The sequence below is a fragment of the Anoplopoma fimbria genome, chromosome 23, assembly GCF_027596085.1.
Source record: "Anoplopoma fimbria isolate UVic2021 breed Golden Eagle Sablefish chromosome 23, Afim_UVic_2022, whole genome shotgun sequence".
Classification (NCBI taxonomy): domain Eukaryota; kingdom Metazoa; phylum Chordata; class Actinopteri; order Perciformes; family Anoplopomatidae; genus Anoplopoma; species Anoplopoma fimbria.
Genome location: NC_072471.1, coordinates 17025912 through 17147807, shown reverse-complemented (window position 1 = coordinate 17147807; position 121896 = coordinate 17025912). Strand labels below are relative to the sequence as shown.

General features: G+C 40.9%; 6 protein-coding genes across 7 annotated transcripts; 3 read left to right on the top strand and 3 right to left on the bottom strand.

Annotated features, from left to right (window-relative positions):
- Positions 1-867: 867 nt before the first annotated feature.
- ccdc107 (coiled-coil domain containing 107) lies at positions 868-7636 on the bottom strand. Of its 2 annotated transcripts, none has more exons than XM_054624647.1 (6): positions 7385-7636; positions 4935-5146; positions 4781-4850; positions 4548-4638; positions 2865-2968; positions 868-1828 (listed from the first exon to the last, which is right to left on the bottom strand). In XM_054624647.1, the coding sequence occupies exons 1-6, from the start codon at positions 7524-7526 to the stop codon at positions 1431-1433; spliced, it is 1017 nt and encodes a 338-aa protein (XP_054480622.1). In that variant the 5' UTR covers positions 7527-7636; the 3' UTR covers positions 868-1430. The 2 variants fall into 2 exon arrangements, with proteins under 2 accessions (XP_054480622.1, XP_054480623.1); XM_054624648.1 differs by having other exon boundaries at positions 4935-5143.
- A 3412-nt stretch (positions 7637-11048) lies between these two features.
- On the top strand, positions 11049-20277 carry cmah (cytidine monophospho-N-acetylneuraminic acid hydroxylase). Its single transcript, XM_054625092.1, has 14 exons — positions 11049-11254; positions 11346-11437; positions 11687-11796; positions 12508-12698; positions 13586-13666; positions 13775-13841; positions 14024-14105; positions 14199-14336; positions 14789-14924; positions 15225-15368; positions 16113-16287; positions 17412-17528; positions 19269-19384; positions 20145-20277. The coding sequence occupies exons 1-14, from the start codon at positions 11049-11051 to the stop codon at positions 20275-20277; spliced, it is 1788 nt and encodes a 595-aa protein (XP_054481067.1).
- A 2515-nt stretch (positions 20278-22792) lies between these two features.
- Positions 22793-26316, top strand: glipr1a (GLI pathogenesis-related 1a). Its single transcript, XM_054624547.1, has 6 exons — positions 22793-23050; positions 24195-24443; positions 24554-24672; positions 25206-25291; positions 25518-25544; positions 25738-26316. The coding sequence occupies exons 1-6, from the start codon at positions 22880-22882 to the stop codon at positions 25905-25907; spliced, it is 822 nt and encodes a 273-aa protein (XP_054480522.1). The 5' UTR covers positions 22793-22879; the 3' UTR covers positions 25908-26316.
- A 92-nt stretch (positions 26317-26408) lies between these two features.
- krr1 (KRR1 small subunit processome component homolog) lies at positions 26409-33885 on the bottom strand. Its single transcript, XM_054624546.1, has 10 exons — positions 33711-33885; positions 32243-32418; positions 31463-31597; positions 31154-31279; positions 30152-30235; positions 29190-29246; positions 28125-28295; positions 27722-27799; positions 27397-27493; positions 26409-27288 (listed from the first exon to the last, which is right to left on the bottom strand). Exons 1-10 carry the CDS (start codon positions 33781-33783, stop codon positions 27134-27136), a joined length of 1152 nt encoding a protein of 383 aa, XP_054480521.1. The 5' UTR covers positions 33784-33885; the 3' UTR covers positions 26409-27133.
- Positions 33886-36532: 2647 nt separating this feature from the next.
- LOC129112596 (uncharacterized) lies at positions 36533-52014 on the bottom strand. The gene is made up of 19 exons (XM_054624760.1): positions 51953-52014; positions 51817-51875; positions 51683-51743; positions 50594-50748; positions 50444-50508; positions 50268-50361; positions 48721-48987; positions 47371-47658; positions 46422-46676; positions 42118-42432; positions 41851-41972; positions 40967-41183; positions 40711-40866; positions 39603-39793; positions 38956-39107; positions 38589-38846; positions 38001-38154; positions 37030-37165; positions 36533-36686 (listed from the first exon to the last, which is right to left on the bottom strand). Exons 1-19 carry the CDS (start codon positions 51958-51960, stop codon positions 36562-36564), a joined length of 3078 nt encoding a protein of 1025 aa, XP_054480735.1. The 5' UTR covers positions 51961-52014; the 3' UTR covers positions 36533-36561.
- Positions 52015-53650: 1636 nt separating this feature from the next.
- Positions 53651-66759, top strand: LOC129112853 (cAMP-regulated D2 protein). Its single transcript, XM_054625091.1, has 8 exons — positions 53651-54133; positions 55570-55771; positions 56302-56435; positions 57672-57799; positions 58009-58127; positions 59108-59248; positions 60016-60188; positions 66307-66759. Exons 1-8 carry the CDS (start codon positions 53651-53653, stop codon positions 66757-66759), a joined length of 1833 nt encoding a protein of 610 aa, XP_054481066.1.
- Positions 66760-121896: the final 55137 nt, after the last annotated feature.

Below are 121896 nucleotides of genomic sequence, written 5' to 3'. Positions count from 1 at the left end.
CATGGGAAATGTTTTGGTAAGAGAAAAAAAAACCATTGGCGGCATCGACCACCAACTCTTTTCATGTAGATTACACACTTTCGGCATTCAAGCAGGTGCAAACCAATGACAGAGCTGGTAAAAAAAAAAAACATGTAGTCTTTCCAAAATCAGGCAAGTTTAAAAAGGTGATAGTGTTAGAAACGATGACTGGCGACAGGAAAGCAAAGGCAATATGGGCTCTATTTTCATGTCAGCACAAAGACTATAACATGTAGCACTATCCGATGTTGGGATTTGTACCGATCCTGACTATTATGTGGTTTGTCTGAGGAACTGAGGTCTGAGGAAAAAACAATATGTACGCACAAAACTGCTATTTATAAGTGTGATGAGAATATGTTGCACAGTCATGCATAAGTCAGACCATGTGCACGTTTTCGTGTTAGGGTAATATGAGAAGTTTTACGCCTCACGCATCCATCACTGCTGATATCAAGTTATGTGTGGGCTGCACCGCATTATTATGAGGATGAGGGACATATTAAAAGGAACAATCTGAATAATTGCAGTGGGAACCATGACAAATACAGCTCACTGAATGGTGAAGAGGATTAGTGATGCGTTAGCTGTTGAGATGGGGTAAATATTGACTTAACAATATTCTGGCACCATTTTCTTTATTAGGTTTTCCACTGCACATAGTACAGTGGGAGGGATTCTCAGCTGATCACCGTAGCGACATATCGCACAACATCATTTTCAACACATCAATTGCTGAATCCTTTCAATGGTAACCACACAGAGGTGTGCACTTTCTTTGTTGTACCTCGTAGTGTAGTAGAGTTTGGTGGGCTTCAAATTTAAAAAATGTGGATGAAGTTACTCTTCTTTCTTTTTTTTAATAATTGCGGTCACCAGTAATGGTAGCTGAGCAATTTAAAAATGGCGGGTTTGTGCAGGATGTCCCCTGACGATTCTCTCTCACCAACAAGTGGTCTGCAGTGTTCTCATTACTTTTAGTATTGCCTCGGCTCGCTTGGAACCTCGACCAACGTAGCACCAAGAAAAAACAGTACCAGGTACTATCCACATCTTTTGAAAACTAAAAAAGAGCTAGTGGAGTTGAGTGGAGCTGTTGCCGTACCAGGCGGTGGAAATGTGGCACCTCAGTGCTTCAACAAACCCATCACTAATGGCACTCAGTGGGAGATTTTGGCATGATGTGTAACACGTGTAACACACACATGTTTGTGCTGGTCCTTGGGATTGCGACATGAAAATAGAGCTCTATGTGTTAGCTGTTGGCGAGCTTTCCTATTGAGGTTATAATGCAATATATGTTTTTGTTGATTATGCAGACAGATTTTTGGGGATGAAAGCCTTCCAGGTAATAAATATTAATAGTAATCTGCCACATCTCTGTACAGTGCAGAAGTCCCGCAGTGAGTTCAGTCAGGCCTGTTGCGTCGCCTGAGGCCGGACGCTGGCTGCTTTGCTCCAACCTCCTCAATGTTTGTGTCATACAAGCCCTCTAGTGAGGGCATGAGCTCAGAGTCCTCCAATCCTTCCTCCTCCTCCTCCTCCTCCTCTTCTTCTTCTTCTTTATCGTCCTCCTCCTCTTCCTCTACATTCCGCTCTGCCACTGCCTCTTCTGGTGTGAGCTCCTTCATCTCTTCACCTTCTGCTGCGGCTTCATCTTCAGCTTCCATGCGCTTCTGATAGACTTTTTCAGCCTCTGCTGTACCCCGAGAGGTCTGCTCGTCCGCCAGAGAAGCTTCCGCTGCCGAGGCGTCGCCTGCCCCGAGCGACTCGATGAGGTCGTCCAGGTTACGCTCGCAGGATGCCTCTGAAAGACGAGCGTTGTAAAGTGAAGATACAGTAGAAACAAACAAATTAAAAGGGAAAGTTACTGACAATGGAGAAGGTACTACTTGGAGTTTAGATAAAACAGACAGAAGTACCAGAACAGGAGCAAAGCAATGTACTGCTGTGAACTTATTTTAGACACCTTAACAAATCTGTACAAGTTTAAGTTTATGTTATATTTAGGATATATTCACTTTCTGTCAGACATCTGAAGGGGAACGGAAACCGCCATCTATGCTTTGTTCAAAGCCAACAGACTCCATTTGAATAAAAAAGTAATTCTACATCACAGAGAGTTGCTGGTCTACTGCTGCATACATCGGAGTTGGTTTTTTTGTCATTATGTGACTTTGGTGAATCAGAACTAACCCTTTAAACACCAAAGTGACACGATATGAAAGGTAAAATAACTGTTTTTGAGGTAAAAAAAATCGAAATATAGCAAACCCCTAAATTGATATAGATTTTTTTAAATGTCTAAAATAGTCCACAGCGGTACATTGCTTTGCTCCCGTGCTGGTTCTCCAAACATCTGCTGTAGTAATACACTGAATATGGAGAAGTACCTCATACAACCACACTTCTAAACATCCTCCCATCTAAGATGTGGTGGCAGTAATTTAAAACAGTGTTACCATCCCATAGTTTGTCCACAGGAATAGACAGAAATCTTAGGTTGTGTTCTGATCCTTGTGTACATTAGATTGCAAACACATTCATGAGAGTAAAATTGATGCAAAAAACATTTTTTAAGCCATGTGTCTCAATGTGGCTGCTCGATTTGAATTTCAAATTGTGGTTTGTCGCAACCAAACATGCCAACACATCCCGTGAGCGCAGCATGAAAGCATGGCTGGATTTTCAAAATCTTATTATCGAGCCTGGGGAAATGCCGTTTCCGGTCTAGCATGCTGCGTGTACGCATGCTAACATTAGAGGTTTGTGATTACTGAGCAAACCAACAGTGTGAATAGTAATTTCTGAGAAAAACAGTCAGAGAGTGTCGGTCAGCCCACCGTTCAGGGGTGGACAGTCCATTCCTCTCTTCTTCATCAGGTGCCGGATGGTCTGCAGTTGAGACATGATCTCGTTCTTTTGGTCCTGGGCCACCGACTTCACACTGAAGAGAAAAAAAGAGAGAAAACACTTTGATCTCAGAGGAGCTGCTCTGAGCGTATGGTCACACACTGTCTTTTAGGTAGAGGAGAAAAGAGACTGTAATAACTATCCGTTAGTGTCAGTGGCCTGGTTACTTTAACAGGTTCATTGGGTGGTTCGTGTAGTGATGCTTTTTACGGGGTGGCAGTAGAGAAGGTCGATCGATTTTCAATCCCTGTCCCAGTGTGCTTGGGCAACACACTGATCCCAAATTGACCCTTTGTTAAGTCCTGGCTCTCGAACACAGACTGGCACAATCATAGAGCAGCATCAGTCAGCTCTGACCAGGGTCCGACAACTCTCCTTCCTGCTCCATAGACCCCAATGCAACAGTTTCAGATGTTCTTCATTTTCAGGCTGGTTTAGTGGATTTGGTACTCGTCCTGGTTTAATGTTGTGACTCAGTGATACTGGTTACCTGGAGAGGTTGGAGGCTTCTATGCTGGCTAGCTAATTAAGGTATACTGAGTCTAAACAAATGCTGCATTTGTTTTGAATGATTTTAACAGTGAATAAAGACCTACCTGGCTTTACAGGAACAGTGTAATGTGGTGGTTCACTTTTACACTGTGATCTGTAGCTTCAGCTTCTATCTTTATCCATTTCCCCTTTGTTTTATGCTGAATCAGATAGACATTCTGGATATACGCAGAAAAGCCACAATCGCCAGACGTCCCTCACGTTTTTTCTGATTGTTGGGACCTTTGCTGGACATCCGGAGCTTTCTGACTTAACAAGAAGTACTACCCTGAGCCTTCCTCGTAGCACTTATTGCACTCGTATTAGTTGCTGCACTTACTGTATTCGTATCAGTTCGCTGCACTTATTGAATTTGTATTTGTTTACTGCACTTATCCTATTCGTAGTAGTTTGTAGCACTTACTATATTCGGATTAGTCTGTTGCAATTATTGTTTTCGTAGTAATTTGCCTCTGCACTATACTTTTGCTCTGGTTTATGCTTTAAGATGCTTGTTTAAGAAAGGAGATGCACTTATGACTTCTGGTGACTAGTAGTTCTCTTGAATACCTATGTTGAATACACTTCCTGTAAGTCGCTTTGGATAAAAGCGTCTGCTAAATGACTGTAATGTAATGTAATGTAAATGTAACAAACTTAGTTACCATGAGCTGAACAGACAGACAGCGGGAGGTGAATTAGTGTGGTACTTGTGATTAAGGGGGATGTCGTTTTCATTTCTTTAATGTCCTATACACTATCAAGTAGCGTCCAGTTCGTGGTTTGTGTTAAGCTAACGTTAGTACCCGTCCGATGGTTGCCTAGCAATATCAACCCAAAAAGTTGAAAACTGCTAAAAACACTTTCCACTTGTGAAGCGCGCTCTGTATGATCAAGGCCTCAAGACAGACCGCGAACACTGAAAACAGGAGAACAAAGTATTTCTGAATCAAGCCAGTGACCTTCTTTATACTACATGCCTGCTAAAAGAAAAGGGAAAGTAAAGCGGGGATCGTGTTTCAGAACCGCAGCTAAGTGATGGAGACCAAAGTGTATGAAAACTGACACCAATCATCACTTACCAGTTAGTGAGAGGGTCCAGCTGCGTGAGGATGGAGTTGAGCATCCTCTCAGTCTGCGCTAGCCTTTGTTCCAGCTCGTTCAATTGGTTCTCTGCATGCAAATATAAACAAACACACACACACACAAGAGTAGAAACCCCATATTTGAATTACTCACGTTAAATAAATATACCTTTGACCAAAAGAGGAAACACACATGCAAACAGAAGTCCCACCACACACGCGATACACACCTGCCTCCACGGACTTTTTGGCTCCCTTTGCAAATTTGTCCTTTTGTGCCTGGTCGTCTGCAGACTTGATCTGAGAGTCAAAAAGAACCATGCGATATGCATTTTGCCCTTTCAAAGTTGTAACTTATCTCAATTTATGCGTCTTTTACTTTACCTTCAAAAACTTGTAGGCGGCAAAGACTCCGACTCCGATGGCATAGAGGGGCATCAGCGTGAACACATAGCCCTTGTTGCTGTTGGACTTGTACTTGTCAGTCTTCATCTCTTGCTCCATCAGCTTCTTCATCTGCTGCATGTTTTCGTCGGTCTGAGAAGAACCGGGGCCGTTCGAGTTGACGGGCTGACCCCTCACTGCTCCTGGACCTGCTGTGACATATACAACAAGTAAGAAAAATATATATATATTTATAAAGCGCTTTTCACAGAAAGAAGTCACAAAGTGCTTAACAGCAGCGGAATTTCCGACAAGCAAGAAAACAAATCAATAAAAATAAGACATAAAACATGAAAGCGTGTTAAGAAGGTACAAAAGACAGTCAATGAACGATAAAAACATTAGTTTAAAGCAGACCTGTAGCATGAATTTTATAAAAAAGGCCTTTCTAAATAGGTATGTCTTAATCTGGCATTTGAAAGAAATAACCGATTCAGCTAACCGTAACTGTGCTGGCAGAGCGTTCAATCATTTTAGAGCCACTGCCTCAAAGGCCACAGGTCCTAAGGTGAGTGCGTGGGACACAAAGCAAATTAAAGTCGTTTGACCGGAGAGTGCAGGCTGATAAATGGGGGTTCTGCTACATATGATGGAGTCTGACCGTGTGGTGATCTGTAAGTGATGGTGAGAATTTTAAAGTGTATCCTATATTCAACAGGGAGCCAGTGGAGAGATTTGAGAATGGGGGTGATGTGAGACCGTCTATTTGTCCTAGTCAGTAGTCTAGCTGCAGCATTCTGGATTGCCTGTAAACGGTGAAGTGCATATGTACTGAGTGAGCAGCACCAACAATTAAACCAGGCTTACTTCAGGAAGTCAGGCGTGTTTTCAGGAAATTCTCTTCCCTAAAAGGAGGTTTAAATAAATCTGAGTTACCATGACTTTATGTAACACCAATCAGGAACATCCCTTTTAGGAAATGGCAGTATTAGAAGTTTGATAAAATACTCTTCTTCTTAACTGAAGAAACAATTAGTGTGAAAGTGACCAATGTTTTAAAGTCATCTGGAATTCATTTTTTCATAATAGTCTCGACACAATTAGTAATAGAAAATGAAGAATTGAAAGGTTCCCTGTGAAGTCTTAAACATGTAGTAGATCTATGGAGCTGTTTTTCTATGAGTGAGTCCCATAGCCTGTATATAAGAAGCGGACATAGACACTGTGACGTCACCCATTGGTTTATGCACCGTGGTATTGAGGCATCGAGTGCGGCATTTAGGCCGTCAGTATCTTGTAACCAGAAGACACACAAGAGGGTGAAGCTAAGTACCACAAACGCTGAATAAGACATTTTTAGGCGACCAAAATGTTACAGTGAAAAAAGCATCTTTTAACACAAATATTTATACCATAGGACCCATAATGATTAGATCTCTACTTCTTTCATTCAGTTAAATGATCCCAGTGACCTCCAAGCAGAGAGGTATATAGATTATTACACTACTTCAATCAATATTTTATGTTAACAATTGATGGATTGTGTAAGGTGAAAAGGTGATGAACCAACAAAGAATGATCACCTGCCACTGCATTTCTCCGTCAGCACCTCAGAGCATTTCTGCATTTTCCATCAGCTTTTCACAGCTTGTAAATGGTTCCGCCAGATTAATATGTGATACCATATATGTCTTAATCTAGGAAAAATATTGTGATTTTACTTTTACATTTACTCAACAAATTTGTAAATCAAAAATGGGACAGCTGAGCTAATTTGGAGGGGAACTAATAATTCCCCTTGTGCAACATGACATGCATAACTTTTTTATGTTACTTTTATGGTCAAGGTGGTTTACGAAAAGAAAAATTATTTAAATGTAACTTCTACTCCTTGAAAGTGTGATCCAGAACATCTAATGCCCAACACAGCTAACTGCAATGGTTTCCTTGGGACCCAAACAACCCAGTACACTTGAGTTTGTCCCCTTTGACATCCATCGTGTCCCTGAAAATTTGACATCATGCAACAGATGACCCACAGCTGACAGCCCACACCTGGCAGCAAGGAAGAAACCCATGCCAGATAGGATATTCCTTTACTCTGAATTTGTCTCTCTCTCTCTGATAATCCAAGTGTGGGATACAACGTATAGAGGTAAATAAAAATAATGAATAAATATAGATGCACTCTATAACTTCTTGTTAGATTAAATCAGTGCTTATTTACAGATTTGAAGACACTGACTTTACTGTCTAACTGTTTTTCGTTGCATTGTTCCTTTAATAGATGGACTTTAATGGCGCAGAACATCAGTGCAGGATCACAACAACCCATAAACTGTGCATGTAGTCTCCTAACGTGATCTGAACTTGTCAGTCATCGCGATAGCTGGTGCAAATTAGAGAGAATTGTGCGCTCAAGTCAAAAGGGACACATGTAGGGACCCTACCTTTTTTGGTGTAACGGGGGTCAAATCTGGTTTCCTTCGCCCCGGTCCCGCCGCCGACGCCGAACATCCTGGGCAGCACGACGAACGTGAGGAGCACGGCCGTGAACGCCAGGGCGACTTGTTGTGATGTTGACAAAACCATCCTCCAAGAAAGAGGGAGCTAAAGAGACGGGAGAGCAGCCAGGCTAACACACAGTGCAACTATGTGATATCTGAGAGCTAAATGTGGGCTGAACAGCTGTGCTCCGAGTCCCTGCAATAACAGAACCTGGACTTCCGGGAAGGGCGTTTTCAGAATAAAAGTGAAAAACTAGACAATTGCCTGTTTTTTTTTTTTAAAGCAGTTTATTAACCAAGCTAATGATCATTTCAAACTCTATTATACAATAATACAAAATGCACTCGTATTAGTTGCTGCACTTACTGTATTCGTATCAGTTCGCTGCACTTATTGAATTTGTATTTGTTTACTGCACTTATCCTATTCGTAGTAGTTTGTAGCACTTATTATATTCGTATTAGTCTGTTGCAATTATTGTTTTCGTAGTAATTTGCCTCTGCACTATACTTTTGCTCTGGTTTATGCTTTAAGATGCTTGTTTAAGAAAGGAGATGCACTTATGACTTCTGGTGACTAGTAGTTCTCTTGAATACCTATGTTGAATACACTTCCTGTAAGTCGCTTTGGATAAAAGCGTCTGCTAAATGACTGTAATGTAATGTAATGTAATAATACAATAAATAATTATGAAGGCAGTGTGTTTTAATTGAATTATGACATTTGTAGGGAGCAATGGATGTGCAAGGACTGTGAGAGCTTGTTTTAAATCTTGTACTCTGTATTGCTTTCATTACATTACATTACATTACAGTCATTTAGCAGACGCTTTTATCCAAAGCGACTTACAGTCAGTAGTATATTACATATCATTCATATCATTCACCCATTCACACACTGATGACAGGCTACCATGCAAGGTGCCACCATCAGACTCTAACTAACATTCATGCAACATCCAGTCCACACCGATGGCAAGCCTTCAGGAGCAACTTGGGGTTAAGTGTCTTGCCCAAGGACACATCGACTGCTGAAGCCGGGTATCGAACCACCGACCTTCTGATTGGAGAACTACCTTGCTCTCCACTACACCACAGCCGCCCCTTTCCAGATGGCATGAGAGCACAAACAATGCAGTTGTAGACTGGGAGCATGGACTTCTGGGATGTCCCTCACTGCCAGGTTGTCAGGCAACCAGTGGTGTGTAAGCAGCGTGAGAAAACATGTTCTGGGAGTAATGGGCCAGATGTTCACACGCTAGAATGAGATGCCTTAATGCCCTGCTAGGTGTGGCGGGTATGTGTGTTGAAGTATTCCTGTAGGCTCTGCGTCCCTGGTTTGTGGAGCTATACATTGTGGAATTATACACAATACAAGTCAGCATTGGAAGAGCTGGGATGTCTGCTCTTTACTCTAAATGTCACTTTAGTTCAGTACTGCTGAATTATAGGGACTGCACTTTTTTCTTACGTGACTGTGCTGAGAAAAAAAGCCTGTACTGGCTAATTTGACACAACTGTACCTTCACACAGTATCTAATTTGCCTATAGCCCACTTATATGTTGCTCTTACTTTGTAACCGATAACCTTAGAGTCCAAAAATAAACATCTAATGGCATTATCAATTGATCATATACTCAACTAGTTTTTTAATGAGTGCGATGATTAGATACATAACATATTATTCACCAATTTTAGAGAATGAAGACTTTTGGGCTTTTATTTTGAATGAGACGTACCGAAATTTCCGGTACTACTCCTTTGACGTCTTCTCTGGTTGTAGCATATCTAGGAAATACCGCGACTGCCCCCTGCTGGCTTCAGAGATACAAGACCAAATGGACACACACACACATGGACTATAAAAAGGGACCAAAAACAGACACAAAAATGAGTACAAAGACGCAAAAAGCAACTAAAAAGAGATGCAAAATGACCATAAAGAGACATACAACAACAGAGAGATGTGTAGCGACTACAAAGATACCCAAGACAACAACAAAAGAAGCTAAACAATCCTAAAGTCTGTGTGTCTTGCTCCTATGTAGGCTTTGGCATGTCTGTGCACCTGCTGATGAACCGATTTCATCCCTTCACCTTTCAAAAAAACAATACCATAGTGTAAGTGGATGTGTGACTTCTTGTTACATATTACAAATAAATAATATCAATAAATGATTTATCTAAAAAAAGAACTGCATTACACATTAGAAGTCCTCTTGAGATAAAGACGCATCTTCTTGGTGGTGATTTCTAACTGTTATTCTGTCTCTTTTTCTAACTCAGGTCGCTTTAACATAAATACATATGCATTTATTGTTCCAGGTTTGTGCTTTAGTTGGCAGCGAAATTGATCAGCCTGCTTAAGTGAAAGTCCTGCACCCAGAATTTCAGTAATTACCCTGAAAGTACCAGGGTTAAGTATTAGTATGTTCATTAGTATGAAAAGTAAACGCTGTCATAATGCACAGTGGCTATTGGCAAGATTATATTATTGTATAGTCTTTTGTTTAAAGCGGAAAAAAAAATCGTCTTTCATGCACTGATTCATTTTGGCTTCTTTCAGATAAACGCAAAGAAAACATCCAAAACACACGTTAAGGTGTATTTAACTAGTTCTCCCAGAGTCAGCAACTGTTACCATGAGACAACGCCTCATTAGCATATGTAAACGTCACAGGGTGTGGTCGCAGGTGGAGGTGGCAGGTGGAGGTGATGTTCGGTTCGCCTCGCCTCGAAAGTGGACAAGAGCCGAGATCAAGTCGGAATCAAATATTGTTTAAAGAAAAGGATCAGCTTTATGACAGGATTATTGAACAATTCATCCAAAAAGACAGGAAGGTGGACTTTGTCTTCAAGTGAACGTCATTGGTGAGTGAAACTTTGACATGTGTATTGCTGGTTTTGCTTCAGTGGTGCATGTCGTTGAACCGGTTGCATTTTTCTTTCCACACAAGTCCCGTCGTGTCATCATTTTGAATGTGAATAAAGTTTGGAACATGAGCAGAAATCTTGCTGAAACACAAAGTGCCGTTGAGTTCACCATTGATTAATCTACCCATACCACATTCCTATACTCCAGAGGTATGTTTCAGTCCACTCCCTTAACTTAGGTGTGACCGGTTCCTGCAAACAAACTACGGAAAACACTCCCTTAGCCACAAATCCTACTGTAATGATTCCAAATTCAGCTGGCTATAGTTGCCTGACATCACACGTTTGGGTATGTGGCTCAGGAGTGTATCTTATTCTCCCACCGAGATGGTGCGGGGTTTGTCATATGGCTAAGTTGCTTCCAAACGTTAGAATTATTGTATTATTATTGTCATGTGTCATGTGGTCTGCTGGGAGCAGAGCTGGTTGTGCAGCCAGACAGCAGCAGGAAGGAAGGACCTGCGGTACCTCTCCTTCACACACCGGGGGTGAAGCAGCCGGTGGCTGAAGGAGCTGTACAGCTGCCAGGGTGTCCCGCATAAACACCTCGGTACAAAAGGTCGTCTTGTTGAAATCTGTCACACACTGTTCAAAGGGCTCCCGAACTCCCTTGTGTTTTTTGAAAATTCATTTTGAAAATTTTGCAAAACGTGTGTCTAATGTTTAGGGGAAATGACTTCTCAAAGAGCAAAGGTGGCGCTGGCTCTGGATGCTGAAACAGTCTGCTCACTCAAAGAGGGAGTCAACTTCAAGAAAAACCCAGAGGACGGTAAATGTTACATCATATTCAAGAGCGACAATGGCCTTAAGGCATGCAAGAACCAATGCAAACACCAAGGGGGCCTGTTCATCAAAGACATCGAAGACCTGGACGGCAGGTGAGATGGTTCTGGCAGAATTAGCACACAGCGGGGAATATGATGTATCAGTGGAACTTTTCCGTACTGAGCGGCTGATCTGTTCACACAGGACTGTTATATGCACTAAGCACAACTGGAAGTTAAACGTGTCATCAATGAAATATGTGAATCCCCCAGACAGCTTCCTGCAGGACGAGCTCGGTAAGTTTGAGTGAGGTAGGAGACAACCCAAGTACCCTTACTCTTAGTATGCAGATAACACGTAGATCATGCTCTCCCTGCTCTTTTCCTGAAAATCTGTGAATGCTTGATTTATTCAGTAACATTTGAGTATGCACAGCTCCAGAAAAATTGGAGGTTTGAGCCAAAATAAAATAAACTTGACAGGAGAAAGCAGAAACTGACTGCTGCATATCCAGAGCATGAGTATATATGATATGTCACTTACAGAGGTAGAGCTTTTGGATGATGGGGGGCTTCAGTTGGTCGAGGAGAGCCCCGTTGACCCCTGGCTGGCTGAGCCTCGAGAGCCTGTGGAGCTCCAGGAAGGTGAAGTGAAAGTATGTATCATGCTGCTCACACAATCTAGAACGCACTCTGCAATGCACACTGAGCACAAGTGCTCTTTATCAGACTCAACTTTACACTACAACAACGCCATCATGGATATAAACATAATATGTATATATAAATATTTATATACATACATGTATACATATAAACAAGTGTATAGTATCTAGGAACAGGTCAAACCTGTTTTCACAGATCAAGTCATAAATACTTGGTCACAAACAGATACTAAGTGTCTTACAATAATTCTCTGTAGGTCGGAATAACACTGTATAAGTCTTCAGAGTATTCAATAACCCCACTCAAGTGTCAGACAGAGGGTGAATACAGGTATATTCAGACTGACAATATGAACATTAATGCATGTAAACATGTTTTTAGTAGAAACCCAAAATACCAATATGATCCTGAAAATGAACATTGATTTGTAACCTTATTTACTTAAATAAAAGGTATATATATCTGTATTGCATAGTTACAACACAATATTGATATGACAAATAAAATGTAATAAATATTTTACATATTGTAAAAAGACAAACACTCCTGCCTGATAAATATTTCCTATGAATTATCCTCAGAAGTCACATCTGAGGTCATCATTTTATGTATCCTCACTTGGGCCGTAGCCACCTCTATTCAGTGTATTACGGTTGTCAGACTCGTCCATTTTGACACAGAATTGTGAACTTCCCACCCAGGTGACGTACTTGACCCACGCCTGCATGGAGCTGAAGCTGGGACAGAGGCGGTTCATGTGCGATCCGTGGCTGAAGGGTCCTGCATTTGCCAGAGGCTGGTGGCTTCTACATGAGCCTCCAGCAGACTCCCTGGACAGACTGTGTTCAGCAGATCTCATCTACATCAGCCATATGCACTCTGACCACCTCAGGTAAACTTTGTCTGTCATTTCCCCTTCAAAGCCGACACATTGTCTGTGTCGTCTGCAACCTCATAGATTACTGACATTTACCAAGAGAACTGTGTGAGGGAGTAAGTATAATAACCTCCTCCTGTTCCGTTTGTGTTGAAAATACAGTCTTTTGTAATTCGGCATATTTCCTTGGGGAATGTTTTAAGGTGACCTTTTTCCCAGTCTTCTGATATTGTCACTTATTCACTGTTTTGCCCAAATAAAGTGTAAAGCATCTCTGTTGATCTTTGTGTGTCGGCTTTCAAGGCTACTGGTTGAATGCCGTCTGGTCTGGGAGCTTTCCGTTCTTCTGTGTTTGATTTCCACTGTGCTTGGCGTGTTTGTGCTCATAGAGGGGTTGTGCTGCTGGCTGTAGGTCTGTAGGTTCTGCTGGTTCTGGAGCTCCCAGAAGTGTTCAGCCCACCTCTTCAGCTGGGCATCCTTGACATTGAGCACATTTCCATTCATGTCTGTGATTGGTCTGTCTACTGTTCTGTCTGTTCTGTCAGTTCTGTCCTGGAGTAGTCTGATGTTATATCTGGAGCTTCTCCTCATTGTTTCTGCAATAAAGATTGAGCTTGCCTTTCAAGAGGTTGTGGTCTGTGGATGCAAATTACTCTTTGTTTTGGTCAGGTGAAAACCATGTGGCTTTGTGCACGAAATACACATATGCACCGTCCTATACGCATGCATTAATGTATGGAGGGATGTCAGAGGGAGGGGGCTGCCTTGTGGAATGGCGCCTCGATCAGTTAACGCTTGTTTTCCTTGATAGAGGTTAGGGAATTGAATTGAACTTTAAAGGGCGTCAACATTCAGACTTTTTTTAAAACAATGTTTATTGACCTGTCCTGCATATTTTTTAGCTACCCCACACTGAAAGTCTTGTCAGAGCGGAGGCCAGATATCCCCATTTATGTTGGTGACACATCGAGACCTGTCTTTTGGTTAGTAAAGTGATGGAGCTCGGTTTAATCCATTATTATTGTAAAACATATTCTTTAAATTTTGTAATAAATAAAAATATGTCACATGTCTCTCTCTTGATGCAACAGGTATTTGGAGCAAAGCCAAGTCAAGCTAACCAACATCAACATTGTTCCTTTTGGTATCTGGAAAAATGTTAGTCATTGCTGCTCACAACTGGTCAAAGGGCAACGGGGATAACTCTTTCATAGAATGTTTTTTGTTGTAAGGACATAGAAATGAAATTACTCTGCTACAGTCAACATTGTAATTATTCTATTCTTGTGACTAATAACAGTATAGTGATTTCCATTACCCTGACCCTTGGTCTCCATCAGATTGACAAAGACCTGAGGTTCATGATCCTGATGGATGGAGTGCATCCTGAAATTGACACCTGCATCATTGTTGACTATAAAGGTGCATGCTTTTCAGTGCTTTTCATATATTAATTACAAGTTGTGGACTAAAACATACATGTGATGGAATTGTTAAAATGTGTGTTGATTGCAGGTCACATGATCCTGAACACTGTGGACTGCACCAGGCCAAATGGGGGCAGGTTACCACAGAGTGTGGACTTAATGATGAGCGACTTCGCTGGGGGTGCATCTGGATTCCCCATGACCTTCAGTGGCGGGAAATACAGTGGTGAGGCTCACTTCACTGCTCAACGCAACAAAATTTGAGTTTAAACCTCAGTTTACACACACATCTTTGTGACAGGTTTAAAATTCCATTGCTTAAAGTCAGGGTGCAATATAGACATTGAACACTTTATATATAAGAAATGTTATGTTGCTTTTGATTTCTAAAATGTGATCACGCCAATTCTGAATGCACCATAGACTACACATTGGTTACTATATTGGTTACTACATGTTTTCATGTTTATACCTTCAGAGGTTCATATTAACCATGTAAGTTAAAAAATGGAAGGTGTCTTTTAAGTTAAGCTGTAGATAACTATCTCTGAACTGAACTAAACTGAAATATAAAGAAAACAAATATTACTAATTATCAGTGCAGTATACCCAAGGTCAGTATGTACCACACTGCTGACATTCAGTTGATAACACCATCATCTTTATGTCTGTGCCCAGATTCCTGGAAGGCAGGGTTTATCAAGAACGAAAGGAAGAAGCTGCTGAACTACAAAGCTCTGCTGGTGAAGTCCCTGCAGCCGGCAATCTACTGCCCGTTCGCTGGCTTTTTTGTGGAGGCTCATCCATCAGACAGGTAGGGTTTGTACAGAGGGGTTGGCCAAGATCTGTACAATAACAGTGGATGATAAATGCACTACAGCCAAGGATACATCTGTTTGAATGGCCTTCATATTTCAATGGGGTCAGAGTTGATGCAGCAGGTATATTTAGCGCCATATAAGACTTGGTCAAGAATTTATATGCAGCTTATCTCTGTAAATAAACTATAATATGAATAAATAGTAATTCTAACTGCTGAGCAGGAACTAAGTGGTATTCTTGGTTCCTTGTACAGTTTTCTGTTTGTCTATGTCTCAACTGTTTGTGTGTACAGATACATAAGGGAAACAAATGTGAAGAACAGTCCCGAGGACCTCAATGCGCTCATCAATAAGTTTGCACCGGACATCAAGACATGGACCCCCAAGCCAGGTGCTGTGCTGGACCTTGGCCTGGCTCTGAGAGACCCCACTAACAGGTTAACAACCCCTCAAGCAACAAATGTACTGTAGTAAATGTAAATGTACTCAGCCAGGACATTTCTACAAGAAAATCACTGAACATATATGCTGACATATATGTTAAGTGATTTTCTTGTAGAAACGTCCTGACTGAGTGCAGTGTTCAAACAGTTGGTTTAGTTTTGGCCATCATTTCTACTTGGTATAATAACGTTCTATGTCTGAGATGTTGGAACATGTTGGCACTAACAAACTAGAATAAAGGCCTGGTTTCAGGCTTCTGGGGACTGAGTCCAGTATGTTGTCTGCAGCGGGCCATTACAGGCCCTCGGCTCATTGACTGCCGTTCACTTTTTGCAGCTGGATTTTGGATATACTAACATTATAACCAAACTCTTCTTTACTTCCCTGAAGTCAAGTCAAGTCAGAATTAGACACTTTTGTCTGAAATCAATGCATTGTTAAAACATTAATTAGAATTTTTAGTGGGAATATTTCCACTGCTATCACTATGAACTGCAAGAGTGGCATGGGAGAACGGAAAGCTTGACAGACTTAGCAACAGTAACTAAGGCGTTCTGGGCTTAGCAAAGGGTCAGTTAACTTGGTGACTACAATGTTATTATTACCAATAGGAATGACGGCCAAACTACCAAAAAAACAGCCATATTGAAATGATCCTATAAAAGGCACAAATGAAAACGAATACGTTTCATCTTATTTTCATGTGAATATTTCCTTTAATACACGACCAAACATAGTGAGGCCATCACCAATCCTCCAGCCAGCGCAAAAATCTACAAGGACAGTTGGGATTTCGACTTGTATGTGGATAAACTGAACAGCGCCATCAGCTGTGAGATATTTAAACATCAAAGCTGGACCCAGTTCTACTACACTTGGGCAGGCTTCCAAAACTACAACCTTGTTGTGCGGGTAAATAAACATGACAAGAAAAAATCTTCTCTGAACTTTTGAAGCATCTATCGGGTACACTTTTTGGCTCTTCTTTAGCAAAAACTTTCCTGAGCACTGTAGCATAATAATGTGGTTTAATTAACTTGATTCTGGTGCTTTGTTCTAATTAAGAGTTGTGGTGTGAAAGAGTCCTGGCCTGCTGTAACTGCAACATCCCTAGGTCAATTCCAGCCGGTGACTTTTGCTCGCCATCCCTCCTTTCTCAACTTATTTCCTGTCACATTCTACTTCCTTCATTTTTTTCTCCTAACCTTCTCTTGACCTTAAACTTCACCAATACCAAATCTAACACCAAACTAAATTGGAAATCTGGCAGCCCTGGCCTCTGGGTTTGATACAAGTTTTATTGTGTTCAAAATGAGGTTGGAGAAAAACTGAGTCACTCTTAATGGTTTAAAAAACAACTTCTATACAAAGTCCTTGTCTTAACATATGCTAATATAATGTTTACACTGCTCTCCATTTTAGTTCAGCATGTTAGCATGCTCACAATTGCAAATTAAGACTAAGGCTGATGTCACTCATGGGAATGTCAGAAGTTCAGCTGGTATTCGGAGATAAAATATGGGACATATTTAAATTTTGAACTCTTGGTGGTGCTAGAAGAAAAGTTGGGGATTACAAAAAGTTATAAAGATTAATCCTCTTAGGACCATATATGAGTTTACACAATCTGTAGAAATCTAAAATCTAATAGCTGTTAAACTATTTCAGTCTGGACCAAAGTGGTGGACCGGCTGACCAACAGACCAACATTGCTATCCCCAGAGCCATGCTAGCGGGGACATGAAACCAAATGGGGAGGTCAAATGAAGCTACGTTGAGATTTAAAAAGATGGCGCCCGGCCTCGGATTCCTCATCACCTCTTGTCTTCCAGCTCTGAGTGGTTTTTCTGATGCTTTCTTTCAAAAGCCCCAGTCCGTGGGTAGTGAACTTATTACGAACTAAAAAACTGGTCCTACTGGCTGACTCTCTCTTACTTTCTTTCTGTTGCTTTTTCATAATTGATGTCTGTTTGACGAAATGCAAATGTCGTATAATAAAACAAAATGCAAATGTCGTATAAACGTGTATATTCAAGATGATTGAGACAGATGACAACTTTGCGCCCCTTGCTGACGGCTGCGACTACTTGGTGGACTTTTTGGATCTGTCGTTCCCCCCAAAGAGACCTGACAGAGAGCACTCCTACATAGAGGTGAGAATCAATAGAGCGCCATGCAAACAACACGCAACAGCATAATAGGGCTACAAATATTGTATTAGACTATACTTGGGGAAGGAGGAAGATCTTATAATCAATCTATAATTTGTTATGTTACGTTGGGGTCTGTGTCTACAAAGCGCCTTTTTCTGAGCAACAGTGAAAGTGTATGCGGCTGCCCAGAGAAAAGGGGCTGGACCCAGCGTCTTTTTTGTGAGCTTATTTTGTCCGTGTCTGTCTATCCTGAACTTTATATTTTGGGCAGATACTCGTAATAAAGTCCAAAAGCCCATTTGTGGGAGCAGATCGGTGCTTTTATTATCATGCGTCTTGCTCTAACATTACGTCTGTCAGACTGAACTTGGACAAGCTGGGCCATACAAAGTAAGTAGCAGACATCCTCCATTTGTTGCAAAAAGATAGTAGCCTAAATAGATAATACAAAGCAAAGGGCGATGCTAGTTTATCATACAAGGTTGGTTAGAGTGGTGATATATATTGTCAAGATATTGTTGTCAAAGAAACTCTGAGCGCTTTTTTAAAGAAATGCTGGGTTGAAACCTGCCCAGCGGCCTGTGGGCGCTTTTCTACCAGAAAAAAGCGCTATTTGGACACAGGCCCTTAGATTTTACATTTCAATTAAAAAAAAACAATGCGTTTTTTCATAACCTAAAGGTAGGGAAGGGTACCAAAACTTTGTATTAAACAGAGTCCCAGTGCTACATAATTTAAAGACTGGAGTATTGATAAGCTCTGCTTTACAGGTGCTTTTTTATTAGTACTTTAAAAAAAATGTTTTGGTGTCATTTTCTATCACGCCATCTGTCGGGGCTGAGCCGTTCAACTACACACACACATAGACACAAATACAGAAAGTGAAGTAGTAGAGCCTGAAGTGAACCAGGTGAAGTGAAGATTACTAGAGTTGATGACAACTTCGCTCGTCACTGTTAGTGCAAAAAAATCATTTGCGAGAAAAAGTCAATATATATTCTATGTTTGCACAAGCTCACCACCCACAACGACAGGAGGACAGAGGACAAAAGGAATGAGGTTTTTATTTGAAAACAGGTGAAAACGGGTTAATGTGGACATGGCCTGATACTATCTGATGTCTTTGTTCCTCATTAATGATCATTTATAAACTTCACTCAGGATTGTTATTTATTCTATTGACATTTTGTTTACAGTGAGATATTTATGACTTTATGTAGTGACTTTGTTGTGAATATTACTGTTGCTAATCGAGAAACAATATTCAGTTATATCTAAATTATAAATAAATTCTAATCCTGTAATGGATTCATTTGTTTTTAAAAACTCTATATGTGTTAACTATATATGATTTTGAAAGGTATTATTTAGTCATGACATAGAACCAAGTATTGATAAGAGCTCCTAGTAGTTAGTAAATCCTAATGATACCTATTCCTATCTGAAAGGCCACAACTGAACTCACCACTAGATTCCATTTAATCTTACACACCGCTTCTTTAAAGAATTACAAACATGACATTGTTGTTCCCTACAGCAGAATGACAGTGGGTACAGCTAGAGCTTTCTCCAGAGCTGACACGGCGCTGTGGAGAGAGGTCTTCTCCATGTTTAAATAAAAAATGATGAGGAACAATTTTAGAAATATGCCTATTCCCTATCTTTCCAAGAGTTAGATGAGAAGCTTCTTGATTTGTCAGCACAGTAACCCTAATAGTTACTTGTTTTTTTTTCTTAAAGATTAAAAACAGGATTGGGGTGATGAGATACGTGGTGCTGCACGGTCTTCTCTGGGATGATCTGTACATCGGCTTCCAGAATCGCATAAGCCGAGACCCGGATGTCTACCACCACAAGTACATGCATTATATTTCTTATCAAAAACAAGGTTCAGTACAAAAAAAAAGGAAACAATGCCAGTCATTTGCTTGTGCAGAGTTGGGTTGTAAGACAATGTATACATTTCAATTGCCTTCATCTCTTTCTCTTCAACCGACAATGCAAAGGTGATTGCACTTCAACTGGCACTTCCACTGCTTTCATCTTCTTATTGTTTGAGAAATCATCTACTTTCTCCTTAGCTGACACTTTAAGCTCCATTTATAACACAATTTCAGTTCTCTCATTGCTGAACTTTGATGGAATCTTTAACTCCTTTCAGCATTTAACTTCAACTTTACTCAGCTCTATCACTCAAATAATTACTCCAAACTAAATTACGAACTTTGAACTTAAATCTTGTTTCTTTTAAACTTCCATTTTAACTCCATTTTCAACTTCTTTCACTAACTGTATATTGGATGCCATTTCAACTTCTTACAGTATTTCAACTGCCTGGACAATAAGTTATCGACCGGGAGCACACTCGTGTTTTTTTGCATCATTTCCTTTGAAATATTTTGATATACATCATGAGCATGACATCTTCTGAGCCTTGTTAAACTAATGATACAGGTTTTTATTTGACGAGATTTGGCTAAATCAGTGTTAACTAATATGGAACACATATATGAGATGGAAGCACAACGAGCACTATGTTTACTGTCTCATTGATTCATCGCGATGCCCGATTAATGTAAAATGTTATCAACTTGAATCGGTCTCGTCGTTCTCCAGGTTCTGGAACCACTTCCAGACGGAGCTACCAGTTCACAGGCCAGACTGGGACCAGTTCCTGCAGCAGGAGACTTCCATCCAGGATCCTGACGCACCACTTTGGAGCCAAGGAGCTAACTGTGTATTGTCTTGAAAGGCAGATGTGGTGTTGATTGTTACCTGCATTTTTTAATTGTGTCTAGCTTTATCTAGTGTCAGATAATCAATTGTCAATCAATTTAAGAAATTGCCTTATTTACCACTTAATTTTTCTTTTGATTGCTTTTATTCTATAATGTCTATATACAATGCTATACCACTGGCATGGTACAAGGGGGGTGGGTGGGAGAGATTTCCAAACCCACTATAAGATACAAGCTGTCTCACAAGACCTGCAACAACAAAGAGGATGTACCAAGGGCATAGATGGAAATGTGAGTTAGTCACTTTATCACCTTGGTCTGACACTGAAGGGCCCAGGGGATTTGAGGACCAGCGTGTGACTAATGAAGAAGACGATGAGCCCCAACAATGTCCCCTGTGTTTTAAAGGCTATCAGATGACATGGGGATGCTTTAAAGTGTCACAGGGAAGAGCATATGTTCACATAGTTCCAAACTCTTACACATAATATCGTAATCACCTCACATCTTGTTACCTCACAAAAAAAGATAGTTGTTTATTTTATATTTTGCTCAGGACTGGATCCATTAGATATATACATAAGAAGCGACCTTAAGTTGCCTTTAATGTTTCGAAACACACATTTTGATCACTTTGTGTGCCTTGTGTTTAAGTATCAACAAAATCAGTGTTTAGTCAAACTAAATTCACAGCCATTATTAATTATCACTCTCTGGTAGAAAAGGATTTTGTTTTTTAAATGTGACTTGCAAATACACACAGGGAAATGTGGTATGTTTTTCTTAACATTATATTTGTCTTATATTCCTGCATGCAGTCTTTTAATGTATGTTTTGTTTTATCTAAAGTGGGATATGTTTTTTTAATAATGCATAATCAAACATCAATCACTGTATTCAGTTGTTTCAGTAATAAATTGCCTTATTAACCACCTCCTTTTTTCTTTTCATTGCTTATATTCTATAATGTCTATATACAATGTTTTACCAACTGAGGTAATAAAATATATAACTCCCACTGAGTCTCTTAGTCGCAGTTGTGGGTTGGGAATGCTGAAAATGAATCCTGCTTTGTATGCTGTGTACAAAATGAATAGATTGTGCAATGATCCAAATAGGCAAGAACTGAATAAAAAGAAAAAAATGTTAAAATGACTTAACTACAACTAATCGGAGGTATATGCAAAAATAAACAACAGCTTCTTTGCTGGTTTTCTCTCACTATTCATTTAACTTGTGTGGAAGGCTTCGACCGGATACAGTGTTGGAGGCGGCGCTCATTAAATTTCAATGGATGTTGCTCAGTGGAGCATGAAGCAAACAAAGTTTGACTCAGATGAAACTACATGGATGTCCCGATCATGGGACCCATAGAACAAACACGCTGGCGTTTCCTTTGACCCCGCCTTCCAGCCCTCGGTCCAGCCACGATTTTTGGCTCATTCCCATGAAAGAAGAAAAGAGAACAACTCTCTGCATTCTCCAACTTTGAGAACATAAGGATTTAAATAAGGGTTATTATGGTTTTGTGCTGGGAAGCCGATTCACCTAAAAAAAAAAAAAAAAAAAGTTGCTGTCTGGATGCTTGTGTTGTTCACTATAGCACAACCAACTCTGCTCCCAGCAGACCACATGACAATAATAACATGACAATAAAAACCTGTGCAATACATTACACATTACACTGTGCAATAATAGTTAAAAAAGTTAAAAATAGTTAAAATAGTTGTTGTTTTTTTCTCTGTCTGTAAATATAATATTTCAGTTATTGTTGTTTTTTCTATTTTTTTTTATTTTTTATTGCTTATTTATAATACTTGTCTTATTTTATTTATTTTTTTCATTTTTTTTAGCTTGTCTTCTTCTACTATGTCTCTTGTGTGCACTTTACTCTATGCTGTTGTAAGTCTGCAAATTTCCCCGCTGCGGGACTAATAAAGGATTATCTTATCTTATCTTATCTTATCTTATCTTATAGTGAACGTTTTGAATTTGTCCGCACCATGTGATAAAGCCATGTTGTGCGGCTGGACTGAAGAAACCTGCGTTACTTCCACAGTGTAAGAACTACTTGCTATTCAATACTAAACACCAATTCCAATCCTGTTTCAAGCATGTACAGTATGCTCACATAGAAAAACATCGAAATGGATGCTTACTACAAAAAAATTGCTTGATTCTGAGTGTGCTGTTGTGCACGTTTGTCCCACAATGCAATGCAACAAGCAAACAAAGAAGCAACAACTGCAAAATAATCAAAAAGATAGAACTGCACCTTTGTTTGCCATAAAAGACTGCAAACAAATCACAAGCAATAAAGTAAAACTGGCTTACAACCTATAAGTATACTGCTGGCATGAATAACATATTAAACCCTGTTTCTCACCTATTATTCTACCCTAATACATCGTACTCCACCCACTTTAGCAACTTCATTGTGCACATGGTGTGAAGTGCCAGAGATGCACATATTCTTACTGCTTGCCAAAAGCAGAACATGCATCTCCTTCCTCTTGTAGAGTGCAATTTCCTGTTTCAGTTTGACAGCTGTAAAGTGTATTTCACAAACTACAGCTTCCGTGCCTTCGCTTGTGGGCTTTTATTCTTTGAAGAATGAGGAGCGCGGTGCGGATGTTACTTTGGGCCTGGATTATCCTGGACTCAGCGGATTTTTCAATCTCACTGCCAGAAATCACAGATGGGGAGTTCATTGATGAATGTGTGAAGGAACACAACATGGCGCGGTCGTCCGTCAATCCACCTGCAAGTGACATGCTGTACATGGTAGGCACGATGGCCTTTATGATTTCTCACTATCTTTGTCACTATCATAGACAAATGACAGGGGAGCCGGAGTAAAGCCACCTTACCAACACCGCAACGGGCGGACAAAATATTGTGAGCATCTAATGGTTAAAGGATTTAAAATTCTTAAGTAATATAAATGTAATGGTCGAGTAAAAAATAAAGAAATGCCTTTAAGTAAGATCTCTTTTGTCAGCCCTGTTGGTTTTAGAATAGTACAGTAGCAGCTTGAGATCTCTGGACCATCTAGGAAATAAATGCTGATTAGATTGTCTGAGGTAGAGGTAGTTATATAGTCTATACTGTAAAATATTTGATTGAGTTTCCTTCTAAGGAAATGCTCTGAGTGAATTTGAGTTCCCTCTATTACAGTTACACAGTGTAAATGTCATTGTTAATGTTTATTGTGAGAGGTGAGATTGGAATAAGTGGATCTTGTCTGTGCAGCATTTCTCAAGGTTGCATGGAGTAATAAAAAAAAGTTTGCCATCTTGGTTTGGACTACAGAGGCCCTGTGTTGTTTCACCGTGATGTATAAAGAGAACCGGATACAGTGTTGGAGGCGGCGCTCATTTAATTCCAATGGATGTTGCTCAGTGGAGCATGAAGCAAACAAAGTTTGACTCAGATGAAACTACATGGATCTCCCGATCATGGGACCCATAGAACAAATAATAATAATGGTTGAGTAAAAAATAAAGAAATGCCTTTAAGTAAGATCTCTTTTGTCAGCCCTGTTGGTTTTAGAATAGTACAGTAGCGGCTTGAGATCTCTGGACTATCTAGGAAATAAATGCTGATGTACGTATACTTTGAAGGTAAAGGAAATTACACATATTTGGGGCAAGGTTCAACTTTAGTGAACATTGACATGAATTTGCCTCATTGACTAATTGCAAACATCTTGAAAACGCAGCGGGAATGAAGAGCCAGAGACTCTAAAATAGAGGACACCATCTTAGCCTATTAGCTGTATGGAAACATTGAATTTAATTCAATGCAGGATTTTGAGGATCTGTTGGCAAGCTAGCTTTCGCTGAACAAAGCCTTTAAAAGCGTCATTTAAAATGGCGGGTCATTACCAAGGACAGTAGCTTCATATTATTTTTCTCTGTTAATTCAGACATGGGACGAGGGCTTGGCCATTACTGCAAGAGCGTGGGCAAGGCACTGTGTGTTTGAACACAACACCTACCTCAAAGATGTCCGCCGCGTGCACCCTACCTTCTCCTCTGTGGGAGAAAACATATGGGTAGGACACCCACCGTCACTTTTCAATGTGTTGGGGGCCATAAAACTTTGGGTGGATGAAAAACAAGACTACAACTACAACACCAATGACTGCAGAAAAGTCTGTGGCCACTACACTCAGGTGTGTGCATGATTTTTTCGTAAATTCACTGACAAAATTCAAAGAGAAACTGCTCATGAGGTTTCCAGTTTGGTCTGCATTGCATAATTTAACCCTTTTCTCGTCTCCAGGTTGTCTGGGCAAACAGCTACAAGGTCGGTTGTGCCGCCCAGCTGTGCCCCAAAGGTGTCAAAAAAACAAACTTCGGTTCCAGAGAGAGTGTCATTTTTGTATGCAACTATGCTACAGCGTGAGTTGAACACGTCCACCAATACAGACCTACGGGTTGATGAAAACGATTTACATTGTATATTTAAGGGGGCACTAACAAGGTTTAATGGCTCAACAAAATGTCGGATGATCATTTAAGAAAACGATCACCCGCCTTTTTAAATTTGTATTTTTATCCGGCGACATCAAATGTCCTTTACACGCCCCATGTGTTGACATTTCTCTTCTGGTGTTTGAGGTTGTGGTTAGCCTGAAGTTCAGCCCCCAATAAAATGCAGCGGTATTGCAATGCAATGCACAACTGTGCCACACCTCATAATTAACCGACATCGAAAACAATCAGAAAAGAGTGCAGCTGGTTCAGAGCAAAGATCAACCCAGAATCAACAAACATCATTTTTCGCTGCTGCTGGCTGGCTGAGGGCTACCAAACGGAATTTCGTTGCATCACTACAATGACAATAAAAATCTCTTTATCTTCATCTTATCTTTATCATCTGCCAACTACAATATTTGAGAATAATTTAACTTGGATGATGGTTCCTTGTGCAGGGGTAATGTGAACGGAAGGCAACCATATAATAATGGAGGGGCAGGCTGCTCTGGATGTGAAGGCACCTGTGAGAATAATCTATGCCGTGAGTATTTTTTTTGGCAATGCAAAAAAATCCTTCATATCCTGTTTTTAAATTTTAGTCTCACAGATCACCAATATTTGCCTATTTCCACCCAAACCCCATTTTATTTCTTGGCTTTTGTGACTTCTGAGATTGTTACAATTCAATAATTTCGTGACTGGCTAATAACAAAATTAAGGAAGCAGAGACATAAAACAAAACCTTTTCTGTCATGTTGTCTCTGCAGGTAGCCAAGAACGAGATTCACCCAAAAGTAAGTGACGGTACATATGCTCAAAAATACAGTTCAAAGCAAAATGCATTCCGACTGGGTTTTAAAAATACATATCCACACTTTGATCAAAGGATAGTTGTTTCAAGCATGGTGTCAGTGAAGAGGTGCATAACACATTCCATGAAGCGGTTTCCAAGTATGAATACTGAAACCACTCAAATTATGTTTCCAGGTTACAACTGGACTCCAGACTGGGACCCTGCACCGGCTACCTCTGGCTCGGCTACCCCTGGCTCCAAATATGAGACTATTCTGGTTGCCCGACCCATTGCCCTCATCTTCACCTTCATCGCGGCGTATGCAGTCCGCCACTTTTATCCTGATATCTTCTGCTATGAATAGACCACCTGAGGGGACCCGAAGGACATGGATTTATTCCGCCAGTGCCAAGTCCCATCAGAGCTGTACATAAACGATCAAAAAGTGCATACGATTTACGCACTAGCTTCTTCGTAGCAAGCCGCTAGCCACAGATTTAAGCCATCCAACAGGACATTAGCAACCCAATGAACCTCGGGTTCGGGAGGGAAAACTAAAGTGAACACTGAGCTCCTTATTTTACTGCAGCGGTGTGCAGCTACAGTTACATTAGGTTTAAGCTGCACTAATCAGTTTGTTCATGCAAGCAAAATAAGACATATGATTTCCTCAAATCTACATTGCGTTTTCACATTCGGTTCACTCTCGCTGCTCTTCACCAATCCTGTTCACAGACAGCAACTCTGCACCACCTGCACAGCAGACGGAGCGAGTTGACAAATAGCTGGAGAACACAGTCTAGCAGCTAAAGAGCCAGATATGTTCATTAGGAGTTGGTGGAGGATGCAATAAAAATAAAAATAAAAAAAAGAGCCAAAAGAAGAGTGAAAGTTGGACATTTAGCTGTTAGCTAAAATGTTTATGAGGCAATAATGTCCGTGTTTACAGCTTGCTAAATTGCCCCCACAATGACAAAATAAACAATGAATAATTCCTTAAATCTGAAAAAAAAAGATACAGCTCTGCAATGGAATAGATTTGGAACACCGATGATTGTGGACTCTCCTATAATCCTGTATCAAGTCCCCTAAACAGTTCTTCTACCATAAGTTTGTCATGATTTAAAGGAATTAAAGCAAACTTAAAATACAGCTTGTTAAAAATCTGTCTTTAATTTCGCATTTCCATCCGATTGAGTCGGCTTCTTCCTGGACACACATCAGCCTTGGAAAGGACAAAAACATCCTTTGAAAACCTATAAATACTGACCATACAAAATCTGGACTATAGTTAGTGGAAGACAAATGAAACGGACATGAAGACAATGTATGACATCACTTGCTGGTGTACTACTGGTTTCCAGATAGAGGATTATACAGGTTACATGAACAGGAAATCCTCAACAAAAGTAGTTTTATAGAAACCTCCAGGACAGTTTGTGATGGAATTAATTTTCATCCACACACACTGTATGTCTGATGTTGCACCTTCCTGGATCCTGACCGAGTCCTTGATCTGTCCAACAGGACTACCAAACAAATACCATGTCACATGGTACACAACACAACTACCATGGTGTAAGTCTGTGGTTAGCCTTTGTTTTTTGTTTTGCTCTTTTTCTTTTTGCCTGTGGTGCTGCCGGTGGGGGGGGCTGGGTTTACTGGAGGAGCCCCCAGTTTCTTGGTTTTGGCTTTTCTCACTTTCTCCTTAATGGCTTCGATGTCCAGCTTGCCTTCTGTAGGAGCTGTGACAGAAACAAGGGAGGGGATGGAGGTTAGCTGGACCGATGCAGCACACAGGTTCACACATACTTGCTCTGTTCTCAAATGGAGATTTGCCCCTGTATTTTTACCTTTGTTGGTTTTCTTCATTAAAGGCTTCTCTTTAGGAGGAATGAAAGCTTTGTTCCGCTCTTCCTGCTTCTTGGTCAGCGCTTCTGCTTGTTTCACCTGAGAAAGAGGAACAATGAGTCAAAAAACTGATGCAATTCTTCCTCCGCCTACCATTTTTGGGAAGTAGTTTACAAAGACTTATTTGATGAGACTAATTAAGTTGCTTTTCAATGAAACAACAGAAGCAAAGCAGGGCCTAACAGCCAGCACAATATCATTACTGTAATATTAGGCATGTGAACAGGCACTGCAGCCCTGCAGGAGTTGAATCCAATCGGTGCTCACCTTGATCTCCTCCATCTTCTTCCTCTTTTTCACACTTTCACGCAGGAAGAATTCTCCTGTGGCCAGCTCCTTGTCCACCTAGAAGATGATCCAAAGTGAAAATTAAAAGTAAGAAGCAACCTCAGTCAAAATGAGTCTCAATATGCAAATAAGTCTCAATAACATGGTTCAAACAAAGCACAAATATTCCTCTTTCTGTTGTCAGATTATATAAAAGGTCAATCTTTTTATCATCTTATTAACTTTAATAACTACTTTTAGCGTTACACAATGTTGTATGACGTGTGCTATGCTACATTTTATCTTCAGCTCTTGACATTACTGTGTTCTCCATAGACGAGATAGAGGAAGTTATCACTAACTATGAAAAATAGAATAAATGCATTTAAAGCAGGCTACTGACCGTGCTCTCCGGCTGTGACGGAGGGAATGGAGTGTACTCCTTCTTCGTGCTCTTCTTCTTGGGCTCCCTGCGCTTGGCCAGGTTCTTGTGGCGGAACTTGGGCAGGAAGCGCTCCCAGCTCTGCATCCGCAGGTCAGGGTCTTTGGACAGCTCCTGTTTGATCATCAGTGTCTGATAGATACCGACCGTCAGGCAGTTTAGAATGTAGTGGGGTAAAAGTAACAAAAATGTGACACTTCAGTGATGTTGTACGGTCACGCCACATGCCCTGTCTGCTCTAAAATGTAGTTTATTTTTTAAACACTGTATATATTAACAGTCTAATTCGTTAAGAGTCTACTGATTTGATGGCAGTTGTAGGCCTTTATGGTGGAAGAAACTTCACAATGTTGGTGAAGTTTATGAAAACTTGACTTGATGTTTTTCAGCCGCTCTTGCCGGGAAGACAATTAGAAACGTTTCATGGATGCAATGAGTTATTATTACAACTCTGACAAGTCAAGATGGAGGAGAACAGGTTTGAAAACAGCAACCCTTCAGTTACGTAGCTAAGCATGTTTGTTTTGGCCTCTGAGTAAAAAGCAGAAGTTGGATCCCCACACAAGAAGTGGACCAGAACTGTTTGGGTAGCTTGTACTGTCATCTGATGAAGATGAGCAGCGCCTCAGTGCAGAGCTGCAGTAAGACTCTGCTGTTTGTTCAGCATCTGTCCCCAGGACTAGTAGTCATCCTACATGTGGATGTTACTTGTATTAAACAAGTCAGACACGAAGGTGCTCCACAGTGTTGTTGGATTGGAATTTTTGTTTAAAACAGGAAAACCTCGTGCCTAGTTTGAATAGGTCTTCTATGAGCAGAATTAGTGCTGCAGAGCATCTGTGGCTCTTTCATGCCCTCAGCTCCAGGTTGAGCCATCCTTGGCGTACAAACCGGGAGAGATTTATTTCAGTCAGGAGATCAAGAACAAGGATGGAAAATATCTTCATTGGGCATGACTGCAGTCTGTCAAGACATTTTAATCTATCCAGTAACACTGTCTGGTTTCTGTCGGAAGCTTGAACGTACCTTGATGTTGTAGATAGGGTGAATGTTCCTCATCGTGTCCATCACCACTTTGCGTACCTGAACAACAGAGAAAAAGACATGAAAAAAAATATAATGCTTCTACATCCTCTTGTTCTTTGTGGGATATGCATAATAATTAAAAAAAGAATATACCTGTGAAATGAACTCAATCTTTCACCATTTATTGCCACAATGACTACATTTGGATATCATTTTAGTTTTTATTAGACATTTCTATTTCAAAATGCCCTTTCATTCATGACAGCAGCGTAATGGACAGTCACCGCCCCCTAACTTTGTAAAATGCCATTATGAAATAAAAACGCAGGTTTAGTTGATTTGGAGCTCATCACGGTTAAACGTGGTGCAACAATGATACTCATTACCCAGAGGGGTTGGAAGGAGATACGTTTCTAAAACGTTTCGATGTAAAGACCAGTGGAGCTTATATTAGCAGAGTACGTTAGCACATCATTAACTAGCATTAGCACCTCTGCGCCTTGCTAGCTCCTGAAGGTATTCTGAATGTACAAGAAGCATTTGCTTTTTAATAATTGTAACAGTGAATAAAGGCCTACCCGGCTTTACAGGAACAGTGTTGTTCCTTAATCTCATGTCTTCTGTCTTGATCACCAGGTGATGAGTTGGTTCACTTTTACACTGATCTGTAGCTTTAGCTTCTACCCTTATCCTTCTATCCCTATCTTTTAAAACTGTTTTCACTGCTGAATCAGTTTGACTTCATAGATATATCCCTCTGTTGATCCTGATTGAATGAGCGGAGTTAGTGACAGTGTGGGGCGGGGCTTAGCGAAGGGTCCTTTAGCTTAAGTTTCAAACTGTGAATTGTGTTTAGACTGGTGGTTTTTGCCTCAGGATCACCTACTGGAGCTCAGTTACTCCACTCTTCATATTAACCTGTAGACTCCTGTGAACAGACAGAGGCTCTGTGAAGTTCTTACCTCCTTCAGGCCGTTGAAAGGCCCCAGGGCCGACACCGTGTTGCCCTGCACCATCACATAGCAGTTGGTCAACAACTCTAATGCCTGCAGAAAAGGGACGGGAAAACAAAGTAAACATTTAATTTGTGACTTAAAAAGAAATTATCTTGTTAAAAGTAACAACGACACAGTCAAATGTGTGGCTGATTGGAAGCAATGCTGCCACCTAGTGACATTTATCCCAAAATACACAGTTGTATCTATGTAACTATTTTCGCAACTCCGAGGTATAAACATTTGCCGAGGGAGGGTCTAAGACGCAAGGAGAGGAGGGGAGGAATGAGGGATGTACAAACTGAGAAATGAGAAAGACCTCAAGTTAAGTGAGTATTGTTCACTGTATTTCAATTCAGACTTCTCCCTCCTCGTAATACACAGGGTTACACTTTGACTGAGTATAAGGGCCTTAGGTTCAGAATATTTTGACTTAATTCCCTCCATTTGTTTTCTACAGTCAACATGCTCAATGTATGTATATCAGCAAAAAGTATACTACTTATATTTATTGCAGTGGTGAGTCTAATTAATGTTTTTCAGCATCACAGCCTTCTTTGGCATGACCTGCAACCATTCTAAACTGTAAACACATTAGAGGACATGCTATGTTCAAAACAGGGCAAGATGGTTTAACTGTATTGCTTGTTTTTTGATTATTATAAAACTTTTAAAGATGCCCCATATCACTAAGTTAAAAGCACCAATGAGTTTCACCAATACCAAGTCTGTGATTGACCCCACAGACGCTATGCTATGATACTACATCCAAATGATGTGCGACCTGCATTAAACTGCGTTTTCTCTGCTCAAGTGAGAGCTTAGTCAGCCTTGTTCAGAAAGTAAGTAAAAGTCAAACATTTGAATAATTAGCAACAATGAAAAGAAAGCAGTATTTCTGAGATAAGAGCTGCTTCCCAGCAGGTGTCAGGTGTGTTTATGAAAAATGGATATTGGTGTGGGACTCACTTTTAGGGTGGAGCCCTTGGGGCCAATCAACCGCTGTCTTCGTTTCACAAACCGCTCTCTGTTCCTCACCAGGGTCCCGATTTTGATGATGTCACACGCCATGTCATCTTGTAATATCCGCACAGCCTGGAAACAAAAAAAAAACAGTATGAACAGGGAAGCAAAACGACCTAATAAATTAGCCTCACTCTTGTTTTCTCGAGGCACAAGGAGCAATCTTCGGGAAATAAAATTGACATGTGGCATGTGCCACAAGGCAGACAGTGATCAACAGAAGACAACCATACACGACAGCAGTGTGATCGTTACCTGTTCGAATGGGACACTCCTGGCCAGCAGCTTGATGAGATCTCTGGCTCTCAAGATGGCGTAAGGGTCATACGTTTTCTTAGTGGTGCAAACTGTGATACTTCCCTCAATCAGGTCCAGAGTGGTTTTGATGTGCTGAGAAGAACAAAAATACACATTAGGTAAGATCTACTAGGTGTTTAAACCAAAATGTAACTGTACAGTGCAGGGATGCAATTCAGCCTGACGATATTAAAGTAATCAACCTGGGTTCAAGCTAATTTAATGTGCATACTGAGGGGTCAAGAACAGGCTTTAAAATATATATAACTTTTAATGAGTTATTTTTCTATGAGTTAGTTTCAATATGCAACCTACTTTGACAACAAATATCTTCCCTCATCTCTCCATTCACCCTCCTTCAACCACAATATTATCATTGCTTAAAGTATTTATTGATTAGAATACAAAGTGATAGTTGAACTAAAAATATTCAAAAGAATAGTAGAATTGCTATGAGTTGCAGCTCTTATAAGCACAAAGATGTTTTGTTGTTGTTTACTTTATGTCTATATAAATTCTAAGATCCAAAATGGGAGAAAACAATGGTCATAAAATTATTTCAACTGCCTTGGGCTCCATAGTCCAACTCTTAAAAATCTGCTGTTCTCTCCTCCTGCATAAGTGACCAATGAAATCATATTCTATGTGCATACAAGCCTATTTTGTCCAATAACGTTCTGGTCCGTTTTCAGCACATTTTGTCTCAGCAAAGAGCTTTCGCCGATCTGTTGAACTTACTGACTCTCCTAAGGCCTTCTCCACAAGCGGCCAGCACTCTTTCAGGTAGGCTTCTCTATATTTGGGAAAGAGGGTGGCAAAGCTGCTCTCCTCCGTCAGACCCCGGGGGTTGTCGTCTTTGGTGAAAGCCGCCTCTTTCCATCCATCGGGAACAGTTAGGAGTTCGGCTTCATCCACTGCATGACACAGACATCAGAAACATGGAAAGTTTGACACCTGTTTTATGCCCCAAAGACAACTCAAATACCATTGACTCCAATACAGTGGCAAGGGACATCAACATGGAGGAAACGTTGTGTCAAATAGACCAATGTACACATAAAAGACCCTGTTTTATTGCACTATAGTTGTGGATATAGGAGCGAAGCTGCCTTTGCAGTAACACACTGGTGTGTAATTTTTCTGTCCTGGCCCCTCAGTGGTGGAATGAACTCCCCACTGACATCAGGACAGCAGAGTCGCTGCCCATCTTTAGGCGCAGGCTGAAAACTCACCTCTTCAAGAAGTACTACCCTGAGCCTTCCTCGTAGCACTTATTGCATTCGTATTAGTTGTTGCACTTACTGTATTCGTATCAGTTCGCTGCACTTATTGAATTCGTATTTGTTTACTACACTTATCCTATTCGTAGTAGTTTGTAGCACTTACTATATTCGGATTAGTCTGTTGCAATTATTGTTTTCGTAGTAACTTGCCTCTGCACTATACTTTTGCTCTGGTTTATGCTTTAAGATGCTTGTTTAAGAAAGGAGATGCACTTATGACTTCTGGTGACTAGTAGTTCTCTTGAATACCTATGTTGAATACACTTCCTGTAAGTCGCTTTGGATAAAAGCGTCTGCTAAATGACTGTAATGTAATGTAATGTAATGTAATGTACATGGCACAGTTACTCCAGAGGTAACATGCATGCACTTCAGCTTCTCTGTCAAAGATGTTCAGAGGTACATTAAAGAGAGGAAGGGTTCAACAGACCAGCCGTGGAGGATAGCTAGCTGACAGTCAGGGTCGACTATACTAGAGGGATCAAACCTTCTACATAGTTTTTCTTACCTACTTTGCAAGGAGAAAGGAGACGTATGTTTGAAATGTCTGACAACAGCAAGAGTATTTGACAGTTTCTCCATGTACAAAGAACATAGTAACGAGTTTTTAGCAGTTATTTGGGGCATGCTGTAAACGCTTGAAGGACTTTAAAATAATAAAAAAAACACATATAAAAAAACAAAAAACAGTCTAAAATATGATTATTATGTTTTCCGTGGTGTATGAAAGCCAACGGGGGAAAGGTGTGTCGACAAATGTTTCCTCCACACGACGGCTACCTCGTTAGCTTAAAGCTAATTCATGCGTGCCTCGCCACCGACATGTACACACGTCATCAAAAACCGACAGAATCCAGCTGTGCTTCTTAGTGAACGGCTCGCTGTGGGTCAGATAACAGGGTTGAACTCAATCAATACCTCACCTTGGTGTTTAGTTGATTTTTTCCTCCCTGTTTGTGCATCACTCACGCCGTCTCCCGTCGTGGAGGACGCCATCTTTGTTGGAGGAGGTTCCGGCTTCTTCTTCTTCGTTGGGGTTTAACGGCAGCTTGCATCCTTGGTGTGGCATTACTGCCATCTTCTGGAGGTGGCTAAGCCATGCAGCCAAACAAGCATCTTCTGCTTTGTCCACTTCCACTATCGGCTGGATCTCCTCCTCCTCTTCTAGATTTCCCGACTTGCAGTTTGAAAGCTGGTTCACTTTATGGTCCATCTTGGTCAGAGAGAAAACCTTCAGACCGAGCCAGTGGTCCTCTGAGGAAAGGATTGGTTTTTTCCTGATACAACTTTGCTACCAGTTGCTGCAGAATGCTGTGTTTCAGGTCCCAATCACATAAGTCAGGCAACAGCTGAAAGTTCAAGTTTGCAATTTCTGAAGTTCAAACAATGCTTTCCTCCAGAAGTAGTTGGCACTAAGCCTGATTTGCATAAATATATTTGTGGTAGAAAATATGCATATTGGGTTGTTGTAACTGGTATGGTTTAAAAAAGGACATGTTTCCAACTGGCATATAAATTGCATATCATTTTGCCTCTGTGTGGGAGGCAGAGTTGCACCATATTCTGTGAGAGCAACAGCAGGGGATGCTGTTGCATTGAAGTTCATGTGTACGATGGATATACAGTCAGGTCCATAAATATTTGGACATTGACACAATTTTCATCATTTTGGCTCTGTACACAACCACAATGGATTTGAAATGATACAATCGAGATGTGCTTTGAGTGCAGACTTTCAGCTTCAATTTGAGGGTATTTACATCCAAATCAGGTGAACGGTGTAGGAATTACAAGACATTTTATATGTTTATATGTATAAGTCTTCAAATCTTGAAGGTTCCGTGGGCCTCTTCTATGAACTCTGATCTTTAGTTCTTTCCATAGATTTTCTATTGGATTCAAGTCAGGTGATTGGCTGGGCCATTCTAGCAGCTTTATTTTCCTTGGCTGTGTGTTTGGGATCACTGTCTTGCTGAAATGTCCACCCTCATTTCATCTTCATTATCCTGGTAGATGGCAGCAGATTTTTATGAAGAATGTCTCGGTACATTTTTCCATTCATCCTTCCTTCAATTATATGAAGTTTGCCAGTGCCGTATGCTGAAAAACAGCCCCACACCATGATGTTCCCACCTCCAAACTTCACTGTTGGTATGGTGTTTTTGGGGTGATATGCAGTGCCATTTGACCTCCAAACATGGTGTGTATTATGGCATCCAAAGAGTTCAATTTTGGTCTCATCTGACCAGATTATATTCTCCCAGTATTTCACAGGCTTGTCTAAATGTTGTGCAGCAAACTTTAAACGATTCAACATGCTTTTTCTTCAGCAATGGAGTCTTGCGTGGCGAGCGTCCATACAGGCCACGGCGGTTGAGTGCATTACTTATTGTTTTCTTTGAAACAATTGTACCTGCTTATTCCAGGTCTTTCTGAAGCTCTCCACAAGTGGTCCTTGGCTCTTGGACAACTCTTCTGATAATTCTTTTCACTCCTCTGTCAGAAATCTTGTGAGGAGCACCTGGTCGTGGCCGGTTTATGGTGAAATGATGTTCTTTCCACTTCCGGATTATGGCACCAACAGTGCTCACTGGAACATTCAGAAGTTTAGAAATCCTTCTGTAACTAATGCCATCAGTATGTTTTGCAACAATAAGGTTGCGAAGGTCTTGAGAGAGCTCTTTGCTTTTACCCATCATGAGATGTTTCTTGTGTGACACCTTGGTAATGAGACACCTTTTTATAGGCCATCAGTTGGGACTGAACCAGCTGATATTAATTTGCACTGACAAGGGGCAGGATTGCTTTCTAATTACTGATAGATTTCAGCTGGTGTCTTGGCTTCACCTCCCTTTCTTCATGTGTTCAATACTTTTTCCCAGTGTCATTCCATTTTATTACACATAACTTAATTTCTGAACTTATTCGTTTGGTTTTCTTTGTATGTATGGATTACTTTGGTTGTTACCGACATCTGGTGAAACATTCATGTCAATAGCACCTTTAGAAATACATTTACTGAGAAAAATATGCACTCCGTTTGAGCTTACGAGACGAAGTTCTTCACCACTGCATAAACAGCTAAAACAGGGTTATATTAATCTTTTATTTTTCTTAAAACATTTGTAACACTAGCGCTACATTGCAATATAAGAACAATGCTGTTGGAGGTGGAATCAGTTGGAGACTGCAATTTTCCAACTGATTCTAACGTTATCTTAATTAATAATAAATTTGTCATTATAGGATAAGAGTAATATAATAACTGAGGTTGCGAGAAGAGACACCAGGCAGTTCATTTTACATCATGAGGAGTTCACTTAGTCATAATCTAGAGTTCATGTCATCTTTTGGTGACCAGATCAGACCAAAGCGAATTAGAAAGATAACCTCCTTTCATGGGACGCGTTTGTATGAGTGAACACATGGGCCAAAAATCCATTCATAGTTCTACTATGCCGAGCCCAAGAAGTCCTTTTTATTCACTATTAATACATATTACCTCATCACAGTTATAGAGTATAAATGCACTAAAAGTATTGTTTGTTGGGTTTGTTTCTAGACAATCCTGTTATTATATTATAATTATTATTCAAACAGTTCTCATTTCACCACCGTTTCCTTTTTCAAACCCCAAGTTTTACCTCACAGTTACATGTGTTAAAACTTCATTTCTGTCACATCTGTCTTTTTTAAGATATAATGTTCTGAATCATCACAGTAAACGTTCTTCATGATGAACATAACACACTCACAGATACTGTTCCAAACACTTTATTGCAGCCGTAGACGCTCATAATAAGTCATGATTGCTTTGGTTGCGCTCACTGAGAGTACGGTTACTCCCAAAAAGCCTATTGATCCGGCCACAATGGAGATCATGGTCATGTGCTCTGCCCCTGTAAAGAGAGGAACACAAGTCAGTTAATTAACTATGTAACCACAGTGTACATATACACCTCACACTGAACTGTACGTTAAACTAATGATAGTGAAAAATCCAACTTCAAACAAAACTGTATGAGAGATATTTCAGGGTTTGTCAGTATACTGACTTTAATCTTTTCTATTTAGTGAAAAACAGAGTCCAACTTGTCAAAAAGATTATTTTAAGCATTAACACTAACATACAAAATAAAAAAAATATAGCTAAAGATGCAGGATGATGTGAAGTGATTATGTGACCATGTGCAAAAGAACTCTGGACTGAGCATCTGCTCGGTGTCCTCAACATGAACTCACAGTCAGACGGTGGGACGCCGGACGTCCCCCTCCTGTTGATGACCACCAGAGGTCCAGCAGACACAACAGCGGCTCGTTTCCCCTCTCTGCCCATCCGACTCACTGACCTCTTGGGGCGCGGCTGGCTGGTGCAATTCTAGTGCAAAATTAAGCCCAGTTAGTGACTTCAACTTCTCTACATTTGTTTGACAATCCAGTTGGGTGGGCATTTGTCATTATGACACCTTCTCACAGCAGTGTTTGGCTTCCAAACCAATTTAGAAATGTTCTTGTTAGAATATGATGCCCTTTCATAGCTACCCAACATAGCCTGTATGAAATAGTTGAATAGCTCCTCCTCGACCAATTAAAACAGGACAATGTTACTTATACATTAATGCACAAGTAAAATAATCAAATAGTGGAATATATAATAGTATACAGTAGAAGTAGCAGTAACTGTTTTATGAGTATATATACACGAATGGTATTGCCGTTATTGCTCGGTCACTTGTAAGAGTATCCTCCATCACTGATCAAAGCTTCAAGTCAGGGAAGGAAAGTTTCCCAATTGCAGTTACTGCCACAGATTACGTGAAAGTCTGTAACTTTTTTTGAAATGTGAAATGTTGACCAATCACAACAGAGTAGGCTAGCTGACCAATCAGAGCAGACTTTGCTTTCTGGAGGGAGGAGCAAACGCTACAACGGAGCATTTCAGAGAGAGGGTGAGAAGAGGTGCTGCAGGACAGCCAGGATGAGAGAAACAAGGAGGATTATCAGCATTAACGCATGTCAACATGTAACTAACTTGAGATAAAAATATGCACCTGGAAAATAGCATAAAATTGCCTGTTTAAATTCTGGAAGATTTACACTGATGCGCATCTTTGGCTGTTCTGTAAGTAGGTATACAGTAAATCCCGCCCAGAGGTGTCAACATACAACTGGTCCTAAACATTGGCCGTTCTACTTCAAAGCTTTCAGTTTACCTTTAAACAGTCCTCGTCATGTCCACATATGTTGGCCTGGCAGTGAATGTAGAGGGGCAGCCCTTTGGGCATGGTGAACATCTGAATGGAAAATCTGCTCGTCTGTCCCCGGCCGTTAACAGAGAGTGAGTGGAACGTGTTGTCGACGGCACAGCTGGGGACAAAAGAGGATGGCTTTCAGTATCGTTATTATCCAAGGCAACTAAATAAATGAAATACTATATACTAGTGTTAGAAATACTATTGTTAACGTACAACAGCATCAATAAATGAAAGTGAGCACTGAAATGAAACAGTGCTGGGCCATATGGCCATAATCCTGATATAGGTGTCTTGATAATAATATATATTACCATATAGCATGTGTTCTGGTACATAAATATATTAAAAAAAACTATATATACAATAACCACAATCCTCTTGTGGGATTTAAATCTAAAGTACTGAGTATTGTTTTCATTTAATGAAGAACTTCAGTGCAAAATAATCAGATTTTCTGTGAAATTTGAAATTGTTTGTGTTTGTCTAACAAAAAAAATGTTCATGTTGAATTATCGCCAACACTTTACCAAGACATGGGTCACCCACCCGTCCTGAAGAAAAACACCCTGGACTACGTCCTGTGGGTCGGAGCTCTCAGTGGCCCAGCATGAGTCCACCTGCAGGAGCACGTCTGAGGCAAAAGAGTTGTTGGTCTGCAGGGCCACCTCGAAGAACAGGGTGTCCTCAAGCCCCATGGTTATGGCATCCCTGTGGCTGGAGGTGAAGGACTCATCGGTGTAAAGGGTCATGGTCAGGTCCAGCTGCAGTGAAGAGTTAAACTCCACCTGGGAGACGGAGGAGAGCCTACGACAACAGAAAGGATGTGTTCCCATGTTTCTGTCCTTCATACATTAACTATGCTGTGTTCTTTATACTCAGGCAAAGAGACACAATATGAAGATGTTCGTCTCACCACTCCATGTCCACACCGACTTGAGCGTTACGAACATAATATCGTGGGTAGACACACTTCCAGACGACTTTTAGATCCCGCCTGCTGATGGTGTGCTCTCTGGTCAAGGTCACAGTCAGAGTGTTTTGGAAGTCGATGTGGGTGTTGTTTACCTGGACACACACACATACCTAGTTACAGTAAACTATTTAAGGTTAGAATAGACAGAGATGACTGATATACTTTGTTGGCTCCTAGTGGCAGCTTTTCTTTACAGTTTCAGCATTTGAGTTCTTAATATCAAATTTCAAAAACATACAACATCTCAACTACAGTGATACAGATTCTGTTAAGCAGCTTCTAGTCTTTGGTAGTTTTGAAGAAAAAAAGAAAAAAAAAAAGAAAAGAAAGCACAGCAGGGTTGAAAATTGATGCCATGTGCAATTTTCTCTGGAGGTCTCACTAACTTGCTACAGTTTATGGAACATTTAGTTTGCCAAGTTCCAAGTAACCATACCTGGTGTGTGAAAAAAAGGCTTTTTGGGTTAATAGGGCAAATCTATGTCTTCTTAATTACTGATCTCATTGTATCTGTATTTGTATTTATGTTCTCATTACTTCAAGTGATAAGTGCTGCCCTACCCAGCATCTGTCACTCAGCCACTCACCCGCCTCTGAATTCCACATTTGGATGCTTTCCGGGAGGTGCGGAAGTAGTAGAACATCTCACTGTCATCCACAGTGCACCGCCCGTCGTTCAGCCTCACGTCGACCTCTCCCCCGATGTAAGAGGTCAGGTAGGGTTTAGCTATTCCACCAGTCACCAGTTTATCCAGACACTGGCTGAAAAGGCCTTTTTCTATCAGAGTCAAAGAATCACACTTGTTTGAGGCAATAATACAGAACAGCAGAAACGTAACTGAATGCTAAATCCACAGTGGAAGCAGTTTAACATGCAGTTCCTCTTGTCTCCACTAGATGCTGGCTTCTAGAGAACACTGTCCATCTAAAAAGAGAGGTTGAAGGCTTTGCCAGTCACTTCCAAACAAAGTCAAATACTTTTTAGCATCTAAATATCCTAAATCAACATCTGTTATGCGTCTTGCTTTTGGTAGGAGACTAAAGCGTCAGAATGATTGAAGGGGGCTAGAATACGGCAACATTATTTCAGGGAGGGATTTCCTTGTGGTCTACGGGTTATGGCACCAACCATGAGCCACAGCGTTCCTGGTTCAGATCCTGCTGGGGACGTTTGTTACATGTCATCACAGATAGATTTGTGAATAGTCCTAAAGGGCACAGGCCCAGGGGCTTAAAGTGTCAGGGGCCCCCTTGGCCTTCACTTACAACATGACCAGAGGCAACCAGGAAGAGACTCAAACTGACCACAATGAAAAATTAAGCATCTGCAAAAAGACTAAAGAGAACACAACACAGCAAGAGTCCACAAAGACTCTCAGCAATTATGAAAAAGGACCCCAATTATTTCAAAGAGACTGACAATGACCACAAAAGGTAGTAAAAAAACAACAAAGAGAAAGAAAAAAAAAAAAACACTAACAAGGGGAAAGACCACTACAAAAACTCAAACTACAAAGTGACATAAAATAACCAGAAAGAGACACAAATCTACAAAGAGACTCAAAACTAAATAGAGAGAGACTTGTCCAGGGGCCCATTGTCTCATACTACGTCCATGCATGTCATGAATTCCCACCTGCTAGAAAAGGCAACACGTGTTTAATTTGATAAGACATGCAACTTTAGAAAGCTTACCATTGCAGACTGGATGTGAAGCTGCAGGAGGCTCCATGACGGAGCTCACGTCGTAGTAGCCATGTTGGCACACACAGGTGTAGGCGCCAAGAGTATTGATGCACAGAGAGTTAGGAGGACACAAAGCCTGGTTGGAGGAAGCACACAGATCTGGACCTGACAAACAGTCGAGGCAAATAAGATTAAAGTCAAGAGTGTTAGTTTGGAGTCCATCACAGACTTGAACATGTCGAGCTTATTGTTAGCCATCACCTACCGTCCCAGTAAATGACCCCAGCTTTGACTGTGATGTTCTCAGACTTCAGGGACTGAATGTAATCCAGCTGATCTTCAACAGGCAGGGGCACTTCTTCAGTTTTGGATGCATCAAAAGACATAAACAGAACCTCTGTTTTATCTGGCTCGTCTGCAGGCTCAAGGGTGGCCAGCTCAACGCGGGCTGGCTTATTGAAGTCTTTCAAAAGCTCCTGCAGCTGAAACACACACACACACACAAATGTTTTTGCTCTGTATTTTTTTTTCAGTCTAAAAGGTCTTTACTCAAGGGGGACATAAAGAACAAACATGAAAATGGGGAATAGTCGCTTGCGAATAATTCTCATGAAAACTATCCATTCAGACAGGGACGCAAATTTGCGAAAGTTGCAGCACTTTTTCATAAAAAGGTTTGTGCAGGTAGAGGACCAAACTACCAGGATCCCAGAGCAGCGTCCGTCTGAGGGAAACGGTAATATAGCTTGAAACCACTGCAAGTTATTTTATGACGTTTCCTTTTGGAGAGATCCACTGAATTTTAGTTCCCTCTGGTTAACTTTATGCAGTGCATTTAGAATCTGGCCTGTGCTGCCTTTGGCAAGGTTTAAAAGGACATAACATTTGAAGTCTTGGTTTGAACTATAGAGCCTCCACATTGGTGGACACTGCAGTGTATATTCTGCCCAATGTGACTTGCTGGGATTTTTCTCTCTCTTTTTGGCACACAAGATTTGCGTGCTGTGTGAGAGTGTTCATGGTTAAATCAACAGTTTGAAAAAATATATTGATGTGTGATTTAATTAGCACAAAAAAATACCCCTGTGTGTAAAGGCCTTTGGTCAGGAAGGAATAGAACTGCACCTGTGGTCCATTTATTTCTCTCACCTTATCTTTGTAAATTTCCCCCATTTTAGCTCTTGGTTCTGACGCATCATCCTGTAGATCTTTATGCAGGGACCAGGGCACAACCATTGTGAGACCCAGAAGGGAGAAATCGAACTGCAGCTCTACAGAAGCCCCAAAAATGAAAACACAATGAGTTGGGTTCATCATGAAAGATAAATGACGATCAAATCAAGTATATCATAACTCAGACTAAAACCCCCACACAACTACAGAACTTGTGTTGGACCAAAGGTACCTCAGACTGACCTTTGTCCAGACCACGACCAGAAGCCCTCAGATGGAGCTGCAGGGCGGTGTTAGCTCCTTCAAACCACAGGAGGGAATGTTCCGACTCCCACTGTCCACCACATTCCTCCCACACGTCCAGGACGTAGGTCTTTCCTTCCTCCAGGCCCGGTAAACGCAGCTCTGGGTCAGTCATGCGGCTGCTCAGGATGGTGGTGCCGTTCTCCAGAGACAGCTCATATAAAAAGGCCACAGCCGGCTGCTGCATGGTGCGTTGCGTCCACAGGGCAGTGGAGTCGTTGGAGCGATATCTGAGCTCAGACACACCATGAGGTCCTGGATACACACAGTATTGGGACATGCATGAACAGAGATAGATACTGTGTTTATATTCTACAAAAACACACACTGACAAAAAGAGATTCACCTACACAAACAATAATTCTAATTTGCTGTGAGAAACCTGAGAAGCTAATAAGTGACAAATGTCCCCTATTATTTTCCCATGAAGAGTGAATCAAATGAAAATGGGAGAAGTAACTCAATTCACTCTTTGTGCTAATACCCAAGATACTAAAAGGGAAAAAACATTTTTAGCCAACCAAAATGTTACAATTAACTTTGGTGAGCTGAAAACGCACTGAAGCACTTTGTGTTGTTAGACAAAAACAGGGACAACTCCCGGACCGGACAACACCATTGTAGCGACATGTCAATCACAAGGTAGCCCCGCCCTAAAGCATACCCTGCTTTATGGTCTATTTGACTCTAAATGGACTAAATGAACATCATGCTGTATTAAAAAAAGACTTGACACTAGAGATTGAGACCATAAACTCATGTTTACAATGTTTACTGAGGGAATAAAGTAGGGTCATTTTCTCATAGGCTTCTATACATCCAGAGGAGTTGCCCCCTGCTGGTCAGTAGAGAGAATGCAAGTTTTAAGCACTTCACCACGACTTCACTTTTCAAACCCAGAGGTTGCCGTCTGACTAATATCCAAGATGCCTTTTAAGGTTACATATAATACTTAAGAGTCCAACCAATTATGTGAATATCTGTCATAGTACATACTACTTGACTTTCAAGTGCAGATCTATATATGTGCTGGAGAAAACATCCTTTTAGCGCTACATAACATTGCATTTTCATAGTAAGATAAGAATAAAATCACTTTGTCCCCAGCTTAATGTGTGCGACTGTCTTATAATCATATGATGCATCAATCAATTACAAAAGAATGAGTCATCTATTTTATAGCACATGCTGATGTTTTGGGACATGAACATGGAAACAACACAGATGGACGAGCAAGGGATCCATGGTGACGGATGTTTCCCAAGTATGGGGGAAGAGTGGTGAGCGAGTGTCCTCCACTTTAACAATTTTTCTATTTCACTTTTTCTAGAGGTAGCAATGTTTCTTCTTGGATCATTTATGAATACTGGATTGCGGTTCAAGATTTCCTTATTTAGTGCATTTTCTATCAGATATGATTTGTTCTTTAGAGTTGTAGCAAGACTGGATGGACCTTGGTTGATCTAACACTGCAGAATTTTGATCTGACCCAGATACACTGGTCTGACACTCTACAGCCCTGAGAGGAAGATCTCAAGGCAAGATACGAAGTTAGTGCCGGGAAGTCTGAACCTATGCATAACCTTCTTCCTCTCATCTGGCAACTGGTCGATCCACCCGGTCACAGCTTTTTTCTGTCCTGGCCCCTCAGTGGTGGAATGAACTCCCCACTGACGTCAGAACAGCAGAGTCGCTGCCCATCTTTCGGCGCAGGCTGAAAACTCACCTCTTCAAGAAGTACTACCCTGAGCCTTCCTCGTAGCACTTATTGCACTCGTATTAGTTGTTGCACTCACTGTATTCGTATCAGTTCGCTGCACTTATTGAATTCGTATTCGTTTACTACACTTATCCTATTCGTAGTAGTTTGTAGCACTTACTATATTCGTATTAGTCTGTTGCAATTATTGTTTTCGTAGTAATTTGCCTCTGCACTATACTTTTGCTCTGGTTTATGCTTTAAGATGCTTGTTTAAGAAAGGAGATGCACTTATGACTTCTGGTGACTAGTAGTTCTCTTGAATACCTATTTGAATACACTTCCTGTAAGTCGCTTTGGATAAAAGCGTCTGCTAAATGACTGTAATGTAATGTAATGTAAATGTAATGGCCATCTGGCTTTCACAGGTCATGCCATAAAATACTGGGGTCAAGAGAACAGGAACCAACCGAGTATCTTAAAATTATTCTCTGTAGCTCTATATAACACTGTATTCGTTTTAAGAGTATTCAATAACCCCACTCAAGTTATTTCACATTTGATTTCAGGAAAATACGACTTTATAACGTGGGAAACAGAGTTAAAACCATTTCATGTTTTTCAAACCAGCCTCATCATATGACCATACTGCTATCCAGTGGTCAATTGGTGATAACAGATACGTGTCAAAGTGACGAGATGTTGTGACGTAGTTAAGGTGACAGTGCATATTAACGATAGTTATAAAATGGTTACACGCTAGTAAGTCACGTGACCGACGCACATTTCTGATCCGCATTATCTATGATAAAACCTGTATGTAAGTGTATGTAACTGAAATTCCATTTCTGTAAACATACAAGTTGAGTGTGTAAGGTTTATTAATCTCATAGTGAAGAAAAGTTTATGTTTTTTATTTTACTTTAAAACAGCAGTTTTGTCAGTACTTTTCTCCTCTACTTCTTTTGAGCAGCTTAAAATTATTCGTTTTAAGCAAGCCTTATTTTGTTTTAGTGTACGTCTGTTGACCTCGTGAGATATCAACTTTAATTATTATCGTTTAGGCCAAACAAGATTAGTTTTAGTATATCAACGAGTAGCATCAGTTACAAAATTACTCAGAGCAATATCCCTCTCCGAACACCGCACCGGATCCAAAGCCTGCCTGAAGCAAGACACGAAGAGCCCGGAAACTGAGATCGGCTTCCCAATTCAATTCGCTACAGCAGTGGGCGAAATTCAGAGACTCTTTGCCAGCTCACTGGGTGAGCTTTCCGAAGACCGCTGAGAAACCAACGCTCCTGGGAGCCCTCAACCGGCATCCTCCGCTTCATTGACGGGAACAACTTCCATTTGGAGGGACGTGAGCCGACTCAGGACTGCAGAAACAGCTGGCTGAACCCCTACAAAGGCCTCTGGACACCGCTGCTCAAAGTAGGAACTGACCTCTTCTTGATATGATCCAGGGTTGGTGTTGGATAAATTGCTCTGCTTAATAATAATAAAAATAATAATAATAATAATAATAATAATAATAATAATTTAGATTGACAGGGTAGAGTAGAGATAGGAGTCAGAGGTGCCCGCAACTTATCTTCACTATCTGATATGATATTGCCTGTTATATTTGAAATCAATTCATTCACGATTTGTATTCTTTTTTAAATTATTAATCTTGTCATCCATTCATTTAATCCTATTAGAAATAAAATAATTTAACGCCACGTCATATTATTTCAAAGTGGGAACTATGAGGTCAATGGAATCAGGACTTGCGCCTGAGATATTGAGACTGGATAACTTGTTGCCAAATTATTGATTGTATTTTTATTTTCCTCTATTCAGAGGTGTGCCCCGTAAATTTTAACGTAAGCAATATTTAAATTTTAACGTAGTTTGATAATACACACTACAGAGTTGAATTGTATACTTTCAATTACTGCACTAAACCTCAGAATAAACATCATAACCTCATAATCCAGTAAATCTAGCAGGCCCCTTATATAACTTGTAATTCACAACAATTCAACACACAACAACAACACGCATACCACAACAGCCTGACATTGACTTCCTCAGTTGATGAAGACCACACAAACATAATATAAAGTTCCTCTTCTAATGCCTAGTATGTGACTTTACTCTAGCTCACCAACAAAAGCCCCACATCAGAGGCAAATCAGCGTTAGCTTGGCGCTGCTCGAATGCTATGCGTATTCAAAGATGCAAGCCTAGAGGTTGTGTAGCATGCATCACTAGCACGCTAAATATCTGGACCTGTCGGGGAATCTGAGGGAGCTACAGCCAATGAAAGTGCAGAGGGGAACCTGCCGGAGAGGTTGCCTGCAACAATAGGAACTTCACTGAATAAGTTGCTTTTGCAACACGGACAAAATTTGTTTTTACACCTTGAGTGTTGAATGATTGCATGAATAAACATAAAGACATAAAAAAAAATAAAAAAATAAACACTTTGGGCAGCTTTCTCTGTACAGATAATGAAACAGTGCATGTTGTGTTGTCTTCTCATCAGTTCCTGCATTACCTGTGTGTGCTGTGACCGTCTTGGCACTCATGAGCACGTCGTCGCCACACAGTGCCTCCACCTTGGCTTGGTACTGTTGGCATGGCAGCAGCAGCCCCCCCACGGTGATGCTGGTGATGAGCGTGGTGCCCTGCAGCGCCCCCTCGTGGTAGACTCTGAACATGGAGATGGACGAGGTGTTCCTCACCTCCCAGCTCAGGGTGTAGTTGTCGGGGCCGAACGATGTCTGACGCAAGGCCTCGATGCGGGAGTGAGCTGAGGAGCAGAGAGGGGATCATGTTAAGCACTATATTATTTTTACAAAATCATCTTCAAGGGTTTTACAGCAGCTGCTTGTTATGCTCTCTCATATACACATTTTCATATGCTCCTCTTGTGTACAAGTCAGTCTATTCTTTGCTGCTGCAATGACCAGTTTTTCCCCAACAAGGGTTCACTGGCATTTCACTTTAAACTTCTATTACTGAGAGATTTATTCTTTGGTAATAAAGTACATTAAGTGTGGCACACATGTGCGGCTTGTGGTCAGTTAACTTATACCTCTTTAAAGTCAGACTGTGTAACTTCTGCTGAGCAACCACTGTGGACACAGGTGACATTTACAAGGTGGTGTTAAATGCTACAACATAGTGTAGCACAAGAACAGAAGAGTCAATAATGCAAGTTACAAGGCAATATCAACAGACATTCTAGCCATTAGATTAGATAACAGTAGCCACCATAAGGACCGGGCCAAGACAAGTTGTATTGAAAAAAAAAAAAAAAAAACCTGTGTGTATTTAACTGAGGAATGGTGCGTTTGATTGGTCATCATTTCAAATTTCCTTTTGTAAGAGAGAGAAGTAGATGTGCTCTGGGAAATATTGCCGGTATATGGATAGAAAATGAAAAAAAGACCAAATAAACACATGATGAACCACAATGTGAGTTCATCGACCTGTGCCGTTACCAGAGTTTCCATCGTGGTGGACCATCTTGCTGTAGCGGGACTCCATCCCTGTCTGGCAAGCAGTCTGCAGGCCAAACTTAACCCTGGTGCAGGGCTCCAAGTCAGACAAGACGAACGAGAACTTGTCATCCTTTGGCAAAAAGAGCACCTCCTCTGTGACGTGGTCCGCACCATTGAGGTAGAAGGCGGTGAGGAGGAAGAAGGAGAACTTCTTGGGGCAGTTCCAGGCTAAGGATATGGTGCTGCTGTTCCATGACGTCACCCCAAAGTCCTTGGGAAGGTCTGGGTCTGGTGGGAAGGAGATTAACAAATGGCAAAGAGTTTTAAACCTGCATAAACAGATTTGTTGCCACTTGGGGGAAGAGGAAACGATCTGTGAACACAACACTTCACATAATATCACCTGGAAGTTTGGTAAACCAAACAGTTGCATCATCTAGCAAATAGGGCAACAATTAGCATTAATTTGGAGCCGTGTGTCTGTCCACTTGATAAAAATCCTTCAAGCGGTTTTCCACAAGCTGCTGAGAAAAATAAATCTGGCTCTTCAGCTGCTTAATGCTAAACTATGTTCACTATCTGTCGTTAGGTGCTAAAACCTGCTTTAGTAAATGGATCATCAGCAATACTGATAGCAACATTTCATTGAAAATACCATGAATTTTCTGATTCTAGCCTCTACAATGTGAAGATTTCTTGCTCATGTATGCTAATAAACTGAATATCTTTAGAACTGTTTGCACCAACAAATGTATCAGATCTTTTTAACTTAATAATCATTAGTAGGAGCCTAATCTTAAAGTGTTTCTGCATTCATCAGAGGGCGTTCTGGTTTACGTTTGTAGTCAGAGTAGTATTGACCAATAACGTTGGAGCAGGCTTTGATTGAATGCAGGTTAACAGTCAATGTGGAGAGCATTAGACATAAAAGGCATTGGCCGAAATGCAAATACCGGGAACACTGCTACCTACCTTTTCACAATGATTTAGCTTTTAATTGGTTTAAAATGAGCTTGTAAACGGGCTAGTTGTTAAACAATCCGGTCGCACACGTTGTCTGTCAAAAGTAAACCCAGTCTGGTGCCTCAGATTGATAGTCGGACTGTAAACAAAGAGCAACAGAAAAGGAAGTCTTGGACTAGACATCTGCTGGCTACACCAAAAGCAAATAAATATAACCCCTAGTCCTTGGAGGATTATCCTTCGTCACACTCATTGCTGATGATTATTTATTAAAAATCTCATTGTGTAAACATTTCCTCAAAGAACAAATAGCCAACCCTACAATATCGTCGCAGTATTGATATTTGAGAAAAAATATCAGAATATGGGATTTTTTGTGGACCATACCAGTAATAGTAGAGAGGCAGGTCAAGGAGCGAGTTCCTGCAGCCTCCACACAGGGCACATAGGTGGTGCAGGCATCCAGAGCTGTGTAGCGGTAGTGGTTGTTGGTGGTGGTGTCCATGCTCAGAGTGTTAAAGAAGCCCAGTTCAGTGTAGTACAGGGTTACGGTGTGGCTGCTGCTGCTGACTGCTGGCCGGTTCTCCACCCAGGAGACCAGCAACATGGAAGTAGTCCTGGACTCCAGCTTGACTGGGAGACGCATAGTGTGGCCTAGGATCAGCAAAATCTGAGTTTCAGTCATACAAAAAAAACCCAATTGTGGTTCAAAGCATTATAAAACTATTAATGATAAAGACATTTACTCGCATAGATGTGAAAACTTCACTGCAGTCAACATCTTCACATATTGGCCAGAGGGCAGCACTATAGTAAAGGTCAGGGAGTCATTTGTCCTCTGTGGACACAATTCATGTAACATCAGCCTGGTCAATAGGTGCTCAAATATCTTGTTCTGGACATACAGATAAACAAGTCAGCATCATAATCCTTTAAAGTTGAAGTTACTACAAAGAATTTTCCTTTTCTGTTGATTTTGTTGGTACCGCAGACAAAAGTGGTAGTGTTTCTGAGCACCAGTGTCCCTTTGGAAAACCTCTTATTTTTACTGCAGCAGATGTCTGACAGTCTGCTATAATCAGCCCTGGTACTGGTTCTTCCAGGGCCCCCATCCCTCCAGTGGGCCTAGCGATATGGCCTTGGCCTCCAGGTGTGTGCCGTCGGCTCCTGGCGGAGATTGTGGACTGCAGGTCAAAAGGTAGCAGCAAAGTTGGATCTAGGTCGTCCAGGGTGGGCTGGTGGCTGCCGGAGGCCCAGCTGGAGTTTCTGCTGAACCTGCATGATTTTATCTGATTCACGCCTAATCCATGCTGATGGTCTCGTTTACTTATGAAGGGCATATAGAGGGATCAGTATTAAATTGAGACTGATTCAAAACTAGTTAAAAGTTAATCAGGGATGTTTTTGCCTTCTGTTTATGTTTAATTACTTAAAGGTATTAAGTAATTAAACATATACAGAAGGCAAAAACATCCCACAGATGGCTTGTAACATTTTGAGAATTAAGCTTCTTCACTTTCCTGCTGAGAGGTAGATGAGGAGCCATACCACTCTCACTTCTATTAGTTCAACATTGAGCTAGAGCCAGCAGCCTGTAAGCTTAACATAAGCTAAATGTGTCACATATCAATTAGTGAGCTATGACAGAAGAGCTGGAAGACAGATTTAGCTACTTTTGACAGAGCAAGGCTAGCTGTTTCCCCAACGTATTTGGTCTATGCTAAGCTAAGGGACTGCAGATCTTGCCGAAATTCAAACTGAATCCCACCAGTGTCTCACCAGCTTAACCTCACGTCTGACCAAAGTCTTTGATAAAAGCAACATTAACCCTAAACCCTAACCATATTATCCCCTTAAAAAACTGAAGCCAGGTCCACGAGCAAATGCAAAAACAAGACTACACTTCAAAAAAACGCACAAACAGATAATCTCACCAATTGCTAGGAAGAAGTTCTCATCCTGGTGGAAGAATAATGTTCCATTTTCACATGCAAACACATCAGTGGGACTCATCGAGTCCAGGAAGCCCTAAAGAAAGAACGAAGGATCATCAAAGTAGGCAAAAGAGAGATGGACTGCATCTGTAGTTCAATCTGTTATTCACATTTACCTTAGTGGCACTTGTTGGTTGCTCTTCGGGTTTCTGCTTGCCTCTGATTTTAGTGTACTTAGTACCTAAGGTGAACACATTTCATCAAACATTTAATAACTACTGATTATTAGAGGATTAAAACATAAAGCCAAGTAAAAAGATGCTTACGCGGGGAGATTCTAAAAGTCCAGGCCTGAACAGAACCTGCATATTGAAGGGTTAACTTGCTTTCTACAACTGTGGACACCGTCAGGGAGGTAACTTTACCCACCCTCCTGATGGATTTGAGTTCTGTTTCGTTGAGCCATAGGTTTCCATTCTGCCTAAAAAGATGGAAAATAATGAATCCTTGGTAGAATCCCATTTTCCCCCTTAAAGAGAAGGTCCCTCCAAATCATATCTAAAGATCTGTATCCTGCTAGTAAAACTTAAACAACGATACCTTTTCCTTTACCAGCCACTATTGAATTTACTATCCATTTGATACACTAGTTCAGCTTTTTCAAGGAGAACTTTCTGGTCAAAAGTATGTGGACACTCGATACATGTTTGTACTCTGGGTGTGGGGCTTTTCCTGGCTCTCAGCTGGGTCCCTTAGTTGACACCCAAACAACAGTGTGCTTCCACCCCTGTGGCAACTATCTCCAGTGTCAACATGTTAGAGCCCAAGTGCACAACTGGAGACTTATAAAGGAATTATTTTTGGTCGGGAAGAACTTGACTTACTGAGTGACCAGCACAGATCCCACACTCGACTTGACCATATCACCCAACATCATCGTTGGAATCCACTAACACAATTGTAGCTGAATAGGAACACAACCCTGTTGCCAGGGTCCAAAATCTGTTATAAAGCCTCCATAGAGGAGCAGAGAATTTAAAGCTGCAGATCATTTTATGTTTTTTTTTTTAATGGCATGTTCAACAGTTCAGGTATCCACATACTTTTGGCAATCTACCAAACAACAAAAAGGTTTATTTTCATAGAGGGAGAGTCTGTCTTAAAACCTTGATATATTACAGCTGTTATACTTTACACTACAGATCTAAAAGATTTACATTAAAATAATGTATGCCGAATTTACCAGGAATAGATAATGAATCATTAAGTCTCTCAAATAATGTGATATCATATGTCCAGACTAGCAGGTTAGCAGAAAAACACAAAATTGTGTTTTTTGTAAATGTAGTTTGGTGTGATCGATCAGGCAAAATGAAGCGTTTTTGTTGAATACTGAAGAGTTTTCTTGAGTTTACCTTTCCAGAGCATTGCCCTTACTCATCCAGCAGAGTGAGAAGGAAATATCGTCGCATCGTCCTGTAGAAAAACCCCCAATGAATTATCTCAAAATGTAACAAAGTCAGGTTTATCGTAACACGATGCTACTCACCAAACGATATAGTGTGAGGCACCAGGATGAAAATGATGACCGACAACTGTAGGGAGGTCCTGGAAATATAAAAGCTCGTTAGTCCGTGGAAGTCGACAGAAAAGTGATATCATACTGAGTTTTTTTTTTTTCTTACATTGTCATTGTAATCCAGCTAAGTAAAGCTTGTTGGGTTTATTAAGGAGAGCTCGTCAGACTCCTGATGGGACGCAGGTGTGTGCTGCCTTCACGGACCTGCTCACATTTACCAAGTTCCTGAGAATATGAACGCTTTTGTTACATGTAAACACTTATTATTATTATTACAGACAGAAACACTATTATGTTATCAATGTGATCAACAACTCACATGTTTGTTCTTTCACTGTTTATGTTATTGCTGTTTTTGGCAATGTGATCAACAACTCACATGTTTGTTCTTTCTTAACCAGAATTTATTTTGTACAAATTTGGAAACGACATTGCTATTATTTGGCTTTGAACGTTGCACGGTGATTGAGCAGAATAACAGTGATTCAGATCGAGACGACGTTATTGATATTTAACATTTCATTTGCTCTATAAGTAACATGACGTTATTGCTATACACAACTATGAACACAACTTGTCATAAACAAAAAAACATTAAACCTTGCTGAAGCTGCAATTATAACTTATTTTAAATCCATGCTGAAGACTTTACTGCTGTCTTTTATTAAATAATTTCTTCCAATGCACTGTAACTTTTGTTATTGTATTTTGTACCTGTCATATTTTATTTTGGCTTAATGACTGATTTTAATTGTATGTTTATGTCTTCTTATAATGTTTCCTTTTCACTTGGCTTTTAATATTTTATATCTTGTGGCGGCAGCTTTCTATATAAATAAACTTGCCTTGCCTTGTAATTGTAAAATATAAACTCCTCCACAAGTTGTTAAATCTCCCCCGATGAAGAAACAAACAGTCCTTAAAGGCCTATCTAATGAAAATTACATGTGATAAAAGAAGGGTAAGTATGGCTTATAAATGGATGCCCATCCTGCATTATGAGGAGACTGCAAGTCAGTGTTCTGAACCTTTTCAGCTTGTGGCCCCTTAAAATTAAGCAACATGTGGTTGTAATCAACTGGTATGGTTTTAGTGTGGACATGAGTGAGCTGGTTGCTTGATTTAATTGAAAGTTTTTACAGCCTCAAAAGGTAAAATGTATTCAGTATTTCATAAGAAAAACAGCAATAAAACAAAGACAAAAGCGAGAGAAAAAACAGTATTTTGTGGCATTATTGTGCACCTTATCATAATTCCTCAACATTTTTTTGGGACCCCATGGGAATCCCCACTGCATGTTTTAGCCCAGAAGGCCTGTAGGTGGAGTTGTGCACCTTATAGAAATTTGCAATCAACAAGTTCACAAATACATGTATTTGCTTTGATTGAAAATCAGAATCTGATAAACCTGAATATATAAATGATTTAAAAACTATTTGATGTACTTATTCCTTCATGAGGTCTGCTGGGTTGTCCCCAATCACCTTCTGCTTGTGACTCTGTGATTACATTAAGTAAAGGGAAGACGACTTGTCCTCTATTAGTGGTCCCGCATCACAGCGTCCCTGTCTACTGGACGCCACTCAGCAATCACACAGAGCAGCTTTTGTCTGATAAATCTTAACAAGCAACTGCAGCTAAATTGGAGTCACAAGTATGCAGTCTGTGGAGAGTTTCAGGCTGCAGGCTTTTGGGGGGCTACAACTGTTTTTTTTTTTACCTCTGCTGGACCGTTATTCAAGTCAAATCATGATCTGAACAGCAGGGTTTGGGGTATAAGAGTATAAGAGTGTTCCAAAGCAATATGGAGAGCTGGCACTGTTTGCTGCTGCTGTGCACGCTGAGTTTGGCGCTGGCCTCCGGAGAGGCGAGGAAAAATGATGATGACATCGACCTTGTCAGCTTCCTGAGAAGTATCTACCCCGGGCTGCTGGAGAGAGACGAGCCGTTCATCGTCAACAAAGACTTCGATATAAACTCCCTCAAGGGGCTGGGACACTCTACGGCCCACTTAATCACGGAGCAGAGCAAGGTCAAGCCAGTCAATCAGGAAACAAACGGGGCCCCTGGACCGGTGGTGGTGACCAAAGACGGCCAGATCAAGGGGATTACGGTGGACAGGGCCCATATATTCTATGGGATACCATATGCTGACCCCCCTGTTGGGGCTTACCGATGGAAGCCCCCCAGACCTGTGAGTCCTCGGCCAGGGGTTTATGATGCCTCCTTCCCCAGGGCGTCATGCATGCAGGCCTGCAGCGGACCCATCACCGAGTGTCCTCGGATAGTAAGGAACAAACGCAACTTCTTACTAATTTGCATGTTGTGGTAATATTTTACTTTAGGATAATGATATGTTTGCATTTGTGGTAAAGGTGACAGTTGTAGTATGGGGACAGAAAAGTTCCATAATGCTCTGAAAACAGATTCAAGTTTTGGAGATAAATCAAAAATATTGTGTCCACAAAATTAAAGTTGATGTTAGACAGAGCTAAAGAGCCAACAATATTTCCGAGAGCGCCAGCTAAAACATGGATGTATTATAAGTACTATATTCTGGACTCCAAGATGGCACCCACCAACATGCACACAAATTTCTCCCTGCAGGGCCGTATCCAGGATTTTAGAACAACTGAGGCCATAAAGTTCCGCGAATACACCAAGAAAGTCTAAAATCATAATTATTAGAATTTGAGGATTACAGGTCTATTGTGAAGGAAATATTGAATATTTTATGTGTTTCTTGTTAGCCTAAATGTTGTTGAATTTAAATGTAATCTGAAAGTACTAACTATAATGTCTCAGGCTTTTTTCAACTGCAAAATGTACTTCCCACCTGAAAATTTCTTTAATGGTAAGTGCAGTTCACCACTGCGACAAAATCCCATTAAAGCTGCATTCAGACTGTAATTATGAGCACGTGTTTTGAAAAATATCAGTCTGCTAGTTTTAATTTCATGTCGAAGGTATTGGGAATTGTTGGCAGCTAAAATGTCTCCCGCTTTGTAAAAATAACTACAAAAGTGTCAACAAACCAGTCACAAAATGGCTGCAACACCACTATGACCAGTAGTTACATGCCATCGATTAGGCTCTGGTTTCACTTATTAAGTAACTGACTAACATGCACTCAAAGGCATGCACGGCCATGCCAGCTATGTTAACACAGCATATAGTTGTTTGCTGCTATATTAATGCTCTGGAAATCGTTTAAAGAATCATTAAAAACCCGTGCAAACAGACTGAGGAACAGCTTCTTCCCCAGAGCTGTGGCCTCCACCCCCCCCATACACACACACACACACACACACACCCCTGTAGCTGCAACTCAGTCCTAAACAGCTAGCACCACCCCCCACCAAACACTTCACTTCATACTCTGTTTGCACTACCAACAAATGTTTACACTGAACAAATGTTTACACTGCACAGTTTGCACAAATTTTAAATGCTTGTACACAGTAACGTTTTTTTATTCCTTTTGTATATTTTTATCTTGTACATTGTTGTTATTATTATTATTACTATTGTACACTGCTGCTGGCTAGCTGAGAGCTGCCAAACGGAATTTCGTTGTATCACTACTATTCTTTATCTTTATTCATTTGAAAATTGTCATCGGAACCAAGGAATATTTGTAGCCTCACAGAATAGCAAGCTACGGCTAGTACTAAACCAAATGTGGAAAAACTGAATGAATAATTCCTCTGATGTCCCAAAAAGGTCAGTGAGGACTGTCTCCACCTCAACATCTTCGTCCCTCTGGATGTGAACTTGAGCTCCCCAATGGGAAGCCCACTGCCCGTCATGGTGTGGATCCATGGTGGGGATTTCATCGCTGGCTCTGCTTCCAAGCCTCTGTACGATGGACGCTACATCAGTAACTCCACCCACACCGTCGTTGTGAGCCTGGAGTACCGTCTGGGTATGAAAGCTTGGTGGCATTTCACTTTTATTGGACCTATGCCACTGTAACAACATGCGTGTTTGCATAGGGGAAAGCATTGTCACATATTCACTTTACAATGGCATTACTCTAGCATACTAATAAGTACATGAATATATGTAAACATAAACAATTACAATGACATCTGTGTATTTACCAGCATTGTTTACTTTTCTAAGTTGTACTGTATGTGCAGATATAAAGGAAGCACTGTAGTTGGCCTGGTAAAGGAAACAATCATCTTGTGGTAGACATTAGTTAAAATAGTGGATTGTTTAATGTGGAGTGCATGTGTGTGTGTGTGTCTCTGTGCATGAGACAGTTTGAGTCTGACTAATATGTGCGTGTCATCATATTAAATGAGCGAACCTATTGCCGATTACTCTGCCCTGCTGCAAGACTGAAAACAGGAGCAGAGATATGTGTACGGTAATTCGCAGCCCAGAGGAAATTAATGTCTTGCTGGATTCAGTTATGTCTGATCATGTGAATTTGTGCTTGATTTAAAGGTGCTTTTGGGTTCCTCGTGTCGGGCAAAGACCCCCACTCGTCAGCTGCAGGGAATTATGGGATCTTGGATCAGCAGGCGGCTCTTCTTTGGGTCCAGCGGAACATTGCAGTGTTTGGAGGTGATCCCAGCAAGGCAAGCAAGCTACCACACACACACACACACACTCACACACACACCTCCAAGGTTACAAGGTTATTTTATTGTTATTTTACAACAGGGTTGCACAACGAAATACAGGCTGTATTCCCATTTTGCTACACAAGAAAAACACACAAAAAAACAAGATAAAAACTGTATCATATGTAGAGGGTGGAGGATGAATTGAGAAGTCTCACAGAAGTCATTCTGAATTCTGATGGTAAACCTTAAAGGAAGAAAAACATGATCTGTCTTTCTTTTTATTCTTATTTATAATCTCAAAAATCTTAAGAAATAAGGTGGCGTCAAATATCAACTTACATTATTGGATTTCTGGTTATTTAAGGTTAACTTATTTCATTTTATTTTTCAAAACCTGTACCCTTTTTTCCCCATGCTTTAACTAACAAACAACAAAAAATGTGAAACTGGTCCAGTATTGAGCGAGAAGGCTGCAGCAGGCAGACGCCAAACAGGCTGCAAAGTAATAGATTGTTATTATTAACTTGCTCTGCGAATGGACATTGCAGTATAGAAAATGTACATGTACATGTTAAATTAGAGATTTCCAATGTCCTGGCTGAATATTTTGATGATTTCGACACTCTGGGGAGGACTTTGAATTTGATGGCTTCTTGTGTTTATATTGAGCCAGCGTATATATGGATGAAGAGCTCCTACAAACTGAAGAGGATGAGAGATGAGAGAGAGAGAGAGAGAGAGAGAGAGAGAACTAGAAAGGGGCAACAGGTAGACAAAGGTGAACCTGCTAACCACAAGAGGCCCACAGAGGAAGAATGCTGTGAAGAGAGGGACCTGTTGCTCCCTGACATTCAGATTTCTAAACGAGACTTCTCTTTGAGTGGGACTTGTTAAGACACAATAACAATAGGGGCCGGATTAAGTAAAATGCAAAAAAAAAAAAAGGTTTTTATTTTCTCTGTTGGGCTCTTTTCCAAAATGTTGTCATACACTCAAAATAACAATTTGAGCCTCTCAATCGAAAAAACAAGCACTTTTAGTAGACGTAAAACGCTGCGCAAACACCTTTTCAGCTTGTTTAGCAGCATTCTCCCTCAATACTGGACCATCTTTAAAAGTTGTTGTCCCCATTAGTCACATAGACACATCCGGAAATAGGGTTGAAAAAAACCCAGAAGTTACCTATTAACCGTCTGAGTTACCCCTTGTCGTGAACATACAAATCCGCTTCTTCTCCGTGTTCGCCAGGTGACAATCTTTGGGGAGAGTGCAGGTGCTCAGTCAGTGAGTCTTCACCTGATGATCCAGAGCAGCAGGCATCTGTTCAAACAGGCCGTCCTGCAGAGTCTGCCCTTCTCCATCCCTCTGAAGACCAGGTGAGGAACCATCGGCTGAGGGCTGATACTGGTTACTGATGCGTGCCTGGCTGAAATGACAAAAACACGGTGGACTTTTTTTTTCTGAGAAACCATCAGGGTGATTTGTGTTTTCCTGAGCTGTAGCTGTACTTTAACCCTGCAGATGTTCCCAGCATGCTCCCAGACAACTTCCAGCTGATCTGTCATTGTTTGCGTCTCTCTCCCAGACACGACGCCCTGAAGCTGGGGAAAGACTTTGCCAAGCAGACCAACTGCTCCGTGAGCGACATCATCTGCCTGCTGTCTCTCACTCCACAGGATGTCCTGGCCGCCCAGATGAAAACAAGTAGGGGGGCCGCAAACACCAGGCCTACGCTCACCAAATTTAGAGCAGCGCTCTTGGGATGCCCACGCAGTTACATAAGACGGCAGGATATAGTGTAGTGTATCTGCAATAGATGATGAAAAAACATTATTTTTATCCTGAGCGGTGGCATATTGGAAAACAGAATCATAAAAACGGAGGAATAGTGGGCCTCTGAAGGGGCAATTAGAGGGACTTTACCGCCTCAAAGCACTGAATGACTGTAATATGTCTGCAGGGCTGACAGGGTTATTGATCAGCATCACTGACTGTGTGATTAGGTCATCAGCTGCTGTTTTCTGCCTCTCTGAATTCACTTTTAGGCCCAGATATCTGGAACAAAAGACGTTTCATTTTATTTATTTTATTTCCATTCATCCTTTATTGCGCCAGGAAAAACCCGTTGAGATACAAGATACAAGGCGATAGTTTCATGTAAGAACCCATAAGATACAACAAAGGCAACACAATACAGTCCATACCAACGATACCCATAACACATTTCACCTGAGTCAAGGTAAAAATGAAACATGTTTTCCTCTGTGCAGTTTGTATTTGATGCATAGGAAGAGAAAGCAGCTTTACCAAGCTCTGAGCACACCATGGGGACATTTTAAAGAACCCCATTTGTAGATCTAGTGCTATAGTCGCTGGTATGAAAGGATAAAAGTATGTAGATTGCCTAACAATATCTTGGCAATTAAGAGCAACAAGTGTGTTTTCCTGCATAATTGAGTGTGCATTTGTTACAGAACGTAACACATTGTGTTCTGCAGAATCCAGCTTTTGAAGAAGGGACGAAGTTGCATGCATGTGAATCTTGATTGCTAAAGGAAAGTCTCAGGTTCATTACTACAGTGTTTATCATGGTGATGTTAAGCCCCATCCTTTGTCTCTAAATGATAAACCTCAGGGCAGACTGTACTGTATTTTGGATCTAACCGATGTGTTCTTGATCTCAGGTTCAAAGGTGGTGAACCCGTTCAGGTTCCTGGAGGTTTTTGAGACATGGGGCCCGTTTATCGATGGGGAGTTAATAAAAGAGCAAGCTGTCACTGCCTTCCAGAAGGGCCACTGGCAGAAGGAGAAGCGAGTGCTGCTGGGTAAAAGACTCACACACACAGAGATAAACATACAGTATGAGAAAAATGGCACCTTACCAGCTGCCTCAAATGCAGCGGCTGGAATGTTACAGAGTACATTTTGTCAGAGTCCCAGTGAAACACAATTTAGTGTGTCTTTATCCTCAGGACTAAGTGAGTGGTGTACAGTAACAAGAGGGATGTGAGGCATTTCATTTTTTTCTTTCTCATAATCAAGAATACAGCTTGAGCATATTTCTAATAACTTACACTGTGTGAACATTTTGTAACTGCCATTTTGAACAACTACTCGACCTGCATTGATTACTTGTCGATGAAAAAGTTTACCTCAGTTGATAAGGTAACCATGGCGGAACTGAAAAGACAGAAGATAGAGAGTGAGTGCTAAAACATTTCAGAAACGTTACATTTACATTTGCACCATAAGCTTTTTTGTGGCTGCTTAGGCCATGAACAGAAACAAATATTTGCCAATTTCTGCCAGTTTTAACTTTACTGATTTAACAATTTACACATAACTACCTAATATTTCGAGTGGGCCATGAACGATATACAGTCAGGTCCATAAATATTTGGACATTGACACAATTTTCATAATTTTGTTTTTTTCCTTGCTGCTGTGAAACTGCCCGCAGTCATAACAGGAAGTAAACATGTTTAAGAGTGATTATTACCCAACAGAGAGGTTATAAATGAAGAACAAGGTACCACAGGCAAGATGGAGGTCTACCTGTTAGAATTGACTGAGGCTCTGTTCTGTCCTACAGGTACGACCTCAGAGGAGGGGGTGATCTTTGCATACGGTGTCTTTAACAAGCCGGTCTCTGTATTGGAGAGCACTGTGTACATCACAGCCATCTTTAAACAACACGCACTGCGGATCCTGCACAAGTACCTGCCTCTGTACCGGGACGCTGACCGCAGGGATATGCTAGCTCAGGTAAGAGGAGTCTCTTCATTTCAGCACTGTGGCTGATATTTAGTCCCAACACATTCTCACTCCAAACTGGCCGCTGGGTCAGTGGCCCGAGTCCTCAAACCATGGCGCTCTAGGTACCCCTCTTACACCAGGGTTTTTGATTAGTTTTCCTAAGTGTTAAGATGCAAAAAAGAGGTGGAATGGCTCACGATGACATAGAAGGAGAAGAAAAGCTCCATCATTTTTCTCTCAGGCTTTTTTCCAATGCAAAGTGCAAGGCGGTGGCCTCTGGGAGCTACAGGGGGTCAGGAGGTCACCCTCCTGGACATGTTTAGTAATCAGTCACAGTTCACCGTGCAGAAAGGACAACTGCAGGTTGGCCTTCCACACACACACCTCCTGCGTCGCTTTGTAAAAGGGCACTTCTCCAGAGTATCGGGGGGGCTCAAATGTCGCAGAGTCTGGTTGTAGATTCTTAGTCGTGTTGGGAAACAATCGTAATTTTCTTCATATGGTTAAAACATGTAGCCACCATGTCAAAATCATCTATGTTTCATTTGTAAAGAAGAGTGTTTTGTCCGACTTATTTATTTAAAGCACAAACATTGCTGTGAAAAAGTGCAGCTGGTTTGTTTCGGCATAGATAAAAGCAGACATGAGGAAGAATGATGGAAAGAGGAGATTGAAAAATAGTGATGTGTAAAATTGATAGCAAGCGCTCATGAATCCAGGACTTTTCCCACTTGCTGTTAATCCGTGGTACGGCAAAAGCTGCCTGCTTTGTTGCTGCAAATGCGTACACTTATCCAGCAACGCTAAATTAACAAGTGTGGACCGACTGTTTAAAGAAGTTTAAAGAACTTGTATCCAGTATTTGCTTGGCAACAAAGAGCAAAGGAAACAGATCCATTGAGCCATGAGGTACAATCGGGAATACATTTTTCTGATTATTCCAACACGATGCTCAGGGACATTTCTGCAGCAGCGGATCAAGTTTTCATAACCGACCTGCAAACAGATGACTGGTAATGCATAGAAGAGATGTATTGTGGGGCGGACAGCAGTAGCTGTCTCGAAAACGAGACACTAAATATAGTCTCTAAATATGTCTGCCATCTTGAGAGAGGGTTTTCAGGAGACTACGGGCTGATTACATCACATAAAAGTCAGTTCTTTCTCTGCTACTGACAATTCTTATTCAAACTTAGAGACAACGTGTTAAGTTCATTAAGAAATCTTCAGCTCACACATAGGAGGCTGCATTTGATCAGACTGAGTGGCTGTGAAGCCATCTGAAGTGGCTGTGTCTCTTCATCGTTAGCTCTACGGTGGCAGTGTCAGGAAACTGTCAACCAATCTACAGCTGGCTTACATTTAGACAGTAACATCTAATTTGTCAGAAACTTTCTATAAGAAATGCTTTGTCTGTGTTGGAAATAGGGAAGTAGCTTATGTGGAAAAAGGCAAAAAAGGGCGACATTTACAGTGTGAAATGCTCACAGACTGAAGAGTGAACACTCTGACAGTCTCCCACACACACCCAAACACACACAAGCATCAGCAACCACCCATTTGGTGGCTTGGCGAGGCGGGCGGCCATGCATGGATCGATGTCCCACCCAGCAGGAGCTCAGTGTGTAATGGGGACCCAGCTGTCTTCTGTGCGCTCTACACCTAAGAAAACAATTATTCTATTTTGCTGCCTGGATTCGTTTCTGACATAATAAAGTCACATTTCCTTAAGATTAGGGTAATTCTCAAAGACTCAGCTTAGTCTGTTATCTTTAGTAAAAGTTCAGCATCGTCACATCGTACAGCAGTCAATGTTGCTCTTTGGCTGCTCAAACACAGCTCCTGTCATTTGCCTACAGAGGGAGCTACAGCTCCAGTTTTTTCTCAAAGTCTGACTCACACCACCGTCTTTCATTTCTCTTCCGTAATTTGTATGAGTGAAGCATGTGAAACCAACTGGAGTCAGGGACTCTGTCTGTGTGAGATGCAGCCTGACCGCTCTCACTAAGAGGCGACGCATTGCTCATGAATATCTACCGTGACAGGAGGGGTCAGCGGAGGAATCACAGATGAAGTCATAATACAGGCATAAGTATTACCTGTGGACCTCTAGTAATTTGTAATATTTGTGGAGGTCGTCTGTGATCCTAATCCGGTGCAAATGTGCCATGTCTATAAAATTCCACTGGAAATTACCTACCACAGAGTTCACATGATAACATCCCCTGCAAATCAACATCTATGTGATTTGGGGTCATTTTTTTGTTTTCCCCTCACCTTTTTCTCTCTCTTTTCCGGTCCAGAATTATGGCGGGTGCATTGGCAATTATAAATAAAAGCTTTGACAGGAATTTGGGTAAAAATTCATAAGGCTCATCTAACCACACAGCATGGAGACCCAATCACAGAAAGAGCAAGCTCTTTGCAGCAGCTGACATCATATCCAGAGGATAATATCAGTAAATTAGTGTAAATTACAGACTTGCTTATCCCCTGTGCCGCACGAACCACAGACATGGTGGGGTAATTTCTAAATCACACGAGGTCCCCTGGTTGTACTAGTCCCATGCCAATCGGTCTCCATGCTGTGTGGCGAGATGAGCCTCCTGAATTTGCACCCAAATTGCTGTCAAAAAGACCAACCTCAAAGCCAACATGTTGATTTGCAGATTTGCACAGGACTTATATTTTCATATGACCTCTGTGTTTGGTGAAACATAGAAGGTAATTATTACAATTATTACAACTGAAGAGAGGCCCCCTGGTAAAAACTAGTCTTGTCCTAAAAGGGCTTAAGACTGCATTTGTTCTGGCCAGGTGTACTGAAAAAAACTGCCAATCAACTGTAATTATAAACAATATTGGTAACGTTTTCATATTTAATTAAGGCACTACTTTTCAATATTTTCATATGAACAAGGGGTCTTTTGAGATTTCATCAGTGTTGATAATAATTAATAATACAGAGAGAGGTGGAATGACTCACGATGACACAGAAGGAGAAGAAAGCCTCCAGCAAGATGGGGGCCTCTGGGAGCTACAGGGGGTCAGGAGGTGACACTCCTGGACATGTTTAATATTCAGTCACAGTTCACCGTGCGGTAGGTGGACGGTAGACTCACAACCATAGGCTCTCACACGCACACACACACACCTCATGCATCTCTCCATAAAGGGCGCTTCTCCAGAGGACTGGGGGGTCACCACACATTTCAACCAGTCTGTCACAGAGGAGGCTGATGTGGAGAGCTCACAGCTACGCCTTTATAGTTTGGTGGTGGGCACAAACCCTGTTGCTCTGAACAACATAACTAAACACCATCACCTTATTCCCAGTTGAACACACCACTCATACCTTATGAGTATGAAGAGGTCCTCTCTCTTTAAAAGGGTAAGAAACACTTCTGCTAAAGCAAAAACTACACTCAACAACTTTCTTTTGTTGTCAAGGGAATTTCAACTCAGTCATTGACAAGCTTGTCAGCTGCATGTGAAAAGCTGCCCTCAATATGAGATTCATTGAGTAATAGAAGATCGATCCCTGCCAGGCTTCTATCATTGATATGAGCTGCTGAAGAGTTTCTGGTTGAGGCTGATTGTGTCCAAACTGGTTCATGTATCTCACAGAAAACAACACATGGATTAGTGGATAGAGGTAATGCAAGCTGCTGCAGGTTTTTGGGGAAAATAATTGGTGACTTATATGTATGATGATGACGTACGGAAGAGTGTGTGTTTGGCAAAGGAAGTACGGCGGAGTTCAATAGCCGATCAAGCTATGTAAGGACATAAACCACCAAAGATGGAGAATGCAACCAAAACATATTGACTGTTCAGATCCAAGTGCTATAAGTGATTGGGTAGAATTTAATAAGGGCCGGACATATACATGTGTTTGGTGGAGAAACCTGGTGCCACATTACACCAGGGAGAAATTACAAAGACACAGGGGATCACATTATTATTAACAGGGATTCATTTCGATCCTATTTTCCTATCAATTATGGCTTTCTATCACTGTTTTGATGTCAGTGAACCATGGAATGCATGGACATAAATTCCAAAGTACGGTCTTTCATTTAGTTTGTAGCTCAAAAATACGTTAAAGTGTGCAGTTACTCTTTAAGGACTGCAAACATTAATGGGATTTCTTGTAATGTTAAAACTGCATGACAATGTTTCAGTGGTAGAACACAATAAAATGTATTTGCACATGCCCCATAAATCAAGCGCTTAGTGATACATATGCTAAACTAAGCAGAAATACGGACTTTGCAACAGATTTAACATTTGACACTTTTTTTTTCAGACTTGACTTTACCATGTTGAGTAATGTCAAAGAGAGAGGAGGCATGGGAAAGTAGGTGGCGATGGAGAAAAATAAGGTGTAGCGACAAACTAAGATGGGAAAGTAAAGGGGAGGAGATGGTGATGAGGGAGAGAGAGCAGAAGAAAAGTTTATTTACAGAACACTAAACTGGAAATCATTACATTAGTTAATTTCTACCTGTACTTGTACCCACTTCAATGTGTGTGTGTGTGTGTGAGCGTGAGCCATGACTATCAGTGTTCGAGTACAGTACGTGTTCTGTGTGGTAGTGAGTAATACATTTGTGTGTGTGTGTATTTGAAACGGACTTGTGTGTTTGAGAAACAGAAGAATTGAATCTGTGTGTTTGTTTGTAGATGTCAGATGTGGGGCTGTGTGGGTGCAGGTTGCGTGCTGCTGAAAAAGACACACTGGTTTCCAGGTAACAGGCAGAAGAAGACGTTCTACCTCCATAATCTTTTTGCGTCCTTTCAGCTGAGGGGGAACAATGGTTTCTGCTGCTCCGCTCACAGCCCGTCTCTTTGTAGGTGTCGTGCTAATTAGTGTTATTCATTTCCTTTTCTAGAAAAAAACAGCAGAAACCGTAAGATACGCTGAAAAGCATAAACCCTCAAGGAAGCTGAGCCATTTTTCAACTGGTTCATGTTTTATCTTCAAGGTTTCATGGTCCCCAAAAAATGTATTTGCTTAATGCAGGGCTATTTAGTTGTCACCTTGGTGACCAGCACATTTAATATTATAACAGCTATGGGTGAAACTCCTTGGTGTGGTTCAGCCCCAAAATGTAATCCACTGATCCTCAGTCAGTTGGTTCACTACTTCTCAGTTGTTACGTTTATAAGCTAATTAAAAACAAGTGGGAATATGTAAGTTCCTTCAACAGAGGTAATTATGAAGGAAAAAAAATATTCATAAAAGAACAAAGGAATAAAAGATGATAAGAAATAGAATCGCCATAAATCCCATAATGAGAGTGACAAAAACAGTAAAATCCTTTCTTGAGTGGCACAAAGAAATGAGTCAGTGTGGTTGTGAGTGGGTGGGTTTTTGTGTTGTTGTTTTTTTCTTCCAAGACTGGAAAAGGGAAAGGTGTATGTGACGTCAGGGAAGGAGAGGTGTATTTTTAAGAGGAGCAGCGAAAGGTAAAGAACATCCAACGTAAATCCATTATTGCTGTTGGTGTGCTGTGACAGATGTGTGTAGACTGTCTATGAAGCGCATAGATAAAAATAAATAAAAAGATACAGGCATAAGAGGCTTTAGTTAGCCTTTGGTCTGACACATCGATGATGTTTACCATTGTCCCCATTGTAGTTTATCATGTTAGTATGCTAAGATAGAGTAAGTAGCACAAAACACAAAGTAAGGCCAAGGCTGATGGAAATGTCAAGTACTGGACTTTGATGAGGGCGCTAGATGAAAAGTCAGGGCATCACCAAAGTGATTTTAAGTCATCCTCTGAGGAACATGAATTTCTGTACAAAATGTTATGGCAGCATGCAAAAGCTCTCATTATATTTCTTTAAAAATTAAAACTGTCAACCCTATGGTGACACTAGAGGATAAGTCAAAGGATCATCAAAGTCATTGGGATTCATCCTCTGAGGACCATGAAGGCCTGTACACAATTTTATGTCAGCATACAAAATTTAGTCTGGACTAAACTGTTGACCGGTCAACTGACCGGCTAAATATACCATCCATAGAGCCAAGCCATTAGCATGGCTGAAGATCATTCACTTCATTTTAAAACATCTGAAATCTGACCAGATGTCTCTCTTTCTTCCCTTTCCTCAGATTGTCACCGACTACATCTTCCTGTGTCCATCCAGGAGGTCGGCCCGTGCCGGCACAGCGGCGGGCAGCGAGGTGTGGATGTACGTGTTTGACCACGTGGCATCAGACTATCGCGTGTGGTCAGGTCTGACTTTCTGCTACCAGCACGCCTGCCACGGCGCCGAGCTGCCCTTTCTCTTTGGCTCTGCCTCTGTGGCCAACTTCACCCTGTCAGTGCCAGAGAAGCTGCTGTCCAATCGGATGCTGTGCTACTGGGGCGCCTTCGCACACACTGGTGACCCTTCTTCGCGGGCCCAACAGACGACTTTCTGCCGCCAGCAGCGTCTGCCCGTTTGGCCGTGCTATTCCGACACCAGCAGCTGGCTGGTCATGAACCTGACGGTGCGTTCACATGCACAAGTGGGAACCAGGGACCATATTTGTGACTTCTGGGACCATCTGGGCATCTATTAGAGAGGGGACAGGCTGGGCAGGGACGTGTTGGGTTACTTTGCATTGAAGTAGCATCAATACATGCTGTGCTCTTTGTTCCTCAGAATGTCTATTCTGTCACTTAATCTTGCTGCATGGAGTTGAGGCATTCATCATAAAAATATAGATTTATCAGTATTTACAAATAACTAGCAATTATTTAAATAAATCTCCAGTTTTCAGGAAGAAAAAACTATTTTTTTCTCTCTCTCCAGCAAAGCTAGCAGTGCTCACTTCAGTTTTCCAAAATGCTATAATAATCAGCTTTCTGTTGTCTATTGGACACCTATAGGTTTTGCAACTCTGGCCAAAACATCACCAGGTCCACTTAACATGATAAAAGATGCATAAAGTTTGCGCAAGGTGAAGATAAGTTTGCACAAATTAACAAATATTTTGGCCTGAGCAGGAAATGTACTCTTACCCTGAAGCTATTTGACACTACATCATGAAACTACAGAGACATAAAAAATGGAAATTGGTCGAGAGGAAAAGTATAGACAAAACTGGAGTCTCAGTTTTGAGATAAATATCCTCATGCTACCCTTAACACAACTTTAGAGAGGATCCACTCTCAAAGCCTCCCAAGATGAATTCTATGAGACAATATATTGCTGGCATAAAAAGCTGATCAAAAATGAGTTGACCAAAATGAAGTGTAACTGAAAGCCCACGTTTCCGGTTTCCAACAGCACCTCACAAATCAAAGGGTGTTGAAAAAGCTGATGGATGTTTGTTATTTAAGGAGTTCAATTTTCAGCTGTACTTTGTGTTAACATCCTGTTTGGCAGGTTCCAGTCTTCTAATTGTCTGTTAAAAAAACCGAATGCTTCAATTGATATAAAAAAAGTTCTGTTTTTGGCTCTGAATCCCAGAGCTCATGTCATATATCAAATGTACTATTCTGGTTCATTTGTGTCTGAAGGTACAGTATAAGATGGGTTTGATTAAAACCCATTTTTTACTCATGTTTATGGTACTTTTATAGAAATTTAGATTTATGGGGTACAATGATTTAGTCTTCAAGGACAACTTTTTGGTGTTTATGCCCATCATATTGCACCACTCTTACTTAGTGTTGGTATGGATAGGGTATAGATGAGACTGTCTGTTAATCACTCTGGCCAATGTGTTTCTCAAATAAAAATCAATCCTTAAAGCTGCACTGATCTTTACTTTGTATCAACAATGGGAAAAATGACTATGGATAATGAAAAAGATATTGCTCGTGGTGACAAACTCACAGAGAATTATTAACCAACTCTGCAGTTTTCCTCAGTTCTAAAGAGTGTTTCAGCAACTTTCAGCTAATTTCTTGTGTTTTTAATGTTATCAGCCAATTGAATGGGTTAGAAGGGGCTGCTTAGTAGGTCCAAACAGAAGACGACACCGAGGCTCTAGTGGCTGTAGCAATTAACAACAAACACAGGACTTTCACCCAAGAGACTGATGTTCCGTGTGAAACTAATCTCTATAAAGATATTCTGCATTCATATGCCAAATGTGTAGACAATAGAAACGAGATTTTGGTTTCGGTTTGATGTCAGAGTAGTATTGACCAATCGTGTTGGAGCAGGCTTCGCCTCAATGCAAGTAAACAGTCTGTGTAATAATAATAAACGTTGTTTGCGACCGTATTGTTGTTATCCAGTTGTTATCCAATGAGCAGCACACGGAAAAGGAAGTCTTGGCCCGGATATCCGCTGGCGAACAGAACCCAAGAAATGTAGTCCGTTGCCCCAAGAGGCTTAAGACTGATAGCCAAGGTGTTCAAAGATTGGCTTATATTTAATTTACGGACTTTCTGTAGATACCACTACTACTAAATTTAAGTAACAGAAGTAGTAATTTTAACCTAAACCATGATGTTTCTTTTACCTAAACTAGCCAATTAGTGTTGTTGCCAACACCTAAACAGGTTGTTTTGTTTCAATTAACAATGTTAACCACATGTTTAAAACTGGGACCATTTCCCTTTCACAATGTGGGGGTTGGAGCACCCCTTTGGCCCGTCTGAAGCATTAGAATAGGCATGATTACATCTGATAATGGCCATATAATGGGCCAATAACATTCAAAATGGATGATATTTGGCATTATTTCCATCAGCAGCAATCAGCTGCTTTTTGTCAGGTTCTGATTAATTCACCTTATCAGCACCAGATAACAAAGGTAATGACTAGCTGGTGAAAATAGTGGAGCTTTTAGCACCAAAAAAGCAAGACATTTCTTCTTAGGAGTTGGTGGAGACAAAAACAGAGCTAAACGAACAGTAAATATTGGACTACACCAGGCGTTCAGAGACGTTCATGTGGCTGTCTTAAGCCTCTTGTTTCTGAGCTTTGTTGCTCAGTCATGATCTCAACCCGAGGGACTGACAACTCTGTTTTCTGGTTGCCTTGTATTTACGCTACCCTGCTCTTTGTGAGAACCTGCCTCTGTGGAACCCAACCTTTGTTTGCTACAGCACATGGTCTGTAAGGACTCTCCTTGTTTCTGTGTCTTTTGAATGTTTTATGGACTTTGAGTTTATTACCTGAAAAAGGTCTTCTGAGTTAAGCTTTACGTTCGTTTTGTGCTGCTTAATGCAGGGCTATTTAGTTGTCACCTTGGTGACCAGCACATTTAATATTATAACAGCTATGGGTGAAACTCCTTGGTGTGGTTCAGCCCCAAAATGTAATCCACTGATCCTCAGTCAGTTGGTTCACTACTTCTCAGTTGTTACGTTTATAAGCTAATTAAAAACAAGTGGGAATATATAAGTTCCTTCAACAGAGGTAATTATGAAGGAAAAAAAACATTCATCAAAGAACAAAGGAATAAAAGATGATAAGAAATAGAATCGCCATAAATCCCATAATGAGAGTGACAAAAACAGTCAAATCCTTTCTTGAGTGGCACAAAGAAATGAGTCAGTGTGGTTGTGAGTGGGTGGGTTTTTGTGTTGTTTTTTTTTCTTCCAAGACTGGAAAAGGGAAAGGTGTATGTGACGTCAGGGAAGGAGAGGTGTATTTTTAAGAGGAGCAGCGAAAGGTAAAGAACATCCAACGTAAATCCATTATTGCTGTTGGTGTGCTGTGACAGATGTGTGTAGACTGTCTATGAAGCGCATAGATAAAAATAAAAAAAATCCCTGTGTTTTTTTATAGAGAGAATAAATTCCTCTGTTACAACTTCACCCACCTCGTCTCCTGCAATTGTGCTCCACCTGTATCACAACAACGACATATGACTGCTCTGTATCAGGCAATTGTTTGCTTACTTGTTTACCTCATCAACTCAATAAGGGTATAATACACTCTGTTGTCTGAACAGCTGTGAAACAACTAAGCACAGCAAAGACACAAGCATGAAACAAACTAGGATCTCCTCACTTTTAGATGCTAACCACTGAATCATAATGCTACAAAATGTATATAAAAGTGAATGAAAAATAGTCTGTTTTCTGTCTGCCTGTTCTGGTCTTTCTCAACATGTAGCAACCCCCTATCATTTAGAAAAGCAATACTTTGTATTGATTCGTCAGTTGATTAAATATAGTTGGCTACAATCTGAAATCCCTCCAGGCAGCTTTCATATATTGAGTATTTTAATTTAGTCGTTTTACTAAAACTGTATTCAAAAGGTCCAGTAAATGGAACAAAACACTACAGTCATCAAAGGCCTATTCATACTGTTACCTTCCAGCAATATAAAGAAAGAAAGGGAGAAAAATGGAATGATGTTACATTGAAATATCCCCCCCCCCAATAGGTATTAACCCAGAGAAAAGGAGTCTTTTGAGTGCAAATGTTCTTGGTCTATAATAATCAAAATGTAATATCTTACTATCTGTGCAGCCGTTGAAATTAATGCAGTACATTTAGCCTTTGAGTTATCTCCGTGGCTTTAAATAAGGAAACTCTGGTAATAGTTATATTTTGTAAGAAGGAGGAATATGAATATGTTGTTTGTTATAGCTGGACCCTCTGGAGTACTCAAGCTTAAGAAGTGTTTTCCATTGAGTGTAGCCCAAGGATAAAGGATAGCAAGACCTTTCAATGCGGAAAAAACGCAGCTGCAAAACTGCACTGCTATTGAGTCACGTCTCATCTTGAAGTGTTCCTAGTCATGAAAAGGAGACATAAATGTCTTTTAGCTTTCCTCTGGAGACCGTGAAATGTTGAATATCTTCCTCTGAGTGACTGAGCTGATTTGTTTCCCTTGGATTTCCTGGTGATGAAGTTGGAGTTTTGGTAAGTGCCACGCTGTTCATTCCAACTGCCCCGTTTGTGTTGCATTTAATGGAAAGAAAACAAATCATTTCCAGTGAGGGAGAAGATTTTTTCCAACTGAAAGCAAAAGCGTTCATAAACAAGAAGCACACGGTCAATGTAGTAACATCTATGGATGCTAGGCCAATGCTGGTTTGTCTCACTACCACTTTGGTCCAGACTTGCATATCTAAACAACTATTTGACAGATTGGCATGAAACTTTGTGCAGACATTGATGATAGGATGAATCCTACTGACTGTGGTGATAATCTGACTTTTTGACTAGCGCCACCATGAGGTTGACATTTGTGGTTTTAAATTAAATGTACTAATGGGCATGAGACTAGATATGGACATTCATGTTCCCCTCAGGATGAATTTTTATAACTTCGATGTTCCCTTATTGTTTTTTGTAGCACCATCAGCTCAAATTTGGATTTTGACCAATTTCCTGCAAAACTAATCATATTCCAGCCTCAGCTGTACATTGTGTTTAGTGATAATTTGTTCTTGTTTTTTTTTTTAAAGAAAATGTAAAGATTATATATCATCTTGGAGCCAAACAGGCAGTTTTATGAAATTACTTTAAGGGTGACTCAACAGTAGCTTCAATAGTTGCGATAGTTGTTACCGTAATCCAGATTATTTAAGGTTGATCCGGGAGCTAAACCTGCAAGCGTCCAAAAGCCTGTTTTTTCTAGCCTCTGGCGTCCACCAGCCTCGCCCATCTCTGGAAAGAGGCCTCTCTCTCCCCACTGGCTCAAAGGCCACTGTGAGTTTTCCTATTTCTCTGCATGAGATTAAAATGTGCTACATACACACATGCACGCACGCACGCTCAGGCAAGGCCCCAGTTATTGGCTGTTTACACACGTGCATTGATTGGTAGAGCACTGACACGTAGGGCGTGTTGAGGCCACCTCATTATCTCTGCAGACATTTACATTCCTGTCATCCAGTATCAAAGCACGGCCTGTGCTGCGGCTGTGCCGTCTCAGATGGACACACAGTTTATCAATTGCAGTTCATCCCAGCACGGTGCCCCCCAGCTGGACTCTTACAGGGTGTCCCTTCTTTCGTCCCCCCCCCAGTCCTGCTGCTCATTTTAGTGACAACTGATAAGAGGGAGACAGAGTGAGAGTGAGAGCAAAGAGAGAAACAATCATCTCTGTTGCCTGGATAGTTTAGGAAAGGTTATGGAATTGATGCCAGGTTGTCTCAGGCTCAGCATTGCGGCTGCTGGTTTTGCATGGGCGCATTCCAACAAGATCTGATTATAGCCACTGCGGCTGCAATTAAAAATCAGATGACAGCTCTCTGCGCCCGGCATGCAGCTCAGGGCCAGCCAGACTACTGAAGGGGGGCACTGACATTGTCAACAACACACTCCTCACCAACATCTTTCTTATTTAAGTGGGACTCATTTAACTTTAAGGAATAATTTGGCATTACGGAAAAAACATTTATATTTTTACAGTACAAATTTAGATTTTAGTTTTGTAGTCAACTAATGTAAAGAATGATTTTTGAAAATGTTGCTCTTGGTAACCTCACAAACAGTTTGGTAATTTACCGGCCGTTCTGATGTGTCTGTAGAATTTTGAAAAAGAAGATAGAATTTCTTTAGGGAGATACATTTTAGTTTCAAAGTTGATAAGCCTATGTATACAATGATTAGGTACACAGTTAATATTAAGAACAGGCTATATTTTAGTATTAAAATTAAAATACAATTTCAGTATTAAAAATAATAAGAAATTAATTTCAATTGGTGTTATAGAGGAAGATTGACAGCTCTGGTGTCCAGTCTTTATGCTAAGCTAAACTAAGCTAAGCTAACCGGCTGCATTGTATTCACCGTACAGATACGAGAGTGTTAAAGATAACCTCATCTAACTTCCTTCAAGAAGGTGAATACGATTATTCCCCAAAATGTTGAACTATTCTTTGTGACCTGACAGTGGATTTAAAAACGGGAAGAGGAACCAGTGTAGATGTCTGAATTCATAATGTCTTTGAAATATTGTCCAAACCTATAAAACTCTGCATACAGACGAGAGCAAAATGAGGCAGTATTTTTACTCTTCCCTGGCTTTGCTCTTGGCTACACGACTGAAAAGCAACACAAGCACATATGCTGAGATTTGTCTCAACACAGAGAAGGCTCAAGGGCAGTTATGAGAGGCGAGATGAGATTAGGATTGTTTATATCCAAGCTTAAAAACAGAGCAGAAAGGCCTTTGGCGGAAATATCGCATTATGTCTTCAGTTACACTTTTGCTTTGAATGTGCCCAAAGTGGGGTTTCTCTCTTTTATTACATTTTATCGCTGCAGGCGAATATCATTGAGGACGAACTGCTGCTTAAAGACACGCCATTTATCGTGCTCTGAGAGCACAAGCACAAAGCTGCCTGATCTTTGCTGTGCAGTAACATTTTTCATACTGTGGTACTGCAGACTCAGCAAACACTTCACACAAGGCAACAAGCCAAGTAAACAAAAAGTGCAAACTTTTCACTGTCTGATTCAATGGCGCTGTGAACTGATTGAATGACATAAGTGGTTCAATTTAGTAAATACACCTAAAACACCTTCAGACAGGTTCTATCCACAGATGTATAAAGAGAACTGGATACAGCGTTGGAGGCCGTGCCTAGTTGATTCCTATGAAAGGTGCTCAGTGGCGTGTCAAGCGAAAAATGTTTTGCTGATCTTCTGCCGATCTTACGCATTATGGGACCCATAGAGCTAAGGCACTAGTGTTATTTTTAACCCCGCCTCCCAGCACTCGTTCCAGCTTGTTCTCGGGCTCATTCACATCGATGGAGGAAAGAAAATAACTCTGGATATGGCTATTAGTGCAACATTTAGGACCTAATAATTTAAACAAGGGCTATTCAAGCGTTTGTACTGGTAAGTGGGTTCTCCTACAAAAAATGGATGCGCTGAGTTACAGATGTTTTGTTCCCAATGTAAGTCCATGGGGAGAAGTATTTTTGGGGCCCAATGGCATCAGGTGACCGACCCGGAAATTGTAATACCAACATTTTGCCACTAAGTTAGATTGCTTATTTTAAAACCCTTTAGCTTAGAGGTGTTGCTCAGTGTCTTTTTAACTTAGGCCAAGCCTTGGTAATGGGGTCCTCTGCTTCCAGTCTTTATGCTAAGCTAGGCTTAGCACATCCTGACTCCAGCTCCATCAGTCACACTCATGAAGTTGACTTATTGATCAATTATTTTAATGCAGATAGCAGCTATAGCCACTATGTATGACATCATAACGTCTACATTGCTGCTGGCTGTCATATCAATATGCTACTTCATAATGATATTGGGTTATTTTTCCCACAGACTGTAGCTGACAGCCACAATGTGCTGTTATACCCTACTGGTGGTCATTTATGGATTACCTTGTGACTTTTTATGTCTTGATGGATGATTTTTCTTCTCTTTTTTGTATATGTAATGACCATTGGAAAGGATACCTGAGACCTTGAGTACCAGCATTAATACAGTACTATTATAGCCATTTTTTATAGTTTTATTGTAAGATAAAAGAAAAATGTTACATTGATGGTGAGGAGTTGCCCCGAGCGATTACATGACAGCCCGTTTAGCAGCTGCCTGCTCTTAATACTGAACCAATTTAAAAAAATTGTTGACATAGGGTCAAAGTTGAAAAATACCAAAGTTACCATTTAACATTCAGCTTGATGACAGAGACCGACTAAGCCTATGGATTACTGCACAGATACACCGTGGGACTGAATGGTTTTGTCATTATTGAAAATCACTAGCAGAATCAATTTGGCACTGCTAATCAGTCACATAGCAGGCGAGGGGAAGAACTGACTGATTTAGATGATCCCAAACAATTCCTTCAGTGTTTTACACGTTAGACGTTATCTCTGCACTGGGAATTTAATGTAGAGAGGAATCAAATTTTGGAATAATTTTCATTAGGTTCCTTATGATTAGGTTCCTTCATTTTTCCCATTACGTTCTTACTCCACAGGGAAACCCAGACCCTCTTTATATCCATAATATACCTAATATACATAAGTCATGCCCCTTCATATGGTCTGAAAAACATTGGCCCATGCACAGAAGGTCCTTGAGGCACATAGGCCCATTCAAGTGGCAATTAAAAGTGCAAAAGTCCCCTAATCAGCTTTTTTATTATTACTCTATGATACAGAAACTATGTGCATATAAATTGCTGCTTCCAGAAGATCTGGGTTTCTGCTGACTCTCACGCCTCTGTCTCATTCTCTGGAGATTTACCATGGAATGGGAAACCAGCAGCCAGGGCTTTTTTTCCCCTCCCAAACCTGAATTGAATTGGTCCCAAGAGCTATCAGCGTGAATTCAGAAGGTAGACTAAAGCGCAATTTGCTCATAAATCACAAGAAGTGCAGTAATTCTGAGCAGGGGCTTATGTAGGGAAGAATGGGAAGGTGGGTGGGAGGAGATAGCAGAACATTCAGACTCCTTTTTGCTACAGCTTACTCTAACAATAGTACTTGAGAGGGCATTTTTACTGTACTGAGCCTACAGCATCAACAAAGCTCGGATGATAGCGCCAGAAAGTTCCCTTGTGTGCTACAACTTTAAAGCAGCTTTGACCGTAAGTAGTCTGACTAGATCGTTTACATTTGTTAAAAATGGATGCTAAGAAATTTAAAATAAAAGGAATAAAATAGAAAGCTTTATATTGTGATCACTAGGACTTGAGTACTGCCTGTGATATCTGACTTGTAAAGTTTAAACCAACCCCTCGGTATCATGGTGTATCTACTAGTGGTGCAACGGACCCTAAGAATCATGGTTCGGATCGTATCACGGATTGGATTAGTAAAATAGAAAAAAAGGTAACAAATATAACTTTTAGAGATCCCTGATCACGGTTTCTGCTGCCGATACTAATTGCAGATCATTGATGAGCCATATTGGCAGATACAGATCCCTTTGGTGTTTGACTATAGCAGCTTTGTTTTTGTTTTGCTTTGTTTTTTGCCACCGTCCCAATAATAATTTCAACTGCTCTGAGGTCAGTAAACCATCAAAAATTCTTGTGTTATCCTTTGACTTTGTTATAGTAATTTATAACAAACAGAATTCAATGATAAGGAAATACGGTTTGTGTTTAAATTGATTAAAACATATCTTCTCATTAGTAGTTTTAATCATTTATTATAAGCTGCTTAGCTAGTGTAAACAGATCATGATTTCTTCTCTAATGTCTATTTATGTTGTTGTGAAAACATCTCCGTCAAACAACTGTTTTTATTCAAGTTTCTCACCAACATAGGGTGCACTCATTCATGCTCATAAACCTGCTAACTAACTACCTATAGCTTTTTGAGTAAGCGTCATTGTATTGCTTTTTGAAAAGTCCAATGGAAAATGTCTTAATACAGTGGAACAACTGACCAAGAACGAGACCAAATCCCTGTCAAGGATGTTGCAGTAAGAGAAAGTGGGACAAGGACAAGGCGTTCAGAGTCTATGCCTTTAACCTGGCCTGGAGGTTAGCACTGTTTCATCAGCCCTAATTAGGAGCCAATTAGACTACAGCACAGGAACTAACGGAACACAGCCGAAGCCTCCGGGTGATGGACACAGGGATCGATGTGGCTGACAGGTTCGGCTGCGTTGGGTAAATTTATCTGTCCATCCATGAGCCCAGGGCAGCTCTACTGACGACCCAGACAGTTCCAAGGTGCATCCGGCTGCTCTTTAAGTTAACCGCGCTGCACATCAGACACAGTCCCACTGGCCGGGGGGGTTTATGGACCCTGAAATAAAGTCAGTTTATGAGGCCATTTCCTCTTTATGTGGAATAATCGTGTCGGTGAGCTCTCGGAGCAGCACAGAATTTTAATACACGGTTTTGACGGCCGCGGCCTGCTCCTTGAGGTTGAATGAAAATGACCTGCAAATGCACCCATCTGTCAACAAGCATTAGCGTATCATCCCGCATGCTACTCTGAGCCTTCCTCTCAGGGCAGAGGAGAGAATCATCAAGTGAGCTGCAGTCGGAGTACAACGGCTACATTTACGTGGTTTCATTATGGCTGGAACGTGGACCACTTATGTATTCACAACCTGATAATGACCGGACATGTCTTTTATAAAACACAGATGTTTTGACCCATCCATCACCAATTGGGTTTGGTGTGAATAAAGGGTTTCGTAATGCTTGAAAGAAACGCCTCAAGGCAAAAGTTTTTACAATGGTTCCGAATGTAATTGTTTAAAAATGCTCACCTACTGTAGGCTAATGGCTGTGATGACGTTCCCATCACAGGCTTGTAACTAAGTGTGGATACATTTTGCACTTCAGCTGCTGTCTGTGGTGCTTTCAGGCTTAAAATGATCGGGAGTGATGTGTTCCTCTATGTGCACATGAGCGTTACTTACTGTTTCGGGCAAGGGCCCAAAAAAAAAATTGCACAGAGGACCAATTACCATTATGTGACCCTGCTGCTCTGCAAACTTTTAGATTCCACCATTTTTTACCCAACAAACATATTCAACTCCCACAGACTTTTTTTTTGCATCAGTTTGTGCCTTCTCGGGCGAATCATGTCTACTCGCATCTTTCCAATGACTAAAATTCACTTTGCATTATGTCTGATCACAAGGTCAGACTATTATGTTGAACATTGGACAGTACTGCTGCTGTTTTTGTGCCGCAGTGTTATAATGTAAAACTCATCTTGGACTACGGTCTACTGAGTTATTTTTGTTAGCTATCTGTGTAGCTACGCAGAGTGATGCATCTGTGAGGACACAATACGAAAAGTGGCCGTAATTTCACAGACCTTGTTGTGAGCAGTTTCATGTAGGATCTACGGTTCCTTTTTCCTACTTTTGGACTCTCTATGACCAATATCTCCAACACTCGGCAACTAACAAGACAGCAATCTAGATTCAATCAATCAATCTTTGTCCCTGACTAATCTGTAGTCCCCCTTTCAACAACAGCACATAGCTTACATGCAAAACGTAATAGTCACCACCATCCCAGCCTCCTCATGTAACAGTTGATTTAAAAGATAATATCTTAGATATACTCACTGAAAATACACAAAAAAGAGCACGGAACACTTTTCTACATTTTTCCGACATTATATGTAGTGCATTACTGTGTGCTTTCACTTAAGAGTTAGTTAAGGTGCAATTGAGTAATTCTCAGTTCCAGTGAGTCATTAATCAGTTTCTGGAGGGTTTGCATTGAGAACATTAGCCCTACTCAGCCAGAAGAGCTACAGTGTTGTTCATTCATATAACAGTGGAATTTACAACTCAGTAGATAAACAGATAGTATAGGCGAGGTTAGGCAACACTTTCCAAACAGTCCCAGTTTTAATATTTTAAATTAAAGGCTAGTGACCAATGATAATGCAGTAAGTGGTGCGTTCATGGAGTGTGCAGTCTAAAGGAAAGGGTTAATGTTGATGTTCCACAGGATCACTGAGGCACAATGAGTGAAGCGTGGATAATGGAATAGCTTTGCCAGGATAACATTTTCATACCATGCACAAATGAAAAAAAAACCAGTGGCTTTATGGGAGGTAGGAAATCAGCCTGAATGTCTCTAGTTTGCTTTAAATGGTCAATATTAAATCCAGTTTGTGGCCTAAAGTATACTGTTTAATTATTAACAAACAGCCAGTCATCTTAGTGACAGGATTGTTTCAAAGCTTGAGATGACTGACATCCCCCCACCCCCACCCACTCAGAGCTTCTCCAGCACATAATGACGTGATTGATGTGTGCATACAAGCAGAGCGCCAGAGATAGACGGAAGTTGTCAATCGAGCTGAGGGTGGTGGGGTGGTGGTGGTTTTGGGTGTCGGGGGGGTCTCATGTTGTATAACTCTGCTGGAGAAACATGTGGAGCATCCCAGTCTAAGTTACTGAAAACTCCTGCAGTAAGATCTAGTGGCTGGTCTTTGTAACACTGGCTGTTTGTCATGTTTCCCTGTCACAGCCCTCACCTTGGGGAAAGTTGTCTAATTACTTGCATCCCAGCAGGAGGGCCGCTGCTGGGTGCTGGAGAGGAGGTTCTGTCATCACTCCCAGGAGGAAACGTGTGCTCAGATGAGTGAGTGAGTGAGTGAGTGAGGGAGGGAGGACTCTATTGGTGGCCTATGTCAGTGTCCTTCCTTTTCTGTAGTGCAATTATTGTAGTTTTTCAGTTGATGTTTTGATAAGGTGCAATTAAGTAATTCTCAGTCCCAGTGAGTCATTAATCAGTGTGTGGAAGGGTTGTAATGAGAACATCAGCCCCTATTCAGCCAGGAAAACTACGTTGTTCTTCATTGGCAGAATTTTTTTTTGGAAATCAACTCTGGAGATAATTAGATAGCATAGGAGAAGTTAGACAACAGTTCCCAAACAGCGAGGACATCGTTGTTACACAGGTGATTAGAGCTCTTCTCAGCAGTGCTTGGGCTCATACAGGCTGTTAGCGTTCTTTCAGAGAGAGTTGGTGATTCAACTGTATGGTCATTTTGGAGGATGCTTTTTGTACTGCTGTTAAAGTTTATTGGCATATACTGGATATACTATAGCGGCGTTTCTATTATAATGTCCACCCGTTTATAATCAATGTAACCACACATCTCCTGCCTAAGGATAACTGCCCTGTTTTCAGATTTGCAACAAGGCAAATTTGGATAATCCTATCTCTTGTTAAATGTTTTATTTAAGCCACAAATGGTCAACTGTAAATGGACTTTTACAGTTGGTCATTTTCTAGTCTTCCGAACACTTAAAGCACTTTAACACTACATGTCATGATTCACCCATTCACACCCATTCATACACTGACGGCAGGGGCTATCATGCAAGGTGCCACCTGCCCATTAGAACTCTAACTAACATTCATGCACTTTCTCACATCGATGGCACAGCCTTCGGGAGCAACTTGGGAAAAAGTTACCCGTTTAACATCTGAACTGGTAGGCTCTTAGAATACATGTAAGTCAGTTGGTGTTTGGTCTGTTCAACAAGCTCATGTTCTAGTGATGTTTTATGCCTTTAAACCGTCCAGGCAGCCATTGTTTCCATTCATAACAGCAAAAAATCAACTCGGTCACTTACTTTAAATAGACCATCCTTTAGTTAACAGCATCTTTCATTTATTTGCGGTGTGTTTGAGTACTGGGGAGAAGCTCGGACATCTTAGACTCGAACTGAAATTGCAAATCGTCACTGAATTCATGAGATAAGCTGAAAATCAGATATTGAAAGCATGAAATGATCACATTTCTTTCTTTCATTGAATCTAAGAATTGCAGCAAATGGAGATAATGTGCCTCCTGGTGAAGTTTTGAATAATTATCCCGTCACCCTCCTGCAGAAATATCATTCTAAGTTGGGGGTCGGTAAATATCTTACTTATGGTGCCTTTCAGCTGTTCACTCCCTGAATTCGGACTGCTGGGGTGCATGTTAGCCTGCTGCGTTGACAGAGAGCCAAACGGACAGCTTTACTCCTAAAAACCAGCCAAAGAACTGAGTGTGGTTTGCAGTGTTTCCCACCCACTGCTTCGCCTTTCTTGCCTGTTGAGCCCCGAGCGTCTATCAAAACACATTACATTCTCCCGTGACAGCGCTGTCAGAGCCCGCCTCGCTGGAGTCTGACGCCGTTTGTTGTGGTGCCCTTACCCTGGGCATCATGCAGACTTGCCCCTCTCAAGCACCAGTGTGTTTGTGTGTGTGTATGTGTGTGTGTGTGTCTCTCTTCAGGGTGGGTCTGAGTTTATTCAGACTCTCCAGCTGGTGGAGCGATGGCCGCAACCAGCAGACCTCTAGGGCTGTTGACATGACACCACACACACACTGACACATAAACACACACACACACTTTTTATATGACTGGACTGACACACATTTTTAAAAAAAGATAGTCCGTCTCCATCCTTTTCCCATTCCATAATCTTTCACTGAGCCACTGAACAAACACGACAAAGCTGACAGGCAGTAGCATGTCATTCAAGTCCCTGTCTATCCCTCTCACACACTCACACACACTACACACACACACAAACACACACAGACACACGCTCATCTGAAAGTGTACTGTCTCCAGTATGTATCACCCTTGTTATGGCCCTTATCTTCAAGGTCACACAGTCAATTGTATAGCATTTACTTCAGGTTTGTAGTTAATCTGAGCTGTTCAGCGAACTGACAAAGGAATTCACCAGCATATCTTTTCCGCATTCTCTAAGATTCCATTTCAGTTTTTAACCCTTATTTGAACTCAACTCTCCACCTTAATATCTTTTACTAGATTTCCCCCGCTTCCTAATGAGTTTCAGATCAGCCCTTGAAGCAGTTACACATTGCATCTTAGCATTAATAAATCATTAGCTAATTAATTTCAACATATTATTAAGGGGTGAGCACTTTAAATAATTGCTTTGATCAATTATTGTTCATTACAATGAAGGAATAATCATTAAGGGAAATTCCTTAATAGTGTGGCAATAAAAATGATTTCTGCCGTTTGATGAGCAAGCCTGATGAAATACAGTACATGCAAAATATTTCATACAAATAGGGAGTTTTGATGTATAACAAACTCTCTTCTGATCTTCTCAATTTACTGATTTCTACTGCTATAAAGATGATTTCTACTTATATATGATTATATTTCATATATTATATTCAAAAGTTATTTAAAAAAGGTGAAAAGCATCTTCAAACTCAACACTCATTTTAATCCCAACTACAAACACACACATAAAAACACATATAAACATATACATGTATATATGTGTTTTTATATATACATACATATACATAGATATATATACATAGATACATATACATATACAGCGGGTAAAATAAGTATTGAACACGTCGCCATTTTTCTCAGTAAATATATTTCTAAAGGTGCTATTGACATGACATTTTCACCAGATGTCGGTAACAACCCAAGTAATCCATACATACAAAGAAAACCAAACAAATAAGTTCAGAAATTAAGTTATGTGTAATAGAATGGAATGACAGGGAAAAAGTATTGAACACGCTTACTGAAATTTATTTAATACTTCGTATAAAAGCCTTTGTTGGTAATGACAGCTTCAAGACGCCTCCTGTATGGAGAAACTAGTCGCATGCATTGCTCAGGTGTGATTTTGGCCCATTCTTCCACACAAACAGTCTTCAAATCTTGAAGGTTCCGTGGGCCTCTTCTATGAACTCTGATCTTTAGTTCTTTCCATAGATTTTCTATTGGATTCAAGTCAGGTGATTGGCTGGGCCATTCTAGCAGCTTTATTTTCCTTGGCTGTGTGTTTGGGATCACTGTCTTGCTGAAATGTCCACCCTCGTTTCATCTTCATCATCCTGGTAGATGGCAGCAGATTTTTATCAAGAATGTCTCGGTACATTTTTCCATTCATCCTTCCTTCAATTATATGAAGTTTGCCAGTGCCGTATGCTGAAAAACAGCCCCACACCATGATGTTCCCACCTCCAAACTTCACTGTTGGTATGGTGTTTTTGGGGTGATGTGCAGTGCCATTTGACCTCCAAACATGGTGTGTATTATGGCATCCAAAGAGTTCAATTTTGGTCTCATCTGACCAGACTATATTCTCCCAGTATTTCACAGGCTTGTCTAAATGTTGTGCAGCAAACTTTAAACGAGCTTCAACATGCTTTTTCTTCAGCAATGGAGTCTTGCGTGGTGAGCGTCCATACAGGCCACGGCGGTTGAGTGCATTACTTATTGTTTTCTTTGAAACAATTGTACCTGCTAATTCCAGGTCTTTCTGAAGCTCTCCACAAGTGGTCCTTGGCTCTTGGACAACTCTTCTGATGATTCTTTTCACTCCTCTGTCAGAAACCTTGTGAGGAGCACCTGGTCATGGCCGGTTTATGGTGAAATTATGTTCTTTCCATTTCCGGATTATGGCCCCAACAGTGCTCACTGGAACATTCAGAAGTTTAGAAATCCTTCTGTAACCAATGCCATCAGTATGTTTTGCAACAACAAGGTTGCGAAGGTCTTGAGAGAGCTCTTTGTTTTTACCCATCATCAGATGTTTCTTGTGTGACACCTTGGTAATGAGACACCTTTTTATAGGCCATCAGTTGGGACTGAACCAGCTGATATTAATTTGCACTGACAAGGGGCAGGATTGCTTTCTAATTACTGATAGATTTCAGCTGGTGTCTTGGCTTTACATGTCTTTTTGCACCTCCCTTTCTTCATGTGTTCAATACTTTTTCCCTGTGTCATTCCATTTTATTACACATAACTTAATTTCTTTATTTGTTTGGTTTTCTTTGTATGTATGGATTACTTGGGTTGTTGCCGACATCTGGTGAAAATTGCATGTCAATAGCACCTTTAGAAATAGATTTACTGAGAAAAATGGTGACGTGTTCAATACTTATTTTACCCGCTGTGTATATATATACACATGTATACATACACATGTATATATATATATATATATATATATATATATATATATATATATATATATATATTGTGGCATCACAAGGGGCCAGGTAGTGGATGGGTGCTACATTCCCTTTGGAGATCGGCAACCACACCACAAAATGGCCGCCCCTTTGGAGATCGGCTACAAACTGCAGCTCCCAGAATGTCCCAGGTGTGAGTGTTTACCTGATTGAGGAAGGACCTAAGGGCCGCAGGAAACAGACTAGGGGAGAGAGGGAGAGAGCATGTGGCTGGAAGGAGCGCTGGAAGACACAGAGAGCACACGTGGCCTGGAGGACTGCCTAAAGGAGAGGACAGAATCCGACTGAGGGAGAACCAAAGGAAGAAGGCCCGGTAGCCAGTATAATCGAGGACACTCTAAGTTGACTCTTATTTTTAACATTATTCAGTTTAATAACCCCTTATCCAGCCGCACTTGTGACCTAATCTTGCATGGTTGTGCCATTATCTCAGTGACAGACATATAAACACCTGGCTAAGTAGTCAAAACCTGCTCTGTTGGAGTTCCCACCATGACACACTCACAGGGTAAAAACAATACCAGCTTCACTGTCACAGCTGTACAAGTGCTCCTGACAATGCACTTTGACTCTCCACACAGATGCTCAGTTTCAGACCGACGTATGCATCTCAGTGTGAAAGTGAAGCGAGATGTAAAGGTCAAAAAACTGCGGCAGAGAAAGTATAAAGTTTCCTCTGCAAACAGTCGCCTTTCACATTAACAATAGTCTCTCCTCTCTCTGTGTCCCGTATCTCCTGACTCACAGAGGAGGGTCCCCCGGGGGGGAACAGGAAGCCGACAGCTGCACGCCACCGTCCTCACATCTTGCTAACATCCCTGCCACCTGATCTCCTTTAATTTAAAGCTCTTCAGAAAGCACCCATTACTGTAACTCGGCCCCTGTCTTTTCTCACACGAATCGACACCCACACAGTATACTTCACTGATGACATTCACTCTCCTTTCATACAATTCTATATCATTGCCAAGTCTTTGAAATGTACATCTGAGTTGCTTATTCAATTTAAAATCATTACTTCTAGTTAGCAGTAATTTATTCACTTGTTCCCTTATCTCATGGAAATAGCTAAAGGCCATTTTGTGAAGAGATACTCAGAACTGCACAGAGCTACTGATTAGAAACGTGACGTTCGATGTCCTTTACCTTCTTGCTAATAAACACTAACTTGCTCTAACCAGCTGTGGATTCTTTATACACACTTCACCAATAATACAGACACACATTGACTGTCACCAGCCCTTCTATACCCTCCACCCACTCCATTACCTTGTTACTCAATACCTCCACCCCCACACATGTTGCTGGGAAGGGAGACATTATACTGGTGGGAAACCATTAAGACTCAAATAGAACCTACACAACAATAAAACCAGTTGGTGTAATTGTTGAGGGTTACACACTGAAAAGATCTAGCATATTAGATGAAGCAATGTATCCCTTTTTAGATTTACTCTATACATAAAACTGATTTTACACTAGTGCCTGACTAGGGACATTTGGGGCTTTTTCATTTTTTGATAATTTTGGCTGTTTTAATGCATATGGCATACATATTTTTGGGGGGTTTGGAAGTTCCACCTCAGTTCCAATAATAAGTCTATAAAAAAGGGTGTAGCCAACATACACTTAAGTACAAAAATGTCCCTATTTAAACCAATTGAAACCTTCATTTTTGATCCCATGGCCATTGCAGCATAAAATCATGCATTGTATTATTTCAGGCTTTCAGTCTAGAGCCCTAGCTTCAAAAAAATTACTTTTTACTTTTTCACCAGATTGAGCCATTTTCTCATGTTTACCCTGGGAGAACATGTGTTCGATGCAATGCACGAAAATAAATGTTGCTAATTATTGTTATATTCCAAACTATGTGTTTCTTTAATTACAACAGTTGCATTATGTAAACAAAAAGGGTTAACATTCTGATGTTAATAATCAGGACTTATGTTGGTGTAAAGATCCTCTTCGGACATCAGAGCAGCTTTTGTACAGGGATCCACAATCCACAATTTTATGGGTGCAATGTTACACCAGTGGGGGGCTCTTTTAAGGTAGGCTGAAATGGGAAAACCAAGTTGCCAGAAAAAATGTTTCTGCAAACCAGAATACGTTAAATGTCAACATTTCATTTTCAATGATGTTTCATATCAGCCTTGTATCACTCTTGCAGAAAACTCACAGTACAAAGTCGGATGTTTTAGTGTTATGCCGGGTGTAACTATCATCCAGCTACATCTTTAGGGTCATTTGTTAAGGTCAGGTGTACGTTCCCTTTTTCTCAGATTCCCAAATGGACAGTAACAGACTATCTCCATTTCCCACCTCCTCATTATCTCATATCCTCTCTCACCTTGGCTTGTTCACTTTCTCAGAGAAAGGGAGAGAGAGACAGAGACAGATAAGGAGAGAGAGAGAGAGAGAGAGACAGAGTGACAGAGAGACAGAAAGAGGGAGGGAGGCAGAGAGACAGATAGAGAGACAGATAGAGAGAGACAGAGAGACAGATAGAGAGAGAAAAAGAAAGAGAGACAGACACAGAGACAGATAGAGAGACAGAGAGACAGAGAGAGAGAGAAAAAGAGACAGAGAAGAGAGACAGAGAGAGACAGAGAGAGACAGAGCCCTTGGCAGCTGCCTCGGCCTGATCGTTTCCAAGTGCAGTCACACCTCAGAAGGTGTGAAAGCGAGAGGAGGAAAGCCAGAAAACACACCCCCATCCTCCCACCCTCCTCCTCCTCCTCCTCCTCCTCCTCCATCCATTCTGGACGGCAGATATTGGATTCAGTTCGGAAAGTTTGCTCCCATATTTGATCCCGTCGCAACCCCTCCTGGGATGTGTGTGTGTGTGTGTGTGTGTGTGTGTAGAGGGGCAGCCTCCAACGTTCACGCCTATCAAGCTGTTACCATAGCAACATCTGAGAAAGGTTTAGCAGGTGTGGGGAGGTTGGGGCTCAGAGGAGCCGTGGTCTCGGAGTATACTGTCCGACGCTCGCTGACTTCAATGAGACGTGTGGCGGTTTGATGGAGGACTGTCGTAGAGCGTTTGCAGAGCGGCTCCTCTGGGAGGTGAGGGACATGGCAATTGGAAAAGTGACAGATAAAAGAAAGTTAAATGGCTCTCAGATGTATTTAATATATTAAAGCTTGACTTGAATAAGTTCTGGGTAATAATTCAGTACAACTCATATCAGATGGTGTAGAAACAATGATGAAGAAGACTAAATACATAAGAGCAAACAGTGTGCCTCTTTACTAAAAAATGCTTTATCTTTTATATTTTCTAATTTTCTTTTATCTAAGCTGATATAACCCTGACCACATCATCAGGTTTACTTTTACAAAGCTTGCTCCTCTATACATCTTTTTGTAAAGGTGGGTAGTACTACTCACGATGTGTAATCTCCACTTCATGTTACCCAACCTTGAAAATTTGATTATTGTTATTTCAATAACATCATGCTTACGTGGTATTAAAACTGTGTTTAAATTAAGTAGCAAAAGCTATCGGGACTGCCCATTGTTCCAACTTTTATTCTGAAACCCCAATAGTCCAAGTAATGTCCTGTTTGTCTGACATCCAATTATCTTGAAAACAAACGCCCATTGTTCAGAAACATGCACACGCTTACTTCAACAAACAGAATCACATGGTTAAATATTATGCAGAATGACATCATTAGAACATAACAATTTTTTTTTTGCACATGAGAGAAATTAGCATTCGGGGCTTCCTGACAGAAATCTTCTTAGATTTAGATAACACTTCATGGTTAGGTTCATGAAAAGATCATGGTCATAGTAAAATAGACTAAAGGTGAACTTCTCTCATATTTAAAGGAATATGCATGTGACACTATTCTGCATACTAATTTGCAATGAGCATCTGTTTGTTGCAAGTGTATTTTTCTGAGCAATGGGCGTTTCTCTTTCAGTATAACTGGCTGTCAAGTGGGCTTTCAGCTGATTCGGGTTTTGGAATTATTGGCCGTTGGAACAATGATATGGCACCACCACTGCAAACTTAAGGCAGGGTAGTATTCCAGCATAGAGGCACTGGTTGATTTCTGGTCATAGCAGCTACATCACGCAGATTTTCCCCAAACTCTCCACCCAGTATCTACCTTTATCCATTGCAGGGCTGCAGAGGGCTGGAGGCAGGCTACTCCCTGGACAGTTCAGCAGTATATTACAGCGCAGACGCAGACTATTCACTCTCACGTCAGAAAATCTAGACCCACACAGGTAGAGAGGGAATGTGCCCTAGCTGACTAATAGATTCCAACCATTGCTACTTATAGTACAACATGTGTGCAGTCACACGTTAACAATGCCAGCTAGCATGGTGCATGGAATATATTTCCATATATAGCTCATATCTACAACACTCCTAATCACCTAAAGAGTATGCATCACCATATGCCTTAGCGTGCCTGTATGTGGCACAGAGACAGAGTATGTAAACAGTCCATCAGGGGCTGAGTCCGCACAGTGCATACATCACAGACAAAGACACCCAAAACACTGACAGGTCCAGTAATTGCATTCAGTGGATCATAAAATTGCACGAATTGCGTCATTCTTGCCCCGATGACAAGGTTGGGGGATGCAGTTCGGCCTGGGTTTGAATGCACGCCTCGTCCCAATGCAGTTTCACTTAATTAAAAACCAAGGGGGGCGCCGCATGCATAGCAATGCGTCACCTCGGCGCTGGCCTCAACTGAAAGTCTACCGCATGCAGAGTTTCATGGGGCTGTTTACTCTCCTCTGCGATACCGTCACCTCCTAACCCACAGCCGGGGACTCCATTAATTGCCAGCGCGCAGATCTGTGTAAATACGGTGGACACACACGGGTGATAACAATGCAGAAGGGTTTTGCCCACGGCAAGTGTTTCCTCGGAGAGAGCGATAGAAGATGAACTGCATGTGTTTGGGAGGCGATGCAGCGATTTATCTTCACCCAGAAACCGATGGCAGTTACACTCTTGAAGAGGAAAATCTCATTAAAGATGCACCATTAAGACCGTTTGCTTATTCAGCTGAGCATCATCACCTCTGAGCACAGCGACCACATTCAGCATGGAATATGAGGAGGACATTGATCCTTGTATTGATCAGGGAATATCCTCTCTTCAGATCAATTAGCGCTCATAGCATGCTGTAGCCAAGGCAGCCTGCTCAGCTGAGATTCTAACTGAGGACTCCTTATGAGTGTGTGACATCAGGGGTTGTTCTGGCTGGGTCACATTATTGTGATTACATCGACTCTACAGTATATATTGATAAGTTAATTTATGAACTAGTACATGACACATTGTTGCTGCTTGAAAAGAAGAAAAATAAAAGATGATTAAATAAGCTTCAAAGTTGATTCTGATGCGGTTGTTAGCAAACAACAGGATTTTATGAAAGCAGACATGTGATTTTAGCATGATATCAATAGCTAAACTACCAATAAATCCATTTGCTGATGGTGAAAGCTGTCCAGGATCTTATGTACCCGAGGCCATGAAGCCTATTTATGCTAATCATGTGGTAACCATGGTAGCACGAATGTACGTCAGGGTAGGTATTTTTCCTGATTAAGAGGTCAAAAGCCGTTAAAACTGCTGGGCTTGTATCCGACTCTTTGTACTTAGACATCCATTAAATCCATTAAAAAGTCTGTGATAGCGATCCCACAGTAATAAGCACTGAATCATTTCTGCACAAGCCACCTGCTCCTTCGTCCTGTCTCTACCAGTTAGTCATAATTCATAAGATGCTGTCGATTTGATCTCTAATAAGGCTTATTATCAATTAATCTAAGACCATAAATACCCAAATTAGAAACATCAGAAACTGTCAGTCACCAGTGTTTGATTTCCCCACATGGATCCTGAAGATGCTGGATGACAATCGCCAAAACTGTCCAATCAACAGGTTACCTGTCAGTCCGTATACCTCCATGATAACTCCTCTGGTTTTATTGTAAAAAGTCAGTGTGCACCCAGCAGCTCTGTGAGGCTGTACTTAGGGCTCACAAGCAATAGTCAACCTCCGGTGCTGAGAAATGAAGCAAAAAAGTGCCAAAAACTGCAGTATTTGAGGCTGGCTCCAAAAGTGGGTCAATCCCCACAGACCCTGGTGTTAAAATGGCCAACTTTACATCAGAAATAAACATATTTACAATCTTGTAAAAAAAACTATTTTGGTCTTGTTAATAATCCGCTAATATCTCCGTTCATGATTACTGCACAGGGAAAGTTATAATTTTCAGTTATAATGCATCATATTCCTCATCTAAGTTTAGCGTGTTAGCATGCTAACATAATTATTGTAATATAACTATAAATATGATATAATGAATTGTTGCTTGCAGAAAAAAAAGGTATGAACATACAGGGAGAATTAACGAGTTCGACAATTCCTCTTTATCCCATGCTGCCTCTCTGAACTGTCATGCCCAGCATGCTTTGCATGTTTTATTCAGAGCTGAACTATGAGAGGAGAAGGAGGAGAAGCTTCATGTTGTGTTTCACATGCTGTGTTTATGGTATGGAAACTTTATGTATTTAATTGCACATGGATAGCAAGAGGAAGCAGTTCTTTTATTCTTATTATATCTATATATATATAGATATCTATATATACTGTATATATATAGATATCTATATATATATACTGTGTACATATAGATATCTATATATATATAGATATATATATGTTCAAAAGTAAGCTGGATAACACTGAATGTTGATAAATATGTTTTGTTGCTCTGAGAATAAAACAGACCACATCATGTTTCATCAGTTCCTATCACGATTCTCAATTAGAAGATGCTTCCTGGCCTTTCTTTTTCGCTTTCATTTTCATGTATGGTGATGGAACAAAATGATTAGGATTAATGATAGTATGATTATTATCCTCGAGGATGATCTTTCTGATGATTAAGGGTACTTCAGTGTTACAGACGTTGGCTGTAAGGAGAGGTCGGAAAAAACACCTGTCTCCAACCTTTTGAATTAAGCTGCTTGTCTCTCTGCCTGGGCAATCAGTTGTGTATTGTGCTTTAAAAATAAGATCACTTTACACGGAGAGCATCACTGTGTGTTGAAAATTCACTGCCAACAATGGGGACGCATTCTGAAAAGTTTAGAGGAGTAGGGGAGAAGGACGTAAGCTGTAACATTTTAAAAAGCAGAGGTTTAGAAGAGAAGCCATGTTGTTAGTAATAACACATGCACTTCTACGTCTTCTTGTGTGCAAGATGCCTTTTAACAATTTTACAAAAATGTTATAGTGTGCACAGTACACAATAACATTTACTTCATGAAATCTCAATGAATTGGACCTCGATCAGCTGACATGTAACTGTATTGTCTGGTAAAAGCCCCCAACAGCATGCTGGAAGTGGTTCCTTCTGGCTTTCCCAGCGAGAGTCATTATGTTAATTCCTAATTCATTTAAACATAACTGTTATGTTAACAGTTATATCAGGTATATATAGTAGTGCAGCAGTAACACTGCCGCCCCACAGCAGGCGAGTTCTGGGTCTGGGTCTGTATTTAGAGTTTCCATGTTCTCCTTGTGTCTGCGTAGGTTTCTTCTCTGTGTTTCTTCCACTTCAAGGACATTCAGGTGAAATGTGAATCTTGCAACCCATAGGCTACTGGTCTGACAACGATTTAGCCAACAGCATATATGTCATGGGTTCCAGGGGAAGACAAGGCAAGGACTTCCTCTTTCATACACAGTCCAATTAGCAACCTAAGACGTGAGATGGGAGTTGGAGCTGAGAGACGACGTGTGCGACTGGATTGTTAAACAAGTAACCAGTTAAAAAGCAAATTTTAAACCAATAAATGCTAAATCATCATCAAACGACAGCCGGCGGGTTCCCAGATGCAATCCTTTTGCAATCACTTATTGTTCTCTACACGGACAGTTTATCTGCATTCAACGAGAGCTTGCCCCAACATGATTGGTCAATACTAGTTGAAACTACAAATGGAAACTGATAAAATCTTGTCCCTAGTATAGAGATAGGTGAGCTGTAGACTCATTTGCATTTAGTCTTTTTTCTTTTTATGTGTTACACTTGTGATAGACTGGCAACCTATCCATAGGGAACCCCTCCTTTCACCCCAATGTGGGTTGGGGGAGGTTCCAGCCCCGGCTTCCAGGAACAGGACTGGACTTGTGAGATGTTCCAAGCATCACTAAAAATCTATAAAAATATGATCCTTTAGTTCCAACATATTTTGAATTTCTGTTCTGTATCCACTAGCTGTGGGCGCAAGCTCAATGTAAGTTGCTGGGAAAACTAAAAACACAATCTAGAGTTTTCAACAATGCACTTTAAAATTCTGGTTCAATGAAGGATGAATTCAGAAACGAATAAAGTGGCTTCTTCTCCATGGCATCGGAGGCCGAGGCTCATGGGTGTTGTAGTACTGAAATCATTTAAAATTATTATCATTGAGAATATTGTTCAAATAAAGAATTGAAATCCTGTTGAACTAATCCATGTAAAGAGATTTATTTTACAGAAGACAGGTAAAATGCTGTTACCTCCATTTTTTTCTCACTTCACGGCCTAAACCAGTGTTCTTCTCCATGGCTGAGAGCTAATGAATCGGCCATACCTCATCAAAGACACTATTCAACATCAATTGACCATTAACAAAGACTTCAGAACAGGATGCTCTTTTTCTCCCCAGGAACAGTCTCCAGAAAGTCTCTCTCTGCAATAGTACAGATAACGAGACAACAAACGCAATGCTGCTGAACAAAAGCAATTGCTCTCTTTTTATTCGGCGAGGGAGACAAAGGAGTTATTGACAGGCGCAGACAAATGGTTGGGGTTTTGCTGTTAAAAAAGGCTCCTGGTTTACAGACTGAGCACTGCAGGCAGGAAGATTGTGGCAGCCATCTCCTTTTTTCATGAATTTATCTAATGTAGCAGCATTGGGAGGTGATGAAAGTCCCGTCCGTGTCCGTGAAATGGACAGACTCTTGGGGAGGAATACACAACAACCTTGTTCTGAGCAATTTGTCTCCATTAAAAGAAAAAAATATGGCCTCAACGGGAGGCGCGGTGAATAAATCAAAACCTGATCGAACATCCTTCATGCCAGACGCCGACATGCGTTTTGTCATTCCCTGCAGCCATTTAATAAAACAAAGGCTTCTCTGCAACCCTTGAGTGTTGCCATTTCCATGGCAACCGCATGTACGGTGGCCATAAGGTTTCTGAATGCAGCCCCGATTTCACCGTGGGTCACAGTGAAGCGTAGCTGAGCATGTAAGAAAAAAACATGCTCAATATTTAAAAGGCAGATTAGATGAATGTTAAAGGAATACTAGGGCACCAGAGCAAAGCCAAGAAATAATTAACATTCTAGTCTGTAGTTCAGTCTGCTAACAAGAATTCTATTTCATAAAAGCCTGAAAATGTTGGGATATTGGACTTTTAACAGCCTGCATATTAGAGTTTAAACCTAATCCTGACTGAAGTGATCTTCAAACTACCATAAAGCCTGCAAAGGTCCTCAGCAAATGCCTCTATATGAGAATGTGTTGTGGGATACATGATACAGACTGACTGTGAAGTGGCCCAGTGACTATCATGGCCCAAAAGTCATTTCCCAAAGCAAATGCCTCATGCATGAGTAATTTTACTGTCAGTGTCATTACCATATTAATCCCCAAGTCAAAATGCTGTTAGATAAAAACACAATGATCCCTTGTGAAGAAAATCTGATGCACAGCCAGATTGAATTACTTCGGATTAGTAGATTGCTGTATTTAAGCAAAACATGAATGTGGTCCCAAAGTGGCGGGCTGGAATCAATACTCGGGTAGTAGAAATGCTCCTCTAAATTGATTACATCCAACAGAGTCCACTGAGAGGAAGATTGCAGGGGCAAAGATCGTCCTCCCCTGTAAACTGATTATACCTTTCAGTCAGTGAAGTCACAGGATTCACTTTGACCACAGATGAAATAAGACCTGGGCCTTTAGTAACAATACGCATAGAATCATCTTTCTATGCCTAATGCAGACAATCACTTATACAAAAGGTTGTACAGGTGTAAATGCACCCAAAACAGATTGCGATGCCATCAGGAGAGGATCAAGGACTCAGAGTAACCACATTGAGTTGAAATGCAACACATACAACAACTACCTGGGGGAAATACATAATTTGCTCGCAACTGGTCCAAACCAACAAGTAAGCAGCTAGTTAGGGAGCTAAGCTACATGCAATAAAGAAGCAAGAAAGCTGGTCAAACTGGATATTCAAGACTCGTGGACGGAGGCGAGATGAGTCTGCTCACAATTTGGTGTCAGACAAAAAGTATACAAGCAAAACTTGGCAAATAATATTGCATCTGAGCCACTTATGAAGCAATGGCTGGTGGAGACCTTCTACAACAAGTCCTGGATGCAATGCTAATGAGAGGAGGATGTGGCGCTCGGTTGTCTGTGTCGATTGGAGCTGTAAAGTGTGAAGTGTGTCTGTGATGGTAGTAATACAGTATGAAAGGTGAAGAAAAATGTGCACGAGCGTAAAAAGGATAAAATGTATATTCTACAAAGACCAGCAAGCACAAATGCACACCCAAAATCACCTGCAGACTGTTACTTAATATGACAAAATGAAAACGGTAAGAAAAATAAAAACTCAGGTTCCCCCCTTTACTTCTAGCCAAGCAGGTACAGCAGCCTTAGTTGCATGATGTAGTTTTGTAGAGGGCTTCTTGGATTCCTTCCCGTTTCTTTCTGAAACGTTATAATACAATACTTCAGTTTTTTGTCCAAATGGTCCAAATTTTACAGTGCAAAAATACTTTCTCCTCATTATGAAACGTTGGTGGGCCCAGATAGACTGTCTAGATAATTAATGGAAATCACTTAAGGCTTAAACATAACGAAGATCCCCAAATTATTATAACCAAGCAAAATAGACGAGTGGCGAGAGACCAATACTATGATTGAGTGAGAGGGGGTGGAGCTAAGAGGGCACTGCAGCGATGTGTGTGGGTGTGTATTGATAGTGCGGAAAGTTATGCGTCGATGTCTGATTGTTCACGAGTCCCAATTATTGAGTCTGAGTCGAGTCGAAAGTCTTTTGAGGACGCGTCTCAGGTCAAGTCTCTACGATTTAAGAGCAACTCGAGTCCCAGTCTCTCCTATCCGCAGGGCTTGTGGGTGTCAGCAAGATCTCGTGACTCCGCTGGCCAACAGAGGACATGCTAGCTCAGAGGACATGCTAGCTAGGACATGCTAGCTCACACATATTATTAAAGAGCCATATTTTTGGTTGGCCGGCGACACACTGAAAAAAGCCTTAACATTACCTTTTAATTACAGCTAAGTCAGTAGATGATAAAGCTGTCTCATACCATGAAATAAAAACATCAAACCCATGTATTACTTCTCATTACCCAGCCGAGGAGAGTCGGGGCCCAAGGACACAATTAAGAGAGGACAGAAAAGGCCCTGTCGCACATGCATTTCACTGAGCAGTGAGAGCTTCAACTAACACAGATGACTTTACCCCCTTGCAAGACGAAAGGAGCTGACTTTGTGTTCTCTTTGAGGAAAAAATAGGGAATAATCTGCCATGGTTGGGGTTTCTTTGATAAGTCTCTGAAGTGTGTTGTGAAGTGCCGCCAAATGCTCTCTGGGAGCATTCTATGGAGGCCCCTGGCCCCCGGTATCATTAGTTAAAGCCAATAAACACACAGCATTGGGTATCTGATCCTTTTCAAAGTCTAATTTCGCTTACTTGATGAGCTGTGTAGCCACTTACTCAGTCTGTTTGGTCTTTGGGTATTCCACAGAGAGGAGCAGGCTGTATCAAACATCGGTAGCTGGCAGTTTCCACCCTGCAAGAACCAGGAAGTAAAGAGTTTCACTACAAACTGCAGAGTGCACAGTGCTTCAGAGATGTCTGACCCAGAAAGCCCCACTCTGCTTCAATTAGTTTCACCGAGGCAGATAAACTTGTGTAGTGAAGCAGGAGACACACTAAACGAAGCAGTGCTAACTGGTCAAATTTGTATTACTATGACACATTGAAATGAACCAAGGCATAAATTTTAATCCAAGCAACAAAACTTAGAGTCTACAGCCATGTTATCACCTGTCAGGCTTATGATTCAAGCTAAAAGCTAACTTCAGTTTGCTAACATGCCAATGTTAAGCAGGTATAATGTTTACCATGACCACCATTTAAGTTAAGCATTCTCACAATTGCTAAATAGTACTAAACATAGTTTGGTTTACAACCAAATGCCTGCAAAACGATAGACATATAAACCCAAGTGTAAGACCAGTTTTGATCTGATGGTGGCGCTAGATGAATAGTCAAGAGATCACCAAAGTTATTGCATTTCACCCTGAGAGGGAACATGAATGTATGTACCAAATTCCCTGACAATCCATCAACATTTGCCAAGATAGAGAATTTCAGTTTGGACCAAGAGAGGAGCTACTGACTCTGCCATCTGTAAACCCATGCTGCTAGTGTTCAGATTAACTGGATAGGCTCAACATATGTACGGGAGCAGCAGCTCTCATTAAATTGTTGACTGCAAACAAAAATGTTGCCCCGTGAAACAAATCTATCACCAGTGTGCTTTTGCCTCAGACCTGACAGCTAAACTGCTATCTACAGCTTGAGCCCGGTCAAGCATGTCTTTATTCAGGTAACTTTGTGATGGACAGCTGGGGCTGAAACACAACAGACAGATGTGGAGGACTTTTGGAGTAAACAAACCCACAAAGTTTACCCTCAGTAACAGCAGAGGAGGTGGAAAACATATAGGGACAGACCAGTAGGGATGCCCACTGGGAATCAACCTTTTAATGCATCACGTTTGGTTTAACTCCATCTACTGAACCATCCACAGGTGCATCCTTTTCTCATTACTAATGTATGTTTTTTCCCTTCAGGTGATCCACTGTCTCTCTCTCTCCTTCTCTCTCCCCTGCTAGCCTCAGCAGCAGCAGTTTTCTTTTCAGATATTTCTTTATTTGGGGTGATGGGTCCAGTAGTCCTGTTTCTGCAGCGTTGTTTCCCTCCTTTGTGTCAAGTTTGGATCAATCCCTTTACATTTATTTTCTTTTGTACAGATTTTTGAAGTTGCATTTACCAAAAACAAGTCCTTGACTCTGAATTTATGTAAGTGTGCTTTTAAAATGTTAAGAGCCTTTCTGGGGGTCGTAACATATGTGCTTCCTTCTAAAGTGGTTTGTTGAACTAACTGAGGCTATGTTCACACAGAGACCATTATTTCTAAATTCAGATTTATTGCTAAAATCAGATTAATAGTTGTGTTTGTTTGGTGGTTCATATGACTGTTAAAATGCGGAACCCCTTGTTGACCAGGCCTCATCTGCAGTTTAGAGCTCTCTTGGTGGTGATTTGAATTGTTTTACTCCATTTTATTGTCCTGCTGATTTTATTTTCTATACTAAAGACAAAGCTAAGTGAGTTGTGTGCTGATCAGTACAATCCTTGAGGTGCTATTAATTAGGTACAGAAATCTTGTTTACCAGGAATAACACATGCCTAATTTTTAACTCACCGTAGTATACCTAATTAAAGGAGAACGGCTTAGGATTTGACAATATGTTCCTCTGTGAAATTTCCTTGAGTGATCAGTAAAAGATGCGTAAAGCTTTCTAATTGCTTATTTGTTATTTTGGTTCCTTGGTGTAAATTGTGTGTACAACAGGAGGGGCTGCACAATCAGGGGTGTGTCACTAAAATCCTTAAGGAACCTGGTCATGGTAAAAGGTAACAGGACTTTCATTTCTATGACTCCTTTGTAAGCTGTCTGCGTAATTGAGGAGCCGGTCGAACCACCAATCTTTCAATCGTCCGACCTTAACCGTTCAAGGTCAACATCTCATTCATTAATTTAAGTGCAATATAAATCATCTGTGCAATCCACTGTGCAATAGTAACAACCGTTCAGTCCGATTATATCATATTTGAGTTTTTTTCATTTATTATTACTTATTTATTATACCTTTACTGTGTGATAAATATTTATTATACTTGTTTCAATCTTGTTTTTCTACAAATTTTTCTTGTTTGTTCGTTTGCACTGTCCACTATGCTGCTGTAATTTAGCAAATTTCCCCGTTGTGGGACTACTAAAGGATTATCTTATTTTATATAACCTTAACAGTTCAGGGGCAATGTCTAACCTTACCCATCTCGACAAGCTGGCAAGCGCGGTGAGGATCATGTTTTTTTACTTCTCCAGTGCTTCGTGCCAGGGTAGCAGGTTGAGGGAAGCAACAAACTAATCCGCGAGGCCACTGACGATGTGGGGCTGGAGGTGGACACCCTGGCGGCGATGTCAGATAGGAGGATGCTGCCCAAGCCAAGCGTCATCTTGGACAAAGTCTCCCGCCCACGCCCTGACGTGCTGGTCAAATACAAGAGTAAATTCAGTGCAAGACTCAACAGAGCGCTACAGGAAGTCATTCCTACCTGTGGCCATTAAACTTTTTAACTCCTCCCTCAGACACTGTCAGTAGACTGGTCCTTGGACTTCTTTCACCATCTTCCTTTCTGACTTCTTTTATGTGCAATAATGATTAATCTGTAAAATCTCAGCATTCTTTATTCCCTTATTCACACTCTGGTTGTATGTTGTGTGCATTTGATGCATTGTTATTTTCTTGTATTCTCTGCATATATTGTTATATATTGTAGCATTATGTGCATAATGTACATAATTTACATTTCATATAACATAGTCTTTTATTAGCAACTTACATTGTAGCCCCTCAGTTCTATTTTTTTTTACATTTCTTTATGTTTATATATAAGAGCAACTTTAACTTAAGAATATCCCCCCAGGGATCAATATAGTATTTCTGATTCTGATGAGCAAATTTTTACCATATACATCAATACAGGCTTCTGCACAATCAAAAAACAACATAATTAAGCAGAGCGTGCAAGCTAGTTCAGGTAGTCACTCCCCACTCCCTGCAGAGCTTGGTGACCCTAGATGGCAAACATCAAGAAAGCAAATCTTATATGGAGGAATTGTTTGCAGACCGGTTGGAATTATAGTTTTGTGACACATATTTTATTGGGATATGATTAGTATAGCTTAGCATAAAGACTGGAAGCATAAAGACTGGGAGCATGGGAAAACCACAAGCCAGACTTTGTGAGAATAAAACAAAAAATAGTCCCACCAGCACCTCTTATGCTGTTCAATTATTATTGAAAATGGAAAAAAATGGAGATTATTTCCCAAAATTCTTAAAATGTAATTTTTCTGTAATTGTGAGTGCAACAAATTCATTTCCAAACACCTCTATTATACTGGGGCATAAATCTCAGAGACAGATCAGTAAAATGTTTATGGATTATTAAAACTAATGGCAAGTTGACATAAAAATCATCTTAACTTCCATTCAACAAACAATAAACATGAAAAGAAAGGAACTATGACAATCAGTGAGAGTATGACTAGAATACCAATGAATCAGAGTACAGATTGATGAGTGACGATAACATCTGTCACCCACATCTGCTTGAAGATTGTGTGAAGGACACAGTGTGAAACAACTGCCAGATGCACTGTGTTTAAATAATCATTGTTATATTTCAACCAGTGTAGCTGTTGAAATGTCCAGTTTGTACGTAACCATAAACTGATAGACAACCAGCTGTTTGTCTGTGCTCTGGACATCCAATATGGCTGCCAAAGGGCCTGTTACATCACCTGACAGCCTGTTTATTGCCTCCATCAGATTAGGATCTAATTATTGCTGTGCAAGTTAACATGCTGGATGTTTCCATTACCTTGTCAGGATGTTGTGACAGGTGCATGGTTCCCAGCGCAGTAACAAGCTCTGGAGCTGGCACATGAATGAATGTGGTCGTGTGGCACTATTGACATTGTGTGGGATTTTTAGATTGCGTGTTATTTCCCCAGAGGCATCTTGCACGGTTTTCTCCTCGGCAAACATAAGCTCCGTGATTCAAGGTCTTTGGACATCACCAAAACCTCCCAACATACTGGGCTTGCTCTGCCAATAACCTGGGAGCGATGGAGAGAGCGTGTGTGTGTGTGTGTGTGTGTGTGTGTGTGTGTGTGTGTGTGTGTGTGTGATTAGAGAGAGGAAAATGTGTGTGTCCATGTGAGAGAATGATAGCGATACAAGGATCAAGATGCAGTGTCTTTAACTGAGGCAACCTTTGGGGACACATTTCAGACTAAAGACCAGTTGAATGAGGACAGTTTTTCCAATTGGGGACCACAGCAGTGTCCCCAGTTGTTAAAAAGGGGATTATTGGGTCATTTGTTAAGGTTAAGCCCATAAAACAAGATTGGGAAGATTTTATTGCATCTCAAAGGCTCTCAACATGGCTTGTAGCAATCGGTGCTTACAGCTACACTAACTGCATGAAACTTCGGCAAAACTGCTGACAGAAGTAACAGAGTTTACCTGACGGGGAAGCCGAGGTTGGGTGCTAAGCTTCTGCTACAACGTTATCATCGGTACGCCGTTGTCAGCTGTGACCGCCGTATGGGAGCGGAGCAGAGAGGGGGCACGCTTACATGCACAAAAAGCCGCGCTGCTGTCAACTTGCATGTGTTTGAGTTTTTCTTTTTTTGCATCATTAATTAAACCCCCTGCATAAAAAGCAGTCTGGGAAGCTATAAAGTACAACAGCACTGTCTAAAGTTCTAAACAATTGAAGCTTTCTCTTTCATGCAAAGAGAATATTTGATTTCCAAACACAGTCAGCTGGTAAAAGGGGAATAGTCCGCTGCTGCTCTCAGGGTAACAAGAGTTACAAGAGAGGAGAAACATGAGGAGTTTTTCAAAAAATCTTGCCATTTTGCAGCACTGAGTTTCTGTTTTTTGGCCCTGGTGTATTGGTGGTTGAACAGAGAGAGAAAATGTGGCAATGTGACAGCGTATCAATTTTTTGGTAAAAAGAATACTGAGCAGCTATCAAGTTCCAGAGGACCAGATCTTAAGTGCAGCAGACATTCCAGCCACGCGCTTAAAAACATTGTGTGTCCTGTTTAGCTCATGAGTGTGCCTATTTGTCAGTCATCAAAACCCTGATTATTATTAATGCACATCAAATTTTGTCAAACCGATATAAACCGACTTTTTGTGATAGTTTAGCAGAAATTAACTACCGGACACAAAGTGTACATTATAGAGTTGTTAAGTGGGAGAGTATTTTTTCCCACTGAATTCCCATTTTAATGCTTTATTTTAATGATTTCCTCAATGTTAACATATGGGAATATCCTGGATAATGTAACCATCCTACATGGTTAATGTTATGGCCATCAGTTCTATTTATTTCAACTTAGTTTCTGAGATGTTTAGTTTGTCAGTTTAGCCTGTCTGACCACTTTAAACACTACACCCAAATGAGCCTCGGTCGCTGTCGTATTGAAGTAGAAGCAAGTGAGAAGTGCAAATTCAGGACTTTCTGATTGCAGTTGTGAACAAAACACGCTAAAAGTAAAATGCAGATTGTGATTTAGGTTTTCTCCACAGCCTAATATTTAGGTTCCTCCGTCCTTGTTTGCAAAGGATGTGTCAGGCACACTATTGAGTGTAAGTCATCTGTGTTTTAGCAGGGCTCAGAGCCCAGCACAGAATCAGCGTAGTTATGTACGTAAAACTGAAGAAATTAAGATTTCCGAGGCGATGTTCGTGCTGAATGCGGGAGTTGCCCACTTGGGCCAACCACACACACATCTTTGCTACTGGTTGAGGCTACAACTTTGCCGATCAAAGTTGACCATATTGATCTCCAGGCGATGTGAAGAGCCAAAAGCGAATGAAAAGTCTAAAATTCCCCAATGTTAATTTCCTTGATGTGTGACCAGGCCGTTGAAGTGCATTTATACGAGGATATTGTGAAAGAAACGCAAGCTATTTCGCCACCTGTGTAGGCAGCTGGATTTGTTAAAATTGGAGTGTATCTGTTCCATCAGATGCGTGAGATGGTCAACAGAAAAACGCCTCCTTTGTACAGATGGTGCCATGGCATGCTGATGATTCATTCCCGTTAGTATAACGACCATTACATTTACCTGTGCTACCTGCGCCATGACACGTAGGCCATTATACAGTATGAGAAATGCTTTTGCCATACTCTCTTTGTACCCTTAAATTCTATTGTGGATGGGTGAATTCATGTAAAAATGACCATTCATCCAAAACAAGAGACTGAGCAGACGAAGACTAAGGCTCAGCGGTTCAATGGTCCGCATCACAAGAGGCTGCTAATGTTCTCGTGCATTGCAGAATGGAAGTACAATGTTAATCCGCATAGCTTTTTTAACTGTGCATCACAAAAAGCACTTCACACACACACACACTTAAAGCCCTTGGGAGATGGAAGTCAAGCAAGATGTAAATGCGATCCATTATTTATAATGCATCTGAGAGATGGAAGGGAAGGGAGGAGGAGCTGTATTTTTAGGTCAGCATGTGGAATCCATTCTCACACTGTGGAATCACAAAAAGCAGCATGATAGTTGAATCCCACTCCTCTCAAAACCAGAAAGGGACACTTGAATCCTATTTCTTTTGAGCGAGCGTGTTCTGTCTTTACAAGTACCAGCCCAGTCCATTACCGAGTCTCTGAGTGTCTACGTTTATTGCGGCGAGAGAGACTGAAGGGGGCGTCTTATTGGCATCATAAAACACCATCACTGTCACATTGATCCGGTTTCATCCACTGGCTGACTGGTCTGGGCACCAGCAGCCTCCATCAATCAGAGAGGTCGTCACTAAACCCCAGAAAAGACACATTTGAATGTTTTCACCTCCATTTGCCAAGTAAATAGACTGGGGCTTTTGGCAGCAGATGTTCACAAAAAATTAGTTTTTATAATATTTATTCATCCACTGAAGGTTAGCCGATAACGTGTGCTCTTTTGCAGCACACACACACACACACACACACACACACACACACACACACACACACACACACACACACACACACACACACACACACACACACACACACACACACTCCTCTACAGCTCCACCGTTGCAGTTTGAGTTTACCGTCTTGCTCCAGAGCATTCTGACAGAGAGCATCTTCCTTTTCTTCACACACGCTGCAGGGATTCAACCCACTTTTCTAACCTGTGTGCCATTTAACACTCACAATCTTTATTTAGACAGCACTTTGTTTCCTGCTTTGTTACAGTATTAAAGTGTCTATCAGATGGATTAAAGGCTCTGCTGGGTGCTGGAAGGGCAATAACAAGTGGTCCGAAAAAAGAAAAAGAACTTCCACATGCTCAGGGCCGTAGACTGGGCAAATTCTCAATCAAGATCCAGTTTCCTGCAGTCCAGAGTGCAGTAGCTTCCATCTACTCTTCAATGCATAGTTAATCTGTTTGATTCTTCGTTTCATCATCCTCCTTCTCTGCATCTCATTTTCCTTCTCTAAGTCCAAGATTTATCTGTGATTCTGAGGGTCTTTGCACAGAGGGGATGATTTCTATTCCTTTACACCCTCAGATGCTTAGGCAAAATAAATAATAAATACGTGATCAAAGTATCACAGGACAACCTAATACATGTCTGCAGTTTAACCTATATTAGAAAAGCCCTGTAACACCTTCACACTAATAACATTATAAATGGGGTTGCGGTATTATTATATTGTTAACTGTCTGCGCCAGTGGTAAGCCTGTGGGGAAGTTATGCGCTCGGTCTTGTGTGTGCGTGCCTATCTGTCCGTCTGTCCATGGCTAATGTCAGATACTACTGGACCCATCAGCCTGATATTTTCTGTGCTCATTTATGACTGTATGCTCAAGTACCTCTGGTTGTTGCTATATCCTGACTGATCCTCACTACTCTTAACCGGCCAGTGGGGCCAGCAAGTGATCAACAACTGCTTCTATAGCAAAAGGCATTTCTGGCAATCGGCTAAGCTAAAACTATATCTTGTATGTTGCCGGTAACAATTTGGCATTTGTTGTGACCCCAAAACAGACATGAATATAAAAACTTTGTCTCATTTTAGACCAACTCATCTGCAGATTATTCCCATTCCCAATATGTAATGATCCACTAAAGCTAGGCACAATTAAGGATGAATAAATTCCTGTTCCTTTCCTTTGCCGTCTGGTTCTTGTTGATATCATTGAAATTATGATATTAACAAAAAACAGCTTGGGATGTAATCACGTAAAGCACAGAACGGAACTTTCCAGTGGTAGCATGGCGGAAGTGATATGTTACATCCAGTCGGCAACCTCCAGTTCTGCCGAGTGAAGCTTATGCAGAAGTGCCGAAAAGACGCATTCTTTCTAATGGCCATCAGGGGGCGAATCTCCGGTCAGTTTATGTTCTCAATCTCTAGTTTCAAGTCTTTTTCAATACAGCATGATGTTCAGTTAGTAAATTATGGTCCATTTAGAGTCAAATAGACCATAAAGCAGAGTATGTTTTAGGGCGGGGCTACCTTGTACGGCGTCTTTACATCACTCCTCCACATCCCAACTATAGTTACTTCAGTTCATTGGTTGCAAAAAAACATGGCAAGGGCCGAACTTGAGGCTTCAAAGCGGCAGTACACAAACCAATGAGTGACTTCACGATCACTACGCCCATTAGGGATATAAGAATGCGTTGAATCTTTACTTACGCCCACTGCAAAGGGGGGAGGCAAACGTTTTGCACTGCAGGTTTAGTTGATGACAAGGCATATTTGGGGAAGACCACCCTGAAACAGAATTTGAATTTTTTGGGAATATTCACATCCCATCTCTTCCCTCAGATTTCAGGGCATCAAGTGTGTTGAATTGAACAGAGAAAGATCCGGATTAAAGATTAGTTTAGAGAGAAATGTTAATATAATGTCTATGGTATGTAAATGTATGCATATAATGTATGTAAGTGTTTTTTGCATTCTGTTTTTCTTGTATACCTGAAGAAGCTATGAGACCAAAAGCTTGTAAATGTATTCAATGAGAGAAAATTGACGTCCATGTATGAATATGAATGAAGCTGAGATGCAGTTTAATATTTCAAAACCAGCGTCTCTCTTGGAGAGGGTGGGTCGAGATTTTCAGCAGGGAGTACTCCTTACGGGAGCTAAATGAGAAGACACATGGCAGGAATACAGAAGACGGGCTTAGACTCTGTTCATTTATTGGTCCTTGTGCCAGCAGGCAGCTTGACAAGGTGAGAGAAGAGAGAGAGAATTTATTGAACTGGAGAAGATGAGCTCCAGTTCCTCTGTGGATATCTGACACTTTCTAATCAGAAACTTAGCACCTTCTTTCTGTGATTCAGTTTTATTTCCTCATTCTCTGATTTACAGATCTGGTATTTATAGTACATACGCATATAAATAAATAAATAAATAAATAAATAAATAAGAGAAACATTTCAGAACTGCTGCTCGCTACTCCTTGAGAAGACAGCTTGTTTGTTGATCCATCCAAAATGTTTGTGCATCTGATTAAGATTTCTCCTGGATGGATCTCTGTGAAGCTTTACAGACACATCTAACTGGTAGGAGAACCCAGGGCAGGCTGAGGATACGTTGGTGTTAGTATGCATCCCATCTGGTCTGGGAACGCCTCGGGATCCCCTATGAGGTTGCTGACCCACACCCAAATAAGCAGTAGAAAGTGGTTGGATGAAAGCTAGCGGCCCAGTGAAGCTTGCTGATGCACCAGTTTGTGGAGCTTCTCAACTCCGAAAACGTTCCATCAGTTTTTGTAAAACTACAGCAAATGTTCCAAATTCTCAAGAAGTGAATTTAGTGATAAAATAGTATACGAATATTGTAAAACAACTTTATTGGTAGTTTTTGGCAACTGATGTTGTGACAATAGAATGCGCCTTTTTCAGCTTTGCATTGTGGGACACCGTAGGCGATGTACAGTGGTCCAATGCATAATTGAGATTTCTTTTGAATTAGTATGAAAAACAGGTATTTTTGCATACTGTAGATTTTGCTTTTGTTTCCATACTGCACACCACATGTTACATCCTGGCAAAATAAGTACATACGTCTAGTACAGTGTGTCGTTTCAAATGCTGCCAAGAACTTTGGTCCGTGTTGCAAATGCAACACATATTAAAGTCTGCGCTGTTTCAGGCGACTCTACCGGGTTTCTCCTCGACCCATGTCTTGGCTGTAGCTCCCCAACATGTCAAGACATTTAGCCTGCAGAAATATTTGGGATGCGTCTCCCAACAGTTCACAAATAGCACCCCACCGATTTGCTTCTGATCAGGGGATTTTGTCAGGGAGCTTGAAAAAAACTGCTGGCGAGTAGAAAATTGGGGATAAAGTCGTGCAAACTTCCTGTTGCTGCTGATTCACATCAAAAGCATTCATGGCGACACTCAAAATGAAATCTCTGACTATGGTGGACAGAGAAACTAACTTGTAAAAGTGGAACTGAAATAACTTTAGTGTGTGCACTATGACCCTTTTTCCATTTAGAGACAAATGACACCATAGAGTGCAGCTCATCTACAGCTCTTCACAGATAATAATGCTTCGTGGCTATTAAAAGCGTGATTCTTCCACATGGTCGAAGTCTGCGGCACATCAGACGGACGCACACTGGACAGCAGGGACTGTGTGGGGATGGAAGGATCGAACCCAGATGGTCCATTTCTTTGTGAACTGGCACTGTATATCCTAATTATTATTCGTGTGAGGAGAGGCTCCTCTTTGAGTCTGATAGTGTTGGCTGACATGGCCCCAGGCAAGGCCAAGACTGACCCCGAAAAACACTGCAAAACAACAGAGCCATTCTCCATGCTGGAGATACACACACATGGTCTCTGGCCAGATAAATCAAGATTTATTAAAACTGATTTAAAAAGCAGGAAAATCAGTGGTGGTGAAGTCACTCTAAATATACTAGTGTCAACCTCAAACACCCTCTTGTTGAATGCATACACAAATAGAGGTAAACACACCTAAATACACATAAAGATAAATCCACAGAAGTACAGACACGCACATCTTAACTCCCACACATAAGTACACATTACACACACAAACAGCCAAATGCCGGGACTGAAATAGCAGCTCTCAATCATGTCAGTGAATAAAACCTTTATCGTCCACTCTGATGTCTTTTTATGGTGTTGACTACACTGCTCTTTAGTGTCTTTGTTCGCGTGCACTAGGCAAAACACAGTTTAGCCAACAAAGAACACAGTGTGCGAGCTGTGATGAGTACCCTGTACAGTGTATGATTGTGTGCTGAAGTCCTCTCAGTTTCTTCAAGTCGTTTGTCTTCTAGCTAGCTCAATTTTAGTCTCAATCGTGTCCCAGAGTCGGACCAGCTGGTTCCAGTATTTTTTACACACGTTCAGTTTTTTTTAATTTAATGATCTCCTCAACGTAGAAAAACGTGACTCTCGCAGATAATGTAAATATACAAGATGTTTATGTTATTATCAGTTTTTCCCGGCATTTTGGCTTGGCAGATGGTTGTAAATACTACGACAACTATGAGCTTCTACCACCATTGCTATGAGGAAGACATCAGTCAGAGGCATGAATCAGGACTATAATGAATTAAAAACACTTTTTATTTTTACTTGGGAACATAACACAAATTCATACAAAATTGATATAGCATTTAAGTGAACCCAGTTATGTGAGAGAATTGCTATCAATACCAATATCCGTCTGTTAGGAAGGGAGTCGCTTAGTAGCTTAGCTTAGCATAAAGACTGGAAACGGGGTAAACATTTAGCAAAGTTCACTGATTAACATATTATCTTGTTTATTTAATTGACAGACCAATGGGAATGTAAAAATTACCAATTTTACCAAAAGAGTTACATGTTTGATCTCTTTTTCTTTTATAACCATTTCCATGCCTTGTTGTCACTCTGAGGTTTCCCGGCAACCATTAGAGGCTGTCACTGTTTACTAAGAAATAGATCTAAACTTTCGAGAGAGCCAGTCTAGCTGTTTCCTCAGTTTCCAGTCTCAATGCTAAGCTTAGCTAATCACTTTCTGGCTCTTTTTCAATACCTTAAAGCGCAGACATGAAAGTTTGCTTGCTCTTCCTTATCTAACTCACTGTTTGTTTTTTCATCAAAAATGGTCTCATCGCTGGAGGAGCAGAGACTTTTAGCCACTCCATTCCACTCTTAAGTAACATAGAATTATGTTTGGTGTAATATTTGTCTTAACAATACTTTAATACTTCTTCCTGTTTACGTCCACCCTACCACGGTATCCTGATGAAGTTGAAACAAACCTGTTACAATAATATTAGCTATTGCCAGCTCCACTGGTCCAGTCTAGCAGATGGTGAACAAAAGATGAGCTATCAATAGCAAGATGGCATAGAAGGCTAAACTGCATATTTCCATTGCTATAACCACCACAGAAGCAGTATTTCTCTAAGCATTAAGCGGAATGACAACAACGTCAAGACAATATTTTATTATGTTCATAAAAAATAAGACTTAATGTATGTTTGGTATAATGTTGAATTTAAAATGTTTTCATTTAAATACACTTTCTGAGGTTTGTTTTAGTTTTCTAGAGGAACCTTCTACATTGTGAGGAAAATAAACAGATTAAGTAAGTAGCCACTGAGCTGTTGGATGGAGGAAGAGTAAAATGTACCAGTTTGAGTGGAACGCACCAAGTTGGACAAGCTTGTTAGTAGAAGCCCTTAATGCCTATAGCATCACCCAGCCAGTTTAATATCCATAACTCTTGAAGTGCTCCAACCTTCCCTCACCTTCCATAGTCCATGAGAAAATGAACATTTCTTACACAACCTGGGGCACCAGAAAAAACTCTGGTTTATCAGCAAAAATTGTGAAACGAAGTACTACACAGGTAGCATAAGCAGAGGCAGACAAATAGACAGACAGGCAGAATGAGAGACACATTGAGAGAAGAAGTCAAGGACATGGCAAAAGGTGGCATTATAAAAGGGCACAGTTATCCATCCAATTAAATTTACAACCCGCATTAAGCACATTTGGCAGTCTGGGTTGCAGAAATTGAAAAATGGGGGACGTGTGTCCTCAGGCATGCAGCTCCAACACACACACACACGTACACTGTACTCTTCAATCAAAGCACCGGCAGCTGTAAGCATCATTTCAAAGGACGCCATTATGCAAGGAAAATGTCATTAGCGATTTTACAATTTCACGCACCGGTGGCGCTAACATGTCTCTGGAAGACGACAGGGCACGGGCGGAAGGTAGAGGCCCCAAACTCTGAAAGCAAACCCGGGACTGAGATGGAGGGAAGTGAATTCTCTGTAGCAGACCGCCCCCTACCCCTCCCCCCCTCCACTGGTACCATACATTACTCAGCCTCGTGCCACCAACTGCCTGAGACTTAAGCTGGAATAACCTCATGAGGTTTTTTTTTGGTTTTTGGTTTTTTAAACCCATAAAAAAGTAAAAGTAAGACAGCGTCACATTTTAATGTGGAAGGAACAATAATGGTGGATCAAGTTCTTGTGTTTTGTCCCTATACCTCTCATCATTCCAAGGATTAGGCAAACACTGTCACACCTGGTTCTGTACCTTTGGAAATACTCCAAAAGGTTTAAGGAAAAAGTGCTACTTACACTTTTAATGGCAACCAGCTATGACAACAGAGAGAGAAAGCACCTCACTGTGGGCAGCTTAATAAGCACCATTAAAGGCATTAACTTGGATCTCATCTTTGAAGGGTTGGCGACTTAGGCCATTGATTATGTTAACACGTAATGCAAGCAGTGGGATGATCAGGCAGGTTGTAAACAGGAGACTGCCAATGGTTCCGAAACCCCAATGCTCTGAAAAAAATTCCCAATGGACTGAAAGGCCCTTTGTCCGACAGTAATCTCATAAACAAGCGGCCATTGTCCAGAAAGCCAACTGCTCTAAAAATAGAAACTCTCTGCGCAACAAACAGAAGCACATGGCTAATTATTAGGCAAATTGACGTCACTGGACCTTCTCTATTTTTTCAATTTTTTTGTAAGTTATTTTTAAGGGTAAATTTAGGTGTACAGTTAAATTGCAAAACTGTTCCGTCCCCAAGTAGAGGAACCCCTATTTTAGAGGATTTGGCTCAGCTGTTGGCTGAACATGTCCGATTGTCTGACCACACACGTTTCTTGTCCCGCTGGACCCTTTGGCGATGTTGTATTGTTCTAAGCAAAATAGGATGAAAACAATCTTATCATAATCGGTACAAAATATGTCAGTTAGCAAAAAATAATCTGTTATCCTTCTGACAAACAAAATAAACAATAAACAAGCAAACCAAAAACATAAACTCCCCCATGGAGGTAAAAGGCTGTTCTCATTCCCAGTTCATACTTATACCTAGCCTTAGTAATGCACTATAGTTTGTATATAACCCACACATGAGCCGGGATGTGAAAGGCTGCCACTAAGGAAGTCAGGTGATGTAGTATAAAGAACAACAAAGTCCCCATAAGGAGGTTGTTGGGTTGTATGGATGGATCAAACAGCTGTTCATGTCCTGTGTGAAACCAAAAGGCAAAGCTGAATAACTCCATGTACAGTTATAGCCATGTAACAAACTTACTTATTTTAACCCCAAACCAAACCAAGTAGTCTTGTTGCCTAAACACTTTCTTAGTTGTATGAGGATACATACTTGTCGGAGGTAATGATAAATGGACATATCCTTTAACATCCACAGAGAACAGACAAACAAATGGGAAAAGCCTGGGTCATATTAGGTTGTTATATATTATTAGGGGGTCAGCCACATATGTTTGTTTGGTTATCCTCAACTTTTGTGTCTGTTCCTTTTGCATATTCAGTAATTGGCTTGTTTGTTAGCTTCTCTGTAGTTCTGTCAGTTTTTGAACGGAGCTTTGTAAAACTTATGTAAAAGCACTATTTGCTTCCACAAACGACACATGCCAGTGCTTGGCATAAAACCAAATATGACTCACGGTTGTTTGTTACTTAGGAACTAATCCATGTGGCGTCGACACTTTTTTTTTTTCCATAGCAGTATCTGAAGTAAGTTACTATAACTTACTATAGTAACTTACTTCAGTAACGCTGTCCAATACCTCTCGTATGCTGTAAATGCATTTTAAATACTAAAAAGTAGAAGAAAATAATTGCGGAGGGGAGATGGATGACTCTCCCTCCGCAGAGAGACAGACACTGCCATAGTTTGCGGATCAAAAGAGGTTATAATTAAGCCACGTCCTCAGAGACGTCTTGGAGGGATCAACCAACAAGCTGTCAGCGCTGTCAGTCTTTTGGAAGAGAACACAGTAGCACAATTGAGCGGAGCTGAATGGGAACAGTAGGGACACTTTTTATAAGCAGCAACAAATTAAATATAATGAACAAAGGGCTTTGCAGGGAGGGAACATGGTGCTGTGACTAAATTTTGCAGGCTCAGTTTTCATGGAGCTTCACATAATATAAAGTGACCCAACTCTTAAATCTGCATAATCAAAGATTATATAAAAAAATCTCTTAAATGCTGAATGCTCTTTTGCGAAAAGGTTAATTATAGTTTCAGTTATTTCTACAATCCACACCTGTAGTTGTTTTAACTCAGTGATGTTCATCAAACTGTATATACAGCATATCAAGCTGCAAGGTGGGGGTCAGCACTGCTGACTTCAGGCTAGTTTTGTTAGCCTTGCTAGTTTGCCAACTTGTACTGCAGAAAGGTAATCAATGAAGAAGCCCATAACTGTCAGGGTCCCCACTGTTACCTATAGATCATTTTCCAAGACATTTTTAGTAATGATCTAGCTGATATGAGAGACAGAGATGGCACCAGACACTAATACGCTCCTCTCTGTTGAAGTTTGATTTACAAGATGTGCAGTCTAAAGCTATAAGTTCTCAATGAAATCATCTACATGCTTAGAAATTATGTCAAAATCATTCAGAGTTAGAGCAGAGTTTGCTAGGATTAATAACTGCCAATGACTCTCAGTTTATCACAACAAACTGTGGCAAATTGCATGCACTCTTGAGAGTTCTCTAGTTTCTAAGCCTTTTATTGAACATTAAACACCCCAATATACACACACTGCCCAGAGACTATTAATCTCCACACGAGTCTCTGCCATGGTCACCTTGTAAATTAGAGTTACATCAAGGAACTTTCATTTTGTTTATATTTTGGCTGTCCCTGTGGACAAAAGTGATAGCGTTTCTGAGCAACAGAAAACTTCCAGTTTTACTGCAGCAGGTATCTGGTTCTGGTTCTCCCATGCCTCCAGTTGGCCCAGTAATACGGCCTGGGCCCCCAGAAGCCTGGTGTCAGTGTTGGCTTCCAGTGGGGAGCTAAAGGAGTTTCTGGTGAACCTGCATGATTTCATCTGATCTTGCACATAAGCTGACAAAGTGGAACCAATGACAAGCATTGAGAATAACTATATAGAAACGGACAACCATCTCCCTGATGGTCTTGTTTACTTATATAGGTCATATAGAGGCATCAGTATCATATTCATACTGTTTCATATCCAGTTAAAACATTAACACAAAACTAACCACACAAACACAAGATCCCACAAAACATCAACAGACCATCATTAAACCACACTTAAACTAGAACAGGAACAGTCAATAACAAAGTCCTATGAGCTTTAGCACTCCTTCAGCCCAGGACAGTCTATAGAGGGCGCAACAACTTCCTGCCGGCAGCTATATAGCCTATGCCAAGCTATAACTAGTGTTCGTTAGGCATAATTGCGCAAAAAAACAATTTCACCCACTGTGAGCTATGCTAGAAAAGATAATCATTTCATTTGAAGAGACAATGTTAGCAAAGTAAAAAAGTACCGTTAGCCAGCATTTAGCCGGTGTTTTGGGCTCCCATTCATTGTTTTGGCCCCAGCTTCCAGTCTTTACAATCCAACTCTTGTAACAATGCCCAACACACCATTGCTCCTAGTCAGAGTGAAAACACAAACCTTAAGTCTTTGCAGGCAAGAATAAGCTAGGCAGCACCTCAACTTTACCAACTGAACCAAACATGCTGACCAGTTTAACCTTATTCATCCGTTTAAAATAAGTTGGGAAGAAAGTAACGTTGTGTAATGTCATTTGCAATATCCACGCAAAAAAAAAGGAAGAACAATGATAATGAGCGAAACAGAGTAAACACAAACTTACAACAAGCCAACTATACTTCAAAATGAGCCAAAATAAAATGGAAAAAGTAATGTACTCATGGTTTTCATAGAAAAATAGGTTTTTTCAACATATCAGACGCCTAACGCAGCCATCAAACTGCACTTCTTTGGTACATTTTTACTAACAATATCTATTTTTAGCATTATATATACACTCTTCTGTCCAATTGCCAAATCCTCATTGGTTGTTAAACTGTGCCAAGTCAACTGGGGCAGAGCGATCTAATAAATAATCCATAATGTATCAAAGATAACTTTTACTGCATGTTTGAAGGATAAACAGACACACATCTTATTATCAGCCTGAAATTTTAGGAGGGAAAAAAAAGCAAAGACAAAGACAATGAGCAAGCTGTTGCTTCTCACGTCAGCATTTGATTGATGCTCATATTTCTTTAATTATGTCAAATTTATATCCTACTTTGGCCGAATGCCATATCGCAGCAATGTTAACAGCTCCACTAAATCATAACTGGACTTCAAAGCAGGCTTGTGTTTGTGCCATAGCATGTAAAAAAAAAGGCCTTGATAAAGCTTCTGTATCATGGCTACCTCCAGGCTATTCTACAACAAGAGCGCATTGAGGGAGAGTGTTTCCATAAGCGTTCGTCCCAGGGGTCGCACACGATCAGCGTGACGTCAAAGCTCACAGCTAGGGTGCACTGGAGGAGGTATCAGCAGAAACAGTAAAGGACAGGGCGGAGTCGCTGGAATGGCCCCCGGATGACTGTGTGACCTCTGTGAGTGCTGGAGGGTGAGTTGATGTGCAGCCCACATGAGTTGATGAAGTGCTTTCCAGTATTTCTCTAAAGCACAGGTTTAATTTAACTGTTGTTCTGCAGAGTGAATATTAGCTCATATGAACTTGTACAACAAAGAAGAAACTCTTCTGTATATAGATTGTGTTTTATGTATGTATATGTTTGACTCTGTTTGACCTGATGAGCTGTGGTACCCTCAGGTCAAGTTGCTTACACAGGATTCTGGTATGAGACATTAGTCAACCGGTGTATCACACCACCGACAGGCTGTGACACTTTTATAAATAATTGTTCCTGTGAAATGTAACAAATTGTTTAACTTTTAATGTAACTAATCTGGTCCTGAACCCTTTAAAAGGAGCAGTTTGTAGGATTTGGCAGCAATTAGTGGATAGATTGAAGATTGCAACTAATTGAAACGGTTGGCGATGCAAAAATAAAAATGGCCCCATCTAGAGTCAGTGTTTGGTTTGTCCCTTCTGGGCTACTGTAGAAACATGCTGGCAGGCTCCGTAAGGTAAAGAACACAAGCCGCTGTATAAACACCTAATACTGAGAATACAGAGAAATACATTGTGTTTGATAACCTTGTACGAGCTCAGATGCCGTACAGACACAGACAGCCTCATACCTCAAATCATCCATTAGTACTTTGATTTTGCTTCATGCTTATGCACAGGAAAATGTAACTGCAACGAGCCCCTGTCTGCGTGCCTGTCCTTCAATTTTCTCGACAACCGTTAATAATGCGTTCTGTACACACTGTAGGGTATTTACTGTTACACCTGTTACATGCTGGGTACAGCTTGCATTCTGTCGCTTGCTACACTTCATTTATTAACAAATAAAGAAGGCAAAACCTGAGATCTACAGGACATATTGATTTTTTGTCATTTTCTCAATGAACGTTCTTGCGTTCGATGTCGCACTTGGCGGGTGTATAGCTCAGGACAAAAGAAGCGTAATGTTGAGTGTGAAGTTGTTTGGATAAGCGGTTTCCCTTATTCTGCAAGCAAAAAACACCAAGGCAAGCAATCAGCCCGTTCCAGACAGGCACGTCTTTAACGGGCACTTGTTGGATTAATTACCTATTAAGCAGTAATTGCTGTTTTGGGAGATAATGATGAAATTGAGTGTTTAACTCAGTTTTTTACTCCTCCCAGCAATGATGTTCAAAGGTTTCTTTATAGATAACTTTGTGTTCAGGTCACTCTATCAAATTATTCAACGGTAGCCATGAGACGTTACATATCAGTCATTGGGCTGGGGCTGCCGTTTTATCACGCCTTCTGTGATATAGATACGGGTCCAAGTCTAATCTTTTGATGGACGTTCTTAACAAGTCCCTGAACATGGGACAACCCTTTCACACTAAACATTCTAAGTCCAGAGCACGGTGTATAACGGAGACCAGCATAGTTGAAGAAAATACCACTAGAGGTGCTATAAATTGCTTCAGGAATGAGACCTAAAACCCAAGAAATGAGTCAGTAGTAATTTGTGAAGCTCTTAGCTGGACACACAAAGAAACACACAATGTGTTACGGTGAGAAAACATAGAATGTAATACGCCACAAGGTACCTTTACACTTTTTAACTGAAACTATATTTTGAATATGTACACTTACTGTTTATGCAGGAAAATGAAAAAATAAAGCATACTTAAAATACCAGCAGGAGCTACAGTTCAGTAGTGTTAATTATTGTCCAAAACCTAAAGCACAAAGAAACTGGAGGAGTGGAAAGAATCTGGAAAATGTGAAAAATGGCATATTGGACCCAAGGTGAAACAATTACACACACACACACACACACACACACACACACACACACACACACACACACACACACGCACACGCACACACACACACACACACACACACACACTTGTAGAAACACTTCTACCAGCTATTTGTAAAGTCTTTAAATTTAAATTATTGACAGTGTTCTAAAGTTGTAGCTCCACCGATGCCTGTCAGCTCATAATGAGGATCCTGCTCCAAATGACACATTCATTCTAATGTTTGCTGTCAAAGCAGTGCATTATGAAGATGAATAGCCTGAATGTTGTGCTGGGCTGCTTTTCTATTGTAGTGGAATAGGTTCTGGAAATCAGAAAACCCTGCTAATAAGGCTGGAATACTTTGTTCGGTTAGCAAGAATGTAATCTTTTTAAACAGATTCCTGCCTATGAATGCAGATTATGGGGTCAAAAGGACAAGATTTGTAATCAGAAGCTTTTGGGTTTCTGTTTGTAGTCTGACCAATACAGTTCAAGCAGGATTAGGTTGAATACATTGACTGTATATATGAGGAGGAGGTAGTCATGGTTACTTCACCCATTGGTTTGTGGATTGCTGTTTTGAAGCCCTTAGTTCAGCGTTTTGGCCGTGGCCATCTTGGAAAAAGGCCATCGCCATCTTGGCTTTTTACAACCAGTGAACGGAAGTGACCGTTTTTTGAGTGCTGAGGTTTGACGCCGTATATGGCTCTGGTAGGGTGGACCCTGTCGATCACAAGGTAGCCACGCCCTAAAGCATACCCTGCTTTATGGTCTATTTGACTCTGAATGGGACCATCATTTACAAAATGAACTTCATGCTGTATTGAAGAAGACTTGAAACTAGAGATTGAGACCATCATGTTTACAATGTTTACTGAGGGAATAAATCAAGAGAGAAATAGGGTAATTTTCTTATAGACTTCTATACAATCAGACTTCTTTTTGCAACCAGTGGAGTCGCCACCTTATGGCCATTAGAAAGAATGCAAGAACATTGGCTTCACTCTTAGAACCGGAGCAAAAGAGGCTGTTGGCCTTGCGTCTGAAGTTGTTAATCGGACTGTAAACAATGGCCGGAGAAAGAAAGAAGAAGTCTTGGCACGGGTATCCGGATATTCACTGCCTACACCGGAAACCCAGAAATTTTGGCTATTGCCCCCAGTGGCTAAACCGTCAGACGGACAGCTAATGGATTCTGAGATTGGCAAGAGTGCTATATGTCTCCTTAATGACTCCAACCACTGAGATTTATCTAAACAACAGAGATTACATATATTTCCAAAAATCATTTAGTAACCAAAACTCACCCTATTGAACATGATAAAAGCATTATACCCAACATAATATTAAAAAAAAGCAGCTTGAGCAACAGCACTGACAGATGGTGCAAATTAGTGAGCCGCACTTCAAACAAGGGCAGTCTGTTAAAAATGGTTAAAGAGGGCATACTGCCGTCCGCTCAAATGATCAGAGAAAAATGGAATACACACACCTGTGGGGAGCAGTCTTCAGCGTTCACCCCCGTGTTGCTGGACTTGAATTTACTTCTTGGAGTAATTTGTAGAGAATGTAAAATAAAGCATATGAGGTAACTGCTGGGTCAAAACACACACACACAAAAAAGTATTAGCTGAGGCAATTGGAGGTTAAAGTCAACAAACAACAACCTCAATTATTTATCTGCTCAATGCAGCAAAACTCAATCTAGTGGTGCGTCTGCACCGGTGAAACCGCTCCACCGTGCCATGCATTAATATCCATTCAGACCATGGACGGTAATTTGTTTGCCACGAGCACGCTAAGCTGCCTAATTGGGGGCCCAATGCAAAATGGTTTTGTTATAAACAGCAGATTGGATTAAGGCCCGACTGTGGAGAAGTGATTCTGTAGATACTGTTCAGAGGATTACTCTTAGCAGATGTGAATATCACATCAGAAAGGGATTTGAGGGTGTCAGTCGGTGGTGGATTTATGCACTGTAGGAGTAGATGGGGGGGGGAGCATCTGTAAATTGGTGTCTTTGTGTTTTGTAAAAAAAAGGAGCAGTGGAGCTTTAAAATCTGAGATCACAATGTCAGTATGAAATATGAGCAAGAACGCAGATAGGAGTATAATAGACTAAAACATGACGCTCTTTAAAACATCAAATTCTATCATGTAACTGCTGTTTATTTAGCTGTGGTGAAGATGTAACCGATATAAAGGCAGGGGGCACAATTAGCAAAGTCTAGCAGGCAGGATAAGAACATGGAGGCCATTTACCTAGCTAGCTAGCTGGCTGAGCATTACTGCTAATTTCGTCTCTCCTCCAATCGCCAATGCCCGTCCCTCTCTCGCTCTTTTTCTCTCTTACTGTCTTGCTCGACCACAAACTTAACATGCCCTGAGCTATTCCTGCTAGCAGCTACGCTAAGTCTACAAAGTTGTCCTCCACTTTGATCCATGTCACTACATAGGATATTTCATTACCCACTATTTAGTGTGCCAGAAAAAGATTTACTATGTCCCTATACAAAGTATGTCAAATGCAGTATGCCAAACTACCAGGATGTTCTACTGCATTAGGTCAAAGTCCAAGGTGCCATCTTACGAGGAAGTAGTATGAAACAATTGAATGCATACTGCATGCAACCATATGCACTTTGACAGTGCAGCTGCAGTATGTACTAATAAGTAGGTCCTTTTCCATTTTACTCTTCCGAAATACAAAAGCAAGCATATTTGGATTTCCCATAAATGGGCTAAGGGCCTATCCTGGTTTCTGAAGTCTGGATGTTCTGTTAATATGGTCAAACGCATAAAAGGGATACTTGAAAGACAGGTCCTAACATTAATACTTTTACTGTGGCTCTTTTGTCTTTTGCTTTGACAAACTCTGCTGGAGTGACCAGAAGGAATGCAAAATGAACTTTAGACGGAAAAAGAAGTGTACAAAAAATGGGCGTGAATGATGCTCTGTGATGGGGTGCATCAACCACCATCATCAACTGATCATTTAACCTCCAGCTCTCAAATTCAGGCAAATAATGCAATGAGGAATGATGATGTCATCAGGGTGAACTGCCATTGAGTTCTAATTAGATGAAAGAGAGAGAATGGGTGGAACAAAAAGAAGCCACTGGTTGCATTGTTGGAAATGTAGGATCTATATTAGGGACCAGATGTCATGACATTTATTTTGTTCATCTATCATTTCTGAGTCCCCAAACTTTATGAAGGTGCGTTACAAATTTGCTGCAGTGCTGCCTCTTTAACTAACTTACTTTGCAATTTAAAAAAGTGACGTCCCAGTTTTTCTTTTGAAATGGAAAATGTATGGTGGCATCAACAAGCAGGCTGATGCTCACCTTTCATTTATTTTCATTCGCACCATACTTCCATCCTTAATTAGCCAGCACTGAAAATAAGTCCTGCTTCCAAGTCTAATGAGTGAGTCAGAGGAATTAAATAAGAAGCTGATGGCCACACACATTCCAACATCAATCCAATTATCCCGGTGCCCTTGTCAGTTTTGTCCCTGTGCGACTGGACAAAATAATTCCCTCTGAAACACATCAAAGTGTGTGAACTGGCGCTTCCCAGGATCACCTTCCAAAGTCCGCTGGTCGCACCAGCGGTCCCCTCGGATCGGAGCGGGCTTCGATCACAGTGGGAGGTAGGTCGTTAGATTTTATCGGTATGCGTGGCATGTTGGAGGGATTTTCCATCCGGAGTGCAGAGCGGCGCAGAGAGACAGAACCTGAATCTTCAAGCTGCACAATGCTAGCTCTCTTGTCAGTCCTCAGAGACACACACTTTACAAACACACAAACACACACACACAATACATGTCACCGATATACACAGACCCTAAACATCTACTTTTGGCAAAACATATGCGAGCACACACAAACATGAGCAAAGGCTTGAGACTTCCAAACATGTACACAGACACACAAACACACAATGTAAAACCCTGCATATATATTAAAAGGAGATACATTGACACGTGTGTGTGTGTGTGTAGATAATTCACTCAGGGAACAACCATAATAAGTGTGTAACCAATATGAATATTGAACCAATTAAATTACTGACATTGTCATACAGAATTGTATAGAGGAACTATTAGGGCAAAAATATATACAAAACCTAAATTTTAAAAACAAACATAGATGATATATATACTTAGCAAAAACTTGGGATTGCAGTAGTATTACCAATACCCTTAATTTGATACCAATACCAACAGAGTACTTCGTTCGATACCCATCATATGTATGAAAGCTGTTTGAGTCCCCCACTGGCTAGCTAATGGCCAGCACACTGCACAGCGCTCATACATCGGCTACCGCTGCTAACTTTCTTTCGCAGCGCGCTCACAGAAAAGACTGGAACTGTGAGGATATATTTGCAGTTTTATTTACAAAAGTGCTCCTCCACAATGTTCAAACGGTTAGCTCTTTGGGCACTGTTGTCGTTGTTAGCGCTGTTAGCAACGTTAGCTTCTAGCCGCCGGCTCGGACATCCCCATGTTCAGAGTCGGCTGTATGGCCTGAAGCTGCTGCAGAAGTGGACCAATCACACTTCACAATAAATCGATGAAAGCCTGCAGTGATTGACTGCTAGCACAACCATACAAATATGTATTTTTTTCTAGATTTAGGCTAAAAAAGGATCGATTTTAGGTATGTTTTGGCTGAAGAAGTTTCCATAGTACTAGTAGTGGGTTATTTCTGTCGATACCCAGCCTTGGTGCTCACACACATATATATGCACACTCACAAACCACAGCTCAGTGTTCAGTGTCACTTATCCTCAAGCAAGACTCTCCCTCAACTCCTATAGAGGACTCGAAGCTCTCTGCGTGTGTGCGTGTCTCTGAGGAATGGCACTGATCGTAAATAACAGCAGCGGTGAAACAAATAGGTGCTCCCCCGACGGCCTCATCCCCGCGCCCAGTCGATGATGCACGATAACGCAGCAGCGAGGCCTCCGGAGGAGACGGATGGATCCTGGAGTCTGCTGCGCGGTCGCTGTGGAACACACAGGCAGCAGAGCGCCGTGCTGTTTTGCATCTCCAGATGAGGCGGTGTTGCAGTTAATTAAAAAGCCCAGTGTGTAGGCAGGGCAGGCTGTACGTTGGAGTGACTGAGTAAGGTGGATATCCAGCTCACACGGGTTTCTGAGTGGGTTTGAATTCTCAGCAACCTTTTTTTTTCGTTCGTTGTATTTCTTTTGTACTTTTTTTGATGCACTGAAGGATAAGGCGGCAGTAAACATGTTTTCCCAAAGGAATGTAGAATTGCCCATCTGAGCCAGTCGGTAACAAATATGTCACCTTGCTTTGTGCTTGTCTCTCAGACCAGTTGGTGCATGTTTGTGTGCTGGAATACAGAAGGTGGATGCAGAATGATGCATCTTTTTGTCCAAATGTATTTTCAGATTCACGTTCTGGTGTACTGTGCGACCTAATTGGTGTCATTTAGAAATCCGGCGAACAGCGATAAGATGCTAAAATTGCACTAGTACGATTTAATCATTTATACTCAGATGGTGACTGCTTGGCAACCACCTGGGGCTCTGCCTTCTCTCGGGGGCCTCCATACGCCGTGGGTATTTTTTTCCCCCTCTGTTCCTTTTTGTCGGCTGCCCGGTTGACTGCATTCATGTGTGAGTAGGAGGGAGATGGTGGGTGGTTGGAAGTGTTGATTCCGATTTATCTTTATCCACTGTGGTCCCACCAGTTAGAACAGACAATCACACTGCATAATCAGAAATCACTATTACTGCTAAATACAACTAATATTACACCATGACACCAGGAACACAAAATGGAAATGCAACATATCCTCAATGGTTTGTAGAATATCTTACAAAAAAGCTATTTCAAATTTTTTGTGTTGTTTCGGTGACAAAACTACTTAGATAGGTTTGAGAAAAAGGTTTTGGTTTCAAATGACTACGGAAGTGGTGGAACTTAAGTAACAAATACGCAATGTTAACTTTTGGTTTCTAAAGTGATGGGACATGAACAGTGGTCTCCTGGGTGAAAGACCTGCGTTTGTTGGTTGTTATTGCTCTGTATTTACATTACCTGTCCTCACTCAAGTGGGTTAGGCAAGAATTGATTACCTGGGTTATTTAAAAAATATTTTTGCATTACATTTCATTACTATAAGTCCGAACAGTGGATGAGAACAGCCTATGTTATGATGTACAGGGTGATACATGACACTGTTCAAGCCTCTATTCACCTTCACTGGATGTCTTTACTGTTAGTCTATACCTCAGTAGTGTAGCCATATCAGAATAATCTAATGAGAAAGCAAAAAAAAACCTCTCTTGGGCATGACTTAATGATTCGGGGCTTATTCGCCGTATACAGATACAGATCATCCATAAGATCGCTTCCTGAACAGATTTCACCATCAGCAGATGGATTTTTTTTGTAGTTTAGCTTTTGAAATCCTGCTCATATATCTCTGCAATCATAAAATTCTGTAGTCCTGTAAACAGTTTGTTTGTTGGGTTTACACCAGGTACTAGCCAGGTAGAGGTTTGTTATAACTGAACCCAACAGGTTTGGTTTGAAAGCATCCTAAGACTACATTTACACTGCAAGTCTTAG

Excerpts from the sequence above, each read along its gene's own strand:
- glipr1a (XM_054624547.1), top strand. The coding sequence starts at position 22,880 with ATGAGGAGCGCGGTGCGGATGTTACTTTGGGCCTGGATTATCCTGGAC. Across the intron at positions 24,444-24,553 it reads TCTGTGGCCACTACACTCAG|GTTGTCTGGGCAAACAGCTA; the intron begins GTGTGTGCATGA and ends TCTCGTCTCCAG. Across the intron at positions 24,673-25,205 it reads GTATGCAACTATGCTACAGC|GGGTAATGTGAACGGAAGGC; the intron begins GTGAGTTGAACA and ends TTCCTTGTGCAG.
- krr1 (XM_054624546.1), bottom strand. The coding sequence starts at position 33,783 with ATGGCGTCCTCCACGACGGGAGACGGCGTGAGTGATGCACAAACAGGG. Across the intron at positions 30,236-31,153 it reads CCAAGGGCTCCACCCTAAAA|GCATTAGAGTTGTTGACCAA; the intron begins GTGAGTCCCACA and ends CCTTTTCTGCAG. Across the intron at positions 27,289-27,396 it reads AATGAAGAAAACCAACAAAG|CTCCTACAGAAGGCAAGCTG; the intron begins GTAAAAATACAG and ends TTTCTGTCACAG.
- cmah (XM_054625092.1), top strand. The coding sequence starts at position 11,049 with ATGACTTCTCAAAGAGCAAAGGTGGCGCTGGCTCTGGATGCTGAAACA. Across the intron at positions 16,288-17,411 it reads ACTACAACCTTGTTGTGCGG|ATGATTGAGACAGATGACAA; the intron begins GTAAATAAACAT and ends TGTATATTCAAG. Across the intron at positions 17,529-19,268 it reads GAGAGCACTCCTACATAGAG|ATTAAAAACAGGATTGGGGT; the intron begins GTGAGAATCAAT and ends TTTTTCTTAAAG.
- LOC129112596 (XM_054624760.1), bottom strand. Across the intron at positions 50,749-51,682 it reads AAGGGCAATGCTCTGGAAAG|GCAGAATGGAAACCTATGGC; the intron begins GTAAACTCAAGA and ends CCATCTTTTTAG. Across the intron at positions 36,687-37,029 it reads CGGCGTCCCACCGTCTGACT|GGGCAGAGCACATGACCATG; the intron begins GTGAGTTCATGT and ends CTCTCTTTACAG.
- LOC129112853 (XM_054625091.1), top strand. The coding sequence starts at position 53,651 with ATGGAGAGCTGGCACTGTTTGCTGCTGCTGTGCACGCTGAGTTTGGCG. Across the intron at positions 55,772-56,301 it reads GAGCCTGGAGTACCGTCTGG|GTGCTTTTGGGTTCCTCGTG; the intron begins GTATGAAAGCTT and ends CTTGATTTAAAG. Across the intron at positions 58,128-59,107 it reads GGCCGCCCAGATGAAAACAA|GTTCAAAGGTGGTGAACCCG; the intron begins GTAGGGGGGCCG and ends TCTTGATCTCAG.
- ccdc107 (XM_054624647.1), bottom strand. The coding sequence starts at position 7,526 with ATGGTTTTGTCAACATCACAACAAGTCGCCCTGGCGTTCACGGCCGTG. Across the intron at positions 2,969-4,547 it reads CTGGACCCTCTCACTAACTG|TGTGAAGTCGGTGGCCCAGG; the intron begins GTAAGTGATGAT and ends TTTTCTCTTCAG. Across the intron at positions 1,829-2,864 it reads GGACTGTCCACCCCTGAACG|AGGCATCCTGCGAGCGTAAC; the intron begins GTGGGCTGACCG and ends CTCGTCTTTCAG.